Genomic DNA, 144,179 nt, shown 5'->3' on the forward strand with positions numbered 1-144,179 from the left:
AGGATTGCAGCCCCACTTGGGAGCAAGTACAACCCTATGCATGTCTACGCAGAAGCAAGCCCCACTGTAGTCAATGGGGCTTGCTCCCAGGTAAGTGTGGATAGGATTGCAGCCCTACTTGGGAGCAAGTGCAACCCTATGCATGTCTACTCAGAAGCAAGCCCCACTGTAGTCAGTGGGGCTTGCTCCCAGGTAAGTGTGGATAGGATTGCAGCCCTACTTGGGAGCAAGTGCAACCCTATGCATGTCTACGCAGAAGTAAGCCCCACTGTAGTCAGTGGGGCTTACTCCCAGGTAAGTGTGGATAGGATTGCAGCCCCACTTGGGAGCAAGTACAACCCTATGCATGTCTACACAGAAGTAAGCCCAACTGTAGTCAGTGGGGCTTGCTCCCAGGTAAGTGTGGATAGGATTGCAACCCTACTTGGGTGCAAGTAAAACCCTATGCATGTCTACTCAGAAGCAAGTCCCACTGTAGTCATTGGGGCTTGCTCCCAGGTAAGTGTGGATAGGATTGCAGCCCCACTTGGGAGCAAGTACAACCCTATGCATGTCTACACAGAAGTAAGCCCAACTGTAGTCAGTGGGGCTTGCTCCCAGGTAAGTGTGGATAGGATTGCAGCCCCACTTGGGAGCAAGTACAACCCTATGCATGTCTACTCAGAAGTAAGCCCAACTGTAGTCAGTGGGGCTTGCTCCCAGGTAAGTGTGGATAGGATTGCAACCCTACTTGGGTGCAAGTAAAACCCTATGCATGTCTACACAGAAGTAAGCCCAACTGTAGTCAGTGGGGCTTACTCCCAGGTAAGTGTGGATAGGATTGCAGCCCCACTTGGGAGCAAGTACAACCCTATGCATGTCTACACAGAAGTAAGCCCAACTGTAGTCAGTGGGGCTTACTCCCAGGTAAGTGTGGATAGGATTGCAGCCCCACTTGGGAGCAAGTACAACCCTATGCATGTCTACACAGAAGTAAGCCCAACTGTAGTCAGTGGGGCTTGCTCCCAGGTAAGTGTGGATAGGATTGCAACCCTACTTGGGTGCAAGTAAAACCCTATGCATGTCTACTCAGAAGCAAGTCCCACTGTAGTCATTGGGGCTTGCTCCCAGGTAAGTGTGGATAGGATTGCAGCCCCACTTGGGAGCAAGTACAACCCTATGCATGTCTACACAGAAGTAAGCCCAACTGTAGTCAGTGGGGCTTGCTCCCAGGTAAGTGTGGATAGGATTGCAACCCTACTTGGGTGCAAGTAAAACCCTATGCATGTCTACTCAGAAGCAAGTCCCACTGTAGTCATTGGGGCTTGCTCCCAGGTAAGTGTGGATAGGATTGCAGCCCCACTTGGGAGCAAGTACAACCCTATGCATGTCTACACAGAAGTAAGCCCAACTGTAGTCAGTGGGGCTTGCTCCCAGGTAAGTGTGGATAGGATTGCAGCCCTACTTGGGAGCAAGTACAACCCTATGCATGTCTACTCAGAAGCAAGCCCCACTGTAGTCAATGGGGCTTGCTCCCAGGTAAGTGTGGATAGGATTGCAGCCCCACTTGGGAGCAAGTACAACCCTATGCATGTCTACGCAGAAGCAAGCCCCACTGTAGTCAATGGGGCTTGCTCCCAGGTAAGTGTGGATAGGATTGCAGCCCTACTTGGGAGCAAGTGCAACCCTATGCATGTCTACTCAGAAGCAAGCCCCACTGTAGTCAGTGGGGCTTGCTCCCAGATAAGTGTGGATAGGATTGCAGCCCTACTTGGGAGCAAGTGCAACCCTATGCATGTCTACTCAGAAGTAAGCCCCACTGTAGTCAGTGGGGCTTACTCCCAGGTAAGTGTGGATAGGATTGCAGCCCTACTTGGGAGCAAGTACAACCCTATGCATGTCTACACAGAAGTAAGCCCAACTGTAGTCAGTGGGGCTTGCTCCCAGGTAAGTGTGGATAGGATTGCAACCCTACTTGGGTGCAAGTAAAACCCTATGCATGTCTACTCAGAAGCAAGTCCCACTGTAGTCAGTGGGGCTTGCTCCCAGGTAAGTGTGGATAGGATTGCAGCCCCACTTGGGAGCAAGTACAACCCTATGCATGTCTACACAGAAGTAAGCCCAACTGTAGTCAGTGGGGCTTGCTCCCAGGTAAGTGTGGATAGGATTGCAGCCCTACTTGGGAGCAAGTACAACCCTATGCATGTCTACACAGAAGTAAGCCCAACTGTAGTCAGTGGGGCTTGCTCCCAGGTAAGTGTGGATAGGATTGCAACCCTACTTGGGTGCAAGTAAAACCCTATGCATGTCTACTCAGAAGCAAGTCCCACTGTAGTCAGTGGGGCTTGCTCCCAGGTAAGTGTGGATAGGATTGCAGCCCCACTTGGGAGCAAGTACAACCCTATGCATGTCTACACAGAAGTAAGCCCAACTGTAGTCAGTGGGGCTTGCTCCCAGGTAAGTGTGGATAGGATTGCAGCCCTACTTGGGAGCAAGTACAACCCTATGCATGTCTACTCAGAAGCAAGCCCCACTGTAGTCAATGGGGCTTGCTCCCAGGTAAGTGTGGATAGGATTGCAGCCCTGCTTGGGAGCAAGTACAACCCTATGCATGTCTACTCAGAAGCAAGTCCCACTGTAGTCAGTGGGGCTTACTCCCAGGTAAGTGTGGATAGGATTGCAGCCCTACTTGGGAGCAAGTACAACCCTATGCATGTCTACTCAGAAGCAAGCCCCACTGTAGTCAGTGGGGCTTGCTCCCAGGTAAGTGTGGATAGGATTGCAGCCCTACTTGGGAGCAAGTACAACCCTATGCATGTCTACTCAGAAGCAAGTCCCACTGTAGTCAGTGGGGCTTGTTCCCAGATAAGTGTGGATAACATTGCAGAACTACTTGGGACCAAGCTCCACTGAGAGTCCAAACTTATGCATGTCTACTCAGAAGTAAGTTCCATTGTAAAGGAACTCTGATAAGCGTGGATAGGATTGCAGCCTTAAATGTGTGTGCTGCTGCTGGAATAGAGACTACAGTAAGCATCTAAGTCCTTTGCCAGCCTACAGCCCAAACCTTGCATGTCTACTCAGAATTAAGCAAGTCCAATTGTGTTCAGTGGGGCTTACTCCCAGGAAAGTGTGAATAGGGTTGCAGCCCTACTTGGGCTCCACTGAGAACCCAGTCCTATCAAGGCTCCACTGAGAACCCAGTCCTATTAAGGCTGTAACTAGAGAGGAGACAGGGTTTTTGAAGAAAAAATCAGTGGGAAACTCCTTTTTTCTGAGGGTTGCAGAGGGATGTGTCATAAGCAGATGAAAGGGTATCAATAAAAGTAAATACTACCTGAGTCACAGTGATGTGTTTTACTTTTGCAGGTATGCAAGGCTGTGTATTACAGTGGTGTGCAAACCTGCCCAGCAAAGCTCAGCCACAGAGTCCAAAGTTCAACTGAGAGTCCAGGTCCACTCACCTAGTTGACCTGGGCCCTGGAGTTAAGGTTGTGCTCATGCCCATCCCAAAAAAAACACACACTGGTTCCGTCTCTAATTTATTCTATGCAAATTGTTACATTGCTTTACAGATGATGAATATACGGGTCTTTGAGGTTTCTCCATACTTCTCCTTTAATTTTGCACACCAGTATATATATCCAACATAACTGCCCACCCTGAAAAAAATTTGCCCATCCAGCTCTAGAATCTTGACTAAGGGCCTGATTCCTATGTCTACTCAGAAGTTCCAATGTAGTCAGTGGCGCTCACTCCCAGGTAAATGTGGATAGGATTGCAGCCTGAGTCTAGTGCAAGGGTGACCAGATAACTGAGAGAGGACAAGGCACCCCAAAATGTAGGACATCCAAGAAAAAGGTAGGCCATGACCAAATGAAGGCTAAAAACACTCATATATTGATTTCATGGGGTTAATTACTTATTTTTTTATTTCAATTACATGGGGTTAATTACTATATTACTTATTAAAAACTATAATTACATATACAGTGGTGCCTCGCAAGACGAAATTAATTCGTTCCACGAGTTGTTTCGTATTGCGAAAATTTCATCTTGCGAAGCGTGGTTTCCCATAGGAATGCATTGAAATTTAATTAATGCGTTCCTATGGGCAAAAAAAGTCAGAACAAAGTCAAATTTTGTTTACTAAGTGCTCTTTAAAGGATACATACTATACAGAGGATTTCAAAAATTTCAAGCACAAAACTTCAACTTTTTAAACATGCACAGTGCATCCTGGGTATTAACGGTTGTGCGATTTAAAACAAACCAAAACAAAAAAATATGCAAAAAAATTCATCTTGCGAAGCACGGCCATAGAAAAATTCGTCTTGCGAGTCACAAAAAAAATCGCAGAACGCTTTTGTCTTGCGAGTTTTTCGCTGCGCGAGGCATTCGTCTTGCGAGGCACCACTGTAATTTATTTCAAGAAGTCTATGTGCTGCCTGCAGGGGATCTATTCATAGGGAAAAGGACATTTAAGTTTTTCAGGACACAAGGCTGAAAAAAGAGGACATGTCCTAGAAAAAGGACATCTGGTCAACCTCATTTGGTGTGACTCACTCCCAGATAAGTGTTAAGGCTACTGTCTTGCATATGTATCCTTGAAGTAAGCCCCAATAAATGCTGTGGGACTTATTTCTGAGTAGACATGACTAAATGTGTGGTGTAGATCTGTGATCACACTCCTATTAAAACCAGTCCACAAGTGTACACATTTGATCCCTGTTGCGCATATGCAACATTGGGCAGAAATGGCTTAAGACTGCCTTAATTATGGTGACAGTATTTTTAAGGTTTTAGATTGAGGTTTTTGACACTTCTATTTTGACACCCTCTTCCTTTTCCAATCCTGGGGGTAGGTGGGGAATCAGTTGAGCAGACCAAGTGGGCACCTGTTGCCAGTCTGTTGTCTGAGGCAAACCACTCAGCTGGTCTGGATGCCTTTAAAAGGGGATAGGACAAATTTCTGGAGGAAAAATCCATCACAGGTTACAGGCCATGCTGGGTAGATGAAACCTACTGGTTTTAGAAGTAGGCTACCTCAGACTGCCAGATGCAAGTGAGTAGGATGCATGCCTTCTGTTGTATTGTGTGCTCCCTGAGGCATCTGGCAGGCAGCTGTGAAATAGAGGAAGCTGGACTAGATGGGCCTTTGGCCTGATCCAACAGGGCTTTTATCTTCATAGAATTTGCAGCTCTCTGCATTTTTCAAATTCAACATCTGACTCTTTACTCCAGAGTGAGTCCCATTGTTACTTAAGCATCACAGTATTACAGCTGTTATCTACTAGACCAGCGCTTCTCAAAATATCCAATGTGGTGAACCAGCAATTTCTCTTTTCAGTGCACCAGAGACTGATAACTATACAATGTAAATACACTGCTCAAAACAATAAAGGGAACACTTAAACAACACATCTGAGATCTGAATGAACGAAACATTCCTATTAAATACTTTGTTCCTGACATAGTTGAATGTGCTGACAACAAAATCACACAACAATCATCAATGGAAATCACATTTATCAACCCATGGAGGTCTGGGTTTGGTGTCATACTCAAAATTGAAGTGGAAAAACAGACTACAGGCTGATCCAACTTTGATGTAATGTCCATAAAGCAAGTCAAAATGAGGCTCAGTAGTGTGTGTGGCCTCCACGTGCCTGTATGACCTCCCTACAACGCCTGGGCATGCTCCTGATGAGGTGGGGGATAGTCTCCTGAGGGATCACCTCCCAGACCTGGACTAAAGCATCTGCCAACTCCTGGACAGTCTGTGGTGCAACGTGGCGCTGGTGGATGGAGCGAGACATGATGTCCCAGATGTGGTCAATTGGATTCAGGTCTGGGGAACAGGCAGGCCAGTCCATAGCATCAATGCCTTCATCTTGCAGGAACTGCTGACACACTCCAGCCACATGAGGTCTAGCATTGTCCTGCATTAGGAGGAACCCAGGGCCAACCGCACCAGCATATGGTCTCACAAGGGGTCTGAGGATCTCATCTTAGACTGACCTAATGGCAGTCAGGCTACCTCTGGCAAGCACATGGAGGGCTGTGCGGCCCCCCAAAGAAATGCCACCCCACACCATTACTGACCCACTGCCAAACCGGTCATGCTGGAGAATGTTGCAGGCAGCAGAATGTTCTCCCTGGCATCTCCAGACTCTGTCACGTCTGTCACATGTGTTCAGTGTGAACCTGCTTTCATCTGTGAAGAGCACAGGGCGCCAGTGGCGAGGTTGCCAATCTTGGTGTTCTCTGGCAAATGCCAAACGTCCTGCACAGTGTCGGGCTGTCAGCACAACCCCCACCTGTGGACAACCCCCACCTGTGGACGTCGGGCCCTCATACCACCCTCATGGAGTCTGTTTCTGACCATTTGAGCAGACACATGCACATTTGTGGCCTGCTGGAGGTCATTTTGCAGGGCTCTGGTAGTGCTCCTCCTGTTCCTCCTGGCACGAAGGTGGAGGTAGCGGTCTTGATGCTGGGTTGTTGCCCTCCTACGGCCTCCTCCACGTCTCCTGGTGTACTGGCCTGTCTCCTGGTAGCACCTCCATGCTCTGGACCAGGGGTGCTCAACACGTTGATCCCAATCTACCGATCGATCACGAGGCAAAATGAGTCGATCACAGAGCCCTTAGTCTACTCTAGTCTATAGACTAAGAGCTCCGCGATCGACTCATTTTGCCTTTAGCTGCTAAAGGGTTGGGCTTGACTTTGCAGGACAGTCCTCACTAATCAATTGTGGAGCTCTAGCTAGACCTCTCCCAACCGGGCCACGTGGGAGCGAGCGGCAAGGTTGCTTCGGGGGCAGCAGGCAGGCTGCGGATTTCTGCCCTTTGCATCAGCAGCTCAGACTCTTACGATGGCTCAGCTTCAGGCGCGCTTCTTCACCAATGACACGAGGTACGTGTGGGAAGGAGCCTGGCTGGGGCTGCAGTGCTAGCAGCACTTACATGGGAGTAAGCCCTGTTGGCTCTAATGGGGCTTTCTTCTGAGTAGACATGCCTAGGATGGGGCTCTGAGGCTGCAAGCTTGTCCACACTTTCCTGGGAGAAAGCCCCACTGGCTCTAACGGGGCTTACTTCTGAGTAGACATGCATAGGATGGGGCTCTGGCTTCGTGGAACTAAAACTGAACCACATATTCAATTCAGTCCCAATGGAACTGCGAGGTTGTTTTGTACCATCACTTCACACTTCCCTGGAGGTGAATCCTTTGAACACAGATTTACTTCTGAGTAAACATGCAGAAAACTGTACTGTTAATCGCTTTTTTCCCCCCTATAACTTTTTCTTTGTATCCCCCTGTGCATCTGTTTGCTAAATGCAGACACTTTATGCATCTGATAAAATGGGCTTTGGAGCCCAATCCCATGCATGTCTACTCAGAAGTACATCTCATTATAATCAATGGGACTTGCTCCCAGGAAAGTATGGATAGGGTTGCAGCCCTACAACACAGTCCTATGCTTGTTCTACCCTGAATTAAATTCCATTATAGGCAATGGTGCTTACTCCCAGGTAAATGTGCATAGGATCAATCCTATGCCTGTCTACTCAGAAGTAAGTCCCATTATAATCAATGGTTCTTACACCCAGGTAACTGTAGTGGAGCTAAATAAAGGATGGGCTTGACTTTGCAGGGAAGGCTCAAAACAGAACTTCGGTTGTGCCTTGGAGAACCTGAGGAGCGTCTCCAGAAGGGCTCGGGAGCAGCCTGGGACTGTCTGGAGGAGTTGCTTGGGGCCACTCAGAAGTGCTGATGCAGGGTGGTGGCAGCCTCCAGCTGGGGAAGTTCAGCAGCAATTGAGAGATGCAGGTGCCCAAGGCTGCAGTCCTCTCCTCACTTACCCGGGAGTAAGCCCCATTGACTAGCATGGGACTTACTTCTGAGGAGACAGGCTTAGGCTTGGGCACACAAGCTGCAATCCTCTCCACACTTACCCGGGAGTAAGCCCCATTGACTAGCATGGAGCTTGCTTCTGAGGGGACATGCAAAAGATTGGGCTCTAAAGCAGGGGTGCTCAAACTTTCAACTTTAGGGATGCTGGACCTTTAACAAGTGTATAGAAGAGAGAATTTCAGCAGGTGCAACTTGTCATCCCACAGATGACAAGCTGCACCTGGTGAAATTCTCTCCTACACAATTTTAAAGGTCCACTAGGATCCCTAAAGTTGAAAGTTTGAGCACCCCTAATCTAAAGCTCCTATCCACACTTACCGGAGAGTAGTCCCCATTGACTAGCATGGGACTTACTTCTGAGTAGACACCATAGGGTTGGGCTCTGAGGTTGCAATTCTGTCCACATTTACACAGGAGTAAGCCCCACTGACTATAATGGGATTTAAAAAAAATTCTGGTAGATCTCCAGGCCTTGCTGGGTTTCAAAGTAGCTCTCGAGCCACAAAAAAGTATGAGCACCCCTGCTCTGGACACTACACTGACAGACACAGCAAACCTTCTTGCCACAGCTCACATTGATGTGCCATCCTGGATGAGCTGCACTACCTGAGCCACTTGTGTGGGTTGCAGACTCCGCCTCATGCTGCCACTAGAATGACAGCACTGCCAGCATTCAAAGGTCACCCAAACATCAGCCAGAAAGCATAGGGGCTGCTAAGTGGTCTGTGGTCACCACCTGCAGAACCACTACTTTTTTGGGGGTGTCTTGTTACTTGCCTATGATTTCCACCTGTTGTCTACTCCATTTGTGCAACAGCATGTGAACTTGATTGTCAATCGGTGTGGCTTCCTAGGTGGCACAGCTTGATTTCACAGAAGTGTGATTGACTTGGAGTGACATTGTGTTGTTTAAGTGTTCCCTTTATTGTTTTGAGCAGTGTATAAGGCACATATATGGGTATTGCTAAATAAGAACAATAAGAGCTATGTATGAAGTGATATATGGAGCAAGCAAAGATTGTCTGAAAATTATTCTTGGAGAAATTCCATTGCAATTTTTAAAATTATTCTAGGCTCTTAGAAATCTAAGATACTTGTTGAATGTTTCACTATGATACCACATCAAAAATGTTCGTTTTCCTGAAGTAGCTCATGATCTGCTAAAGTGCACACTAAGACTACAATCCTATGCATGCTTACCTGGAAGTAACTCAATGGGACTTCCGAGTAGACACACATAGACTTGGGCCAAAATGAAATCTTTTTGGAGGCTGAGCTCCAACAGTACAGTACACAGCAGTGTTTCTCAAACTGTGGGTCAGGACTCACTAGGTGGATCACAAGCCAATTTCAGGAAGGTCCCCATTCATTTCAATGTTTTATTTTTAATAGATTTGCTGCTACCATGGTATGTCTGCATTTGGGGAAATGTTACACATCTGTACTTTTAATAGGCTACTATGTATATGTTTTAACAACAATAGTAAATGGGATTTGCTCCTGGGAAAGTGTGGGTAAGATTGCAGCCTAGGATTGTTAAAATTTTCCTGCTTGATGATGTCACTTCTGGTGGGTCCTGACAGATTCTCATTCTAAAAAGTGGGTCCCAGTGCTAAAAGTTTGAGAACCACTGTAGTACAGTATTTTGTTCTGCAATTGTAACCATATGAAATGTTAAATAATTGTTAAATAAAGCAACAACTGCTAAACTTTCAGAGAAATCTTGTTATATTTTACATGTTTTACAGTACGGTTTATAAAAGAGAACCATCACATAGTCATACCAATTATCTCAAAATACCCTTCCCTCCAATTCCAGATAAGTCAGCAAAAAGACATTTTATATAGCCAAAATTCTTTCACCTTACTCTCCACTTAAAAAATATGGACAAAACTCTTACTCCTAGGACATGCTTACACTCTGGGAGAAAACTTATTCCTGTGTCTAGGTAAAATAAACACACATTTACCTTCAAATCAGAGCCTTAAAAATTACTCCTCCAAAGGTAGACTAAGGAATGGAGTTGCTGAAGTTCTAGCATCAGTAACTGCTCAAACTAACCCATAGGAATGATTCTTCAGTACATACGCTGCTGACAAAGGCAATTTATCTAAGGTAAGATACATAGTGCAATGGTAGGTGACTTCTGCATTCCCCGCTCATTCCAGAGTTAGCGTTCTCCATACAAACTTCAACTGGTCACACATGCACCTAGGATTCTTTGCTCTTGATACTGAGCTCATTTACAACTCCTTATCTGCAGAAAACAAATTCTCTACTGCACACAATCAAATCAGTTAAAAATCACCGTGTTTTTTTTATTTTACTTGATTCCTAAAACCACATTTAGCTATGTTTTAAACACCTAGGAAAAGCCTAGACATTAAAGGAAAAAAGGTTCTTAATTTGCTTATAAGACAAAATATTTTCAGCTTGGTGTCAAAATGCAACTTCTCATTTCAATTGTCCTGCAATGGAAGGGGTGTGTGTGTGTAATCATTTTATCACTAGTATTTAATTTCAAGCACATATCAACATTTAGGGGATTTTTATATTGCCTTTCAAATAAAAAATTCTTGTGGTGGTTTTCAAATAGACTTGTATAGGGAAATCAAGCAGCAGGTATCTGGTCATGCTTGTCTGTTACTCCAGCTTATGTGCTTTCTTTCTCTTCCAACAGTTTGCTATAACAATCACATCCCTTAAAAGGTGTCTTGGATTAGATGTATTAATTATCTACTACAAATGTATGAAATCTACACAGTCAGTGCATTTAGCTCTTCTCTTTAAGTGTGGTAAGATTCATTGCCACCACTTTGCAGTTACAGTCCTGGAAGAATACTCTCATGCTGCAGGGGTCAGTGGCTGCATCTGCAAAGCATGTTGCAAGTTTTGCATTCTACATTTCAACCCAAGATGATGCCTAAAGAATGCCACTGTTCTTGCACCTTTATTCAATCCTATTAGAATACAGTTGAATTTAGATTAGTGTTTTACTTCCCCCTCCATCAAATGGCCTAAGGCAGACATCCATTTGGAAATGTCCAAAGCTATCCATCTCATGAAGGACATTCTTGCAGATAATGTAAAAAATGTTCAGGCTACCATGTGGTGAGGGGAGGTGTAAAGATACTTCATTCAACTTCATTCTTAAACTTAAAAACATAGTGCAATGTCTTACAGTGTTAAAAAAATTAGTAATGAATTTTTGTTTAACAAAACATGTAGACCAGTTTGATATCTATAATGGGTACTAAGGTCTATTAAACTTCTACCGAATGCCTCTCCCCACCATGATTTCCCAAACTCTGCTCATGTTAAATAATTTAAAGTGAAACTAGTAATTTCAGTTATTGTTCAGGTCGCATCCAACAAAGGCCCTTCTACAAAAGAGTTGCAAAACAATCCACAAGTTGCTCATGATGTCTCCTTTTTCCTTTCATCTCTTGGCTCACGCTGGTCTTTGGTCCCCACCCCCCAAAAAATCCCACTCTTCAAAGAACGCAAGGAAGTATTTGATGCTCGAGTATAGATACTAAGCCACAAAGGATCCTTTCAGTTTCCAGATACAGTTCAGTTTTCTTTTTGTTGCTTCAAATAACGAGCTCTTCCTCTTAAGGCCCCATCTATCATTGTCTTATAGCGATACCACTCGGGCACAAGCAAGCCAAACCAGGCCTAAGAAATGGAAGAAGAAACCACACTCGTGATGCTGTCACTGAAGACAAAGATGCCAATATCTTCACTAAGTTAAATCAAGATACAAAAAATTGATAATAAATGGACATTTTTAAAAGTCACAGTTTTCTTTTAAAGTACACGTAATGAAAAATCAACTGTGAACACCACATACCATGAAGGAATGAGACGGACATCCATAAGTGTGATTCACTACACCAATTGTGTTGATGGCATGTTTTACGTAGGTTTCAGGTGTAGGTCTAAACCTGGATGGACGGATCTTAGACATTTTGGTAACCACTAGATATGGTTCAACAGTCTGAAAAGAGACACCATTATTTTAAAAGAAGGCCTTTATGGGTATTTAATATGCCATGTATTCCATTATTAAAATATGCAAGTAGCTTTAACTTTTAATAGGCTTTATTTAAAAAGTCAAAACATGATAATTCAACTAGTCTAAGATCTACAGCAGGTTTCCAGACCACAATTCTAATCACCTATTCCTGAAAGTAAGCTCCACTGAACATAATGAAATTTACTTCTAAGCAAACTTACTTCCAAATCCCTCCTCCTCTGTAATGTCCTGCATCCCCAGAAAAGTCTTTTCCTAAGGGCTGAGGGACCTTCTAGAATAGGATCATACATGGCAAAAGGTGTGTGGGGGGGGGTGCACCACAGTGTAGGTACTGTCTAGTATTGGCAACCTTCAGTCTCGAAAGACTATGGTATCGCGCTCTGAAAGGTGGTTCTGGCACAGCGTCTAGTGTGGCTGAAAAGGCCAATCCGGGAGTGACAATCCCTTCCACACCGGGAGCAAGTGCAGTCTGTCCCTGGTCTGTCTCCCTGGCTATGGGCCTTCCTTCTTTGCCTCTTAGCCTCAGACTGTTGGCAAAGTGTCTCTTCAAAACACTGTCTGTAGGTTCAAAGTGTCTCTTCAAAACACTGTAGGTACTGTCTACAACAGCTAATTCCATGTTACTTTAAACATAGAGTCTTCTATGCCAGTTTTACAAAAGTAGCATGCACTAACATGGGAAACCTCAACATCTGGAGGGGCTACCAAGTTGTCCAATTGCAATTTTCATTGTTCTTTTTTGTTGGGGGAGACAATGATGCTCAAACAACTGACTAGAATACAGGATCCAGCTCTGAGCAAGCTCACTGGAACATGAAGCCCACCTGATTTCCACAAGTAGGAAATTTGTGGCTCAGGGGCCTAAACCTACAAGCAAATCAAGGTCATAAAAAGTGGGGTCACACACACCACTTTGTGCATTTGTCCAAGGCCAATCTGATGCTCCATGGGAAGGCTTGCCTCTTCCCCTTGCTGCAAGTGTGAGTTAAGACCAGGAAGTAAACAGGGTAGGAAAAGTAATTGCAGGTTTTTATTTTATCTGCTACTTGACTTTAACATAAACTTTGCCATCTATCCTTTTTCTCTTTTATTAGCTTATCAATGCTTTTTTTCTTTTAACTTTGCCTATGTCCCAAGTTGTTTTCTTACACTCAAAGTTTGTATAATTTATCATCACTGTTTTACCTGGCTGGTCTCAGTTCAGCTTTCCCACATTCTGGTGTTTGAAGGGAGGTTTGTCCAAAGCAGCCCCCTTCTCCCCATGCTTGCTAGCTCTGAGTGGTGACAAACTACTTTTTTCCAGTTCACTCAATTACAAGGGTGAAGCAAGGATGTGGGTACTAATCACCAACTGCGAAGTGCTGTTCCCAACTTGTGCTCTATCTTCCCTTGCAATGGGGTTTTTAACTCTTTTGGGATTTGGATCAGAATACCAGCATGTGGTTTTTACTATAGAAGAAGTGTCCCATTGGTGCAAATTGAATCTTCCACCAGGGGAAATGCACAGGGGATTTGGGAGTAGTGACAGCCCCCCTTCCTCCACACTGCGATGATGATGATGATGATGATGATACAAGTATTTATATACTGCTTTTCTTGGTCTTTATTCAAGGCGGTTTACATAGGCAGGCTATTTAAATTCCCGTAGGGATTTTTACAATTGAAAGAAGGTTCTATCTTTCAAGAACCACAACATTCAGATGTTTCTTTCTGATCTGGTTTCACATTCTGGCCTCCATCCTCCCACGCTCAGAGCAGATGGAATAACTCAGCTCAGCTTGTCAGCTGCTTCAAGGTTGCACGGTGCTGGTGGCCTCGAACTGGGGACCTTGTGGATGTTATCTTCAGGCAAATAGAGGCTCTACCCTCTAGACCAGACCTCCAGAAAACCTTCCCCCAAATGTGAATGCCATTTTTATTTTAAAAAATAAACCAAAGCCTCACACACAGCAGTGAAAATTCAAGCTAAACTTGAACAGGGATGTGTGCTTTGATGCTTACAGTTGCATTACTCAGCTGCAGCACTAGAGGGCACCACAGGATATCAGACAGCCCGATTGAGTTAGAAAGCATAGCTTTTGGTCTTAAAAATTTGTCTCATTAAGAGATATATTAAATTATGAGATCCTTTGATTTAGTATTTTATTCATCAGCCTTCTAAAACATAGTAAGGTGGTCAGGGAAGAGTTTGCATCTATTTGGCAAGAAAAAGTTAAAATAATGAATATTAAGAAAAGAATCATATGCAAGTGAACTTTGCTATCTCACTGTAATATAGCATGCGGCCATATACCTAGGACTAGCAAGGAAGGTGATATTGTCTAAAGCAGCAATTTTCAACCTCTCCTCTCATGGCACACTGAGATGGCATTAATTATCAACGCACACCATCTTTTTTTTTTTTTTAATTGACAACGTACACCACTTTGCCAGTAGGAGGCTCATATCCCCCAATGGCCCTACTAATGCAAGACCTTCCCCAAAACTTCTGTGGCACACCTGAAGATGATTTGTGGCACACCAATGTGCCATGGCACACTGGTTAAAAATTGCTGGTATAAAGCACTGAAAACAGAAAGCAAGTCAAGTGTGGATTTGGAACAGGGACCACGAGAAATTTTTAAAAAAATAATTTTTGTAATGTTTGCTCCAAGGAGACGGGCACCCCAATCCTGAGCTGCCCAGGGTGCCCAGGCTCGGCAGCATTGAGAAGGGCTGCTGCAGGAGGTGCCTCCTGGGTAAGGTAAGCAGACCCGCAATGGGGCTACTCACTTTACTGCTGACCTAAGGAAAAGGCGCTCGTATAGGAGTGCAGCCCTCCACGAGCGCCCTGGATCTGATCCTCCTGCCTCCCTCTCCCTTGGTATGCCTCCCGCCCGCCCCCTGGCATGCCTCCTCCCCGCCCCTGTCCCCACCCCCACTTACTGTGTTGCTGCTCGGCAGTCCGGGAGACCGCTGAGCCGTGGAAACCAGATGACCGCCCGGCACTAGCCCAGCACCGGCCGGGAGCCTGGCAGTGAGTCTCGTGAACGTGCCTTACGGCATGTTTGCGACTGTGCTCAGCAGCATCGAGTCATGCCACCAAGGTCAGGATTGGGCTGTGAATCATCTACCCTAAGATGTTATCTTCAAATCCAGTTGAAACATATTTTGAAACTTTCTGTTTGGAACCCTTATTTTTTGCAGTGCATGGCACTATTCAGTGCAGTCTAATTAAGCCTTTAATTCCAGCTCTTATATAACATCTATTCTATTTAATCAGTTGCAAAAGTTTCACTCTTCCAATTCTAGATGGAAATGTAGATATCAAAAATGAAGTCACACTATTTCCATGAGACAATGTGAAAAAAGGGTAAACAAGATAGATTCATGGAATTCAGCAAGCCTTGAGTCAACACTAAAATGCTGCTTCTTTATCTGAGTCAAATAACTAAGGTACAACTTATTAACGGTGTCCTGCCACATAAGTCACATTCACTGTTGATAGAATTAAGATAGTATCACACAGGCAAAAGTTCTGAATGAGAAAATTTTTAATGTCCGGGGAAGAAAGGAATCATACTTTTATGAGTTAGCAAAATAGCTAACTTTTACCTACTATTAATTGACAGCAAAGTGGGGCAAGGAAATTTTAGGCTGACGAAGGTACCACATTGCCCCTGTTCCTTCCTGAGTAAAGAAGGCAAAAGAGAAGAGCCAATGCCCAAGTAAGATGGTGGATCTTCCAGAGCAGAGATGGGCTATAGTTAAATCCCACTCCCTTGCTTACCTAAGAATTTGATCCCAAATCCCTGCATTAGGGTCTCAAATATAGTTTGCAGACATTAACTCTGGCATGAGACCAAGCTCTCAAGCATCCTGTGAGTACATGACTTGCCTCAAATCTTTATTCAAAGATAATAAGTTTAGGTTAGGTTATCATTCATTACTTTTCTTATCTTGTATGTGTTATATATGCCAATATAGGATTCTGAAACAGTATTTAAAAGATTTTTACCCTGCCTTTCCTCTACCAGAGCAGGCACCCATGGTGGTTTACGATTACCAGCTAAAATATGCAATATATAAAAACAAAAACCATTAGTTACCTGACTTTTCACTGTAAACTGCTTTGTGAACTTTTCATTGAAAAGCGGTATATAAATACTGTTCATAATAATAAATAAAATCACAAAAATAAATAATACCATTCAGAGGAGGGCAAAACTATTTACAGCCAAATTACTGCATTTATGAAGATTCATCCTTCCCATGATGACCCAAGAATGATCCAAAATTTTTCTATATTATATTTAAGTTTGCTGCATTAAACAAACAAAAAATGGTCCTCCTGAAGGTGCTATTTATCCAAGGAGAGAAGCTCCCACCAGCACTAATCAGAGCTTCCTCCCCAATTCAGAGACAGGAGGAGGGGGAATTTGTCAGGGCTGGACAAATATCTGGACTTTAAGAATTTATCTGGACTTTCAGAAGGCGTTCAACATGGTCCCTCACCAAAGGCTACTGAAAAAACTCCACAGTCAGGGAATTAGAGGGCAGGTCCTCTCCTGGATTGAGACCTAGTTGAAGACCAGGACACAGAGAGTGGGTGTCAATGGGCAATTTTCACAATGGAGAGAGGTGAAAAGCGGTGTGCTCCAAGGATCTGTCCTGGGACCAGTGCTCTTCAACCTCTTCATAAATGACCTGGAGACAGGGGTGAGCAGTGAGGTGGCAAAGTTCGCAGACGACATCAAACTTTTCATGAGTGGTGAAGAACAGAAGTCATTGTGAGGAGCTCCAGAAGGATCTCTCCAAACTGGCAGAATGGGCAGCAAAATGGAAGATGCGTTTCAATGCAAGTAAGTGTAAAGTCATGCACATTGGGGCAAAAAATCAAAACTTTAGATATAGGCTGATGGGTTCTGAGCTGTCTGTGACAGATCAGGAGAGAGATCTTGGGATGGTGGTGGACAGGTCGATGAAAGTGTCAACCCAATGTGCGGCAGCAGTGAAGGCCAATTCTATGCTTGGGATCATTAGAAAAGGTATTGAGAACAGAACAGCTAATATTATAATGCCTTTGTACAAATCGATGGTAAGACCACACCTGAAGTATTGTCTCCAGTTTTGGTCGCCGCATCTCAAAAAGGATATAGTGGACATGGAAAAGATGCAAAGAGGGCAACTAAGATTATTACTGGGCTGGGGCACTTTCCTTATGAGGAAAGGCTATGACGTTTGGGCCTCTTCAGCCTAGAAAAGAGACACCTGAGGGGGGACATGATTGAGACATGCAAAATTATGCAGGGGATAGACAGAGTGGATAGGGAGATGCTCTTTACACTCTCACATAACACCAGAATCAGGGGACATCCACTAAAATTAAGTGTTGGGAGGGTTAGGACAGACAAAAGAAAATATTTCTTTACTCAGCATGTGGAACTCCTTGCCACAGGATGTGGTGACGGCATCTGGCCTGGATACCTTTAAAAGGGGATTGGATAAGTTTCTGGAGGAAAAATCCATGAGGGGTTACAAGCCATGATGTGTATGTGCAACCTCCTGATTTTAGAAATGGGCTATGTGAGATGCAAGGGAGGGCACCAGGATGGAGGTCTCTTGTTATCTGGTGTGCTCCCTGGGGCATTTGGTAGGCCACTATGAGATACAGGAAGCTGGACTAGATGGGCCTATGGCCTGATCCAGTGGGGTTGTTCTTATGTTTTTATGTTCAGGGACATGCGTAAGGGGAAAATCTCAGTTCCGACCTGTTAGCTACTATTTAATACATGCACACAGCTAAAACTATGCAATATTGTTGTTGGCATCCTTCAGTCTCGGAAGACTATGGTGTCACGCTCTGAATGGTGGTTCTGGAACAGAGTGTCCTCTCCAGTGCGCGAAGCCTGGGTAAAGTAGATATGGAGGAGAGGCTGTTACCCATGCAGCAAATCCCCTCTCTCCACGTCGCTGAAATGGTCCAATGGAAAGGCAGAGGCCAATATGGTTGGTTCCAGCGGCGTCGCAGGAGTTGCCAGAACATGACTGTGTTCAACCATGAACTGCCTCAGGGACTCCGGCTCCGGATTTTGCCTCGAGGTTGACTCCTGAAGCCTTTTCCATAACTGGATGTAGCCACAAGGCAGTGGAGGTTTGGGATCAGAGTTTTCCTTCTCTCAGATGAGCTGCCTTCCCAGGTTGACGAGTCCCATCTACCCGGTGGCTGTTTAGTTGCCTCTTAGGACAAGTATAGCCAAACTGAGGGCCTATTCTTATCCCCAGCCCCCAGGGGATATGCAATATTATAATTTGGCTTTTAAATATTGAGAACAGAGATAGAAACCATAATAAGCCAATCACATTCAATTTCATATTATATAACTTGTCGCATCAAACTCATGTTAATTATACAGTGTGGTCCTCTTTAAGCCATTTTTGCTCAATGTTGCATATAAGCAACAGGGACCAAAAGTATTCACCTGTGGGCTGGGCAAAAATGGTTTAAGGCAGCTCTCAGCAACTACTTACAGTTGTGTGTGAACTGCACAATGACTCACTATGAGGTGTTGCAAAGCGAGTACACAATCTTGCAACACTGTGGAAGACTATCTTTTATTTCATCTCTAACATGGCATGTTTAAAATGCTCCATTAAAAAGGACAAACTGCACTAAACATTACAGAATTATCCTACTCCCCTCAGAGGAAACTTGGATCTAAGTACTATCTTCCATTTATGCAAGAAATTACCCTGCTAACTTTTTCAAGTGGGTGCTCCTCTATTTAGCAGAGGGAGAGCAACTGATCCTCTTCACCACAGCAGTGTCTTTTCTAGTGGCTGTCTGCTGGCTTTCTTTTGCCTCTTTTTAGATTGTGAGCCCTTTTGGGACAGGGAGTCATTAGTTATTTGATTTTTCTCTTTAAACCGCTTTGTGAACTTTTCGATGAAAAGCGTATAATAATAATAACAACAATAATAACAACAACAGAAGCCGTGCAAGATTTTTCAAATCTTTCCCTCTCCATCCCCCTGCATCATTCTAAAATTTGACTCCGCAGATCAGGCGAACCCTCAGGAATATGATGGTGTGCAACCCAGGGAATGGAAAGAGAAGAGGAAAGCACTGAAAACTGTACCCCTATCTGCCTTTCTTCTGTTAACAGAAGACAGAGTTTGGAGCCACACATATTTTAATGACATTTCCCCACATTTCAAAGAGACTGTATAGTGATGATAACCTTTTATTGCCATATTAATCATACAAACAATTTCACTAACCTGCACAATGATACCCTTACTTTGGTACTCTGTGCTGAGACCTTGAGAGAAGAAATTCACAAAAGCCTAGAGGCAGAAAAACAGAACAGTAACATTAATACACCATATACAAACACCTAAACACCTTACAGCATGCTTTTCGTGTGTTTATTGAACATAAGAAGCTACATTCTACTGCAGTGACCCATTGGTCCATCTGGTTAGTCTTATTCACACTGACTGGTAGTAGCTTCTAGGTAGTAGGGCATCTGAAAGAGGGATCTGAAGGTCTTAGGAGTGGACCTCAACAAGTGGGAAACCCTGGCCTCTGAGCGGCCCGCTTGGAGGCAGGCTGTGCAGCATGGCCTTTCCCAGTTTGAAGAGACACTTGGCCAACAGTCCGAGGCAAAGAAGGAAGGCCCATAGCCAGGGAGACAGACCAGGGACAGACTGCACTTGCTCCCAGTGTGGAAGGGATTGTCACTCCCGAATTGGCCTTTTCAGCCACACTAGACGCTGTTCCAGGACCACCTTTCAGAGCGCGATACCATAGTCTTTCGAGACTGAAGGTTGCCAACAAGAAGGTAGTAGCTTGCTAAGTTTCAGACAGCAGTCCTTCCCCATCCCACTGGGAAATGCCTGGTACCAAGCCTATGCTCTTCTGCATACAAATCATGTGAGTTGCAACCCAATCCCTTAAAAAGGCTGAACTCCTAATCCTGTTCCTGTGCATTCCAGCCATGGCCCACAGGTATTTTCTCAGGAAAAGCAATATATTCTAAAAGTCATTGGAATGAATATCGACTAGTTGAATCCCAAAAGCACTTCTGCTAGGACAAAGACCAACAGAACTTTCAGAAACTCTTCCTGCTGCAGCGACACTATCCCGCAATCCTGAGGGCAGAAAAGTCCCATTCTACAAGCAGGACACTGCTTATGGTTTTCTGAACCCAAACTCACTGAACTGTGAAACTGATGCATTGCCCTTATCAGTTTCACTGTAAGGGATTCTAGGAGAAGGCTGCTTATTTTGCCAACAATTAGAACACATATAATATTTTATGTATTTTACCATTTAAGCCAGCCATTTTCAGCCAGTGAGCCATGGTACTCTAGTGTGCTGCAAATGGTTCGCAGGTGTGCATCAGGAATTTGGGAAACTGTCATGGGAAGGGCATTGAGAGACGTGAGCCCCTCACCAGCAGCACAGTATGCCTTGTTAATTGTAAAAAAAACAAAACAAAAAACAAACAACAACTGATGGTGTGCCTTGAGAATTTTAGTATCTTGTCTGTGTGCCATGAGACAAAAAAAATAAAAAAGGTGGCTTAAGCTGTCTCGGGCAACATCATTTGACACAATGTAATTATCTAAAAAGACATATAAATAGCCACATTTTTCCACCCTCCCTTCCAACTGTTAGTAATTTCTGAAGGAACACTTGGTTCCTAAGAGTTGAGCAGCAGAAAATAGTTAAACTGTGTGTATGAAAAGAAAACACTACATGAAGGATAAGGACACCCTTGTGTTTGACCAGGATGATCGACCTTGCTCCAGTTACAAGTATTAAATGCTTTGCTAATATTTTTTTCTTCTTGACCAGCTTACACACCCATAACTAATAGGCTTTCAAATTATATCCTCTCCATATACCTTAAACAGAAGCAACAGAGATATCCAATACAAATATCATAGCTCTAGGCTGCACATCTCCTGGGGGCTGGGGATAAGAATAGGCCCTCAGTATGGCTGTACTTGTTGTAAGAGGCGACTAAACAGGCACCGGATAGATGGGACTCGTTAGCCTGGGAAGGCAGCTCATCTGAGAGAAGGAAAACTCTGATCCCAAACCTCCACTGCCTTGAGGCTACATCCAGTTATGGAAAAGGCTTCAGGAGTCAACCTCGAGGCAAAATCCGGAGCCGGAGTCCCTGAGGCAGTTCATGGCTGAACACAGTCATGTTCTGGCAACTCCTGTGACGCCGCTGGAACCAACCGTATTGGTTTCTGCCTTTCTATTGGACCATTTCAGCGATGTGGAGAGGGGGAATTGCTGCATGGGAAACCGTCTATCCTCCATATCTACTTTACCCAGGCTTCGCGCACTGGAGAGAACACCAGAACCACCATTCAGGAGGGGAGCAGCTGTGTATACCACCCTGAGCTCTTTGGAGAAAGGGCGGCATAAAAATGTGAAAAATAAATAAATTTAAATCAGCAAGGAAACACAGAAATATTAAAATACAGTAGAACCTCTTTAAGTTGACCACCCAAGGGACTGGAGGAAATTGGTCAACATAGGGAGGTGGTCAACATACCAAAAAAAGGCATTTCAATATTATCATGTTTAGCTCCCAGGACAACAAATGCAAGGCCAAGTTATTATTTAGATTGGATTTTTAATAAGTTTTAATGGAAATATCAATGAGAATTGATCCTCTTGTGATGCTTATTATTTATATCATCTATATCTATATCAAGAGACAGAGAATAAACAGTCCACAATCAGTTTTTTAAAAAACCCTGAAAATTCATAAGCTTAAAAAAAATGGTAAGTTAAAAAAAAAACTTGGTTTCATAGCAGACAGGCAGACCAATGCTATCCCTTGCCAGCCTATAGCATGTTACATAGCTCCAACAGCTAAAAAAACAATAACACTTTTTTACTTAGGCTGCCTGGCCTCCACTGGGTCTCCTCAGACTCACTAAATGCTAGAAAGTGTTTGATACGGTCCCTCACTAAAAACTGTTGAGAAAACTCCACAGTCAGGGAATAAGAAGACAGGTCCTCTCATGGGTTGGAAACTGGTTGGGGACCAGGAAACAGAGAGTGGGTGTCAATGGGCAATTGACAAAAAAAGTGGAGGGAGGTGGAAAGTGGTGTGCCTCAAGAATCTGTCCTGGGACTGGTGCTTTTCAACATCTTCATAAATGACCTGGAAACAGGGATAAGCAGGGAGGTAGACAAGTTTGTGGATGACACTAAACTTCTCTGAGTGCTGAAGACCAGAAGGGACTGTGAAGTGCTCCAGAAGGATCTCTCCAAACTGGGAAAATAGGCAGCAAAATAGCAGTTGTGTTTCAATATAAGTGTAACGTAATGCACTGGTGATGGAAACCAAAGTGAAAGGACAACGGCTTCACTATGCACAAGCAACCTCATGCCCCTCATAACTTGGTACATGTCCAGGTACAATCTGCAGCCGGCGCAGGTCTGTTGGCTATGTGCAGTGTGCCCACCTATAAAAACCCTTTCGCACACGCGCTAGCAGGTGTAGGGGAGGGATTGTCGCATGGCTTCTTTCTTTTCCAAAATGGGACAAACCAGACAAAACACAGGCCCACAGTATTGCGTTCAGTGGACAACTTACGAAGGGTAAATTAATACTATGTGCTATGGTCAAAGTGGTCAAGATACAACTTACGGAGGTGGTCAATACAGAGGTTAGTCTCCCATAGTGTATATGCAGTGTCTGTCCATACTGTGAAAATTAGGTCAACTTAAGGAGGTGGTCAATAAGAGAGGTGGTCAACTTTGGAGGTTCTACTGTATGTGCAACTGTACTCAATTTGCATAATTCATACAGACCACAGAATTTGCACTGCCTTGAAAAATCTTATTTAGCCCTGTCTGTAAAGCATGCAAAGTATGATGGGACTTCATGATTTTACAACAGGTATTTGAACAAGAACGAAGTTGTTCAAAAAGATGCACTTAGTCATGTACTTTATCTTCTGGTCGCTGCATCTCACAAAGGATATACTGCAAACGAAAAAGGTGCAGAAGAGAACGACCAAAATAATTAGTGGGCTGTGGGAACTTCCCTTATGAGGAAAGGCTACAGTGTTTCTGGTTCTTCGGTCTAAATCAAAGATGCCTGAAGGGGGACATGATTGAGACATAAAATTAAGCATGGGGTGGATAGAGGAAAGTTTTTTTCCCCCTCGCTCACACAACACCTGCACCAGGGGACATCCACTAAATTGAGTGGTAGAGGTAGGAGAAGACACAAAAAGTATGTCTTTACACAGTATGTAATCCATCTATGGAACTCCCTGCCTCAGGGCATTGTGACAGTGCCTGGTCTAGATGTGTTTAAAAGTGGATTGGACAGATTTATGGAGGAAGAGTCAAGCACAGATTACAAGCCATGAGAGGCTGTAAAGATAACCTATGTCTAAATGCCAGATTCAAGGGAGTGGCAACAGGATGCAGGTATCTAGTTGTCACAGAGTGCTCCCAGAGGCATCTAGTGGGCCATTGTAGATACAGGAAGCTAGAAGGGTCCTTGGCCTGATCTAGCAGAGCTCGTCTTATGTTCTTGGGATGCCTAAACAAAATTTTATTTAATACATTTTAAAAAGCCTATTTCATAACCAAGCCCAGTGCATTACAGTCTCTCCCATAAGCTTTACAGTTATGGCACATCATTTGCCCAACAACATGTGAAAAGGTTACAGTGGTACAAATCAGAAGTGGAATCTCTCCAAGATTGTACTATGATCCCCTGCTGTAAAAAAATGCACAACTTTATTTGGCAAATTTCCTTAATGTTTCAGTAACTGTTCAGCAGGTTGTTAGATTCTGCAAACTTGCCCAACTATTGCTAGTCCCAGTGAACTGCACTTTACCATATTTGTGCTGTTTAAGTCCCCATTCCTTAACTGAATATGACTGCAAGGAAAAAGCAGCCACTTATGCATACATTCCCAGGAACATTCACTTTTACAAGACTACTTCAAGGAAACACAATGGCTACATTTGATTCTCAAAAGCGCAATTCACATACAGTATTCCCTTTCCCCCATGTACGGTGATAGATGATTAGAGGCTACTGATTTAGTTATTAAGAGTCTGCATCCTAATATAGGACAACTCAAACCACAAGCAAGGATCAAGCACCACTGGAAGGATCAAGAAGCTTCCAGTTCTTAAGCATGGAGAAAGAAGCACAAAAACCCAAAGATATCTGAATGCAGCCCCTCTTGTGCAGGAGCAAAAGTGTCCTGCATGTTACAGAAATAAAGAATGACAAGGGGTTGGTTTCTTAAACCAACCTTTAGAAGGTTGCTTCAGTAGTGAATAATTACCGCAAAACTAAACATATTGCAGATACTTGCCTATAAGTCGATCTCACAGATAAGTTGAGGGCAGGCTTTAAGCCAAAAATCATGGAATTCTCTATGACCCCCACGTAAGTCATTCTCTATGACCTCCACCATTTAACTTAGAGGGGTGTCCAAGTCTAATTTTGACTGATTTTACCTGAGGCCAGAACCTGAAAAATAAACTACTAGTAATTGTTACCTAAGAACTATAATTTTTTTAAAAAAATAGTAAGTATTAAAAACACAGTATACACACATAGCATAGCAAAAACAGTATTGAAAACAGTCTCTAATTTATTAAAAACTGATCTATCTCATACGAGGCATATTTATTCATTAGCGTTTAAAATTGTATTCTTCACAACCGTTTTGTAAACACTATCAGAGTAAGGCCACAACCCCATCCACACTTTCCTGGGAGTAAGCACCATTTACTTTAATGGGACTTACTTCTGAATGGGCAAGCCTAGGATTGGGCTCTAAGTGCACCGGAAACAGAATACCAGTAGAACTATTAATCCAATCCTCCTTTAAGGTGCCTGGTGCCTTAATCCAGAGGCTCTACATAGAACATACAGCTTAGAACATAAAACTGGGAGTGTGCATTTCAATTCACAGCAGAGAGATGAGCAACAATGAATCACTGACCAAGTGCAGCTGCACATAGCTGCAACCCAATTTACTCAGAAGTAAACCCTTGCAGGAGGATGGGCAGTGGCACCTCCTCTGGGCCTCCTATGGGGTTCCCTGCCCACCTGCACCCATCTGGTCCCTGCATTGCATCAGGAATGGAGAATTCCTTGAGGAGGCAGGGCTGTGGGGAGGCAGCCTGCTGGCTGGCGCTCCCCCTGCCCACTTGGAGCCTGCCGTGCACACTCCCCATCATATTCCTACTGCCCGCGGGGGCTAAAAGTGGAGCGGGGGCATCCTGGGTGCTGCCGCTGCTGCTGCCGCCAGACCAATGGAGGGCAGAGTGAGCACAGGGAGAGTCCTGTGCTGCCCATTCCCTTCCAGCTGCTCCCTAGCATGGGTGCAGCACGCCTCCCTCCCTCCCCGTCACAGCCGCACGCTCAGTAGAGGGCAGCACAGGACATTCCTTGCACGCTCCCTCCCTCCATTAGTCTAGTGGCAGTGGCTGCAGCAGCTGCCAGGATGCCTCCACTCTCTGCCCTCGCTGGCAGAAGGACTATGGTGGGGTGTACGTGTGGGAGGCTCCAAGACGGCACAGGTGAGCGCCGACTGGTAGGCTGCCCCCGCATGCCCTTTCTCCTCTGGGGCTCCTCCAGCTCCTGGCATGATGGGGAGGACCAGCCGGGCACAGGCAGGCAGGAGGTGTGGCTGCTGGGAACCACACCCCCACCCGGAGGAGGCATCACTGCCCATCCTCCTACAGAATTCCCCCCCCCACACACCCGGGTGCAGATAGCCCACTCACCCTCTCCGTCTGCCTGAGTAACTGCGAGGCGAGGGGACGATTCACGGGGGATTTGGCGGCACAAATTTTTTGCCGTATAGGTACTAATATAGTACCTATATACGTACCTATAGTATGTATAGTACTACAGTACTAATCATATACAGAGCAAATATATTTAAGTCACAGAATAGGGTCCAATAGATAGGTAATCCCCCATATTCATGGTTTCACTTAACTGTGATTCTGAACCCTACCCTAGCGCTAATAGCTCACCTCTCTTAGTCTGCAAACCCTGTGCAAAAAGGCAACATTTTCTTCCTTTTGCTATGGAATAGGAAACAAACAGAGAACCTCAACTCACACGCTACAAAGACTCAATTGTTACAGGAGATGATTTGTGAGAATGCTAACAGAAAGTTCTTTGCTGTCCACTTCCTGTCAGCATTCTCACAACTGCCTTGGGAAGACATGTAGTGTATGAGTCGATGTTCTTGCTGTTGGTGAGAACAGGTTCTCGCTGTTGTGTAGGTTTTGCTGTTTTCTGCAGTTTCAGGTAACCACAGTAGCAGCAGGAATGTATTCCTCATAGATAAGGGAGGATGCCTGTACATAACAGAAATAAGAGGATAACATAGCACTCCAACACTCACATGTCGTTATTATCTAAAGTATTTTCTATTTACAAAATTGAAATCTTTCCTTCAGTTTAGCAGGAGGTAAAAGTATGGTAGATTCTTTTTTGGATCATTTCTTAACTAGATTTACATACAAGATTCTATCACATGAAATATCTGAAAAAATTTGTTTACCTTTGTTGCAGAGTAAAGGGTCATAAATGGACAAGGGACGTGTCCTGCCACAGAGGAAATATTCACTATTACTCCCTTGGACCTAAGAAGGTAAGAAACACAGTATATAAGTGAAACCACCACCACTAGGAGCAGCAGAAATGGAGTGAAAAAAAAGCCTCCAAAGCTCCTTGTTGTTACAACCAACATGATTTTCAAATGCTACCTGTAACTATATATGTGAACATGAAACTACATATTCTTCCTATTTATCCCTGCCTCTATTTCCCTCTTGTTCCTTTTACTATTTCCTTTGTGTCTATCCTAGATCGGGGTGTCAAACTCGTTTCATATAGTGGGCCAAAGAACATTAATAGAATCTGCTGAAGCCCAGAAACAACATAATTGAGCAGGAAAGTACAGTCAGTTCCTGCTAATCACGGATTTGCTACACACAGATTTGCTTTTCCGCGAGCAGCAAGGCTGCTACTTACCTTGTGCCATTTGCAGAGTGTTTCATGGTCTTTGAAGCTTCCCATGGCCATTTTAAAAGGCTCTGTGCTAGTTGCGGATGCCATTTTGAGGAGCTCTGTGGCCTTCTAAAGATCTCTGCTGCCATGCTGATGGTCTTCATAGCTGGCAGGTAAGTTACCGCTCCCCTAACCCTATTAATCCGATAAGATCACTGATTGCTATGTGGATTCACTAACTGCTGGGTTTCTAGGAACCTAACCCTGACGGATAACAAGAACTAACTAATGTCATTAAGCAGATGGTGGAAGTAAGCATCTTGGTCTCACACAATAGCTGCAGTCCCTGGGGCTGCTTGAGCTTGAGACTTGACAATGACTTGGAAAACTGGAACGAGGGCAGGAGGTCTGGTCTAGAGGATAGAGCCTCTGTCTGCCTGAAGATAACATCCACAAGGTCGCCAGTTCGAGGCCACCGGCACTGTGCGACCTTGAAGCAGCTGACAAGCTGAAGCTGAGCCATTCCATCTGCTCTGAGCGTGGGAGGATGGAGGCCAGAATGTGAAGCCAGGTCGGAACGAAACACCATGAACGTAGTGGTTTTTGAAAGAAAGAACCTTCTTTCAAATTGTAAAAATCCCTATTTAATAAGGGATTTAAATAAAAGCCTGCCTATGTAAACCGCCTTGAATAAAGACCAAGAAAGGCGGTATATAAATACCTGTTATTATTATTATTGTTATTAAATGACAGAAGAGAAAAATGTGCTAATCGTGTGTGGGGATTCAGTTACAATGCTGGGAGAGCCCATGATCCTGCAGGCCACCCTTTCAGCAGCTCTGCTTCTGCTGCAGCATCACTTTACAACTCAGCAGCTGAGAGGTGCAAAGCGATGCCTCAGCAGAAGCTGAAAAGTCTGTGTGATTGGGCTCTTCTAGCAGCTCAGCAGTAACTCTCTCACACACATCTGTCCCTTTCTCCATAGCATTCATTACCTTCCGAGGCCTCCTTCCATCTCTCAGAGCTTCAGCAGACGCAGCATGGCTGAAAGGGTGGCTCTAATTGTAACAGGGCCTAATTGTAACAGGTGCCAGGTAAAAAGCTTCTGGGGGCTGCTTCCAGTCAGTGGGTCTTAAGTTTGATCTAGATTATAAGTGCTTCAGGGAGTCCTGTCCTCTTGTGCATAAAACTCCATGTGTGTTGACAGCATTATGTATTTGCAAGGCAATAAAGTAGACAAAGTTATTGTTCTGTTTCTAAATATGGTCAGGTTCTAAATGGCAGCACATGCAAAGGTTTCTCAGCCTCTTCTTTCCAGTGGCACTCTCCACACATCCTAGAAGATCTATTCCCCAAGATTAGCAGACCTTTAGTGCATACTAGAGTCTGAGTGTCCTTGACTAGGCCTAACAGCAGACGCCAACCAAGCAAGGGATGAAACAGACAACAGACAGCCAACATATGATTACTGAATTTTCTATGCAAATGGAAAATCATGGCGCTATTAGAACAGTGGTTCACAATCCAATCCACAATCCACTCCACAATCATTGAACTTCAGTGGTTCAATAGAGCAGTGGTTCACTGCCGTCCCTGGGGCTGCTTGAGCTTGAGACTTGACAATGACTTGGAAAACTGGAACCATGCAGCAGGATATCTATGTCTACCATACTTTCTCTAGTATATCAATCTAATTTCTAATACAGATGCATAAATAAGTGACTAGCTAAAACATGCCCCAATACCTTATAAGCATTCTACCTTAGTAGAATGCCTCTACTTAGTAGTAGAATGCTTCTGGAGTATGCTTAGTAGAATGCTTCTAGAGAACTCGTGCAAGGAAAGCGCCCTACAGGTAGACCACAGCTGCGATACAAGGACATCTGCAAGAGGGATCTGAAGGCCTTAGGAGTGGACCTCAACAAGTGGGAAACCCTGGCCTCTGAGCAGCCCGCTTGGAGGCGGGCTGTGCAACATGGCCTTTCCCAGTTTGAAGAGACACTTGGCCAACAGTCTGAGGCTAAGAGGCAAAGAAGGAAGGCCCATAGCCAGGGAGACAGACCAGGGACACACTACACTTGCTCCCAGTGTGGAAGGGATTGTCACTCCCGAATCGGCCTTTTCAGCCACACTAGACGCTGTTCCAGAACCACCTTTCAGAGCGCGATACCATAGTCTTTCGAGACTGAAGGTTGCCAACTAACTATTCTACCTTAAGCAATATAGGTGAAAACATGCTGTATTTAGCTCTCCTATTGTTGTTATGGCAACGCTTGCCCATCCTAGCTGCATTCAAAGTGGTAGAAAGCAAGCTGCCTCTGCAATGCAATTATTACTTGTATGGCAAAACATCAATAATTCACTGTTTGTCTACAGCAAGAGTGTCCAAATCATGCCAATTCATCATGCTGCATCATTGTACTGGAGAGAGCACCACCTGCACTGTGCAGGCTGATCACGGATCCACAAACTCTGAATCCAGCTTTATGAAGGTTCGCTGTATCACAGGATTGGTTGAGTAAATGTTCAGAATTCCTTAGTAATGGTTGCACATTGACTAAAAAGTATGTAGATAATCTGTTCCAACTCTGAATCTACTTGCACAAAGTACTGCAAAGTCCCTGAGCCCCCTGAAAACCCACCTCTGAGAACTGGGTGACCATTTTGAATGATGTGGGATGGGCACTGGGAGCTGGCTGTGGGAGAGGGCAATGGTTGAAAAAAAAAAATCACACAGAAGCAGCTTCTGTGAGCCCAGTGTAGTTTTGGCTCATTCCCTCCCACAGCATTCTCCTGAGCCGTTTTTCTCCAAGGACCACCACCCCTCCCGATTCTTGGGCTGGCTGATCCTTGGGCTGGTGAGGACCCCGCAGGAACTTGTCACAGGGATGGAACAGAAATAAGATTGTGTGAGCACTTTTGCACCCATATACAAGCTAAAGTCAGTAGATTAATATTTATTAATATTTATGTACTTGATTCCTTTGGACCCAAACATGGTGATCCATAGTTTCGTGTTTGGATTACTCTAACAAGCTCTAAACGGGACTGCCCTCGAAAATGGTTTGGAAGTTGCAAGTAGTGCATAATGCGGAGGCTCATGTAGTTACCAAAGCTCAATGTTTTGATTATATTAGACCGCTACCTAGTGCCTACACTGGCTGCCAATTCAATTCCATGCCAAATTCAAGGTGCTGGTAGTGACCTTTAAAGCCCTTTAAGTTTGGAACTAGATTATCTGGGGGGACTTTCCATCCCACTCTTAGATCATCCAAGGGGGACTCTTCCCATATATACTGAACCACCATTAGGATCATCTGAAGGGAGCTCTCCTGCAAATGCAGCCTCTGAATCAGGTTAAAGGGATGGTGGTCAAGGGAGAGCCTTCTCTGTAGTGGTGCTACAGTTACAGAACTTCCTTCCAGGGAATTTAAGAACTATCCCTCCCTTTACAGTTGTTCAACAAGGACTAAAACCACTTTTATTTTCTCAGACATCTGGGTGATGACTTTGGTGGTTGGCCTTGTGTGCCTGTATATTGTTTGCTGCATTTTTGCCTTTCTATGGGATGCTATTTTCACTCCTAATTATATTGCTTGTTGGACTGAATTGCTGACCCCAACTCTATTGAATTCTTTTATAGTTTTATGTTTGTTTTTATTAAAAACTTTGTAAGCCACCTCAGCAAGGAAAAGGCAGGGAATAAATTTTTTAAACAAATACTTGCAATTCGGGGTGAAACCAATAAGTCTTTCCATCAAGCAGTTAAGAACCAAAGGCAACAATCATAGCATGCTTTACCACTTGTTCAGGCATTTCAAAACATAATTAGAAAATCTGAGATAGAATTGCAAAAATACTCCCATAAAATATTCCTGAAGATTGAAGGACTATCATGAATTCACTCTCATTTTGTACAACTCTTGGCTGTGACATTATAATCTCTGTAAAGGATATGGGCAAAACGGGCAGTGAACTGGCAATGGTGGAGCTTACTGCAAGGGCACTTTGGGCATTACTTATGAGATTCATGAATACTTAAGAGAACGTGTGCATCCTGAATCTTTACCTCCCAGGTAATACAGAAACTAGGGACACTAGACAAGTAAATTTTTCTCTATCCAAAACCCTTAAGAACCTCTAAATCTGCTTTTCTAGAAGGCAGCAAAGACAACTGCTCTCAAAGAGATTTTACTAGCAGTCAACAGGTAAGGCATCAATGACCACAGTCACAAAAAACTTACACACATGCTGACTGCTGAATGTAAAAGATCGACCTCATCTAAAAGAAGCTGGATAATGCAAGCACTATTGAAGGTTCTGTGATCATCTTGAACAGTAGTTCCCAACTCTTCATTTGAGAAGTGATCCAACTAGGGACCCAGTAATGTTAGTAAGGCACTTCTGGGTTTTGCAGCCACTTTCAAATGCATGTAAGTAAAAAAAACAACTACTTTTTATTTATATGCATTTGGTGGTGATGTCGGTGGCAGCAACAAAATCCATAAGTATTTATTAACTGCACTACCCCTCCTTAAGGGGTAATGAACCTCCAAATGAAGGCTGGGAACACCTGTCCTATGAGTTCTCAAAAAGGACATAGTGGAAATGGAAAAGGTCAAAAGAGAGCGACTAAGATGATTACTGGGCTGGGGCACCTTCCTTATGAGGAAAGGCTACGGCGTTTGGGCTTCTTCAGCCTAGAAAAGAGATGCCTGAGGGGGGACATGATTGAGACATATAAAATTATGCATGGGAAGGATAAAGTGGATAGAGAGATGCTCTTTACACTCTCACATAACACCAGAACCAGGGGACATCCAATAAAATTGAGTGTTGGGAGGGTTAGGACAGACAAAAGAAAATGTTTCTTTATTCAGCGTGTGGTTGGTCTGTGGAACTCCTTGACACAGGATGTGGTGACGGCATCTGGCCTGGATGCCTTTAAAGGGGGATTGGACAAGTTTCTGGAGGAAAAATCCATTACAGGTTACAAGCCATGATGTGTATGTGCAACCACCTGATTTTAGAAATGGGCTATGTCAGATGCAAGGGAGGGCACCAGGATTCAGGTCTCTTGTTATCTGGTGTGCTCCCTGGGGCATTTGGTGGGCCGCTGTGAGATACAGGAAGCTGGACTAGATGGGCCTATGGCCTGATCCAGCGGGGCTGTTCTTATGTTCTTATGAGCTGCAACCCCCAGTTTGGGAAACACTGATCTAGAAAGATTATGTGACAATCTCTTCCAAAAGAGAAAATATGTATCCAATGTACATGTTCTGCTCTGGAAGCAGAACAAGCAGTCTGACAGGGTGGATTGGGTAGAAAGAACTTGCGGCAAATTCTAAGTTCATAAAAAAGAATCCGACAAGGATTAACATACAAAGAGAAGAATATGGGAGAGGCACTGAACCATCTGCAGTAACATTGTTACTCATGGTGCAATACTGTTATTGTTGTTACTCTTTATACAAGCCATTTTCAACCACTGTGCCGTGACACACTGGTGTGCCATGAGTGGTGCACAGATGTGCCACAGGAATTTGGATGAAGGTCATTTATTAGAAGGGCCAATGGGGGGATGTGAGCCCCCCATTGGCAGCATTTTGTGCATTGACAATTTTAGTGTCAGTGTTCCATGAGATGAAAAAGGCTGAAAATCACTGCTTTATATAGTATTTTTGTAACAGTGTTATTGCATTGTAACAAGAGTAAAAGGACACATGCAAACACTTGTGAAACTTTAGTAATCCATTTTAGCAGATGGTACACAAGGGTAAAGGAAATTTAGCTAGTGGCAAAACATAGGAATTGCACTGTGAAGAGATCAGAAAGACAAGCTCAGTGATAAAGTAGGATAATCTCCCAGTGAACTAGTCTTCCAATTACCTCAATGTAAAAGACAGAGAAAAATGGAGATTACAATCCCTACTGTGTCTCCTTCAACACCAATGGAGGAAGCTGAAGTCAGCCTTGAAGTTTAACGAAAATGTTGGCGTGAAAAGACAACTATGTGAGCACTGAAGCAAGAGAGGAAGATCAGGTGACACAGTGTTTTCCATTTGTTATTGTTCATCTGGGAAGAACAGAGAAAGTACAGGTGGTGCCTATTTATCCGCATTAGTTCTGTTCCATGACTCGGCGCAATTAACAAAAAACGCGTTGGGCTAAATTCCATATAATTATGCAAGTACTGCAGCCTGACACTTCTGGATGGAAGGAAACTAAGGCAGCTGCTATCAATCCCCTCTGCTCCGTACTCAGCCCTCCCCGTTGCCAGCTGCCCGGCTTCTTTCACATGGGATGCTGATCTTTTATGAGTCCAGCCCTATGGGTTTCTACTCAGAAGTAAGCCCTATTGTAGTCAATGGGGCTTACTCCCAGGAATGTGTGGAGAGAATTGTAGGCTAAATCTCATGCTTTGCTTGGTGGGAAGGCTTGCTTGCTTGTGTCCGTGACAGCCTGGACCATGGTGGGGGGGGGGAGGGAATTCGGCCAACACTCCTGTCAGGGACTCGCTGCCGGGCTAGCCCCTGCCATACCTGGAGGTGCAGGGGGGCAGAAGACAGGCAGGGGAGAGCTACGGGAGGCTGAGGGCAGATCGCACCAGTCATTCCTGCGGGCTGCCAGGACTGGTGGGGAGCCGTGGGTGGGAGGAGGAGCAGCCCCCAGAGAGGCACTCCTCCCCGAAGTGCAGGGGTGCCGGGGATGGACGGGGCAGATCCCCGGGCGGTAGTGGGCGCAAACCCCTGGCAACCCCCGCAGATGACCAGGCGCTACAGGGAGCTAGGGGCGGAAGGAAGAGTAACCCCCGGGAGATGTCTGGCCCCATGCCTGCAGTGACGCAGGCGATGTGGCTCCGGCAATGGCCACGCCTCGCCTCATTTGCGGACGGCTGCCCGGGAGGCAGGGAAGGGAGCCCTACGGCTGGGTCTGGTGGGGGAGGACAAGCGGTGAAGCACACTGACCCGCAAGCAGCGCCCCCGGGGACGGCACCTCCTCCTAAGGACACCACTGGGTCTTCTCACCCCATGGGGGGAGAGCTCAGCCAGGAGCAGGGCTGCGGGGGGGGAGACAGGCGGGGAGGAGGAGCAAGAGGCAGGCCAGGGTGCAGAGCCGCTAAGCTGGCGAGTAAGTCTCCCGCAGACTCAGAGCAGGGTTGGCTCCAGGACCAGGTGCCCAGGCTGACTGGGTAAGAGGGGTGGAACTGGAAACTCCATAAAGGCCGGGGACGCCAACGATGATGAGGAAGCTGGGCAAGGCTAACAGCCAGGAGGAAGGTTGCAAGCCCATGAGACCCAGGCTACCTTAGAAGCCAAAGAGGGGGACCCGGGTGGCTCTAACCAGCCCTTTTTGGATCCGAGGCCACCCAGCCTCACTCCAGGGACCTGCCACAGGGTCGGTCTGAACCCCTTTTTGGCCAGAGGACCCTCAACCCCCTCCCTGGGATCTGACAACTCCCTGGGTTTTTTTAAAGCAATCCCCTGTTGCTACCACACCTGCCCCTCTGCGTGTGCGTGCACATGAGAGAGAGAGCACACTCCACCTTGCTGCACGTGTTCTGGCTACAGAGGTTTTCCTCCCCCCCCCCCTCTCTTTGCAGGCTCAGGAGCTCCAGGAATGTTACTGTTCCTTGCAAGGGGAACCTCTTCCAGGGCTATTTCCCTGCCTGGGCGAGGCGGAGCCTTTCTGCAGCGTTTTGGGCTGCCTGGAAACAGATCGAGACGGCAGCGCTGGGCAAAGGAGGGAATGGTGTGTGTGACTTTCAGTACCCCACCCCATTTGCAAAGAGACAAATCCGCAGATAAAAAATCCGTGGATAAATAGGCTGCACCTGTAGTATGACAAACTTGCAAGAACCACCAACCCCAGGTAGCAATCAAATGACTGGGAAACATCACCAGCTGCTCTATACATTTAGCTGCACCAGCATTAGAGGAAAATACATTACAGGTTACTAGTAGTAAAAGGCTCCTGTACATTAGCTCCACTTTATTCTGAACAGCCCTTTGCTTCTGAGCATATGTTTTCTTCAATGTGCTACGTGCCACATAACTAGAACTTATTCTCTTTACCCATTTTGCTTCTCAGAAATGGCTTTAAGAAGGTTATTCCTAGGAACATCCCAGGAACCACAATCACCACAGCAGAATAGCAGGTTGTTGAATTCACACCGATGAGTCAGACAGGCTTTTTAATTCCATTTTAAAAGAAAATCACCACAACAGTTGAGAAGGGGAGAGAGAAAATAAAAAGGGAATCAAGTGGAAAAAGGCTTCCACCATCTGATGATTCATGCACCCCAAACCGTGACTCACACGGCATTACTCTGCCACTAAAACATGGAGGCCAGGCTGATTAGTCATAGTAATGAATTTTTCAAAGAAAGGATTCTCCCCTATAAATAATAATGACTGTCTGGATAGTGTTTGTGACTCACCTTTCCAGCATGCCAGGCAGCACCATTCGTGTCATCTGAAAAGAAGAAGAAGAAATAAAACCCTTGTGGAATGAGTAGGATGCAGACACCAGATTGAGGGAAGCCTCTCTGCCCCCTCAAAAAAGCTGACCCCTCTTCACCTCAGAGTAGTCTGGGAGAATTAAAGGCCTTAGTTTGTAGAGGCTGCATATTTTTATTCTACCTGTATAACTTGTCTCCTCCACAAAGCATCTGCAGTGAGTCAGATGAACTCATCTGTACTTGTGAGAGCTCATGAAAAGAGAGATTCCTCTTTTCTGCCATTTGGCTCTTCTATAAGCATTGTTTATCAGGGGCTTCTTTGCATCTTTTCATGTGCCATTTTGGTATCATAAACAATGCTATTAGAGTTACAGCCAGATGTGACTGGTCCTAGTTCTTTAACTCAGCTAGTTCTAGACACTGATTATTTTCTGAATTAGGGCAGCAGTGCAAGAAACCTCGTTTAAACCACCAGAGTGTACTCTGTATCCCAAGTGATAACAGAAAGAAAGTGAATCTTTTGTGAAGAGTGCTGGGAACTGTTCAGAGTGGGCTTTTTCAGGCACTGGGTTAGACCAGATAAGTGTTTCTCAAACCGCAGGTACAAGATCCACTACTGGGCTGTGATCCAATTTTTTGGTGGTTTGCAGAATTGACAAGGCAGATTGGGTTATGTGCATCAAGGATTAAACAAGCAGATACTTGAGGGGAGGAGACAGAACTGCTGCCCAATCATCATGATAGCCACACCCCCTGACAACAACAGCCTCTTAGGAAGCAGTTTTCAATCACTGTGCCATGGCACATAGGTGTGCCACAAATGGTCTGCAGGTGTGTGGCAGGAGTTGGAGGGAGTGTCATACATTAGTAGAGCCACTGGGAAATGTGAGCCCCCAACTGGCAGTGTGGCATGCCTTGTCAGCTGTCAAAAAACCGATAGTGTGCCTTGACAATTTTAGTTCCTTCTCGGTGTGCCATGAGATGAAAAGGGTTAAAAATTGCTGCTCTTGGGTCTCTAGAAAGTTTGAGAACCACTGAACTAAATGATCCACTGGTTCCCTTTCATCTTTGATTCCAGCACTTTTCTGAACAGACTACATTTCCAAATGAACACCTCTACTAGAACTAGATGATCATATATTTTGGGTTGGGGCTGAGGAGAAAGTGTTAAAAAAGCATAGTACTTACATGTATGTAAACACATGCCCTCCCAACAGGATTATCCCCCTGCTTTTTGCCATTAACAGTTATTTTATTTATATCCCACCTTTCTCCTTGAAAACATACAGTCTGTACACATTATCTGCTAGCGTTAGGTTCTTGGAAAAACTAGTGGATACTAAATCATTGAGCCTATAGGGAAACTAGGGTTAGGTTTCAGTGACCCTCTTCACCATATAATCTATGAACTTGAAGTCAATGGGGCTGGGTGATAATGAGGATTCATCAACATCTGGTGCTTCTTCCTCCATGCTGGCTAGCCCTCAACTCACTGAAAGCTGCTAGTCCAACAAGGCCTCAGAATTCAGCAGTGGGGAGGAGGTTGCTTCAACAGTCGTTCTCCTCACCTGTCTCTTAGCTCCTTCCCTTGGCTAGTCCCAGCCCCAGGGCAGCCCTCAGGTAGCCTTCCAGAGACCTTCAACATCACTAGGGTTGTGAAGGTTCAACTGGAGTCCCTGAGATGGTGCCCCAAGATCATGGAGCAAGTCTGGAAGTGGACACAAATGAGTCTGACGATTCTCCATGGACCAAGACCAATGCCCATTTGATGTGGAAAACTGACCCAATCCAGACAACTTTCAGCTTGTACTGGCACAGTATTTGCCGATAATGAAAACAAAATCAGATAATGAGAAATGGGTGGTAATTTTGCCATTTGCAGATAAGGGAATTTGTATATAATGAAGAATGATGTATCTAGTGGAATTTGACCTTCATATTAGAAGTAATAAGAAGTAATCAGCAAAATAGCTAATATTAGCAAAACAGAATGTCAAAATGCCAGAAAATTTGTTCTGTTCCAGCCAAAGTCCTGTAAGAAGGTCTTCAGATTTATATTTTCAAGTGCACGATTACTGTTTTAATACAATAGGTCTATGGAGTTCGTACTATTGAACTGCTCAGGACATTCAGTTATCATTAGACCAAACAACCTGTTTATTAAGAGACACCGCTTCTACTATCTTAACACAGCGTGAGGGTCAACATTATGGCATCTTATGTCAGAATGCTAACAATACTGTTAAGCCAGGCAGGGAAGCTACTATTTAACTATGAGTTATACAAGTGACAACTATGCCATTATTTCTATGGGTACAGGAATATAGATATAAGTGGGGGAAACAAAATATTTCGCTGACAGTACTCAGAATTTTAAGAAATGATAAAGAGAATCTGGGAATAGAAAAGAGGTACATAAAACATGACAGTTAAAAGCAGGATTAGTAACCTTGCAAAGGATCAAATCTGTTGAGTGCTATAATTACTTAATGCAGGGTTTTTCAAACTGTGGGTCGCAACCCACTTGGCAGGTCACAAAGCTGAAACAGACAAGCAGATAGCTGAAAAGGAAAAAGTATGGAGCCCTATGGAAAGTGAAACTGAGCCATGCAGCATGCTTACTTACAACTTGTAAAGCCAGGTGGGTCCTGATAGTGATACGTTACAACATAAGAACTTATATTGAACTCGAAAGGGCTGAAAATCTTACTGTTTTTTGGGGGGGGCGTTAAGGTTATTGCAGGCAGGCTACAGAGAATTCACTTGGTGGAACAGGGCTGGTCTCCCCCCATTTCACCTCCCTTTATTTATTTGTTTATTTATAATTATTTAAATTTGCTTGATGCCATTTCCGGTCATAACATCACTTCCAGTGAGTTCCAGACATCTTAAATATCATCCTAAAAAGTGGGTCCCAGTGGTAAAAAGTCTGAGAACCACTGACTCACTATATATATTCACATATAAGGGGAAAAATTCATGCCTGAAAGCCTGTGTCGACTTATACATGGGTCAATACAGTGAATGAAACAGAAGCCTCTGGGAGCTTCTGAAAAGTTTGTGGGAAGCTTAGCAGCTGAATTAAGGTGGGAGGGGGGTGGAACTGGGCTGAGAAGCAGGACACGGGGTGGAGGTAAAAGAAGAATTTTCACCAGTAATTATAGTATTCAGAGGCAGCCATTTTAGTTTCTTCTCCAGACAGGAAGAGACGTGTAGGCACTTATGGGAATTGTATTCTGTAAGAGGGCTGCTGCTATGGAAATACAGCACTGTACTCCTCACAAAGCCTCCTCACAACTTCCACAAGCACCTCCATCTACTATCCAGTTTGGAGAAGGTAAAATGCCTCCTTTTTTTTCTTTTACCTGCTGTCTCAGAACAGTTCCTGGTAAGTCATTTTCAAAGAATTTTACACACACCTCACTTTAGGGATCTGGTTTTTTAAATACCAGGATATCATTCTTATTTCCATCTCAAACAAAGTTCCAGGCTACAATTTAGTGCACCATTACTTAAGAATAATACCCATGGAAAGCAATGGGGCTACTTCTGAGCAAATCAGGTTGCAACTATGTGTAGCTGTGCTTTATCACACTCAGTCCTTGTTGCTTGTTTCTCTGCTGTGAACTGAATTACACACTCCCAACTATATGTTTTATGTTGCATGCTATCTGTAGAGCTGCTGGCTTAACACACCAGGCACCTTAAAGAAGAATTTGATTAATGGTTCTGCCGGTGTGTTGTTTACAGTGTACTTACTCTGACAGTGTTTACAAAAAGGTTGTGAAGACCAGAATTTAAGAAGTGAATGAATTAAAATGTATCTTATGATCTTTTACTATATTTTTAATAAGAGTTCTTAGGTAGCAATTACTGTTAGGTTATTTTTCGGGCCTCCAGTGAAATCAGACAAAACTATAAACAGACATCTCCCTAAGTTTAACCCCTGACTTATCTGAGGGTGATAGAAAATTCCATGATTTTGGGCTCAAAACCTGCCCTTAATTGTGAGATCAACTTATAGGCAAGTACCTACGGTAATATAAAAGTATGAAAAGTAAAAGCTATGAAAAGTAATATATATAGTTTACAAATAGAAGGCACTTTTATATTAAGTGCCTTCTATTAGTAAATGATATATTTTACTTTTCATCTTGTATTACATTTTGATTAAATAAAAGCAGCATCAGCTCCAGACAGCCCTGGATGAAACAGATTATCTCAATCCTTTTCCGTCTGTCTTCAGGCTGAGCTTTGCAATGGAGATGGCCTTGGTAGATTATGTGCACAAGGGACTTGACAAGCCTTTGACACTCTCAATTATGGTTTCCTTCTGGGTCAGCTGGCTGTATCGGGACGTTGAGGCAATGTTTTCTAATAGTTCTTTTCCTTCTCATTGACAAACAGGGTTGTGGAATCATTTCTGTCTCCACCCAAAATTGCTTCCAACTTTAGCTCCACGACTCTGACTTCAACTGCACAGAACTATGGAGTCTGAAGCAATTTTTGGGTGAAGTTGGAGGTCAGTGCCAACTCCACAGCCCTGCTTCCAAGGACCAGAAGGTGATGGGGAGAGCCTGTTGAGTTCTCTGGCTATGGCTTCCAGATTGCAGGTTTACTTTGTCCCCCATACTGTTTATCATCTACATGAAACCGCTAGGAGAGGTCATCTGGAGTTGGGTGTCATCAGCATACTGATGACACTCAGCTCTGTCACCAGTGTATTGATGACATCCAACTCCAGATAACCTCTCCCAGGGGTTTCATGTAGATGTTAAACTGCATGGGGTCAAAATAAATCTGCACTTGGCAAACCAACAGCAGATAGAACTATCTTTACCATCATTACCAAGGGGGCAGTAGAGATCTTGGACACTGCCTACGGGCATGTGGAAACAGGATAGGGGTCAAGAAGTTAAAATTAAATGTGAACAGAACAAAGATCATTCTAGTCCAGAAATCCACAAAGTACGTACTAGACCAGGGGTGCCCAAACCCTGGCCCTGGGGACACTTGCGGCCCTCGAGGACTCTCAATGCAGCCCTCAGGGAGCCCCCAGTCTCCAATGAGCCTCCGGCCCTCCGGAGATTTGTTGGAGGGCCCACTGGCCCAACGCAGTTGCTCTTAGCGTGAGGGCAACTGTTTGACCTCTTGCGTGAGCAGTGGGATGAGGCCTCCTGCCACTGCTTGTAGTTTCACATCTGTGATGCAGCAGAGGCAGCAAAAGGAAAGGCTAGCCTTGCTTTGTACAAGGCCTTTTATAGGCCTTGAGCTATTGCAAGACCTTCATTCATTCATATAAGTTCATCTTTAATATATTCATTTATGTAAACTTCTGTAAATTTATTCAAATTTTAAATGTAAATTAATTCTTTTTTCCCCTAGCCCCCGACAGTGTCAGAGAGATGATGTGGCCCTCCTGCCAAAAACTTTGGACACCCCTGTACTAGACTATCATCCTAATCTGAATGGGGTTGCACTCCCTCTACAGAAAGGTGCACCTAGGAGTTCTTTGGGACCAGAAGGTTGTGGCTATGATCCAGGGTGGATTTACCTAGCTCCAACTGTTCCTGAGTTAGCTGGACCTGGCCACAGCAGTCCATGCCTTGATGACATCGTAGCATAACAAAGATAATATGCTCTACCCTCCAGGGGCTTCCCTGAGCCTCAGAATGCCTTATATGACAAAACCATCACTTCCTGTTTCCCTCAGGAAACCAGAAGCAGCGTTTTCAGCCAAAACGGACATTCTGAAACCCAGAGGCAATGGATGGACACGTGCTGCTTCTGTGGGCTTCAGAAAGCCCTCCAGAGGTGACCAGAGCACTAAAGGGGCTGAAGATCACAGTTTTGATTATCTGCAATTTTTTGTATCCGGGGGAGGGGGGCTCTGAGAATGGATCCCCACAGATACTGAGGCCCCACCTCAGCGGGAATGCAGTGGCTTATGTCATTGCTGGGGCTTGGTGATTTGACTCGATTGGGCCGCTCCTCCAGCAGCTCACTGGCTGCCAGTTTCAGGGCCCAATTCAAAGTGCTGGTGTTAACCCTTAAAGCCCTTTATGCCCTGGAACCAAGATACCAGAGGGACTATCTGCTTCCATATAATCTGGCTCATACTCCAAGATCACCTGACAGGTTTCTGCTATGAGTACCACTGCTGTCAGAAGTTAAGGGTCAGCAGTGAGAAGCAGGACCTTTTTGGCAGTGGCAATGCAGGTGTGGAACTCTCTCCCTTATGGTCTGCCTCCTCAAAGATATTCCAGCAAGGGTTGAAAACTTATTTAGATTAGTGTTTTAGCATAGAAAGGTGGTTCTTACTTTCTGTGTACTGATTCTTTTATGTGATTTTTTTACATGATTCTTTTTGCTGCTATTGGGCTATTTCTATTTGTGCTTTTTACTTTAATTAATGTCTGGGCTGCTACTTGTGAATATAAATGTTTTGTTGTTATGAGTGGGCTATGAGCTGGTATGTTATAACACGTATTATAAAAATATATTTTTATATAATACAGGCACTCCCCTGTATCCAGAATCCACGGTTCTCTACACCCCCTCCCACGACCATTACCTTCCATTTTCTTCTTTATCAGGCATGTTTCTTGCTATAAGAACAACGTTGCAAGCAGACACGCAGCCTACACGCTAGGGGGACACAGTTAGAATGCTAACAGGAAGCTTTCCTTAAATGAAACAAGATGGGCTGGCTGCAGAGCTTTACTGGGTTATGTCAGGTTTTAACAGATGACTGTTAGTAGTGTCTAGACACACTGGGGACAGATTTTTGTGCATATTCTATTCCACACAATTATTCTTGCCAGTTTTAGAATGCTCTTGGTCAAGTCTTGCTTTATCTTAGGAGGCCACCTATTAATCTGAACATTTTGCTACAAGCCATCTCTGAAGGTCAGCTATCTCTTTGGACTACTTCTACTAATGTATTTCAAGAGCTGAATTTTGATCCAAGAAATCTAGCTCCTCCACTGTGGATCAACTTGATGGCCTCTGCCAAGTTACATGAAGTACCATGTATATAACAGGAATTAATCACCACATCCCAGAGAAGCTGCAGCAATGAATACATTTATATAGCAATTTACATATTAGAAGTGCTAAGTCCAACAACACCAACTTTATTACCATCACTTTCAACCTTATAAGAAACTAAAATTTTCATTCTGAGGTCCTTGTACATTCTCTTCCTTCAACTGCTTAGAGGAAAAAAATCAGAACTATAGAAACATTGGATGGGGGGGGCGTGCCTACATGTTAGACTAAGCTAAATATGGCAAGTATAAAAATATTTCCTGCTGCTATTATCCACCACTTACAGCCTTTCAGCTAAACATTTTCATGTGGTAATGGGCTGAGCCATGCAATCACAGTTTCTCTGAGAGGGCAATCAAGGATTCCTGACTACTTCACATGTAGCGTCCACCTGAAAAACTGCAGGAAGACCACGTTACATTCAAGCTATGACTGACAATCTATGGATGCAGATAAATTCACTAGCCAAGCCATAAATAGACAAATGCACTGAACCGAAATGTCTGTTAATCAGTGGGACTCTCCTGCCCCATCGAGTTAGTAGCTTGTCTGATAGAAGAAAAAACTGCAAATAAGATTTCTAAATCCTAGCTGCAGAACTTGGGAAAATATGGATTAGTTCCTCCCAAAATTATAACTTGAGTATCAAAGTTCAATTTTTAATCCCCTTAAAAATCAGTGATGGGAGATGAAAAACTTTCAGGAGATGTTCCCTGATTCAGGAGATGTTCTTAAATGGAAACTAATCTGCTGCTATACTTTCCAGTGGAAAATTTCCTTTCTAGAAATGCATCTCTTCATAAAATTAACAACAGGCAACAGGGCAGTTCGGGCCTGAGAGCAGTACAGGATCAGCAGTGCCAGCTACATAGTCCAAGTTGACTCAATTTATCCAGACTTTTAAGATGTATTTTAATATAGTTGATGTTTTTAGATTTGTTTTGATGTTTTTATTTTGATGTTGATGTTAGTCATTTTCCAATTGCCATATTTGTCTTATTGATGTTTGCTTTAAATTCTTTATGTATATTGTATTCCAAGGTTTTACCTAAAAGTACCTAAACTGTGCAGTTATGCCTAATATAAGCAGATTGTAGATGGATACATATTTTTAAAACAAAAAGCTTTGTTATATGAAGAGGTGTTTGAAAACAGTGTTATTTTACTCAGAAGTAGGCCCATTGTGTTCAGTAATATTTAGGCTATAAACCTATCTTACTTCTTGGAAACACGTCTAGGGCCCAATCCCTACCCAACTTTCCATCGTTGATGCAGTCATGCCACCGAGGTGTGCACTGCATCCTGTGGTGTGAAGACCTTTAGAGAGATCTCCTCAAAGTAAGAGTATTTCTGTTCCCTTACCTTGGGGCTGGCATTAAGGTTGCATCAGTACTGGCATGTTGGATAGGATTGAGCTCCTAGTCACAAAAGAAAGCAAACCTTACAGAATCCTCCCCAAAATGGTATTTACCTGGCACACAGAATAGATATTAACGCTTATTATTTTTTCAATCATCTGCAAAAGAAATGAAAAATGAAATAAATGTAAATACAATATACAACTTCTTCAAACAATGGATATAATTGCTTAAATAGGCTTCTAACTCTTTATCAAAGTAAGCAGCAAGTGTGTGTCAATTTTAACTTAACATTAAGATAATTTAATTTTCCAAGTAGCATATAAGCCGCCCATGTCTATATACTCAAACATTATAAGGAAAAGAGTTAAGAACTTCCAAAAGGTAAAGCAGGATACAGGTATATAGAGGAGATCACCTTCCGAAAATTCATGTGATAACAATTCTTCCAAATGGAAATGGAGGGAATTCAATAAGCTAAAGTAAGGGTTTCCAAAGTGTGCATCATAATGCCTTAGGCAGTGTTTCTCAAACGGTGAGTTTGAGGTGGGTGTCAAGGTGGGTCGCAAGCCATTTTCAGGTGGGTCCCCATTCATTTCAATATTTTATTTTTACTATATTAGACTTGATGCTATCCTGGTAAGTGACTGCATTTGGGGAATGTCACAGATCTGTACATTTGAGGCTGCAATCCTAATCTCACTTTCCTGAGAGTAAGTCCCACTGAACACAATAGGACTTACTTCTGAGTAGACCTGTTTAGGATTGTGCCCTAACAGGCTACCATAAAGATGTTTTTAACAATGATGTCAATGGGACTTACTCCTGGGCAAGTGTGGATAGGATTGCAGCCTAGGACTGTTAAAACTCTTCCTGGTTGATGATGTCACTTCTGGTCATGACATCACTTCTGGTGGGTCATGACAGATTCTCATTCTAAAAAGTGGGTCCCAGTGCTAAAGGAGTGACAACCACTGCCTTAGGCTGTTGTGACACTCACAGGGATGCTGCGGGATGTTCCTCCTACCTGCTTTCCTGGTTCTGCCATCTTGTTAAATCATTATGCAGGATTTGGGTACCACCATCTCTGATCTTGTGAGATTTCACAAGATCCAAGATGCACTTAACTGAGCCGGGAAGAAGAGGCTGCAGGGGTGGTGGTGACACTGATATGTTTAGGAAGCACCAAGCTAAAGTTTTAATTTATTTCAGAACCATTGCATTCAAATACATAACTGAATGCTGAACAGTTATTCAATATTGGTTACATGCCAGCTAATGGAAAATAAAACTAAGGCTATCTGTCACCACTGTCCTACATATTGCACAAAGAATCTATTAAAAATGGTGAAGTGCTTCATTAAGTGTTGAATCTGATTTGTTCCCAAGTTTTCTTAAAGAAAAAAGATAATGCTACAGCAATGGTATTGCCTATTACTTTTAGACTACTTTATGCAGTTTATGGCTGCTCAAGATCTGGCATATAATTTCAGACATTTTATACCCTTTAAAATTTAAAACTATTAAAATTATTATCAACTCCTTGAAATTATGTTTAGCTGAAACGTAGATGTATTTCGGCTTCACATTATATGCAACTCCTCGGTTTACACAAACACACACACACACACACTTGAATTTGGGGGTGCGCTTTGATATAAATACATATTAATATAAACATATAACCAAATTACACTCTACTTCTCAAAAAAAAATTTTAAAAACCAGAATCAGTAATGTCTAGGCTTTGCTAGAACTCTGCAGACAGGGTTAGAGGAAGAACCCGAAATGATACACTCATGTCATATGAAAGGTCAATTTCTTCTAGGCTCAGACTGAGCCCCTCAATGAATAAAGTGACTTCTGGTTTTACCAACCTCTGGAGGGTGGGGAGGGCGTTCGCTGGTATTCGCAATTTCAGTTAACCATGGGGGCTTCTGGAATGCAGCATGCCTGTATATAGTCATCATGAATTTTAGTATTGGTATTCAATAAATGAATTGTTTCTAGGGTCATCTAGCAACATCTTTCTCCTTATCCTGCCTGTAATTGTTGCTATCAAATTCTAGCAAGAACTTTAAAAAAATTATGTTAACACAAACACACATTAAAACCTGCTTTAATTTTTTTAGACACTGAAAATATGGTTAAATATGGTTTAAGAAACAATACTTACGTTACTTAGGTCTGGGATTTCAAGGAAGTATTCAGGATAAGAATATGACATACCCACGTTGTTTACTGAAATAAACATGTTTTATTTGAAAATGTTCACTGAAAATGTGACCATTTGAAATTAAATTTGAACAACACTGTTCATCTATAAAGCAACCTGCATGCATTTGATATCTGTACTCCGACAGCTACTAGGATGTAAAAGCTATTAATACCGGAGATGGCCTTCTGAGATACATTTATAAAAATGGGCACAGAAGGACAGTGGACAACTGCAAAGAAGAAGCAACTCAACTGATTCAATTAAATGTATGTCTATACAGCAACAGATGAAATTAAGACTTATTGAAAAAGCACCACATTCAACAGAGAACTCCAAAAGTTATCCACCTTTCCAGTGCTGGACCAGGGCTCTCAACACACTAAGCAAGTCAAAGGAGCATGCATGTGTGTGCAAGTCAGTTTTCCCCTTAAATAGACATAAGTAGCAAGCAGAAAAGCGTTTTACCTCTGCTAACATCTATTTTAAAAGAGAAAAGTTGCAATTTACGTGTTAGGTTTAATAAATTTCCATATAATTCCCTTCATATCCACAGGAATATGCATGTAACTTATAGTTCAGTTTCTCCAATTTTCCTTGTAAAAGGAAGGAAGTAAGATCTAGTTGTCAGTGTCTTGTTCAATTTCTTACTGGCAACTTACAGAGGTCTCTGCTACATACATACTTTCTACTTCCAACCAGTATTCTTAGAGACAACTAAAGGGATTATTATTAGAGTGCCTCCAATTATTTAAATAACCAAAGAATGAAAAACTACTAGTAAAGAGGAGTAGTAAGTGAATTTGAGAAGTTGACACATTTTTATACATTATCTTCCATTAGAGACGAAGATTTCAGGCTGATGGATGTAAACTCCACCATAATATCTACTGCAGTTCTTTTTTATTTGTGATATAATAGGCATCTATGTCAAGGTGTGAGGTTTGGAAGATGAAGAGACATCTATGAACATACGTTAAGACATTTTTCCTTGCATCATTTCCAAGTTAAAACTTCATCAGAACATTAGATGGCAGCATAAGCTATCATACAGAGTACAAGCTGTTCGAAGGCAGCTCAAAAGGGGGTAGAAGAGGATAGGGCACGAGGACAAAAAACTACAAGTTCACGAGAAACCTCACCAGTGACAATATTTTTTTCCAATGAATGTGTTTCTGTGCTATTCCCAGGCCCATTATAAGGGAGATTCATTAAACCTAACCATTTCACAGTGCCAATTTCACACTTTTCAGGTCTATACAATCATTCCCTCCTGTTATCTTTAATGAATTGGCAGCACAGTTAACCGATTATTTAAACCTAATTATTCAATGAACCATTATAAACTAGCAAAATTTTATGAATAATTCCATGCTCATGTCAATTTACACATTTCAAGACTTCAGGGGAAACTACTACTGCCACCTGAAGCAGAGAGAGAAAATTGGCAAGATAGAAGTTAATTCAAATTCCCAGAGTTATTTTCCTATGTTTAGCCTTGGATCATGTCAGGGCAAAATGCAACAACTCTTTGGAATGCTTTCCAGTTTGTGAGATTAAACTAGGATTCAACATGCACAGAATGTTCTTTCAGGACATGCTTTTATAATGCTTTCCTTAGCGACTGGATGCAGTCGATTCAATGCTCCTGTGTAGCACAGAAACTGCCCCCTTTCCCATCTTAACTATACAACAAATGTTAGCAATTTCTAACCACCACTAGTCAGGTGGTTCAGGCAAAGAAAGGTGCAATGTTAATACATGCTGGTCCCATGCCATGTTGGATCTCTGATGGTGAGATAGTGGCATATGTATGCATTATTGCACTATTGTTTGAACTCATAATACTTTAACCCAGGGTTTTTCAAACTGGGGCATCGCGATGCCCCAGACTGTGAGCCCTGGCCTCTGCCCCCTTAAGGGGCACGGGCAGCCTAGAGGCAGGGAGGAGGCAGCGGTGCGATACCTAGGATCATGCCACCCAGGGGGGCTGCAGGGGCTTAGGTGCACTTATCCAAGCCTCCTGCAGCCACCCCAGGCTGCGGAGAGCCCGGCGCGACCTGCAGCAGGGCTCCCCGCAGCAGTGAAAGTAAATGCAGAGCGACTGCGCTCTACTTCTGCTTTAGCTGTCCACTGTCCTGAATTGATTTGGCCAGAAGCTTGTCTGATTTCCTCTGTCTAAACCCTACTGGAGACACAGCTAACCACCAGGGAGAGGACAGGGAGATATACAATGAAACTGCATGTAACCAGCTGCAGGCAAAAGGGTGGATCCTCCCTTCAGTTCTGTGACCTTATGGTGAAAGAAGAGCAGACTATTCAGTGGCAAGGAAAATGAAGTACAGATTTGATCTTCTTATAGTCTTCAGAGCTCTATCAATTTGGTAATAGTATAGACTAATCACTTCTGCAGAGGCAGATCCCAATTCAGCAAATTAACTTGGGATCACTAATAGTTTGATTATTTTCTACAACATTATGTCAGAATGTTTAGTTCAAAGCAGAAGAAATCAAGCCTACAATATTGAGTGAATCTGCCTACATCTTCACATTCTCTTTTCAGCAAAGGATTTTCCTATTTACAGGTACTCAAACTAGAGGGAAGACAGACACTAATTAAGCCCAGTAAGTTCTGAATAAAGTTGCTTCAGCATGAATCAGAGCCAAACCACTGCAAATAAGGAGGGCCCACTGTATTAGTCATACTTCAGCAATCATATGCGTGCTGTGGGAACACAGGTAAGAAAGATGATATACAGAGTGAGTCTTTAAGAGCATCTTTAACCTCAAAATTTTGAACTTTCTGTTACGCAGAAGATATAGAAGAGTCACTTCAAAGCTATCTAAAGAGATATCTGAATGACACAAACAAGGAGGCGATGTCTTACACAGAATAAGCTATGCTTAGTAGGACTACAAATGTTTCCACTTCTGATGAAGGTGCGCAGAGCCCCAAGACTTCAAAGTTTATTCCAACAAGAACTAGAGCTATGAAATGTGTAGTTTTGTTTGCTTCATTTCCTAAAACATATTATGAATCTGAAACAGATTATGATACAAACCTAGGATGCCAATATCAAGACCTTCCAGTTCTGCTTTGATTTTACTGTAAATAGTTACTCGGTCCTCAAAGTTAGCAGCAATTGTTTTTGTTTCCACCTTGAACTTTTCTCCTAAAATAAAGACATAGAAGAGAATAAGCATGGATTATTTTATTTCATTATATTCAAGACTGATGTTAAGGTGAAACAACAAAAGCAGCAAGTTACTGACATATGCAACTATGTGACATATTTAAAATATTTGGGAGTTTTTTTTCTACTTTACACTGAACAGAACAATATTAGCCAAGGACTGGATGAACCAGCAATGAACTGAAGTGACATGTATTCTGAAAAGTTACTACCCACACAGTACACACCATTTAAAGCAATTTGTATCACCTGTTGCTATGCAAGATTCGTTATCTTTTATCATGGAACTAAATAATTCTAACGTTTTAATATTAAAACAAATCAAAAAGTGTTTTATAAATATAAAAAATAAAAAGTAAAAAAATACTTATAAAAAGTAAAAAATAAGTATAACGATCCTAAGAGATGAAAGTACTACAGGTTTTTTAAAAATTACATTCATCTATTCCTGTCCCTTTCAAGACTGTACTATAGTCATGAGTTCTACATGTGGCTGCTCTCAAAAGATATCTTCGGTACAAAATGTTGCAGCCTAGCTATCAGCACAAACTGCCAACTAGAAGCACATCATCCTCAACTTTTTATGATCTACACTGCTTGCTTATTTGTTTTGAGGTTCAATTCAAAGGACTGGTCATTACCTCCAAAAGGTTTGGGACTAGATACCTTAATAAAAACTTACACCAGTCTGCACCTTTCCATATGTTCTAGTCATCTAAAGTCTGCAACAGGCACTCCTGCCACCTAAAGCATGGCATACATCCACTAAGAGAAAGGTTTACTGTGGAATGATCATCCAAGAGACGTTAAAACTTAGTTTTTCTGTTGTGGGGAAAGTGGGTTGATTTTATGGTGGAATGGTTTGACTGCTAGCAGTATCCGACTTCATCTGGTGTATTGGTTAACTGGATTTTTTGTTTCTTTTACTTCTGTTTATGCCTTATTTTATTTTGATATACCTTCTATTGATATACCTTCTATCTTCTTTATAAGCATGACTATGCTTTATTAGGTTCTTCTTGGTAGCTGCCTTTATTCTTTAAAAGCAATGAAACACTGACCAATGGCATCCTGTTTCAGCAACTTAAAGAAATTGCTTGGTGTTTCTTGAGGGACAAGGACAGGTATAAGAGTGAACGTTTTTCTTCTATATTTAGAGTACAGACTCCATGACACATCCCTAATTGGACACATGATACATGCTATGCTGCCAGCATCCATGCTACACACAACTGCAGGCATACGAAGTGTGGAGGTGTATCACATGGAGAAGATCTTTCAGAAGATTCCACAGTGCTTTATATTTCAACCACCATAGATGAACAAACAATTGTTCTCATTCTTCAGGTTGAAATGGGCCAAGAGCGAGATACTTATCCATGGTCATGCAAGTTAAAGTTGCATACAATACACACATGCATTTGAACAGCTACCAGGGGGAGAGAAACAGACTTGTACTACAAAACCGAAGGGACTAATTTCCCTTCATGCCCCAGGCCACTATGAAACTGTTCCGAGTAGATTCTCCTATCTGTGTCATCTTTTGCAAACTCCTCTCTGACCTTCCATTGCTACATCTCAGCCTTTACCTTTTATTCTTTGTCTCTACATGGGGAAGTTCTTCCTCTTATAGCTGGGTCCCTCAGGAATTTGTTCTTAGAACAGCATTTGCCCATCTCTATACACTGTCCCTGAAAGACCCAATTAAATCTCATGGCATTCAGTGACACTTATGTCAATGGTAGTCAGCTTTCTGCACCCAAACCTGCATCTGATATTTCTACTTGAATGTCTCATTGCCATCTCAAACTCAGTACATCAAAAGCTAAATTTTCCATCTTTCTTCTCCTCATTTTCAATGACATCATATGGTCTGCTGATTTTATCTTGTGCTTTCTCTTTTCTATTTCCTGTACTCAGCCCATCAGTGTGTCAAAATATAAATCCCTATACTGCAATTAGAAGATATAGCTCTTCCTTTATCCTCTTGGTAAAAACCTCCAGTGCATATTCTATAAGGGGTAGCCGTGCTAACCTGCTGCAGAAAAAGCAGCACACACAGTACCATAGCATAAGTTTTCAGGGGCTGCAGTCCACTTTGACAAATGATTTATGTTTGAGCCATCTTCTGTCTTGACTGTCACCATCTCCTTTTTGGAGTTCCACTGTCACACTTCATCTATTAGCAAACTAACTCTTCTCTTTTATGCTACAGACCATGAAACCTGCATACGGTTTCCCTGTCTGCAGTTTTCCTGTATCTAGGAGAACCTTCTTGATTTACAGACCTGCATGTCTGCTCTCTAACACATTCTTCCCGTTATTTCAATTTGCATATTTCTGCCCCTAACCATCATTCTTATGGCTCCAATGGCCCCAGTCACCAGATGTTCTCCTCCTCTCAAACACTTCCACCCATTCTCCCTTGCTGGCCATTGGTGAAATCACACTGTACTTATTTCAAAATACTCCCTAAAAATCCACTTTCCATGAAATATTTGGTATAACTTCCAAGTTTTCCTACTCTGTTGAAACCAAGCCTGGTGGCCCAATTCTAACTAAGTGACACACTAGCAGAGTGAATGCTCTGCTGGCGCACCAAGCATTCATGTTATCGCAGAACACTATAAAGCACTTTGTGATAGAGCAAAGGTCACCTGCGTTGGAAGGAAGGCCAGAGCCTTCTTGCTGATACTTGCAGGTGGAAATGCAGGTAAGTTCAGCCCTTACCTGAACTTAACTGGGGGTGGGGGAAGGGTGGTGGAGGTGGGCAGATTCGGCCCAAGATTAGGATTGGTGGCACCAGTGCTCCATATTCTATCTCCCTTTACTGGGCCTGATCTGCAGCTATGGGAAAACTCAGACCTGTGCCAGTGATGTCACTAGTGTAGGTTTGAGTAGACCCTTAATGGCTGTTGGGGCTTACCTCTAGGGAAGAAGACATATGTTCCCTTACTTCAAGGAGAACTCCAGCAGGTAAAATTCCCCCAGAGGATGCAGTATGGCCTGTGCAAGTACTATTGCATCAGCATAGAAAAATTTAGTTAGGGTTGGGCAGACATCAATATATGAACTTGCACTCAGTGTTTCTTCATTAACTCCTACTTCATCTTTTTTTCTTTGTTGAAACTTTTTAAGTTTTGTACAATGGAGGGTGTGAGTGGTCTTCACCAGGCTCATGTGGTGATAGAATGAAATAATCATGTTGAAATCACCTAAAACTGATCACTCCAAGAGCTACTCACTATCGCAAGCTGTTCACATTCAGCAGCTCATCATGTCTTCTGCCATACACAGTACATTTAAACCATGGCAACTATGAACAGGGATGTTTTGCCATTGTGTAAAGATGAACTATACTGCAGTACACAATACATGCAGCAAATGTGGAATCGCTCATCACAGGGAGCAGCTTCCATCACACAGATGCTATATTCAATAACTTCTATAGGAGTCGCCATTTTGTGTGAAGCAGGCCATCCAAATTGCTTGCTGGATGGAGGCAACCACCACAGAAAGCCTCCAGTGTGATGACCTTTTGTACACACAGGCTTCTGATGCAAGTCCTTTACTAATTTGACACTGAATAACGACATGCAATGAGCCCCATAGTTAAAAACAGACAATGTGTCTGCTTGGACAAACCTATAATAAACTCATAGCATTTCAAGGTGTGAAAGATTACTTCGTAGTGAAGAGAAGGTCTTCACAGTTAATTGCTCAAAGGTATTTCTGCTTGTTTTAATAGGAACTGCGAGGGAAAAGTGTTTCATGTAATTCATAAAAATGACCAATATAAAAAAAAAGCAGTCATTCATAAAAGATGTGAAGTTACATTTTTACTATGTTTCCTCCCCACTGAAGGAGAAAAAAAGTTGGTCCCACAACTATTTGTCCATTCATGCAGAATCATGAATCTAATTGTATTCAATCGGTTGCTGCCTCTCTCTCTCTCTAACCCCATAATATCCTTAATACCGAATGCAAGTGTTTGCTTCCTACTTCATCTTTCAAAAAACAGTTGCATTGTTTAAAAATCCCCTGGGATATGCTGTTATGCAAAATGACAGCGTAAATAGCATTAAGTCCTACTGCAGCAGTGGTCTTATGATCACGTCAGAAGAAAATCAAGTTCAACATCTCTGTGGAGGGTGGTAGAGACATGCTATTTTTAGCTACATCTGCTCTACTGCTACACATTCACGCTTGAAATCTTGAGGTCAGTGCATTAGCAGAAAAACATATCAATGGGCACTACCACAAACTCTCTTGTTTCTTTATTCTAAAATATTTGCAACGTTTACTGTTAATCAAAGTAATTCAACATGTTGGAAGAATGAATCTCTACTATCACAGGTTTTTTTAAAACACACCCAAATCAACTGCTTCATCTGAAAGAGAACTACAATTACTGCTACAAGGACTAGGACATTAGTTAGTCAAAACACAGAATTCTGCAATCCAGAGAGTAACAAATTCTTCAAGTTCACCAAAAGCAGAATCATGCAAATGATAATGTACTCCAGTTGCAAAAAAATGCAATTTAAGAAGGAGAAACAATTAGGCTATTGGCAGATGACAGGGATAGAGAAACAAGACCAGAAAAGTTCATTCACACATTCCACTGGTAGACACTTCAAGTTCCCCTTTAAAATATATATTCTCAATTAGTGATGCTCAACATATGGTCTCTTTCATTAATTCGACTGCCAATTTGGATCAAACTAATTAGATGTAACAGTTTTTGAATGAAATATGTCAGTTTTCCAGGAAAACAGGAAATGTTGGAGGAAAAAATGGAAGGTGTATTATCAAATAAGCTTAATGCTGTTACAACTTAGTAGTTTCATTTTTAAAAAAAAATCTATTCTACCTTTCAGCAAATGTTCTCAGAACAGCTACTATTTAAAAATATCTAAGATAAAACATTACCATATAAAAAACAAGATTAAAAACAGCATAGTCAGAACAGCCAAAGCAACAGAACAACTATCACAGAACTACAGACAAAACCATTCAGCTGACATTTTAAAAGGCTGGGCATATGTGCGACTGTGGTGTACCCCACTTTTGGGAGACCTGCCTGGTGCTTACTCTGTCTTTTTGGTACTAGGCAAAAGCCCATTTTATTTATGTATACTCTCACTCGCAGCAAAGTCCAACAGACTGCCAGGAGATGTGCTAACGACTACTGGCTCCAGCTCTGTTCCGAGATACAGATAGCAGCTGACACGGGCAACATCAAGGGGATGTATGATGGTATCAAGCAGGCCCTAGGTCCAACACAGAAGAAAATTGCCCCTCTGAAGTCTGCCACAGGCGAGGTCATCCAGGATCGGGCGCAGCAGATGGAACGCTGGGTGCAGCACTACTCTGAGCTATATTCCAGAGAAAATGTAGTCACCGAAGAAGCACTGAACAACGCAGCAGCACTGAACGGGCGCAGCAGATGGAACGCTGGGTGCAGCACTACTCTGAGCTATATTCCAGAGAAAATGTAGTCACCGAAGAAGCACTGAACAACACTGAGTGCCTGCCTGTGCTGGAAGAGCTTGACAGTGAACCAACCCTAGAAGAACTTCACGTGGCCCTGGACTCCCTTGCCTTTGGCAAGGCACCTGGAAAAGACAGTATCCCTGCTGAAGTCCTAAAGTGCTGCAAAGAGATCATCGTCACTGAGCTGCATGAAATCCTCTGTCTCTGCTGGAGAGAAGGTGGAGTACCTCAAGACATGAGGGATGCAAACATCATCACGCTGTACAAGAACAAAGGTGACAGGGGTGACTGCAACAACTACCGCGGCATCTCTCTCCTTAGCGTTGTAGGAAAGCTGTTTGCCTGAGTTGTACTAAAAAGGCTCCAGGTACTTGCAGAGAGCGTTTATCCAGAATCGCAGTGTGGATTCCGAGCCAACAGGTTCACCACTGATATGGTATTCTCCCTTAGACAACTGCAGGAGAAATGCAGGGAACAACGACAGCCACTCTTTATAGCCTTCATAGATCTCACAAAGGCTTTCGACCTGGTCAGCAGAGACGGCCTCTTCAAGATTCTCCCCAAGATTGGATGTCCACCCAGGCTCCTCAGCATCATCAGATCTTTCCACAAGGACATGAAGGGCACTGTTGTCTTCGATGGCTCCACATCAGACCCTTTTGACATCCGAAGCGGAGTGAAGCAGGGCTGTGTTCTTGCACCAACCTTGTTTGGGATTTTCTTCGCTGTCCTGCTGAAGCAGGCCTTTGGAACTGCAACAGAAGGCATCTATCTCTGGACCAGATCAGACGGAAAGCTCTTCAACCTCTCCAGACTGAGAGCAAAATCCAAAGTCCAGCTGAAATGTCTGCGTGACTTCCTCTTTGCCGACGATGCAGCTGTCACTACCCACTCTGCCAAAGATCTCCAGCAGCTCATGGATCGTTTTAGCAAGGCCTGCCAAGATTTTGGACTGACAATCAGCCTGAAGAAAACACAGGTCATGGTTCAGGATGTGGACTCACCTCCCTGCATTACAATCTCTGAGCATGAACTGGAGGTTGTCCATGACTTTGTGTACCTTGGCTCAACGATCTCCGACACTCTTTCTCTCGATACCGAGCTAAACAAACGCATCGGTAAAGCAGCTACCACATTTTCCAGACTCACAAAGAGAGTCTGGTCCAACAAGAAGCTGACGGAACATACCAAGATCCAGGTCTACAGAGCTTGCGTCCTGAGTACACTTCTGTACTGCAGCGAGTCATGGACTCTTCGCTCACAACAGGAGAGGAAACTGAGCGCTTTCCACATGCGCTGCCTCCGACGCATCCTCCGCATCACCTGGCAGGACAAAGTTCCAAACAACACAGTCCTGGAGTGTGCTGGAATCCCTAGCATGTATTCACTGCTGAAACAGAGACGCCTGCGTTGGCTTGGTCATGTCGTGAGAATGGATGATGGCCGGATCCCAAAGGATCTCCTCTATGGAGAACTCGTGCAAGGAAAGCGCCCTACAGGTAGACCACAGCTGCCATACAAGGACATCTGCAAGAGGGATGTGAAGGCCTTAGGGATGGACCTCAACAAGTGGGAAACCCTGGCCTCTGAGCGGCCCGCTTGGAGGCAGGCTGTGCAGCATGGCCTTTCCCAGTTTGAAGAGACACTTTGCCAACAGTCTGAGGTTAAGAGGCAAAGAAGGAAGGCCCATAGCCAGGGAGACAGACCAGGGACAGACTGCACTTGCTCCCAGTGTGGAAGGGATTGTCACTCCCGGATTGGCCTTTTCAGCCACACTAGACGCTGTGCCAGAACCACCTTTCAGAGCGCGATACCATAGTCTTTCGAGACTGAAGGTTGCCAATACAATACTCTCACATACACACTTTTTGCAGTCAACACCTGGCTCACTTCAACCCTTTTTGAACAGAAAAAGTAACCAATTCTTTAAATTGTGAATCACACCTTTCCATTTTATACAAAATATCCAAAGCAGCTAACCCAATTAAAATTAAACAAAAGCAGCATCTAAAGGTAGTTACAGATCTAGGTATAATACATTCAAACATCAATCGGGGCAGAGTCTTGGCCAGATACTTTAACTGATGTCAGAATCCACTAGTAGGACACCACAGTAGAGACAGACCTTTCTTACGGTCCCACCAAGTGCACCTGAAATAGAGGTATGGGGAACAGAAGGGCCTCTCCAGTGAACAGACAGAATCTTAAGGAAGAAGACAGTCTGTCAGTATCCTAGCCCCAAGTTTTTAAGAACCTGTAGTATATAGTTCTATGTTCATCTCCGCAGAACCATGTTCCATGTGTTCAATAAAGTTTCTTCTCTAGTAAGCATGCACAGGATTTCAGCCCTAAAGGTCATGCCCAGTACTGAGATCTGTGAAATTGATATAAGAGAGGAATTGCATGCTCAAAGGACTAGACTGCTACTCTCCCATACGGCCTCCTAGTCCTTAGTGCACTCCACTTCTGACCACACCACAGAAGCTGCTTGTGGAAGAGATTAAGAGCTGGGAAATGACAGAGCACCAATTCCTTATGCTGATGGACCACCCTGAAAGCGGCCTTTCTGGTTCAAAATGACCAGCAGAATATGCATGTAGTTTGGGTTTAAGATACAAGTCGGCAAATAGGAAAACACTATGGAGAACTGCAAATGTTTCTAGTTGATGAAAGGAGCAGGGAAGAGAAAAGCAACTCCTGCCCTCATTGGCAGTATTTATAATTGCTACTAGCATAAGAACACAATTTTTTAAGAAGTGAATGATCAATTCTTACCACTTAAAGCTGCTGCTTTTTTTAGTTCTTTTTTTTAAAAAGAACTAGATATACAGTCAAATATTTCAATTAGGAGATAGAATTTAGAGTCCAACAATCATGCAGTGCATTTCCTATAGGCTTAAATGCCAGTTATGGAACAAATAATAAGTGGTATTAGGTAACTTGACACAGAATATTACATTTAGGCTGCAATCTTGTAGACATGTACCTGGAAGTCAGTGCCACTGAACACAGTGAAACTTACATCTGAGTAAACATGTATAGCAGTGTTTCTCAACCTGTGGGTCAGGTGGGATGCAAAGGACCTAGGTCAGCCGCCAGTGAGAATACAGAGATGAAAATACAGGGTACAGAGCTGCCGGACAGGGCAGGCTCTCAGAGGGAACAGGGCACTTTGCTATGAACAGGTGAGAAGATGGGGTGCTGGTAGGGTTATGTGGCTGGAGAAGCATTCAAACCTGCATCTGCTTTGATTTCCAAGTTGGTATGTTTGAATTCCAGGCAGGACCTTTGAAGCCTAAATTGATATCATTTCTGGCCATGACATCACTTCTGGTGGCTCCCAGCAGATTGTCATTCTAGAAAGTGGGGCCTGGTGCAAAACGTTTGAGAAGGTATTCCAGCATTTCTACCAAGACACATAGTATTTATTTACACAGGATTTGCAGGCAGACACTGATCAGATGTGCTTAGCTTCAACAAGATGGCTGCAACAAGTATCCTCCTTGCATTCTACTTTATGTATACTTCTAGAAGGCTGCTACAGCACTAGTAAACAAAGGCCCAATTAAGAGGGCAAAAGGGAACTGTGCTTGTGAAAACCAGAGAACTATGGCCTTCCCCTTCACCTGCAGGATAAGAGTGAAGTGTTTGTTTTCAGTTTGAACCAAACACGTATCTAAGCTACATACGAGCTCAGGCAACTGTGGCTTAGTTCAAAATCAGAGTTAGACAGGATTAAGCCATGGTTTAGAGTTGAAGGGGTTTCCTTCTCTTACATTTTCTAATTTACCAGATCATTCCCTCTCTAACCAGCAGAGCACTCCCCATCCCCGGGCACTCCTTCCATCACTTTACTTTAATCTATACCCCCCCCACTTACATCTCCCAAGCGTCACCTCAAAAGCAAATTCCATGAAAGACAAGTTGAGAGAGAAAACCAGTGTGCATTCAGTACCTCTTTCTATATGACACCATAGGCAATGTGTTAAAACAGGACCACCAGAATTCTCAATTCATTAGTCAGAGGAAACACTGCAAAAATCTTACTGGAGAGGAATACTACAAATATATCTTGTTCCTCTGGGGAAGAGTATGCACATGATTCTTCCCCCTCCCCTCTCCATTTTGTCCTCACAACTACCCTGTGAGATAAGTTAGGATGAAGGGGAATGACAGCCAGGAAGTTTCATGACTATATAGGACAAACCTGCTGGATCAGGCCAAAGGCCCATCTAGTTCAGCTTTGTGTATTTCACAGTGGCCCACGAGATGCCTCAGCGAGCACTCAAGACAACAAGAGACCTGCATCCTCGTGCCACTTCCTTGCATCTGGCATTCTGAGACAGCCTACTTCTGAAACCAAGAAGTTGCACATATCCGTCATGACTTGTACCCTCCAGAAATCTGTCAAATTCCATATCTAAAGGCGATATCTAGACCAGATGCCATCACTACATCCTGCATCAGGAGTTCCACAGACTAATGACACACTGGGTAAAGAAATATTCTCTTTTGTCTGTCCTGACGTTCAATTTATTGGATGTCCCTTGGTTCTGGTGTCATGTGAGAGGAAAAAGAACATCCCTCTATCCACTCCAACCATCCCCTGCATAATTTTGTATGTCTCAATCATGTCCCCCCTCAGGTTACTTTAAGACTGAAGAGCCCCAAACACTGTAGCCTTTCCTCATAAGGGAGGTGCTCCAGCCCTGTAATTCTGGTCACTCTCTTCTTCACCTTTTCCGCTATATCTTTTTTGAGATATGGTGACCAGAATTGGATGCAATACTCCAGGTGTGGCCTTACCATCAATTTATACAATGGCATAATATTGGCCATATTATTTTCAATACCTTTTCTACTTATCCCAAGCATGGAATACCCAAGCATGGAATTAGCCTTCTTCACCACCGCCACACATTCGGTTGACACTTTCATTGAGCTGTCCACCAGCACCCCAAGATCTCTCTCCTGAACAGCTCAGAACCCATTAGCCTGTATGTGAAGTTTCAATATTTTGCCCCTATGTACACTACTTTACGCTTACCAAAACTGAAACTTATCTGCCATTTTGCAGCCCATTCTCCCAGTTTGGAGAGATTCTTCTGGAGCACCTCACAATCCCTTCTGGTCTTCAACACTTGGAAAAGTTTAGCGTTGTCCACAAACTTGGCCACCTCACTGCTTAACCCTGTCTCCAGGTCCTTTATGAACAAGTTGAAAAGCACCGGTCCCAGGACAGATCCTTGGGGTGCACCACTTTTCACCTCTGTCCACTGTGAAATTTGACCGAGTGACATCCACTCTCTGTTTCCTGGTCCTCATTCAGTTCCTAATCCATGAAAGGACCTACCCTCTTATTCCCCAATTGTGGATTTCTCAGCAGCCTTTGGTGAGGGACCATGTCAAATGCCTTCTGAAAATCCAGATTTAATATTTAGGGGTTTGGGGATTTGAACAAAGTGGGGATTTGAACCCAGGTCTCTGCCACCTCTCATTATGCTACGCTGACTCTCTACACGCACATCTTCAAGGAATAACTGGCAACAAATGCATGTTTATTCCCTATTTCAGCAGTGTGCCACAACAAAATGAAGCCTAGCTGCAAGCTTTAACATGACAACCAGTATCAATTTTTTGAAGCTCTAACAGAGCACACTGCCCATTATGACTTTCTCGGGGGACTTCTTTTTGTTCCAAAGCCATGTAACTATTGTAATTCAGTACAAAGATTAAGGCTGCTGCTTAAAGAACGTGAGAAGAGTGCTGCTGGATCAGGCCAGATGCCTCTGGGGGCACACAAAGCAATAAGGTATCTATATCTTGTTGTCACTTCCTTGCATCTGGTATTCAGAGATAGGCTACTTCAAAAACTCTTTCCAGATGTTGCATACAGTCATGACATAGCCTGTGATGGGACTTTTCTTCCCTAAATTTGAACAAACCCCTTTTAAAGGCATTTAGAGAAGGTGCCATTACAACATCTTGTGATAAAGAGTTCCACACAGTAACAGTTCGAGGCTCATGATTTATCCTACATAGGACCATAATGAGACAGCAGACAGAGAACTAACTACTGGACATGGAGTTGCACGGGTTACAATTCTATGCTTGCAGTGTTATTGGTGCAGAACGTAGTTGGCTTATATGCTTAATTAATTTGTTAATCAAATTAACAAGGAAGAAGCTGGAGCTTGTCTTCTTCCACTCAAAATTATGTTCCAGGCTATAATAATGCATACCGCAGGCTATGTTTCTCTTCCATGTCAGACATCCTTACTCTCCTGTAAGAGGGGAACTGTGTCCTACCACTGTTAAAAGAATGCCCACTTTCCACCTTACTCGTATTGCAGTATTGTCAAGTCTATTGTAGCTGCTACAGAATCCCCCAAGCCAAAGAGACAGGAGCTGTCTTCTGCACTCAGGTAATGCCAAGTAGTTTCAGTAACTCCAAAGAACCTTTAGCTCTATAAAGTAGAACGCTCCTAGACAAACAGCCCTCTTTAAAATAGTGCTAAATATGTATTTTATGTTGTGTCTTGTTATGGATGATAGATTCAAGGCAGTTATGCTTTTTACAAATGGAAGGTGAGAAAAAAGCTACATGGGAAATTCTTATTGAACTTGACTTCAACAGGTGAGAAAATTTTCATTAAAACATCTTACATCAGTTTGAATGATTTGGCACTGGGAAGAAAAATACTCTTTTCATTTCCAAGCTCTCCCACCAGATTGTCGTGATGCTGCTCATGTTTGCGTGTGTTCCTCATGCTTATGATAATGAATGCTATTTTTAGCCTTGTTGAAAGGCAGACACCTGCCCAAGGGTTGCTGCACGGATTGCACCACACACACACACACACACACACAGATTCCCAAGATCACACAAAGGTGGATTCATTAGGTGTTTTGACCATTATATGTTAAAGTTTAACAACTGTTATTACAATTTACTGGGAACGGGACAAGACCATCTTTAAAAGAAAAATTCAAGTATGTAACAAAATGATATCCATGTACTAGTATCTACTCAGACTGCTTAGTGGAACATCAAAAGTACACCTTTCACCGTGTTGAGCCAATACATTTTGCTGCCTGAAGCAAAGGCCTGGCAATCCTTTCCAGTACCAGTAAGGCCAGGATGGAAGAAATGAAGCAATTTTTCATACAGTGCACTACCACAAGACATGGAGTAATCCTACATATCTATTCTGAAATAAATCCCATCAAGTTCAGTGGGGCTTAGTCCCAAGTGCGAACAGGATTATAGCTTTAGGGCAGATTATGGTCATGCACTTTTACACCCCATCCCTGAACCTGGCTCACTGCTGGGTTGAGCCACTTCAGTTTTCACCACACTGACCCACCAGGTTTGGGCCAAAGTGTGGGCAAGCCAATGAGAGAGTTTACGGTCTCTGCTGCACAGCTCACTTTGCCTAGCCCAGCCTGGAGCAGTTTGTAATGCACACAAGGAAGTGCAGTTCGGTGGTATGCATGTACAAAAGTGCTGCATTCTATACATTTAACTAAATTGATAGTGACCATCTCCTGGAATTGCTACCCCTTTTATTAATCACCAACACAAGGACTGCCTTATAAAAACTTGGCTAGGGAAGGTCACATCTGTCAGACAATGGCAGGGAAATTTTGTCATGCAAAGAATCCAAAAAGTTTAATACTAAATAAGCACAATTCATAAAAGTCCATCAGAAACATGATTTTGATTGAGCCCCTCTATCAAATTTTCATCAGCTCATTAGAAACACCAAGTACCTAGAATAGCACTTTTCAATATTCTCCTTACCCCCACTTTTTCAGATACCGCATGTATCACCACTGCCATCAGAGATAGCAGCTATGAACAAAAGAGTGTGGCTTGTTTGCAGTAGAAGCTTCATTCTGCACTCTCTATCCCTCTAAATAAGCCTCTTTGAAGGGCTAGCTGGGCTATCTAGCCACAGCTTGCCCAGGGATGTCCCAACCACCTCTACTTCTGCAGAGTCAAGCCAGGTGGGCCAGTGCCATTGGGCAGTCAGGTACCACTTGCCAAACTATGAGGTGTAACTAGAAAATTTGGTGTCATTGGTTGAAAAGCAATGGGACTTGCAGGAAAACATGTATAGAACTGCAGCCGAATCTTTTGGAGATAGATCATGTATCCATTCAAACTCCACTATAACTCAACCTGTGAGGACCAAATATCATTTCAGAGAATGGAATTCTTACAGAAAGGTGTACAGAAAAAGTCCATGGATTTCTTGAAGTCCAAGTCATGACTGGAAAATAGCACTGCTCAGAGTGGAACTGAGTGACTTGAAATATTGAATACTTGAAAGACAGACACTTCTTTTGCCTTTATCACCACAAAAATTATAGCAATTATGACACCACCAATGAGAGGGAATCTAGTATTATGGTTCGCAACATTTTCAAGAACAATCCTGGCAGGGTAGATACTTTGGAAGTTGACCCACACAAACTAAATACTGGGTACAAGAGTTTGTACACTTTAGTGCTGAGTGGAGAAATTCTTTCAATCCTAAAAACATATCATTGCTCCAATTACTATCCTTTAAGAGGTCTCCACAAACACAGGGTTCAGTATAGCTACACTTTCTCCACAAGCGTTCCTTTTATTCCAATATCCAAGGCCCTGTATAAAACACACAACTCTTACAAAACACCTACTATTTTGGCATCTACTGGTCAATCAATGATCAAATCACTTCTAGTGTCAGTTCTACTTGATCCTCTACTGCTTGTACCCCAATACCTATTGCAAGGTTGACATTTGCACTATGAGTGAGGACAATCCATCAGTCTGAGATGAATCTACAGTCATCCAACTTACTGAATTCAACATAAGTACACCAGACAAAGATTATCTTGATCACCTAGTGAGCCAGATTATGGGTGAAAAATATTCTTGCTCTTGTGGGGTTCTCAGTAATGTAAAAAAATCTATTGTCTGTCTGAAATTATGACATTCTATTAATGCAGAACAAAATAACTTTAGTTAAGTGTATGCAGAGCTCTTTCTTCTTCTGAACTGGGCTTTGGAAGAAGATAAATGGTGTTAAATCCTGATTAATGTGAAATTATGAGACCATGTTAGGCAAAAACAAGATCTGGTTTCAGTGCCATTTTATGGGTGCAAAATCAGTAATGGAAAGTCAGAGTGTAAAATTTTGATGGCCCTCCATGCCAAGGTAATGGTTAACAGTAGAGGTGTGATTTTCTGGTGATAATAAAAACATACACTGCCACTTTCTGCACTTCTCTCATTTTTGCAAAAACAAAAAAACTAATATCTGTACAAAAAAGTTTTCTAATGCCTCTACATATTGGTCACTATAGGCTGGCTGGGCTATGGGGCACTTGGGTAATGACTGGCTGCATCTGCTGACACTATACCACATTTATCACCTACCTAGCATACTTTTAAAGCAATGTATAACTATAATTTATAAAAACACACTATAAAACACACACACTATAAAATCTCTTTCTGAATGTTAGTCAAACAAAATCTGAGAAAACACCAAAAAAAATTCACACCTCTAGTTACTAGAAATACTGTTCTGGATGTGAGCCGTTGCCAAGTTCACTGCGGTTATAGGGTTTGCCCTTAAGCTGGAACAAGACCAGGGACAAATTCTTTGATGAACCTGAAGGTTTGATCATAGGGACAAGATGGATTGATTAGCAAGAGAGTGAAACAGTGGTATTACCTACTGCTGGATGGAAGGTAGAAATTATGGCAAAATTCTTAGAAAAGAGTTTGCCAAATCTGTTAATTTGAAATGGATACCATAATGCAGGACACCTTGATACAGCACTGTTTCAAGCTCTTTTAAACAGATTGGGTATCAAGAATTTTCTGGACTGAACTAAGATGTTCCTTAGCTCTCCTTCCACAGTGATTACAAGTGGATCATCCATACTGTCAGTTACAGTGTCTCAAGGCAAGGTGGATTATTCAGTCTATGTTCTAGAATCTAGTACAAGAGGTCCAGGTGGAGGGAGTATTAAAGCACCTTCCCCTCACCATCTTGAGGAGAGGCACAGACCAGATGTGCTTCAACCACCAGTGTTATCAGGATGCAGCTAGTGCTGAATATGCTTGCCCAGTTGATTACATTGAAGGCGAAAAATATATAACAGGCCTCATGCGTAGCCTGACTGAAAAATTTGTGATACTTGGCATTGTGACTGCTAAGTGGCCCACAATAGGGAAATCTCAATGAAAAGTTGTAGTGCAAAAGGATTTGACATAGTAGAGATTTCATTCACAGGCATTCCTTTTGTCTCCTGCTTAAGTGAGGGCAACTGTCAAGTTGTTTGAAACCTTGACTAAACTGTGCATGCTAAGATACAAAAAGGTTTGTTACCATATCATCCTGTTTGTTCATAAACTGTAGTTCATGGGCACTGTGCTGCCCCTTTGAATCTATATTACCTTGTCCTTCAAAGATGGCAAAGAGAATTTTGGTTTTCTGAAAATGACCAGCTGCTATAAAAAACACATACTTTCTCTTGTTGTGATGACCAAGCTCCACAAACTTTGATGAAGCCACAGTGTGCTTTGCATTCACATTCAGAATAAACCTAAGGCCTGGATGCTGACAGAAACCGTCTCTGTAAAGGCCTATGCATAGTTGTGCCACTGTGACAGAGGATGCCATGTGCTCCAGGAGCTTTTAGATCTCCTGTGGAGATTACGATGATGATATTTGAAATTCTATGAAGCGGGATATTATGGTCTTTGCTTTGGCCTTCTTCAGATAATCATCTGTGGTGGTGCTGAAAGGTGACCCTCCCCCTCCAAAGGCAAGACTTTGATAAGATCCAAGGAATGCCTCAGAAAAAGTTCACAAATCTGACGATGCTTCAAGGCACTGTATCATTTTTATGTCTTATTGTTAAATAGGATATGGATTCCAGTACATTAAACCTGCCTGTTTCTAAGAATTCAGAAAATATTTTAACCTGGGGTGGTGTTCACAGTTACGTTTCTGCCTGAGAGAAAATGCAGCTGTTGCACTGTTTTCATGGTATTATTCCTTGAACATTGTGAGTGATATGTTCAAAAAAAACTTGAGGTTTTTTTTAATTTTAACCCCTTCAAGAACAGTCCAGTTTAAAATCCTTTAATAAAGTTATCAAGTTAATGTTTTAAGACGCTGATTTTGGTTGATTTTGGCTCACCCCATAACAGTTAAACAAAAACGAAAGCTACTCACTTATTTCACTGGCGACCTGATCCAGCTTCTCCTGAGATCTGCTAATAAGGACAATCTTCATTCCAAGATTTGCTAACTAAGAAACAAGGACAAAATAAATGTTGAGTTACAACTCTGTAGTACTATTGCATTGAGCAGTGGTGTTTAAACATGAAACGCAATCAAGATTTGGGTCAAACTGGGTCAACATCCAACAAAGAAAATAGTTACAAATATGGATCTCACACAAAGACTAAGAAATTAGTCTTATTCCCATACAGCAAACATATTACATATGCATATTTCTATATAGTGAAAGAGTACATTCCTGCATTGGATGTTTTCTAAAAACTCTCATTCAAAATTATCAGACACAAGAATGATGTGGTATGGACATTAAACTGTTTTTTAAAACCTAAGAGATTCATCGAAGTGATTGCTGTTCTTGAAACAGGATGAATTTGTTTACATATTTGCAGAGGTCACAGGTACATGGGTACACATTTATTGCCTTGGCAGCCAAATCTAAATCAAATACTGAATCTAAAGTACAGTGCTTAAGTCGACACTATACAGGAAACCCAGCTGAACATGGCACTCTGATGGCTCAGTCCATTCAAGAAAAGATTTGCCTTTTATACAGATATCCAATATAGTAATTAACCTTGTCTTAGGAACATGATCGCATTCCTCTTCAGTGAAAGGAAGTTAGCATCATATTGCAGATTCTAACAGGGACCTAACCAATTCAACATATTACTAACTAATTTGCAATACAGGAAGTTTCCCAAGACCCATGGTCTAGCACAGGGGTGCCCAAACTCCAGCCCGGGGGCCAGTTGCAGCCCTTGGGGGCTCCCAATCAGGCCCGCGGGGAGCCCCCCGTCTTCAATGAGTCTGGCCCTCCAGAGACTTGCTGGAGCCCGTGCTGGCTCAACGCAACTGCTTTCAGCATGAGGACGACTGTTCAAGCTTTCACCTGAGCTGTGGGATGAAGGCTCCCTCTGCTACTTGCTGTTTCACATCTGTGATGCAGCAGTGGCAGCAAAGGAAAGGCTGGCCTTGCTTTGTGCAAGGTCTTTTATAGGCCTTGAGCTACTGCAAGACCTTCAGACATTCATATAAGTTCCATCTCTGATAAATTCATTTATGCAAATTTATTCAAATTTTAAATGTAAATTAATTCTTTTTTTTTCCCTGGCCCCCGACACAGTGTCAGAGAGATGATGTGGCCCTCCTGCCAAAATGTTTGGACACCCCTGGTCTAGCGGAGTGTACTGCTGACATTGAAGCAGCACTTCATGGTTTTAGACAGGACTCTCCCACTAGCTGGATGTGCCAGTAACTGAACTGGGATATTCTACATGCAAAGCATTTGCTCTATCACTGATCTAGTAATAATGTACAATGGCAGCACACTGAAGTTTCATTTAAGTCAGGACTTATTTCTGCAAACAGAAACCCAACAACTATTATGATGCTATTCTGTAAGTAGTCTTGCAATTTGACTGCATTATCACAAGTGTCAGTTACAAGTAACATTACTTTCCCAACACACCTAAGCCTTTTCCTCCTCCCCTATGATATGCTCATGATGTCAATGACTTTTACAACTTTTTAAAATAAGTATTTTTATATATTGCTGTTCAACAACAACAAAATCAAAGTTGTTTACAGAATAAAATAAATGCCTCCTTGTTCCAAAGACTCATGGTCTCAAAAGAAGAAATAAGAAATAACAGAGCCACTAGAAAAGACACTGTATGCACTGGTGTTCTTTGGAACAAGTATCTGCCCACAAAGCTTCAAGGAAAAAATGGAGGGCAACGGAACTTTTCTTGGCAACAAGACTTAGTTTGTTTGCCCCTTTATAGAACAAACCTGGTGATGTGATGCCCATCTAACTTGAACATACACTGTTCCATGAACCTGCCATTTTCCAGATATTACACTGAACATATGGCAAAAAACAGAACTTCAAAAAACCATTACATTTCAACTATAGGACAAAAACCATAGGACAAAAATGTGTTCCCTTCACAGAATTTGATGACATCAAAAAAGACAAGAAATACCAATGAGAAGGCCAAAAACAATACTGGGCCGAATAAGAAAATGCACTGACTTGTTAGCCCATCAGTAGTCATGGTCAAATTCAAACCAAAATTAAAAAAAAAGTTGTCCTCACACATCCATTGGGCACCTTTCACAAACCCCTAGGGGTGCAGGCCCCAAAGGCTAAAAAACCCTGCTCTAAGGAAACAAAAGTGAAACAGCTAAAGCCTTACCTCTTCCACATAGGCCTTTCCAATTCCATCAGTAGCTCCCGTGACAACTATAAAAAGAGACATGGGAAAAGACAATACAGATACATTAATAAGGTATCTAAAATGTAAGCCACAACATGGTAACTAAGGATGTGAAATACCAGAAAATTTTTCAGTAGGAACATGCAAAAGAGGAGATTCTGACTGGACATCTGGAAGATTCTACGATTTTTTGATGTATTAAATAAAATGGAATCTAATTTAGCATGTCTGATGTTACCTAGCAAACAAAAGTTTTGAAAGTACACCATAATGACATGCTGCATAAATAATGATTTTTCAGTACTTAGAATCTGACCTGAAATATATGATTAGGAAAAAAAAGACTCGATGTACACTTAGTGGAAAGTAAATGCTTGATTCAAGCAAATCCAACACTGCACTTAATTTTTATTGCAACACTTGCACTGTAAGAAACTGCAACTCAATAGTATGTATGCCCTTATATTTAAAGGACAGCATGAGGGCACTCAAATTTTGTGTGACAACTGAGCATACAAGTGTTTTATAATATACAGCATTTTAGCAGAGTGTACATACACATGCCCTCCAACAAAACCACCACCACCACCCCCCAGGAACTGTCACTTTAAAAAGTTTGTTACAACTTTGAGATTGTAGTCTTTACCACCATAACTCCCTTCCCCTTGACTTAAGAATGGCTCCCTCTCTTGAGACTTTTCGGCAAGGCGTGAAGACCCTTCTGTTTAAACAAGCCTTCTGAGTTCTCGGCCTTTTTAACATCTTTTAATATTTTTTACAGGCCTGATTCTCTTATGATTTGCTGCTGCTCTATGCTCTTTTTACCTGACTATTTTTTATCTGACTGCAGTTTTTATGATATGTTAATATGCTTTTATTTGTTTTAAATTATGTTTTTAATCTGTTTTAACCTGTTGTAAGCCACCCTGAGTCCCTTCGGGGAGAAAGGTGGGGTAAAAATAAAGATTATTATTATTATCATATCACAGTCGTTTAGAACCATCCCTTTTGCGATGTCATAATTCACACTGACATAACTAGAAAAATAATTTCTTCAGTCTATGGAAGTATCAAGGTGTTGAAAGATTCTGCATGAGTATAAAAGCTAGTTAAAGGATCCCCACCCCTTTACAACAGATTAGTAACATCTTCTTCCAATTCACATGCTATCAATGCTTACAGATAAAGCAAACAGTGTTAATAATTTTAAGTACAGAAGTCAGGGATATTAGTTAATGCCTATTGTTCTACCAAGAATGCATTTCTGTACCACTGCCAAAAGTGCGTTTTGACACCAGTTTCAGGGGAACCCCCAGAAAAAGGTAAATGCCTGTACAAAGAATTCAAGGTGTTTCCATATTCCTGAAGCAGAAGTGATGCAGATGTGTCACACTGGATATAATGACCAAATACTTTCAGATACCCTAAGTTTTACCAACAACTTAATCACAGGTCCTAAAAAATTTCATGCGTCATGCTGTCAACTTACACATGAGATAGATCTATACACAAGTATATGCAGTATGTTGTGTAAGTGTCGCTTCTGCCATCTATTTTTAAGAACATACATGCTTTTGCTTTTATGGAATACTTTTGTTTACATCATGGATACCAAAACAGAACGAAAAACAATCCACTGTTCCTTTTGACCCAAACATATGATAGCCAATTACCCACCTACATTCAACTAATTGGAGGAAGGACTTGCAACTCAGTGGAACAACCTCTTTGCATGCAGACAATCCCAAATTCAATTCCTAGCACTTCCCAGTAGGGCAGAGAAAAATTTCTGGCTTAAAACTTGAAGAGGTACTGTCAATCAATGTTGACAAAACTAAGCCAGACTGACCAACAGACTCATGACAATACAGATTCCTATGTTCCTCCACTCATACCTCCATAACCCAGTATGGATTAGCCCTCCTCCTGACAGCAGTCCATCCATACACTTCCTTTCTCAAATTACTCAACTGGTGTACATAGTTGTTGCCTTAGGGATGCATGGCACTTGCATTCTTATCACTACCATTCCAATTATGAGTTGTAGCTTGTAGCTTTTTCAAACTGCAAAAAACCAAGACCCATAAAACCAAACCAAGATCTACCTGTGTGAAAATGCAAAGTAAGAGCTGCCATCTTCTAAAGCAGGGGTGCTCACACTTTTTTGGCTCGAGAGCTACTTTGAAACCCAGCAAGGCCCGGAGATCTACCAGAGTTTTTTTACAATGTTCACACCATCATAACATATAACATTTATGTGTACAATGTATGTTGGTGTACCTTGCATAACCGCATGAGCCAATATTGCACAACACAACATAATTAACTATAAACATTTTTGTAATTACTTGAGTTTACTTTGATGACTTGCACTGAAGTGAATCAGCCATTGATGCATAGCCCGGACAGTAGCTGCTGACAGCCAGCCTCAAGCACACTTCCAAATGTTCATCAGTCATGGTGGAACTTAATGATCTTCATGTAGGAAAAGGCTGACTCTCATAAATAAGTGGAGTCCTTCCTGCCTCAGGTGCTCTTATATCCCTGAGGGCCCTATTGCCTTTAAGTGGCTGCAGCTGTGCAGCACACTCTGCTGGATGCCCAGGCCTTACCCTTAAAGGGGCCACTGCTGACACCACATCTACCTCCTCACCAGATCTTCCTCGATTCCAATACAAGTGGGGGGGGGAGAGCAGATCTCTATACAGACCAGTGCAAAAACAGGGGAAAGGTGCGGGGGAGGGAAGATCTCTATATAGACATCACAGCAAGACCAGTGCAAAACCCCTTGCACACAGAACCAACAGTTGGAAGTTGGGGGGGGGGCAGATCTCCATACATACCAGTGCAAAAACAGGGGAAAGGTAAGTCAGCCCCAGTAGAGTCAACGGGGCTCACTCCCAGGGATGCGTGGACGGGAGAGAAGCCTGCCAGTGGCTCCTCTCCCAGGGAGGAGCCTGCCAGGGGCTCACTCTCTGGGCTTCCTGGACTCACTCCCTGGGCTCACAAGCCTGCCAGGGGCTCACTCCCAGGGATGCGTCAACGGGAGAGAAGCCTGTGAGCGGCTCCCCTCCAGGTCTATTCACAAGTCAGCCCAGTAGAGTCAAAGGGGCTCACTCCCAGGAATGTGTGGATGGGAGAGAAGCCTGCGATCGACTCATTTTGCTCGCAATCGACCAGTCGATCGCGATTGACTTATTGAGCACCCCTGTTCTAAAGCTAGGAATAGTCCGAATATGGTGGTTGGTTTGCTGGAAGGGGAGAAATTTTTCTCTTTTCAGCTAGGAGTAAGTGCAAATCAGTTTCCATAAGTGCCAAGATTAAATGCAGCTTCTAGTAGAAGTAACAAATCAACACTTTTCCAACAGAAGGGATGTTAACAGAAAGCAGCAATATCAAACTGTTGAGAACACCTGGAAATATCTGATGCTTCTAACTACAGAACATTATAAAAAATTATACTACTTGAGTAAGCAAGAACTGGCTAGAACAGAGGCTAGCCTAGCTTGGTATCAAGGAGTGCTTGATTTAATAGAGATTATACAAGCATTTGACCAATAGTTTCCTCCAAGATCATCTGCAACCAATGAAAGCATTTTAACTTGTTCTGATTAAAAATGTTTTATTTTGTGTTTTTAGTTTGCTAGAAACTAATTTTTAGTATCAGCCCAATCAACCTTATCAAAATCAGGGATCAAAAATAGACTGGAGAACACTTGAAGCAAATGCTATTTTTAGCTGTTCTGACTATTCCCTGCCGTAACCCACCAAACTAAGTGCTTGGTTATTCTAGGCAGGCTCTCCTCATGATCCGTTTTTCCCCTGAACACCTGAATGCAGAACACACTCGATTGATTAAAGATTAATACTGCCGCAAAATGTGACAGCTACCTTTTGTCTGAGTGCTTTTGGGGAGGGGGGATATACAGAATGACAGAGAGCTTGCATCAGTATTCCTCTTGGGATCTATAACGTGGAAAGAAAATTGCTATTTCAATTCTCTTTTGTTGCTAAAAATAGCAGCCCCAATTGATTCAAGCAAACAGGGCACCAGCTTAGCAATGCCAAATTTAGAAGCCACTAAAGTCCCTAGGAGTGAACACGAATGCAGTTTAACACATGCCAGCTCATATTTTAACAAGAACAAAGAAGATAAGGATGCAGACTCTGCAAGTTAATAAGACAGCAGCAACAAATTTACATTTACACTGAACAAAAAATCTAGTGCAGAAAATGACAAATATGTGCTGCTAAACATTTTACTTTTCAGACAAGCCACTAAAGTATATTTACAAATTTCATATATTCCCACTTCTCTCCTCCGTCCCAAACCATGAAAGAGTACTGACACATTGGGTGTTATATGGAAAAAGAGTACTGTAGGACATTTAACACACAAAGAAGGAAACACAATACTAAAGAGTATACAGTACACCTTGATGACTCTGATGGAAACATTTAAATGTGGAGATTCCAATTCAAGAAAAATAGTTAAATGGACAAAAAGTTTCAAAATTAGTGAAAGGGAACATATTTCTAGAATCTTATACCACATACACAGTTTGAGAGTGGCATGTGACAAATATGGACAGCTATGCAAGTCTTATTAGACTATATGTTCTAAACATAAAAACCCTGATGAATTAGACCAGGGGTGCCCAAACCCCGGCCCGGGGGCCACTTGCGGCCCTCGGGGGCTCCCAATCAGGCCCTCGGGGAGCCCTCAGTCTCCAATGAGCCTCTGGCCCTCCAGAGACTTGCTGGAGCCTGTAATGGCCCGACGCAACTGCTCTCAGCATTAGAACAACTGTTTCACCTCTTGCCTGAGCTGTGGGACGAGGGCTCCCTCCACTACTTGCTGTTTCACATCTGTGATGCAGCAGTGTCAGTGAAGGAAAGGCTGGTCTTGCTTTGTGCAAGGTCTTTTATATGCCTTGAACTACTGCAAGACCTTCATTCATTCTTATAAGTTCCATCTCTAATAAATTCATTTATGTAAATTTATTCAAATTTTAAATGTAAATTAATTCTTTTTTCCCCCGGCCCCCGACACAGTGTCAGAGAGATGATATGGCCCTCCTGCTAAAATGTTTGGACACCCCTGAATTAGACTGAGGCTTGTCTAGTAGAATGGTCTGTTTTTCCACAATGGCTAGCCAGATACTTCTGGGAAGTCCACTTATAGAACATGAAGGCACCTACCACTGCAATTAGCATTCAGCAGCATACCACTTCTGAATTTGTCTAACCCCCCTTTTTCAAAGCCAGCTTGTATCTAAATCAATATAAGTTATGCATTATACAAAGTAATACCATTGTTAACGGTTGTGATCCATTCCTGGTAAGATGAGCACTGTCTAAAACAGCATGAAAGGAGAGCTATAGGATGCATTACAGGAGTTGACTGACCCTGCGGTACCCAAAATGCATTGCTCCCAGTTAGCATTCATGGCATCAGCTAAGGACTAGAAGTGATAATGTTAATGTTATCATTAAGCAAGTGATGCCCAGAAATAAGCACTTTGTCATTTGCAGTGTATGAATTTTTAGGTGAGAATAGTGGAGACAATATGCAAATTAGTCAAAGTGACTATGGGCCCAATCCTATCCAACTTTCCAGCTCCAGTGTAGCCACAATGCAGGCCCGTGGTAAGGGAACATGTGTTTCCATATCTTAAGACAGCCCTAGTGACTGCCCCTTCACCAGAGGATGCAGCACATACCCCACTAGCATAACTGCACCAGCACCAGAAAATTTGATAAGATTGGGCCCTATATCAGCAACATGATGATGTAGCAAAAGAGGCAAAGGCTACTCTGTGACGTATAATGCAACAACTTCCAGTATGGTTAGGGAAATTTACTTCCCAGTGAGTTAACAGCACAGCAGTGCCTCTCAAAATATAGCCTGTGTTGAACTGGCAATGTTTACATCGGCAAAATAACATTTTGGCTCTCACCTCATCTTTCCCAATCACAGGTGCATCCCAAACTGGAGACATGTTTGCCACCAAACCACTCACCAGAGACAACATAATACAGCAGGTGAGTCCTTGATTATTTAGCTCAGTATAAATTAGCTCCAGTCCATTCTACCACTTGAGCTCCAAATTTCTCAAGTCACCTCTGTCCTCACCTAGGCTCCCTCTTTCTCTTTTCACAGGGGTACTCTTCCTCAGGGGCTCACCTTGCCTTCTTGTTATTTCCATTCTCTCTGATCTGGACTCCTAGCTACCTCTGCACACATCTAGTTCCAGGTACCTTCCTTTGCTGGGGATTGCCAGCTGAGGTGCCCAGATCTCAGCTTCCAAGTCCTGGCAGCACGCTCCACCAAACTGCTTCAGGCTTTTTCCCTTCCATCTCCTACACTCTTCTTAGGCTTTCTTCTCCTCCACCTCCCAGCCCCACATCTGCTTATACTCTTTCCACTTGCTCTTCCAACCTCTAGTACTTTCTCTCCTTTTCTGTCCATTCTGAACTCCTCCACTTCCAGTTCCAGTCTCCACATGTTCCCTCCAACTTCCTTGACCTTTGGTCTATATACCACCTCTGGCTTTCTCCTCTGCCTGCTGAACCTGTTGTCTCTGTATTTCTCCCCACCACTGTACTTTCCCCCCCACATCCTCTGCTGACCTTTTATCTTTCTCATGTGTTTTCCCTCTCGGTCCCTCACCCTCTGTTCTCTTCCTGCTGCTTCACTTTTCTTCTCCCTGGTTCATTCTACAACACACAGGGTAAAAAAAGAGCAGGTTCTTACAGGTTGTAAGATCTGAAGGTGGAGCTGCTTCTTTGCCTTCTTCTCCCTGCACACATTGGCACCTTTTCAGCAGTGCTTCTGCCAAGGCATCACCGCACAGCTCAGCAACTAAGAGATTAAGATGGCAGTCCTAGGAGAGCCCAATTAATATTCAGACCAGTTAAAGAGCTTCCACAGGCCATATCTAGCCCATGGGATGAACGTGTGATATCCTTAAACTACAGACTAGTATAGAAGCTCTCCTACTTAAAAGGTTAGGTACCACTATTATTGGTAGCAAAAATGTCATGAAGTGGGAACAAAGAAGTAATACAGTACACACCACTCTTGATCATATGGTCTTACCTTGAAAAGCAAAATGACAAGGCTTGCTGGAACTGTAAGGAATAAGATGGGGAATATTCAAGACTGGGAGCTGAAGCCATCTATGCATGCATGGCCAGGCATTTTTGTATCCTGAATGTTCTTAAGTAGGGGAGCTTCTGTATAATGAGAGAAGTAGAGAAGATTCCCCATATACTTTCTCTACACCAGCATAACAAATCTCTGCTACATCCCCCTCCTGTTTTACGCTTCCCATGATGCCCCACACACTGCAAATGCAGTGACTTACAATGATGTTATTGCCAGGTACTTCTTGGTTTGGAGTCACTACAGGATGCTACAAATGGAAGTAAGAGGCTTAGGGCAGGCATGAGGGCCTTTCCCACAACACAAAAACCACAGACAAAAGCTCAGCCCACCAGGCTGAGCCTCTTATAGCCATTTGTAGCATCCTGTGCAGTCTTACTGCCAGAGGCCCAAGACACCCAAGGGAGTGCCTTGCAATGCCCCAGGATATTACAATGATGCAGGACACACAGTTTTGGAACCCCTGCCTTAAGGTTTTCTTCTAAATGAACAGAAGGTGATCCATTTCTAGCTTTGAAAATCTCTTTGAGGTAGGCTGGGGTAGAATCCAGAGATCACTGATCTCCGCCTGCCTAGCTGACCCTGCGAGTGGAACAGGAAGCACTTCTGAGAACGCTATCTTTGAGGTCCTGGCTTTAACCGTCCTACCCAATAGCCTAAATTTGGCCTGCAGGACCTTCCAGCTACATTTCCTCATGCATCACATGCAACCACCTGATTTTAGAAATGGGCTATGTCACAATGCCAGATGCAAGGAACAGCACCAGGATGTAGATCTCTTGTTGTCTTGTGTGCTCCCTGAGGCATTTGGTGGGTCATTGTGAGATACTGGAAGCTGGAGTAGATGAGCCTATAGCCTGATCCAGCAGGGCTGTTCTTATGTTCAGATCTCCTTTAAGCAATGCCCAAGAATTACATCACTTTAATAGCATTTTTCAGCATCTGAAATGTACATTGAACTGCACAATCACCCTGATATAGTTCATTACGTAAATCTAATTTAGTAGTAAGATTTATATCTTGCCCTCCGAACCTATTATACCAGTAAAAAAAGTGTGACTACTTCAAGGTTACGCAAAAGGTTCAACCTTAAAATTTAGTCTCGCTGATGGAAGCCCAATACAAACCACTGACACACTGTGCTCCAAGTATCTTCTCTATTATCTTATCCATGTATGAATGCATCTTTAATGTCAATATGCTTTACACAGGGTTGGAGCATATAGATTGTATAATTCTGAATCTAGTTTAAGGCATACAGATTTTTCCTTCCCCTACTTCCAATTCTTTGTACAGTAGAACGGTTCACACATAATAGACAATAAGCAGAGATGCGTAAGCAGCTACGTATAGAAAAAGATGAATGAAGTGTGTGACGCTAGAGATCTGTGTATTGGGGGATTTAATGCATGAATTGAAATCCAAAGTCAGCCTTCCCAGCCCCACCTTGAGTGACTGTTGCAAGGCATAAAATAGAGGAGAGGTAAGAAGAAGAAAAATGTGATCTCTGACACATTTACAAAAACTGATATCCTGTCACCCAGACACTGATGAACATTTTCACAGGATAAAAATGGCAACCTATAGTCTAAAAATAGAACAGCGTATTGCAGACCTGTCTGGTTTGGCTATGCTACTAGAATACAAACACGATTCCTTGCTGCTATGCTGCCACCACCATTTCACAATGAAAAGAAATGTTATTCTATACATTCTAATTGCAAATATACATAGAGCAGTGATATATTAATATGTGCTTACTTTAATTTGATGAAAGAAGCTAGTATAAATCAGAAATATCCAACACTACAAGGGAAAATTTCTCTGCACCTCCCTCACACACCCACTAGAGAACAGATCTCAGTGCTTAGCCCAACAATATATTTTTTTTTAATTGTTTAAGGACTTCGGAATCAGAGGAACGTAGCCTTTGCTAAAACTATTTTTGTCTCTTGTTTATTCATACTGCACCAGTAAGCCAATTTATACAGTGGAGGTTTTACACTTATCATTTATGTCTCTTCCTACAGCAATTTTGATATATAGTACATAAATATATAACAAGCTATCTGATCACTTTTCCACTTATGTCTTACAGCATGGCTTCATGTCAGGTACAGGACACAGAGAAATGAAAAGATTAAAGTTCATTGCACAAAGAAAATTCCTCACTAAAAGCACTTTTTTCCTTAACTAAATGCGACCATCTTCAACAGAGTAAAATCATTTCAGAAGTCAACTGTCTCTCTCATCTCATCTCATCCCACCCCAGTTTTAATGCAAACTCCAAGTCTCAGAGTATGTATGTTGGCTTGCACTAGCATTAGTCTGATGCTAGCCATTTTCCATATTCCTCCTTGCTGCAGTCCCTAATCCTCGCTGCAGTCCTTGCTTGCAATCCCTGAAAAACCATTCCTCAAGTTCAAAGGACACTAGGTCTTCAACCTTTTTGGTGCCACGACCCCAATAAAGTACATGACTGGGGACCCAAGTTGTTGCTGCTCCACTCCTGGGATCCTATGCGCCCCCTCCCCGCCCATTACGCCCTCCCAGCACTGTTCAGAACAACTTCAACACACCTAGTATTACACATTTTAAGTCATTTCTGCCCAACATTGCATATACTCAACAGGGATCAAATTGCAACACACAAGCACATATTAAGACCAGTGTTTCTCAAACTGTGGGTCGGGACCCACTAGGTGGGTCATAAGCCAGTTTCAGGTGGGTCCCCATTCATCAATATTTTATTTTTATTAGACTTTATGCTACCATGGTATATGACTGCCTTTGGGGACCTGTACTTTTAACAAGCTGTTATGTATATTCCTTTAAGAATGATAGTAAATGGGTCTGGAGGTCAGGAGGTCAGGCAGGTCGGGCAGGAGGTCTGGTCTAGAGGGTAGAGCCTCCATTTGCCTGAAGATTAACATCCACAAGGTCGCCAGTTCGAGGACACCGGCACCGTGCGACCTTGGAGCAGCTGACAAGCTGCAGCTGAGCTGTTCCATCTGCTCAGAGCGTGGGAGGATGGAGGCCAGAATGTTAAACCAGATCGGAGTGTAACATCTTGAATATGTAGTGATTCCTGAAAGAGAGAACCTTCTTTCAATTTGTAAAAATCCCTGCGTGGATTTAATAAGCCTGCCTGTGTAAACCGCCTTGAATAAAGTCTTGAATAAAGACCAAGAAAGGCGGTATATAAATACTGTGTATTATTATTATTATTATTATTATTATTATTATTATTATTATTATTCTTACTCCTGGGTAAGTGGGGGTAGGATTGCAGCCTAGGAGTATTAAAAATTTACCTGCTTGATGACATCACTTCCACTGGGTCCTGACAGATTCTCATTCTACAAAGTGGGTCCCAGTGCTAAATGTGTGAGAACCACTGCCCTAAACAATTGGCTGAAAAATAGAGAGAACCTTGATAATATCATAACAGCATACTTGGTTCAAATAACAGTGTTATGGATCACAGAGAAATGACTGTCACATGATGACAAAAACTAAAAATGAAACAATTTCGAAGGCTATTGGAGGAAAAGAATAAAAATTTCCACTGGACACTAAGGTATTATTCACTAAGGGTGTAGTCCTAACCAACTTTCCAGCACTGGCATAGCTGTGTCAGTGGGGCATGTGCTGCATCCAGCAGTTGGCAGACAGGCACAGAGGCCTACTCACGGTAAGGGAATGCTTGTTCCCTTACCTCAAAGTTGCATTGCCCTTACCTCAGTGCTGGAAACTTGATTAGGATTGCACTCTTAGACAGTCAGAAACCCCTACCAACATAAAGTCTGACAGCACCTAAAAAGGACTAGTAACTCTATTGTGCCATAAACTTTTGTAACTTGCACCCTTGTGTAAGGAACAGAACTTCATTTCCAACTTTCAAACTAATACCTACTGATGTTTGGTCATCCCTAGAGAAACAAAATTGTTGAACATTTTGAAGCTGTGGAAAAACACTCACATGCAAATGCAAGGCTCATTTACTCTGGTTTTGCATCAAATCTGAAGGCACTGTGGAGGGAGGGGCTATGACACATAAGCACTTATTTGATGTGCCTCTTCAGCTTTTCTGGAAAAAGAGCCACAATTGTTTAGCTATGATGGACTTCATTTGAACTGGCAAGAAGGAAGGTGAAATGGTTTCTTAAAAATAAGGACTATTAAAGAGCTGGTTTCTGCATGAGAAAGTTCTCAAATATAGTTATAAAAGCTTTCTTCAGCTAGAATTTGAAGCACTTTATTTTCCCTGGAAGAACAAAGAGGAAGTACCTACAGATACTGTACAGACATCGGCATGCCAAGCTTAGCACCCTTCAGTTCCTCTTGTCAAAAAGAAATGTGCACTATTAGACACTGTGCCTGTCACAAGATCCTCTTCTCTTTGGCTCAGTTCCATCTAGTCACTATTCATCCCATTGAGCCCTGCTGCTGACAGGCAGAATACAGGTGCAGCCTATTTATTTAGTTCAGTGACTCGGCTCGATTAAAAAAATGCATTGTGCTAAATTCCATAGAGTTACGCAAATACACTGCAGCCTGACACGTGGGGCTGGAAAGAAACTAAAGCAGCTATTATCAAGCCCCTCCCCTCCGTACTCAGCCCTCCTGTTGCCAGCTGTCCCACTTCCTTCACAGGTGGGATGCTGAGCTTTTAAGAGTCCAGTCCTATGCATTTCTACTCAGAAGTAAGTCCCATTGTAGTCAATGGGGCTTACTCCCAGGAAAGTGTGGAGAGGATTGTAGCCTAAAACTCATGCTTTGCTTGCTGGGAAGGCTTGCTTGTGTTGGTGATCGCCTGCACCATCTCAAGGGGGCGGGGGAATTCAGCAAACACTCCCTGGGTTTTTTAAAGCAATCCCCTCTATTACTAGCGCCCCTGCGTGTGTGTGTGTGCGTGTGTGATAGAGAGCGCACTTCACCTCGCTGCATGTGTTCTGGCTACAAAATCCCCTCTATTACTAGCGCCCGTGTGTGCGTGCGTGTGTGTGTGAGAAAGAGTTTCACCTCACTGCATGTGTTCTGGCTACAGAGGTTTTCCAACCCCTTCCCCTCTTCGCTGGCTCAGGGGCTCCAGGAGTGTTACTGTTCCTTCACAAGGGGAACCTCTTCCATGGCTACTTCCCTACCTGGGCAAGGCGGAGCCTTTTTGTAGTGTTTTGGGCTACCTGGAAACAGCAGGGCAAAGGAAGCAAAGGTGTGTGTGACTTTCAGTTCCCCCATGGATAAAAAAAAATCCGTGGATAAATAGGCATCCTGTACAGCATCCATGGCAGCAGCCTGAACACAAACAGTGAATTAAAAAAAAGGTCAATTCATTACACCTGCGTCACATTACCAATAAAGTCAAGCCAAGGTGGTGGGGGGAGACTTAATTGTGAATAAGCCTGATAATAAAAGCCGCCTCCTTTACAACTTAGGATAGAGCTGTGTCAAAATTCAGGATGTTATTGGTGTTCATCTGTTTGCTGAAACTTGTATAAATAAGGGTATTTGAAAATAGTTTTATTTTTTCAGATTTTTGCAGAAATCAACTTATACACAAGTATATATGGTAAGCTGCTGAAAAATATACAGTATATACAAGCTGAAATTCAAGTAGGTTGAAACACCTAGCTCTTGAGGGGACCAGAGTGACTGCAACTGTGCAAAACATACTCTGCCTATGCAAAACTGCGGACGTAGCAACCCATAATTCAGGGAGGCAGGTACAATTTTGAAATATTGCTTCTGCATTATTCAATACAAATTACTACATACACTTTATACTCATGTGTGTGCATGCGTAAAATGCACAGATGCGTTGAACTGTTTGCTAGAGATGATTATGTAACCTCCATGAAAATTTTGAAAGAAGTGCTACAGTTACATACATTAAAAATAGTGAGGTAATTTCACAAGTTAGCCAACAGAGGATGCTATGTAGCAATGAAACTGAAAGTTTCCTTCTAAAGCCAAGATGCATCATCTCAAAAGGATCAATCAATTTCAGATGAAAATGTTTTGCCAACAGCTTCTTTATTACACCAGAAACCCTTCAAGATTTCCTTAGAAAAACTTCCTAAGGGGCGTGAGAAGAACTGCTAGGTAACAATCAAGGGCATGTAACTACTTAAATGTCCTAAATTACACTTGACCTCTATTAGTACAATGGCATCTATCAAACTACTTCTATTTCCTTGACAGTTAAGAATATCCGTGCCTGCAGGTGCTCAAGATTGCTTCTGCTTATGTTTCCCTGAGGATTTGGGTAGCAAACAATAAGTAGCAGAAAACACACATTTGTAGCAAAAATGTACAAGTGACTATGGCACATGTATGCAAACCTAATTCTACTATAGATTTGTACACAATTTTAGTACCTAGTTTCTCCCCCCCCCCCACACCACATTTTTACAGTCTACTAACTAGGAGCTAAAGATGGAATCAGTGGCATAGCTAGTGGGGCGGTCCACCCCGGGTACCACCCTTGTGGGGTGACACCACAAATGCCCCAACATAGCTAACAACATGGAGGTTCGGCCTAACTCCATCATGCTATATACCGTTGAATGCAGAATTTCCAGTGGAATGCAATGCAAAAAAACCGAGTGGAAATATCTCCTTTCCATCAAAAGTTATGGCCAAAAACTGGAAACAAAAAAATGCATGGAACCCTATGGAAAATGATACCGAGCAATATCGCGCATTTACTCGGAAAGGGCAGGCTGAGAGAAATCCAATGACACCAGAATGGTTCCTACCCAATGAATGAAGCCCCCCAAAAACACCCAAAAAGGAAGTCCATCCCTCCAAGCAGATGAATATATTGAGCCCTATGGAAAGTGAAAGTAAGCCACATGGTCGCATTAACTCGTGAGTAAGCAAACGTGCCTTGGCTCCTGGTCAAGTCAGGCAAAGAGGAATGCAAGGTTAGCTGCATGGTCCCAATCTGATGAAAGTGGAGTTCAACAAATGCTTCAGAAGGCAGCACCCCCCCCCCAAAGAATATAACAGGCTTCAGCTAGTAAGATCCATTTTATCTGTTTTTAGACTTGTAAAGCCAGGTGGGTCCTGATAGTGCTATGCTTGAAATATAAGCATTTATACTGAACTGGGCACTGGGGAGGGCTAAAAATCTCACTGATATTTTTTTTTTGGGGGGGGGGGGTTTCTTGCAGGCAGGCTACAGAGAAAATTCACTTGGTGGAACAGGGCTGGCTTCCCCTTATGGGCAGGACTGGTCTAGAGGGTAGAGCCTCAGTTAGCCCAAAGATAACATCAGAAGGTCATCAGTTTGAGGACACCGGCAGCTCCCTGAACGGCTGAGAATGGTGAGACCTTGAAGCAGCTGACAACAACAACAGCTATGTATTTATATACCGCCTTTCTGGTCACTGGATTACTCCTTCGACTTTATTCAAGGCAGTTTACATAGGCAGGCATTTCTAAATCCCTCAAGGGGATTTTTACAATCATAAATGTTCTCTCTTTCAAGAACCAACAACATTTCAGAATGGATCTTCCTGGTTTGGTCTCACTTCTGGCCTCCAGTTCTCCCATGCAGGCTGGCAAGCAGCTCCATCTCTCACATGGAGGGCAGCCAAGACGCTTCTTGCTCACACCAAGAGTAGGTGGAATCACTCAGCTCAGCTTGTCAGCTGCTTCAAGGCCTTCAAGGACAACTTTTCATCCAACTCCATTTCTGGTCTACATTCTTCTAATTCTTTCCTTCTCAATTTCGCTTCCTCCCTTTCTTATCTTGTCTTTCATCACTGTACTCAATAAGTTCTCCGCTTTCATTGCTGAAGTTATATTATATATGTGTCTGATATTGAAAAAACATACCTTCTGGAGAAAGCCATCTGTATGGTATTTGCTTTTCTCTTAAAAACTGCCAGGTTTGCATATTCTTTTCTCTTCTTCCTCACTCTCCATGGAACATGTCTCAAAATGTTGACTTTATCATCCACTGTCCATTCCTTTTCCTGTGAGCCCTTCAGTAATTTATCTCTGTAAAAGGTTCTGATGAATTTCACATGGATTTTTCTTGGTAATTTGTGTTTTTTCAGGTAAGAAGTGCTCACTCTTCTCACAGAGTCCAATTCTTTAGATATCTCCTCCATTGTGTATCAATCCAATCTGATATTAATCTGACAATCCATTGCGATGTATCTTCTCCTTTCTCCTCTGGTATATTTTGTATCCTCACCACTTGAGCTGCACTATACATCTGAATTTCCATTAACATTGTCTCTGCATCGTGCTGATTCACTTCCATCTCCGATATTTTAGCTTGATCTTCTCTTATCTTTTGTCCCAATCTCTCAATCTTTTATTTTCTTTGGATGTAATTTTCACCTCCATCAGTTGTCCAGTAAGATCATCTTATCATTTAGTTAAAGCATCCACACTAGCTTAAGTTTGTACAGATTGGTTTGTTAGTTGCTGTAACATTGCCAACAGTTTTTCTATGTTGTCTTGCACAGTCTGTTTCCAGTCTTTCCCTTTCAGTTCCCCTTGTACTAATTTTCCAAGTCCCAGCTCGGATGCTGGCGAGCCTCAGACTTTCACTGTTTTGCCTGCCATCTTCATTCTTCCTTCTTTCTGCTCACAATGTTCTTTAAGGCCACTAGATGTCCTCAGGGTATTATCTTCCTTGCTTCAATTATAAACACAAATCCAGTTCTTGCAATGTCTTTTAAAATCCACTAGATGTCACTGGTGCACTGTTATTTATATTTCTCTTATCTTGTTTATACTTGTGGCCTTGGCAACACCATTCCTCCATCCGCAGAAATGTCAAACATCCAGTCGCTCCTTCAAGCACTCCCAAATGATAGTAATAAACCAATGCAATAAATGCTCCAATACACAAACTTTTCAAGGACAGTTAATTTGTAATCCACTGAAATTCAAAGTTGTAGTTATATTTTCATATATCCATAACAAACTTGGTAAATCGCTTCTACGATTTCTCCTCACACCGATATACAGTTGGGGAAGAAACCTTCCCCCCCCCTCTTCTCACAGCAAGAAAACAAATCAGGCAATCAAATTATTCAGTCCATGCCAGGCATACACAAACAGAATAACACTTACTTAAGTCTTTCAACGTCTTTCCCTGCTGGGGCCTTCAGTTTGATTTCAAAATGAATTCTTCGCCATTGCTGCCATGATGGCAGAATCTCCTGGGAAAGGCTCCCTGGCCAGGCTTTATCTCTTTAGGAATCACATGGAGGAGTTTGTCTCTCCTGACAAACAATCCTCAGATCTCAGGTCCACAGTTTTTGGAAAAACAGAGTGCCTTTCAAGAGCTCGAGAAAGACACGTCTGCTCAGCTGCTGGCTGCCCTCTTCCTCCCCCCCCTCCCGCTAGTGGGGAAATATTCGCTGCATTTATTTTCTGTCCATTATTATTTATTTCAATCCTGAGCTGCTTAGATAAAGGGTAGTATAAAAATGTGAATGAATGAATTAACAGTTAATAATGAATAAATTAATTATGTCATATGGGGTGACAAAAATGTATGGGCCCTGGGTGTCAAATGACCTAGCTACACCACTGGATGGAATACATAAAACTGTCCCATTTAAGAACAACCCAGTACAGATCGGTGTCTGACCATGTCTGTCAGATGCACCACTATGAATGAAGCCAGCACTTGTACAGGGGTCCCTGTTAAATGCCTCCCTGCATTTAAATTCTTTACAACAGTGTTTCTCAAACTATGAGTCAGGACCCACTAGGTGGGTTGCAAGCCAATCTCAGGTGGGTCCCCATTCATTTCAATATTTTAGTTTTGATACAGCCGACTTAATGCTACCATGGCATGTGACTGCATTTGGGGATATGTTACAGACCTGTACTTTTAACAGGTTATTATGTATATGCTTTTAACAATGATAGTCAATGGGACCAACTCCTGGGTAAGTGTGGATAGCATTGCAGTTTAGGATTATTAAAAATTTCCTGCTTGACTATGTCACTTCCTGTCATGACATCACTTCCAATGGGTCCTGACAAATTCTCATTCTAAAAAGTAGGTCCTGGTGCTAAAAGTTGAAACACTGATTTATACTTATAGCCTCCCCTCATCATCTTCTTCATGCAAGCTCTTAAAGGGGCATCCCCAACGGTTAGATTTTGCAGTTGCTGGGTTTGCACACTTCCTTCTCCTCCCCGTACTCTCCAAATTCTTTTAAGAGACACCATAGTTTATTACAGTACTGTACTATTTATTTTGGCATCAACATTGTACTCATTAACTAGAACAGAGAAAGTAACCCCTCCCAACCAATTTGCTTCACTTGCATTCCTGTTTGCTTCACTCCTGTGTTACCTTTGGTGCTTTGTGTAATGGCAACAGAGGCAATGCTGGGCTGTCAGCATTCCCTCCACCAGAGGTGGTGGTGGTGGCAGTGATGGGCACAGAGAGGAAGGTGGGGAGGGTTTACCTCTCACTCAGCATCCACCCTGCCTCTTGGGAGCCCAACATTCCCTCTGTAGCCATCAGAGAAATCAACAGCATTGTTGAATGCCAACAGATAAGCCCCCTAATTACATTGTTCCCTCAGTGTACAGTGATGCAGCCATCACTTCTTCTAAGAGCCAAGGAGGGAATGCTGGTCCCAGAATTCCCTTAACTTGCCATTAAAGCAGGCAGTGGCATTGCATGCCAGGAGAGAGAGAGAGAGAGAGAGAGAGAGAGAGAGAGAGGTAAGCTCCCCCCATCCTTCTCTCACGTAGTACAGCAAGCGAAGAGGTTGGAGCCAGTCTGGACTCCATGGAGGCATCTGATTAAAGGAGGTAACAGGTGGGTGCAGTGTACCACCACCAATGGATGTACAAACAGTTCATTAACCTCTATTTACATTATTTCTTATAAGTTATTTCACTACGAGTCCAAGCTCTCAGGGTCCTAATCTCAATTTATAGAGGAAATCCTCAACATAGTCAGCTCTAGTATCAGGATTTAGGCCCATGTTTGTTCCTGCACACATTCAACCTGCTGTACAAGCTGAAAGCTTTAGCTTTCTCCTTGACTCCTTTCTGTCCTTGACCTCCAACACTGAGGCTGTTGCCAAATAATGCCACTTCCCCCTATACAGGACAGAATACAGCAGTCTCTATTGCTGCCCCCTCAGCAAAACTGTAGTTCACACCCTAGTCATGTCTCATCTTGACTACTGAAGCCTTCTCCCAGCTGGTCTTCCCCTGGGTCATCTTGATTCCCCTCAACCCAAATGAGTGCTCTGCTTTCAAAAATCCATCACAACACAACCTCCCTTCCTGTAACCTAAGGTGGAAGCAAAAGTACACCTGATCACATCATGACACTGGATAGAGGGGGTTGACAAAGAGTGATGGGGGTTATGATGCTTAGTGCTTTACCTCAGCCATGGTTTTGATGCCAATCACATCCCCTGTACTTTTTTAGATTAAACTTTCATTGATCAATATTTTCTGAGAACTAAACATCAATTTAGCTTAAAAATAGCACATTCTGGGGATGTGATTTGAATAAAAATTAAAGTGGGGCAAAGTACTAACATGCATCTCTCGTTTTGTCCTTTTAAACCCATTCAAACCAGTTCTTGGATTGCCACCCCAAAAGGCAAGACAAATATTTGTCCTCTTATGTGATAGGGCTTCAAATTTTCCTCACAGAACATTCATTTTCCAGCCCCCCCCCCCGACCTTCTCTCCAAGGACTTGCCCTGTGGAGTGCATCCTTAACCAATTACTCCCAGCGAAGGAAATAGGAAGAACTCCCTTTTCATGGTTGAAAAGATCCCATGTGAAGAACTGGCTTCCAACAACACACACATGATTATTTAAAGCCCTCCAGGTTGTGTTGTAGACCCTATTAGTTGATCCTCATCCACAAATCATAGGAGCTGGATCACAGTATACAGTATCCCACTAGTTGGAGTATTTACTCCAAAGTCACCCTCCTCAAATGTTTATGCAACTTCAACTGCCATGTTTATTTCCAGTTCCTGGAAGACTTATGGAACAATACAGACAATATATCATTAAGCACACACTTTAAGACATAGGGCATTTACAGTAACTTGAATAATTTGAGCATTCTGAAACAGGAACTCTATACAGCAGAGACAAGCTTCAGTTCTGAAAGTTACTTTTTCCAGAATATGGCAATACTGAACAGTGCTGAGCCACAGCCAGCTGAGCATGCAGAGAGTTTGAACTATAGGTCTACACCCAGATTACTTTGGTGGTTTTATATTCCAACAAAACATAGCTAAGGATTCTGACATACAAAGAGTCAACTACAGTACCAAGGACTCTACAGCTAAAATGCTACACACTGAATGTTGCCTGGAAGACTATAGGAAGCCAGTGTGAAAACTGAAGTAGAAATCCTGAATGTGCTTCTAGCAATTCAACCAGCCAGAACAAACAAGCTGTGCTGAAAAATGGTAGTGCCACATAAAATACAGACATCAGTTTAAACATAAATCACTTTACAGTCTAAACATACAAAAATCTGCCTTTTCCTAGAAACAAGTTTCTTCTGCAGTTGTCACCGAAGTATTTGGCATGATCCAAACATCAAGACAGAATCGGGATGCTTCATTTTGTTATATTCACATGGAAGAGTTACAATGTTAGTCATAAGCCTATATGGACATTAGTCTTGGGACGATACACAAGACAAGTGATCACTGAGATTCTTAACCATCCTAACTAATGAAATCAAGATAAATCTTGCCCATTGTGGAAAAAGTGAACCTGATTCTTTAATCATGTATTTGTGTTATATCCAGGCTCAATAAGCACCAACCAGAAATTCCACAGACTCATGGTCCAGTCTCCCAGCAAGGTTTTTCACAGATGCTACATGCTTCCAAGTGCTGAGCAGACACTCTTGTGCACTCTCCTCTCTTCTTGTCACCTGGAAGAAGGGGATTCAAACACCTTTTCATACACAACAGTAAGAATTCCTATATTCAGTAAGTATTCCTATACCCTGCTGAAATGCAGAGGTGAACGAACCCAAGATAGGTAGGTGGGTCAGCTCACCTCATCAAGTGGATACTTGTTTCAAGTTCTACAGAAGTGGACATCTGAAGCTCAAACTGATCCAACCCAACATCACTTTTCTTGGCTCTTCCTTAACCCCATAAAACTTACTGAAGCAGAAGCCAACAACCACCACAGTGCTTCTGACACTACTCCATAGAAAAGCACAGGAGCTTCTCTTGTACAATGAGAATATGGGGAACCAATCAGAGAGAAGTCTAACTACTCTCTCATGTGTGTCAACTTTTTCACCCCATTTCACCATAACTATGTCTGAGAGTTGATTTCCAGAGTAGGTGTTTCGAGGATGGGCATGGTCACATGGATCCTAAACAAATACTTTGTTTCTAAACTGTGCCTCCTTATGATAGAACATCATGATGGAAAATCTGGGTTGTTTTCTCTGATGTTGAGATGGCCATATAGGATATAGAGAAGAAAGTTTTTCTGGGCTTGTGTCAATACTATTCTGTAAAAAAAATTGTGGCAGAGGCAGTTTTAAGGTGTACATTAAACTCCTGAATTTGCATGGATATTTAATATTTTTCCAGGATGATTTACTGGCCCTTCTAATCTTTCATCATAACCTACAACTGATAATTACTTGTTTTATCATACCCGTGAGAATACTATTTCCCCTGGGGATAAGAATAGGCCCTCAGTTTGGCTGTACTTGTCATAAGAGGTGAGTAAACAGCCACTGGGTAGATGGGACTCATTAGCCTGGGAAGGCAGCTCATCTGAGAGAAGGAAAACTCTGATCCCAAACCTCCACTGCCTTGTGGCTATACCTAGTTATGGAAAAGGCTTCAGAAGTCAACCTCGAGGCAAAATCCGGAGCCGGAGTCCCTGAGGCAGTTCATGGCTGAACACAGTCACATTCTGGCAACTCCTGCGACACTGCTGGAACCAACCGCATTGGCCTCTGCCTTTCCATTGGACCACTTCAGCGACATGGGGAGGGGCAATCTGCTGCACGGGAAACAGTCTATCCTCCATATCTACTGGATAAGAGGCACTTTTTCAAATGGGTGCTCCTCTTTTATTTCGCAGAGGAAGAGTAACTGGCCCTCCTCACTCCAGCAGTATTTTTTCTAGTGGCTGCCTACTGGTGTTTTGCATCTTTTTAGATTGTGAGCCCTTTGGGGACAGGAAACCATTAGTTATGTGGTTTTTCTCTGTAAACCACTTTGTGAACTTCTCATTGAAAAGCGGTGTATAAGTACTATTATTATTACTACTACTACTACCCAGGCTTCGCGCACTGCAGAGGACACTGTTCCAGAACCACCATTCAGAGCGCAATACCATAGCCTTCCAAGGCTGAAGGATGCCAACATGGAGAATACTGGAGTGTGATCATTCTTAAATAAGATGGCCATACTTTCCTATAGGCTTCCTCTGCCACTTCTGGCTCCTAGATCCAAAACAAACTTGTCAAGTCCTGTGTTATGTTCTCCATTCGGCAAGTATATTACTTGCACAAATTCAAGGATACACATTCAGCAAAAAACACAATAGTTCAAATAGTACAAAGTGATTGTGCCCACCATTCTACTTACTCATTATACGCCCTGGAGCAAGCCTGAAACAGGAGAATGAAAATGCTGTTCCCTCAGTTGCCATAGTTCCTATGTGTCTAACATACACTGATTTTAGTTCTTAGAGAAGTATGTATTCTTCAGATTTAAGGTAGCGTTGACTATTAACACTATCAACTGCAGAGGAAAAACTGGAAGGTGGAGTGGGGACAGTAAGATGACGACAACATATACATAAACTGACATCAGGGATATGCAGCAATGCAACCAACTCTGTGGAATACTTCATAGTATTCAGAATGACAACATTCCAAAATACACTGAAGGGCACAAGAAAGACTCTTTCCAAACTGGACAAATGGCCAATAAAATAACAAATGAGACTCAATGTGAGCAAATGTAAGATGCACACTGGATTAAAATATACTTAATATAGCAACAGCACCAGAACTTGCTCAAATAAGAACATAAGAACAGCCCCACTGGATCAGGCCATAGGCCCATCTAGTCCAGCTTCCTGTATCTCACAGCGGCCCACCAAATGCCCCAGGGAGCACACCAGATAACAAGAGACCTCATCCTGGTGCCCTCCCCTACATCTGGCATTCTGACTTAACCCATTTCTAAAATCAGGAGGTTGCGCATACACATCATGGCTTGTACCCCATAATGGATTTTTCCTCCAGAAACTCGTCCAATCCCTTTTTAAAGGCGTCTAGGCTAGACGCCAGCACCACATCCTGTGGCAAGGAGTTCCACAGACCGACCACACGCTGAGTAAAGAAATATTCTCTTTTGTCTGTCCTAACCCGCCCAACACTCAATTTTAGTGGACGTCCCCTGGTTCTGGTATTATGTTCAAAGATCTTGGGATTATGTTTGATAAACTAAAAGCATCAGAGCGCATGGCAGTGAAAATGCAAATGTGAGAATGTATAACTTACTACAGTCACACAAAAACACAACAGGTTGTAAATGACTCCAAGGTATCTTTTTTCCTATACTCTACAAGTGGGAACAGCTAGAAGTGGTAACTGCTGTAGCATGCTATATCTGTACTAGTCATGTTCTTCCAAAATTCCTAAACTCTTGTACTGTACTTGTTAGACACCTAAAGCCAGATCTCCTAATCAGAGGCAATTCTAAAAGAAAATGTAGTGATAATTATACCATAGATCTTAGATCTATACGATACAAGGACATCTGCGAGAGGGATCTGAAGGCCTTAGGAATGGACCTCAACAAGTGGGAAACCCTGGCCTCTGAGCGGCCTGCTTGGAGGCAGGCTGTGCAGCATGGCCTTTCCCAGTTTGAAGAGACACTTGGCCAACAGTCTGAGGCAAAGAGGCAAATAAGGAAGGCCCATAGCCAGGGAGACAGACCAGGGACAGACTGCACTTGCTCCTGGTGTGGAAGGGATTGTCACTCCCGGATTGGCCTTTTCAGCCACACTAGACGCTGTGCCAGAACCACCTTTCAGAGCACGATACCATAGTCTTTCGAGACTGAAGGTTGCCAATATATAATATATAGATCTTAGAAGACAGATTTGCTTCAAAATGGTGAAAAAAGATAGAGGACCATGGAGATCCTTCCTTTGGTTCCACTTCAGCTTCTTTATCATCACTAGTTTATACTGGAAGTACAAACCAACTTTTTTTTTTTTAAAGTCTGTGGTGTAGTACACAAGTATTACAAAACATTCTAGTATCTAGAACAAAGGTAGCAAGGATTACGCAATGAAAAAGTGTGTGTGATTGAGAAACTATTGCATTAGTACTTAATTAGTACCTTCATTGCACAAGAAGAGTATAGATATGGGCTCTACAGTAGTCCTCAAGCCAGGAAGGCAAAGCAATCCTCTTTATTAAAACACTAATTACAACAGCTGCCAATACTGGGGAAGGATGCATATATTGTGAAAAAGGCCTCACAAGACATTATAGAGTAATAAAAAGGCATGGGGCTTGCATTATATCCTAGAAAATATTAGATTCAAACATCTAGCAATGGCATATTTCTATATGAAAAAGAGCTGGCTCAGCAACATTTACTTTTAAAAAACCTTTTAAGATAGGGATGCAAGTTATTCAGAAGTTTACAATGAATAACTTGCAAAACATTAACTGTTAGGATACTAGCAGTACATAGTACTGTAGTTGATTTAAAGATTGTTCTACACACTGATCTCACCTAAAGAAGCATGTACGCACCTCCCACCCCCCATTATTTAATCCCTTATCTTTACAGATTCTAAACTTCCACATAGTAACCAGGTGTCCTCTTTTTCTAGCCTCATGTCCTGGAGAAGAACTTAATTGTTCTTTTCCCTGTGAGCAGGCCCCTGCAGGCAACGCATAGCCTTCTTATAATTAATAAATTATATGTTATACAGCTTTAAATTTTACTAGTAACAGTGTTTAAATTAAGCACATGGAATCAACAAGAGTGTTTTTAGCTTTTATTTTGTCATGTCCTACATTTTTGTATGTCCATTTTGGGGTGTCTTGTCCTCTTTGGCAGTTATGACAAATGGTCCCCCCAATACCACACCATGACACTACACACCACACTATTACACTTGAGATCCTACCCTTTTATTCCCCCACATCATTTAATCCAAAGTACTTATTGCTTTTTAACTCCCACGCCATGACCCTATGTACCACACTACTGCATTTGAAATCTTGTTCTTTTTACTAAAAGTTGTATAGAGTGGACGACACTCCAACAATCAATGCAATTCAGGTCAGAACTGCAATAAAAAAGCAAGCTTTATGAATGGAAAACCCTTTTCTTTTCCTCCTGAGAAATATTCCAATTTCAAGTATGAAAGAGGACTGAAAAGTTGCCAGAGTAGCATAGTTAAGGTTACAACCCTATCCACTCTTACTTGAAAGTAAGCCCCGTTTTTCTTTTACTCCTCCTCTTCTTTTGCCTTTATTATTATTACAAACAAACAAAATTAAAAAGACAGATAAAAAACCAAGTAATACTGACTATAAGTAAATCAGACCTTACTTCTGATTAGACATGCACAGGCTCAGGCTCCAAAACCACAATACTATCCACTCTTACATGGAAGTAAGCCCCACTGACTATAAGGAACCTTACTTCTGAGTTGACACTCATAGGGCTGAATTTTAAGGCTACAATCCTACACACTTCTACTTGAAAGTAAGCCCCACTGACTATAAGGACCTGAGTAGACATGCACAGGCTCGTGCACCAAGGCTACAATCCTATCCACTCTTACTTGGAAGTAAGCCACATTGACACCAAGGAACCCTATTTCTGAGTAGACACGCACAGGATTGCAACTCTCTTATCAGCAGGCTGCCACAGGAAGGAGCAGCCAAAGGGGAGCGAGTCCAGCAAGCCACTAAGCCATGATGGGCAAGGTGAGGGGGAGAGGAGAAAAGGAGGGGCTCCGGCTAGGAAGAGGAAAAGGCAGTGGCAGGATGGGGGGCACAGGGCAGAAGGCTCTTAGGCTTCGAAGCGGAGCCACAGAGGCAGGGAGGGAGGCTGGGGGCAGCCGAGCAGGGACTGCCCCAGAACAGGAGGCCTCGAAGCCCCGGAGCAGGCGACCGAGGCCCAGCTGCGGAGCCCGGGCGCAGGGGAGGCACACACTCACCTGCCCAGGCGCCCAGGTGCGGGCCCACCCGCTTCCGGTTATCCACCACCCACAGACGGACATAGCGCACAGCGCGCGTCACGTAGAGGTAGACTTCGTAAGCGACGACCAGCACTCCGACCCAGTAAAAGATGCTGGCGCCCGGAAACGAAAACAAGCCAGAGGCCTCCATCAAGGCAGCGACACTACCCCTCCAAACACCACCTCGGGACTGAATCCTGCCGGCTTCCACCGCTCCAGTCCAAGGGGAAGCCACGCCCCCGCAGCGCGGTCATTGGCCAGCACCCGCCTCGCTCAAGGCTCACGCGCACTTCCCATTGGGGCACACGGGCTTAGAGAGCCCTATGGGAAAAGGGCTCGTTCAGACCCTCCCCCCGCCTTTCTCCGGCAGCTTAGCCCCGCCCTTCCCGAAGGCACGTGGGTTCTACACCCCGCGTGGACCGCGCTCTGCTCCTATTGGCTGAGGCGCTCCTCATTCATTCTGAGGCTAAGTTGTGACTTCAGTAGTGAAAGTTTGGAGAGGGTGAATGGAAGGCGTGGGAAAAGGAGGCAGCTCAGGTCTTGGAGGCTCATCGTCCTGCAGGGACGCGTGGTGGGTGGGTGAGGCAGAGCCTCCCCACCGGAGTCCTCCGAAAGCGGTGGGTGGGAGGCAGGTGAGGCAGAGCCTCCCCGCTGGAGTCCTTCGAAAGCGGTGGGTGGGGAGGCAAGTGGAAAAGAAAAGTGTTTTCCATTCTTATAAAGCTTGCCTTTTTATTGCAATTCTGTCCAAAATTGCATTGATTGTTGGAGTGGTGTCTGCTCTAGACAACTTTTAGTAAAAACAACAGGATTTCCAGTGCAGTAGTGTAGCAGCTACCACGTTTTCCAGACTCACAAAGAGAGTCTGGCCCAACAAGAAGCTGATGGAACATACCAAGATCCAGGTCTACAGAGCTTGCGTCCTGAGTACACTTCTGTACTGCAACGAGTCATGGACTCTTCGCTCACAACAGGAGAGGAAACTGAATGCTTTCCACATGCGCTGCCTCCGACGCATCCTCGGCATCACCTGGCAGGACAAAGTTCCAAACAACACAGTCCTGGAATGAGCTGGAATCCCTAGCATGTATGCACTGCTGAAACAGAGACGCCTGCGTTGGCTCGGTCATGTCGTGAGAATGGATGATGGCCGGATCCCAAAGGATCTCCTCTATGGAGAACTCGTGCAAGGAAAGCGCCCTACAGGTAGACCACAGCTGCCATACAAGGACATCTGCAAGAGGGATCTGAAGGCCTTAGGAGTGGACCTCAACAGGTGGGAAACCCTGGCCTCTGAGCGGCCTGCTTGGAGGCAGGCTGTGCAGCATGGCCTTTCCCAGTTTGAAGAGACACTTGGCCAACAGTCTGAGGCAAAGAGGCAAATAAGGAAGGCCCATAGCCAGGGAGACAGACCAGGGACAGACTGCACTTGCTCCCGGTGTGGAAGGGATTGTCACTCCCGAATTGGCCTTTTCAGCCACACTAGACGCTGTTCCAGAACCACCTTTCAGAGCGCGATACCATAGTCTTTCGAGACTGAAGGTTGCCAACAACAAAGTGTGGTACGTAGGGTCATGGTGTGGGAGTTTTTCCTCAAATTTTTTTCTTCTTTTTTATTATTTATTTATTTATTTTATTAATTTATACCCCGCCTTTTTGCCCAACGGGCACACAAGGCGGCTCCCAACATTTTAAAAAATACAACATTAAAAACAATTATTAAAAACAATTTACAATAATTAAAAAATCTAAAAACAAACAAACCCCGTGGATTTTCATATAAAAAGCAAGAACGCCAGCCAGCCTGTCAACAATTAAAAGCTTTTTGAAATAAAAAGGTCTTCAGTCCAGGCCGAAATGTTAGCAACGAGGGAGCAGTTCTCAGTTCTAAGGGGAGGGTATTCCACAGTTCAGGGGCCACCACCGAGAAGGCCCTCTTCCTGACCGCCGCCCCTCTCACATCACTTAGTGGCGACACAGTCAAAAGGGCCCCCCCAGATGATCTAAGAGCACGGGCAGGATTGTAGGGAAGGAGGCGGTCCCTCAAATACCCAGGCCCCGAGCCGTAAAGGGCTTTAAAAGTCAAAACTAGCACCTTGAATTGGGCCCGGAACAGAATCGGCAGCCAGTGTAGCCGCCGGAGCAACGGCTCGACAGAGCAAACCGACGTGCCCCAGCAACCACACGAGCAGCCGCGTTCTGTACTAGTTGTAATTTCCGGACCTTTTTTTTTACATGTAACTTATTATATTATTTCTATGTAAAGCCCCCCTTTTTTTTTTACTCACATAGAACAAAATAAAACATTTTAAAAAGTCTGTAAGCATGAAAGCGAAATACTTCTGACAAGGAGCTTGATGTAGAGTGTAGTGGTTATCTACACAGGCTTAGCCTTGGTAACATGGCAACCGGTAGGTAGGCAGGCAAACCTCCTGCCCCCCCCCCCACTCAGGCACGCCAGAGTGGGCCAGTTGCTGAGTCTTCGCCCAGAGCCTATAAACAGAGGATGTTATGAAGAAGTGCATATCTAGGAATGTGTATTGCGGTCAAGCCAGAGCCAGCAGGTTTCTTAGCAGTGCAGATTTCAGCAACCTTCAGTAATTTTCCTTAGTATCATCATGTGTTTTGAGAATGAATAAAAGTCTGAGGAAGCTAGCTGGGAGGGCGGATTTCTCTCTCGATCTCATACCGTCCTACTTCCGGCTTAGCTCTCACTGCATCAACCCTCTGAATGCCTGCTGTGTCTCTCATTGCTTTTATTCCTTGCTGCTCGAGTTCTAACTTTCAAACCCTCAGAGTGCTTCTGCTTTTAGCACTCTTCCTCAGGCACCAAGGTTCTAAACCCTGGGTGCTTCCCAAGCAGCATTGCGTTGCAACAGTAGAGGGCAGGACAGAAGCACGTGTTCAAGCATTTCTGCATGTATCATTCTACAGCAGGGGTGTTCAAACTTTTTGGCAGGAGGACCACATTATCTCTCTGACTGTATTTCCTGGGGGCCAGGAAAAAAACATTTAAAATTTGAATAAATTTACATAAATAAATATATTAAAAACAGAACTTATATGAATTAATGAAGGTCTTGTGATAGCTCAAGACCTATAAAAGACCTTGCACAAAGTGAGGCTGGCCTTTCCGTCGCTGTTGCTGCCGCTTCACGGACATGAAACAGCAAACAGTGGAGGAAGCCCTTGGCCTGCAGCTCATGCGAGAGGTCTAACAGTTGGCCCTTATGCTGACAACAGTCGCATCAGGCCAGCATGGGCTCCAGCAAGTGTCTGGTGGACCAGAGGCTCATTGGAGACTGGGAACTCCTTGCGGGCTGGATTGGGGGCCACAAATGGCCCCTGAGCCGGGGTTTAGGCACCCCTGTTCTACAGGGACAAACCTTTCTGAGGCTACAATTCTAGCAACACTTTCCTGGGAGTAAGCCCTAATGATCACAATGGGATTTACTTCTGAGTAGACATGGATAGACTCAGGCTCCAACGTAGGTATGCCACTATACTGGCCTATCAGCAGGGCTGAAGGGATGGTATTACACCTTGCTAACATAAAGGCCCTTCTTGTCTGTGGATTATACAAATGGTGTAAATAGGGTGCCATCTCTGGGTAGCTGATAGGTAAATGAAAAAACAGCAAGGAACACATGGTGTTTGCCATGCTGAACAAATCCTAATGTTCAATATCTAAGGTTCAGTCTCTATTGACCTTGAGTGCAGTGGCATCCTAGCATGCCTAAATCCTCAGTATCTAAGGGCACAATCCTAACCAACTTTCCAGTACAGGCATACCTGTGCCAGTGGGGCATGTGCTGAATCCTGCAGTTGGGTGGCAGTCATGGAGGCCTCCTCAAGATAAGGTAATGTTTGTTCCCTTAACTCAGAGTTGCATTGCTCTTATGTCAGAGCTGGAAAGTTGGTTAGGATTGCAGCCTAAACCTATCAATTTTAACTTGGCATAAAATTCAAAATCCTACTATTTTAGTGCTTTATGTAAGGAAATAAAAAATAAATCCAAACACAAATCTCATTCAGTTATTTAGCAATTATCAGCAATTAGCAATAATAATATGTATGTTATTCCCAAACTTTTTAGCACTGGGATTCACTCTTTAAAATGACAATCTCTTATGACCCACTAGACCAGGGATGTCAAACATTTCATACAGAGGGCCAAAGTTAGCATTCAAGTGCCTGCCAGGTGCGGGAACTGACATCATTAAGCAGAAAATGACATCATTAAGCAGATGATAGCCAGAAATGAGCACTTTGTTCTCACATAGAAACTCATTAGTTACAAATGACAGAAGAGAAAATGTTCAAATCTTGTTCATAATTTCAAGATATGGGAGAGCCTAATTATAATGGGTGTGTGTATGGATAAATTGCTTCCAGGGGTCGCATTCGACCCGTGAGCCTTATATTTGACACCACAACAAAGTATACAAAATAATAATAATAATAATAATAATAATAATAATAATAATAATAATAATAATAATAATAATAATAACTTTGTTAATAAGTTAACAAGCGGGCAGGAAGTCTGGTCTAGAGGGTTGAGCCTCCATCTGCCTGAAGATAACATCCGAAGGTTGCCAGTTTGAGGCCACCGGCACCGTGCGACCTTGAAGCAGCTGACAAGCTGAGCTGAGCTATTCCATCTGTTCTGAGCGTGGGAGGATGGAGGCCAGAATGTGCAACCAGATCAAGAAAGAAACATCTGAATGTTGTGGTTTCTTGAAAGATAGAAACCTTTCAAATTGTAAAAATCCCTACAGGGATTTAAATTGCCTGCCTATGTAAACCGCCGAATAAAGTCTAAGGAGAAATCTGAGGACCAAGAAAGGTGGTATAGAAATACCTGTATTATTATTATTATTATTATTATTATTATTATTATTATTATTATTATTATTATTATTATTATTATTGGGGTCCTGTGCTCCGAAGGCTGCTAGAGACCTTACATATAGTATGTGTGTGTAACCATTTGCTTGACTTTCCCTAGAAATTGAGTTCAAGGACTGTTCCACCAAACCTTTACAGTCATTCCAGGGTACCCAGAAGACGGAACCGGAGAGCATGATGTGCAGTTAGGGACTTCCAGGCCAGAAAAAGGCTGAAACTGGGTTCAGATGTGATCTGTGGCATGCCAATTACTAGAGAAAAATGGAAAATGTGACATTTTAATTTGGGGGTATTTAGTTAGTTAGTTGGCAACCTTCAGTCTTGAAAGACTATCGTATCGCGCTCTGAAAGGTGGTTCTGGAACAGCGTCTAGTGTGGCTGAAAAGGCCGATTCGGGAGTGACAATCCCTTCCACACTGGGAGCAAGTGCAGTCTGTCCTTGGCCTGTCTCCCTGGCTATGGGCCTTCCTTCTTTGCCTCTTAGCCTCAGACTGTTGGCCAAGTGTCTCTTCAAATTGGGAAAGGCCATGTTGCACAGCCTGCCTCCAAGCGGGCCGCTCAGAGGCCAGGGTTTCCCACTTGTTGAGGTCCACTCCTAAGGCCTTCAGATCCCTCTTGCAGATGTCCTTGTATGGCAGCTGTGGTCTACCCGTAGGGCGCTTTCCTTGCACGAGTTCTCCATAGAGGAGATCCTTTGGGATCCGGCCATCATCCATTCTCACGACATGACCAAGCCAACGCAGGCGTCTCTGTTTCAGTAGTGCATACATGCTAGGGATTCCAGCTCATTCCAGGACTGTGTTGTTTGGAACTTTGTCCTGCCAGGTGATGCCGAGAATACGTCGGAGGCAGCGCATGTGGAAAGCATTCAGTTTCCTCTCCTGTTGTGAGTGAAGAGTCCATGACTCGCTGCAGTACAGAAGTGTACTCAGGACGCAAGCTCTGTAGACCTGGATCTTGGTATGTTCCGTCAGCTTCTTGTTGGACCAGACTCTCTTTGTGAGTCTGGAAAACGTGGTAGCTGCTTTACCGATGCGTTTGTTTAGCTCGGTATCGAGAGAAAGAGTGTCGGAGATCGTTGAGCCAAGGTACACAAAGTCATAGACAACCTCCAGTTCATGCGCAGAGATTGTAATGCAGGGAGGTGAGTCCACATCCTGAACCATGACCTGTGTTTTCTTCAGGCTGATCGTCAGTCCAAAATCTTGGCAGGCCTTGCTAAAACGATCCATGAGCTGCTGGAGATCTTTGGCAGAGTGGGTAGTGATAGCTGCATTGTCGGCAAAGAGGAAGTCACGCAGACATTTCAGCTGGACTTTATTTAGATGACCACATACCACAGGTTCCAATTAATGATTTTTTTCTGTAAACTGGGGAAGGATGCTTGCAAATTTTTTTTTTAATGCTTCAAAAATCTTTTCTGACCCACCAAAAATTGCCTTGTGATCCATAAGAACAGCCCCACTGGATCAAGCCATAGGCCCATCTAGTCCAGCTTCCTTTATCTCACAGTGGCCCACCAAATGCCCCAGGGAGCACACCAGATAACAAGAGACTTGCATCCTGGTGCCCTCCCTTGCATCTGGCATTCTGACATAGCCCATTTCTAGAATCAGGAGGTTCCACATACGCATCATGGCTTGTAACCCGTAGTGGATTTTTCCTCCAGAAATTTTTCCTCCAATTCCCTTTTAAAGGCATCTAGGCCAACGGTCACTGCACCAACGACGGAGGTGGTGCAGATTCGAGGAGACCCATAGGGGTCCATGCAAGCGCCTACAGCAGGGAAAACACTCAGCAGCCACAGACCAGCTGAGCGACTGCCCCGGCCAGACAAGGTTAGGATATGGCCCAACTCTGGCAACCAATCCCAATGCACCTGCTTCCCCATAAAAGCCCCACCCCAGGGCCTACACTCCCTCAGAGAACAGGGTGCATGGCCTGGGGCTATGTCACCCTGTCCTTTCAGGGGGGCACTTAGGTGGTGGGGAGCACTCCTTGCACACACAAACACAAATACAAAAAAACACAAACATCCCATCCAGGCACTAGGTGCTAACCATACCATGTTCATCTGTCTGTTCAGTTCTTTTCTCTTTGCAGGTTTGCTCCAACAGACCCTCCAGCCAGGTAAGTGGGTGGTAAGGTAAGTGGGTGGGGCGTACTGCAACCCTGCGCCACACAGCAGCAATGGGGGGGGGCATCCACGCCTGGCTGCTGCTGCCTCCCATGGACAGCAGGCAGGTGGGTTTGCAGCTGGCCCTGTTCCCAATCCCTCACCCCCACAGTGTGCCAAACCCAGCCCATCAACTGCTGGCTGATTGATCAACTGCTGGCTGCAGCCCATTCCCCATCAGGGCTAGCCAAGGGAGCCTGATGCTGCACACCTACCCCAGAGTAAGCCCGATGGGACCTGCCCTGGAGGGCAGTCTACAGGGGCTGACAGGTGAGTAGAGTGTGGGTGCCCTGGCTGCAGGCTCCTCTGCTGCTGCCTGCTCTCTCTGTCTCTTTCTCCTGCAGGCTGCTGTCCTGCCAGGAAGGATGCTGCCAGGCTGGAGGCCTCCAGGTCTGGAGGGGGCTGCAGCCGTGGCTGCTCAGGTTGCCCTGGCTGCAGGCTCCTCTGTTGCTGCCGCCGCCTGCTGTCTCTGTCTCATTCTCCCTGCAGGCTGCTGTCCCATTGGGAAGGATGCTGCCAGGCTGCCAGAGACCTCTAGGTCCAAGTTCCCATTGAACCCTGTGGCCACAGGTCCAATCTAGTTTGGACAAGCACACCACACACAGTCTCCGCAACCACACAGTCCCACTTGAAATAAAGTAATCAACACAGCCCCACAAGCTCAGCCCCATGTCTGCCCACCCCAACACTGGTCACAAGGGGGTGCCATGGATGGGAGCTGCAAGGCCTGGCCACACATGGGCCCCCCAAGGCCAAGGGAGGCTAGCTTCACCCACCAATCAAGCACCCTGGCTGGGGGGGAGGGTGGATTATATATTACTGTACCATTACTGTACCATTAAATAAAAAACACACAGGATTATATACTGCTTTTTTTTCTCAACAGGAATCATGATGCATGCCATATGTTTCTGCACTGAGCATAGTACCCACTTGTTTGAATGCTGCTCAAATTTAGCAGTGATGTGACACAGGAATTACCTTGACACACAATGCATTACTATTGCCTGGAGTGTCCACCATGGCAACATAGATGTTGTTTGTGTGCCAACCCCAACTGCTTTTTCAGACTCTCTGACAAACTAGCTGCTGGCTATATATTTTTTGTGCAAATTAATTGCAAATTGCTGTATCAGTTATTTGTCTTGTTGCCTCTGATTATCTTCACCCTTTAAAAAGCTTCCATCTTAATCTGCATGCATCCGCAGTGATATATAAAGAGGGGTAAGCAGTGGCATCACTAGGGTTCGTGTCACCCGGTACGGGATGCCAGCGCGTCACCCCCCCATGCAGTGGGCTGGGCAACACCCCAGGTGGTGGGCATGGTGATGTACCATCACGCCACCCCCACTGGTTTTTTGGCTGTATCTTTTTATAGAATAAAGATAGAACACATTCTGCATGAAATTACACACTGATTGATATATAACATGATGGTATTATTCTTCCAAATTATGATTTTAGTGATTTTGGTCACTAGTGGTGTCACACACCCCCGCCCCCGGGGGTCAACTTACTAGCACCTTATAATAGCAGTTCTCAAACTTTTAGCACTTTTAGCACTAAAACCCATTTTTTAGAATGACAGTCTGCCCAAGACCCACCAGAAGTGATGTCATGGTGGAAGTGACATCATCAGGCAAATTAAAATAAATAAGTATAAATAATTAAAGTAAAACAAATAAATAAGCAGAAGCCAGCCCTGTTCCTCCAAGTGAATTTACCTTGTAGCCTGCTGCAATAACACCCCACCCTCCAAAATCAGTAAGGTTTTCAGCCCTACCCAGTGCCCAGTTCAATTTAAGAACTTCTGTTTTAACCAGATCACTGTCAGGATCCACCTGGCTTTGCAAGTCTCAAAAAGGTTCACCGTATCAGCTGAAGCCTCTGTTTAGTGGGGGGGGGGGGGAAAGGCTGCTTTCTGGAGCACTTGTTTAGGTGCAGGTGCATAGGATCAGGACCATTCTGGTAGCCTTGCACTATCCTTCACCTGATCTTCCACACCACCCAAGGCACGTTTGCTTACTCACGAGTAAATGTGACCATGAGGCTTAGTTTTGCTTTCCATAGGGCTCAATACATTCATCTGCTTGGAGGGAGGGACTTCCTTCTCAGGTGTTTTTGGGGGCTGCTTTCATTGGATCAGGACCATTCTGGTGTTGTTGGATTCCTCTCAGCCTGCCCTTTCCAATGGACTAAGGCATGTTTGCCTACTCACAAGTAAACGTGCGATACGGCTCACTGTCACTTTCCATAGTGATCCATGCATTTTTTGTTCTCTGGTTTTTTGGCCATAACTTTTGATAGAAAGGAGATATTTCACTCTGGTTTTTTTTTGCATTGCATTCCGTTCAACATTCCACATCCAATGGTATATAATATGATGAGGTTACCCCTAACCACCGCGATTTTAGCATGTCCCTCCCTCATATAAGAACATAACATAAGAACAGCCCCACTGGATCAGGCCATAGGCCCATCTAGTCCAGCTTCCTGTATCTCACAGCAGCCCACCAAATGCCCCAGGGAGCACACCAGATAACAAGAGACCTCATCCTGGTGCCCTCCCTTGCATCTGGCATTATGACATAACCCATTTCTAAAATCAGGAGGTTGCGCATACACCACATGGCTTGCACACCGTAATGGATTTTTCCTCCAGAAACTTGTCCAATCCCCTTTTAAAGGCGTCCAGGCTAGACGCCGTCACCACATCCTGTGACAAGGAGTTCCACAGACCAACCACACGCTGAGTAAAGAAATATTTTCTTTTGTCTGTCCTAACTCTCCCAACACTCAATTTGAGTGGATGTCCCCTGGTTCTGGTGTTATGTGAGAGTGTAAAGAGCATCTCCCTATCCATTCTGTCCATCTCCTGCATAATTTTGTATGTCTCAATCATGTCCCCCCTCAGGCGTCTCTTTTCTAGGCTGAAGAGGCCCAAAGGCCATAGCCTTTCCTCATAAGGAAGGTGCCCCAGCCCGTAATCATCTTAGTCGCTCTCTTTTGAACCTTTTCCATTTCCACTATGTCTTTTTTGAGATGCGGCAATCAGAACTGGACACAATACTCCAGGTGTGGCCTTACCATAGATTTGTACAGCGGCATTATATTAAACGTTTTGTTCTCAATACCCTTCCTAATGTTCCCAAGCATAGAACTGGCCTTCTTCACTGCCGCTGCACATTGGGTCGACACTTTCATCGACCTGTCCACCACCACCCCAAGATCTCTCTCCTGATCTGTCACAGACAGCTCAGAACCCATCAGCCTATATCTAAAGTTTTGATTTTTTGCCCCAATGTGCATGACTTTACACTTACTGACATTGAAGCGCATCTGCCATTTTGCTGCCCATTCTGCCAGTCTGGAGAGATCCTTCTAGAGCTCCTCACAATCACTTCTTGTCTTCACCACTCGGAAAAGTTTGGTGTCGTCTGCAAACTTTGTAACCTCACTGCTCAACCCTGTCTCCAGGTCATTTATGAAGAGGTTGAAAAGCACCGGTCCCAGGACAGATCCTTGGGGCACACCACTTTTCACCTCTCTCCATTGTGAAAATTGCCCATTGACACCCACTCTCTGCTTCCTGGCCTCCAACCAGTTCTCAGTCCATGAGAGGACCTGTCCTCTAATTCCCTGACTGTGGAGTTTTTTCAGTAGCCTTTGGTGAGGGACCAAGTCAAACGCCTTCTGAAAGTCCAGATATATGATGTCCACGGGTTCTCCCAAATCCACATGCCTGTTACCCTTTTCAAAGAATTCTAAAAGGTTTGTGAGGAAAGACTTACCCTTACAGAAGCCATGCTGATTCTCCCTCAGCAAGGCCTGTTCATCTATGTGTTTTGAGATCCTATCTTTGATGAGGCATTCCACCATCTTACCCGGTATAGATGTTAGGCTGACCGGCCTATAGTTTCCCGGGTCCCCCCTCTTTTCCTTTTTAAAGATAGGCGTGACATTTGCTATCCTCCAATCTTCTGGCACCGTGGCCGTTTTGAGGGACAAGTTGCATATCTTAGTCAAGAGATCAGCAACTTCATTCTTCAATTCCTTAATAACTCTTGGGTGGATGCCATCAGGGCCCAGTGACTTATTGATCTTTAATTTATCAATGAGGTCTGAAACATCTTCTCTTTTAACCTCTATCTGACTTAACTCCTCGGTTAGGAGGGGCCGTTCGGGCAGCGGTATCTGCCAGAGGTCTTCTGCCGTGAAGACAGATGCAAATAACTCATTTAATTTTTCTGCCATCTATAAGTCTCCTTTTATCTCCCCTTTCCCCCCCTCACCATCCAGAGGGCCAACTGCTTCTCTGGTGGGTTTCCTGCTTCTAACATATTTGAAGAAGCTTTTATCATTTCCCTTAATGTTGCTGGCCATGCGTTCCTCATAGTCTCGCTTGGCCTCCCATATCACCTTCTTACATTTCTTTTGCCACAGTTTATGTTCCTTTTTATTCTCCTCATGAGGGCAAGACTTCCATTTACGGAAGGAAGCTTCCTTGCCCTTCACAGCCTCTCTAACTTGGCTCGTTAGCCATGCGGGCACCCTCCTGGGTTTAGTGGAACCCTTCTTTCTTTGCGGTATACACCTCTGCTGGGCCTCTATTACTGTTGTTTTAAGCAGCCTCCATGCACTCTGGAGAGATTGGACTCTTTTTACCCTCCCTTTCAACCTCCTTCTAACCAGCCTCCTCATTTGAGGGAAGTCCGCCCATCGGAAGTCAAGGGTTTTTGTTAGAGATTTGCCTGGTATTCTTCCCCCGACGTGCATGTCAAAACGGATCACAGCATGATCACTGTTCCCCAATGGCTCAGTAATATTTACATCTCTAACCAGGTCCTGTGTACCGCACAATATTAAATCCAGAGTCACCTGTCCTCTGGTGGGCTCCGTGACTAGCTGCTCTAAGCCACAGTCATTTAGCACGTCAAGGAATCCGGTCTCCTTTTCGTGACCAGAACACAAATTGACCCAGTCTATATGAGGATAATTGAAGTCCCCCATGATTACAACCCAGTCCCTCCTTGTCACCTCCCTGATCTGTTTCCTCATTTCAAAGTCCCTATCCGATTTCTGGTCTGGAGGATGATAGCATGCCCCCAGTATTACATCGCTGCACAAGCCTGGTAATTTAACCCACAGAGATTCTAAGGTGGAGTCGGACCCACCTTCAATCTCTACTTTGCTGTAATTTCTTAACTAGTAAGCCTAATGCAGATGATTGAATTTACAAATCCCCACCTCTTCCATTTCATTTAGCAGTGTGAAATAGAGGCATTGCTACAAGAGCAATATGCAGGACAGATATTATATCATCATCATCATCATCATCATCAGTATTTATATATCGCTTTTCAACAAAAGTTCACAAAGTGGTTTACAGAGAAAAATCAAATGACTAATGGCTCCCAAAAGGCCTCACAATGTATAAAGATGCAAAACACCAGCAGATAGCCACTAGAAAAGATACTGCTGGGGTGAGGAGGGCCAGTTACTGTCTCCCTGCTAAATAAAAGAGGAGCACCCACTTGAAAAAGTGCCTCTTGCCCAGTTAGGAAGATATGATTGGATAACCTCTAAGGCAGCAAGGAAATAAGAACGAAAGGTAAAGTTGAGTAAGGCATTTCAAATGAGATGCCAGTACACTATTTGTGCAACATTGTGTGGGTGGATGAAATGTTTTCCAGCTCCACCAGGTTATCCTCTTGTCCTTCCCTCCCTCCTTCTGGCTGTTGTGAAGTGCCTTACAGCACTTTCTCAACAGCCATCTCCCAGACAGCGCACACAAGACTGATGCTACCTCAGAGTTGAATTGAGTCATAATAAAAAAGTGCACCAGGTCAATTTTACATGCTGTATAAAGGTCTCAAAGTCTCTCCATAAGCTGACAAACTTAGTTAACCTGAAATGTTTGATTGGGAAATAAATTCAGTGAAGCTCAGCAGAGAGCTGCAAGTTGTCCAAGTCTGAGAACAGAAAGTCATAGAAAGGCAGCAAAGCCTCAGAATGACGTTTGAAGAAAAATATATCATAAGCCCAATGTAGGAGAGTTCCACTGCTAGGAATGACGAAACATGGGGGGGGGGGTGATATCAGTATAATTGTATGTACATTTTGTTGGAAGTAAATTCTTTTGTGTTCAGTTGGCTTACTCCCTAGTATATTAGGATTGCAACTTCAGACCGTCACATCGATTTAAGACATGCATAGGATTGAATTGTATAGACTAGTGCTGTTCAACTTTTGCACCACGATTCCAATGAAGTAGCAAAGCCTCAGTTGTAGGGTTGTGGCAACTTAAAAGGTTGAAGACCACTGGACTAGAGCACCACCAGTTAAAGGGGAAGGCATCTGGACCGATGGTCCTTGGCTCAGCACAAAGAGATCTTTGTATCTTCTGCAAAACAGACAGGTGTGTATATACAGTGAACCAGGCCTTGGCTGTCTACATCCCAGTATGCTGAGGTAAAGCTAATTTATTTTGGTAAATTACTTCAAGGAAGCTAACAGCAACACCAGTAGAAGAAAAATAGATGAAACCTTATGCCTGAGAGCATTTGACCTCACAGTGTGGGGGGAGGTGAGCTCCCATAATGCATCCTTCAGGTGTGGCTCTTTCTAATCAGTTATACATAGAGGTGTTTGAAAACTGTTATTGACGTTACTCAGAAGTAAGCCCATTATGTTCAGTAAGACGTAAGATGTAATCCTATCTTACCAGAAACAAACACCTCTAGTTATACGAACCACATATAATACACATAGAAATCCATGATGTAGGTCAGGGGTCTCTAAACTTTTCTGCTGAAGGGCCGCATCAAATATCTAGCACAGTGTCAGGGGCCGGAAAAAAAATTAAATATAAAATTTAAATAAATATATTAGAGATGGAACTTAGATGAATGAATAAATAAATGGGCTCAAATGTCCAGGACTTCTCCAAGCACGAACACAGCCCAAGAAATAAAGCACACACTTAAATGGACCCCCATTCCCCCACCCCACAAGCACAACTCTGGTTGTGTTTGGTCAACTGGGCCAGAGGCTCTCAGGGGATCAGAGGCTGGCCGCGGGTCAGATAGAGGCTCGCCGTGGGCTGCATCTGGCCCCCGGGCTGGGGTTTGGAGACCCCTGATGTAGGTCACCACAAGACAGTGGGCAAGAGACAGGGTTATCAATGGGGGAGGAGATTAGCCCCACAGTGGAGATGCTTTTTTTAAAAAAAAATCTAACAAGTAATGATACTACAAGCTGATAAAATAAGAATAAAAACTAAAGGGAAAATGCCTTTTTCAATGATGCACAAGAAATAGACAAGTCAGAAGCATTCCCCACCATGCTGCTTCAGCAGCGGTCAAAAAGAAACTAAGGGATTGGATGTTCTACCGATTCTTGAGAAACAACTGTGCACAAGAGCCCCTCGCTCAAGCATAGGGGCAGAACACTCAACAAAGCCCTTAAAGTTTCTGAGGTCTGCACTGTGCACACGCAGAACATTGCTACATGTAACTGTGGAAAAACTGAAGAAGCATGTTGCACTCACACGTCTCCTCCAGGGAATTTTAGGAAATGTATACGCTGGAAAGTATATTCCCTCGTTCCTTTCAGAATGTCTACTGTCTACACAGCATTAAGCTTGGAAGAAGAGAAATAACATCAACTACTAATGGAACAGGTAGAGAAAAGGAAAGAACAGCATATTCTGTGGGGATAGGAAGAATCAGGAATACAAGCCAACCGATAGTGAGGAGGCGAATGTTGCTCTAGTAGTTAGAGTACAAGTTATATTCTTTGTTTCCTTGAGAGCTTTCCAGAACTTTTGGGATAACATCACCTGAAGTAATTAGCAGAGCCTTTAACTTTGTCTTGCCATATCTAAGAATCTTTTAAGAACTTACCATATCTAACAGCTACTAGACCAGACAGACCAGACCAGCCCTGCTTACTTGTCTAGGAGCTCTTGAATTGTTTTCACTTTTGTTTCTAGGCCTGTTTGCCTCTTCTCTCACAAACCTCCACCCAGCCAATCTGTCCAAGTATGAATGACAGATTTTGTTACAGAAATACCTTACGCTTTCATCTGGTTAGGGACCGGATGATGGATTTAAGTCAAAAGTGGACGAATGTCAAAGCATAGCCTCATTTAGCTTGCAAATTTTATTTTGGCCTGCGAAAAATGTTAATAACTATATAAGGCATGTGAATGTGTGTGAAACCTCAATGAAAAGAAATATAAAGAAAAATAAACATAACAATGTCGACAGACATTGTGGAAGATTGGATACAATCAGACAGAGGAAGAAAGCACGTGGACAAAATTTGAAATGTGGTCATAAATGAAAATGACAGAAAGAGCAAAGCGACAAAAACCAAATGGATGAAAGTCAAGGTATTGCTTTACTTGAGCAGAACAGAGGTAAAGAGGTCCTAAGGAAGGACTGGAGAGTTGTAACCCCTTCTCCACTTCCTTCTCCACCCCACTCCATAAGCAAATCCAGATATCACATGAAATACACTCACCTCATGTATGAGTTGATACCATCTAGACAAAGAGCCTAGTCCGCCTCTAAATGGGGAGCTGTCAGAATTCGCAACAAGCAGAGCTGGCTCATCTTGCACGGTGAGTTTAATGTGGAGCCTAGTTCTTCTGTGAGCAGGCCATTAATTGCTGCATTAGTTGTAGGGATTATGCAACCGCGAATAACACCATTACTAACAAAGGAATGTTTTGTGGCAGTTACTTGATAAAATAATAAGATTTGATACATCTTGCAATCTTCATCTTTTTCTGGCATGTTCAGTCCTGTACAAGAGGGCTTGTTACAGTCAGCAATTTCATTTGTATTATATGACTTTTTCAGTTCTGGGTAGATTTAAATATTTCAGATTTTGTTAATTAGACTACTGACACTACTATTACACTCATAATATTAATGTTTCATTAATAATACACTAATGTTATCTTTATATTAATATTATACACTAATGTTATCTTTCTGGTATGTGGCAAGTTTTAACTTGTTTAGTTCAAAACTTTTAGTATAGTTTATCCCCAAGTTTATCCAGATTCAGGGAGGCATTCCTTCCAAATGGTTTATAGTCTGATTCAATAAAATAGAAGTGACCACAAAAGCTGTGGCTAGCAATAAAAATGGGCTAGGGCAGTGGTTCTCAAACTTTTAGCATCAGCACCCACTTTTTAGAATGAGAATCTGTCAGCATCCACTGGAAGTGAAGTCATAACCAGAAGTGCATATATATAGTAGCCTGTTAGAAGTACAGATCTGTAACATTTCCCCAAACGCAGTCAAATACCATGGTAGCATCACATCTAATAGTACATTAAGATTAAAATATTGAAATGAATGGGGACCCACCTAAAATTGGCTCACGACCCAACTAGTGGGTCCTGACCCACAGTTTGAGAAACACTGGGCTAGATACTTCCCAAACACTAACCTCCCTTTTCCTATTCCATATTGTGAAGGCAATGGGGAATATATTGTATTTGGGCATAGTGAAATAACTAGGCATTTTTCTCAGAGTCTTCAAAATCCAAATTCTCATTTCCCTTAAACTAAGAGAAACTCTGCTCAGCCTGAGTTAGAAATTCCACAGGAAACTGTTTGGAATCTTGTAAATAAATAAGGCCGCAATCTTAACCAACTTTCCAGCACTGACATAAGGGCAATGCAACTCCAAGGTAAGGGAACAAGCATTGCCTTACCTTGAGGAGGTCTCCGTGACTGCCCCCCAACTGCAGGATGCAGCGCATGCCCCACTGGAATAGCTATGCCAGAGCTGGAAAGTGGGTTAGGATTGCACCCTAAATCTGTTATAATCCTGCTTGAAGTCCGAATTCAACAGTCAGGTTCAAAGTCTGCACAGGACAACGGTATTGCAGGATCTATATTCTCCATAGCAACATATTGGGAGAAGTCAGCATCTCTCCAGATTGGCCATATAAGATATTGTATCATTTTTGTGTCTCGGGGTGAATGATTGGTTTATTTTATTTCATTGACCATTAATCCTGAAGAATACGTTTAGTTCTTGGAGGAGTATTGTCATGAATATGTGCATGTTAGGCCTTGGTTAGCATGTGGAGCCTGAACCTAGTAACCTAAGTCAGCCTAAGGAGCCTACTCGTAAGTCAGTAACAGAGAAGTTGCCTAGCAGTTCCTAGCTGCAAGAATGTGAGTAAACAAACACAAAGATTGTTGTCTCTCCTCTGCTGGCCAGAAAGGACAGACAACAAGAATTACAACTCATTAGAATGTAGTACCTTTGCAGACAGAAAGGCGCCCTATCAAGCTGATGAAGTGCAGCTGTGGATCTCCAGTTGGGAGGGGTAAGAACTAGGAGGACTAGCAACCAGACCCACTTCGAGAAGGTTCTGTCCTCAAAAGTTTCTGACTAGACAGTCTAAATACGTATGAAGTCACCTAGTACTATTAGCATCACACATCACTCTTCCCAAGAGTGGAAGAGTGGAAGAGTGATGTGTGAGTGAAACGGAAGATGCGGGAGGGAAGGGCATTGTGGGTACTTGGAAATTGGAAGAGTGATGTGTGAGTGAAACGGAAGGTGTGGGGGGAAAGGGCATTGTGGGTACTTGGAAATTGGAAGAGTGATGTGTGAGTGAAATGGAAGGTGTGGGGGGGAAGGGCATTGTGGGTACTTGGAAATTGGAAGAGTGATGTGTGAGTGAAACGGAAGGTGTGGGAGGGAAGGGCATTGTGGGTACTTGGAAATTGGAAGAGTGATGTGTGAATGAAACGGAAGGTGCAGGGGGAAGGGCATTGTGGGTACTTGGAAATTGGAAGAGTGATGTGTGAGTGAAATGGAAGGTGCAGGAGGGAAGGGCATTGTGGGTACTTGGAAACTGGAAAGAGTGATGTGTGAGTGAAACGGAGGATCCGGGGTGGGAGGGGGGAAGGCAGCTCATCTAAGAGAAGGAAAACTCTGATCTCAAACCTCCACTGCCTTGTGGCTATATCCAGTTGTGGAAAAGGCTTCAGGAGTCAACCTTGAGGCAAAATCAGGAGCCGGAGTCCCTGAGGCAGTTCATGGCTGAAAACAGTCACGTTTCATTCTGATCTGGCTTCACATTCTGGCCTCCATCCTCCCACGCTCAGAGCAGATGCAATTGCTCAGCTTCAGCTTGTCAGCTTGTCCGTGCTTCAGCTTGTCAGCTGGCACGGTGCCAGTGGCCTCGAACTGGCGGCCTTGTGGATGTTATCTTCAGGCAGACGGAGGCTCTACCCTCTAGACCAGACCTCCTCCTCCAGACCAGAACCACCTTTCAGAGCGCGATACCATAGTCTTTCGAGACTGAAGGTTGCCAATACTATACTATACTATTAGCATAAGAAGTATAATAATGAGACCCAAAGGGTGGGTCCGGTCCCTTCTTGGACAGAAGTTTTGGCTGCAACATCCTGCATGCTGTGAGCTCCATTGTCCAACATGGGCATCTGGCCTCACAGGTAGCCTGGAGCTAAAAGATCTACAAGAAGCTGACCCAGGTGAGATATAGAGATTAATAGAGCTAGCCAGCTAGCTTTGTTATTTTATTGCTGATATGTTTGCTACATGTTTATGCCTCTAGCATTTGCTGCCTTATGTAACCATATTTAACCTTACATATTTAATAAACTAAAATCTCTTTTACTAAGTTGTTTCATTGTCTGTTGGGGACAAAGGTTCAGAATCCTGCCTAGCCGTTCAGCAAGCTACCAAGTGCTCATTGAGGTCTAGTAACTTGAGGACTGAAGCTTTGATTGGAGAAAGCGCTCAGTGCCTGCAAGGGATAGAATTAAGCCTAGAGAGTCTCAGTGTCCCTGGACTAAGACACTGGCACTTACAGGGTGGTGGCAGTACTACTGAACAGGGGGCCTTGAGGACTTTAGGGTTTCAGAATCAAGAACTCTGAGCACCCCAAACCCCCCTAAGTTTGCGACAAGTATTCAGAGTTTCCCAATAAGATTTGTAAAACCTGGGCTGTGTTACAATTTTAAGAGTTACTTTACATGCTCAGGCTGTCAAAACTAGGTGGAGATCTAGTGAATACCGGAACAATCAAAGAAACATTTGGGTGGTTCTTTCTCTTCCTAAGGCAACATTCCTGTCCATACAAGATTTACACTTGTATGTACACTTGTATTGTACACTGCCACTCCCAGTGTTATGACAGAAATTAATACAGTAGCAGAAGAGTTGTAAATGGTCTGTGTTATGTATGCAAGTTATGCAGGATCGAAATCCTGCATAACTGATTGGCCCAGACTTATGGCTGGCCAATCGGGTGATGGATCGAAATCCTACCATCCGATTGGCCCTCTAGTTAATGTTTCAGTTGCACCAATCATGGGGAGTCTGGGCGGGGCTAAAGGGTATAAAAGCCAGAGGTGTTTGCCTTGTGTCAGATTCATTGCAAGGTCCTGTTCTGAAGATGGAATAAACATATTGAGCTTTTCTCTATGCCTTCCTTTATTCGCATGGACCCACTATATAACAGTCTGCTTAATAGTATTTTCACCATCTGACCCTCATAAAATCTATCACAGGTACGCACAAAACCTGGTAAGATTAGGCAGGCCCGCTTCAAATTTTCCTGGTTCCTGGCCCACTCTCTGTTTCCTGGTCTTCAACCAGGTCTCAATCCAGGAGAGGACCTGCCCTCTAATTCCCTGACTGTGGAGTTTTTTCAGTAGCCTTTGGTGAGGGACCGTGTCGAATGCCTTCTGAAAGTTCGTTAGTGCTTCTGAAAGAGCACTAACTCTCTGATAGTGAGGAGGAGAGTTGAGGGAAAGGACTGAGGAATCGGGGAAACAAGAAGTAACCTGGCTTCTTACAAGGTTCCTGCTGATGCATATTGGTCTGTGCAGACAGTAGGGATAGGAACTTGAGTTTTGGAGCTGGAATCAGAGTCGAGAAAACGTGTTTTTTGCTTACTTGTATGCATTCGAGTTACGCGTGTCAAGGACTTAGGCGTGACTCAAGAATCAGGTCCACCGATCCTAAATGAGTCATGAATCTGAAAAACTTGAGTCTGCAAGTCCAGGTGTGCTTGCTTACTTTTTTCACAATGTGAAAGACCTTGTGGGGCCATTCAGAAGCTGGGGAACAGCAGGGTAGTTCCAGCTAGGAGGCAGAGAAAGGTTAATGTTTTTTTTATTATTTTGGGTCGCTGCACCAAACAGGAGGCAGGGGAGAGAGGAGGAAGCGGCTTCTCTTGCCCATCTCTGAGAATGAGACGGTTGATTGGACAAAGGATGGATGGTCTGATTTTTTCCCTCTGAATGAAGGAGAGCACAAGGAGGAGCCCAAGGGATGGGCGAAGGTGTTCTTGCCTTAGAATTAACTGGAGAAGCCCAGGGAGGGGGATAAGGAGGAGGCGGGCAAACCGGGAGGGGGTTCCTAGTGATTGCCTTCCAACATCATGGCTCCAACATGCTCTGTTGTTACCTGGGAGGAGGAAGCCTTTTTGGAAGCCAGTTGAATAACCGGCCACAATGGGACTACTACTGGGTAGAGCTGCAAAGGATTGGGTCATACTCATAACATAACTCCCAGCTGCTGCATGCAACCCTCCTCCTGCTAGCCACTTGTCCCTACACACTGACCATCCATCCCTCCCGCCTTGCCTAGTCCCTTTTGGTCTGAGACCTGGCATGCCTGGCTGGTGCTCCTTCAGAAGTTTTGATGTGAAGTGGGGGGGGGGGTTGTTGTTGCTGGGGTCATATGAAACCGATTGCTTTTCTGCACTTGCTGCACTGCTACACTTGCTCAAATAACAGCCAGCTTCTGTTTACATAAATGAAATGGTGTTTGATTTTTCTGTGGAGTCACACCTGACCCATGCCACGGCTTGCTTCACAAAAGACTCTAATAAAAATGACTTGGGAATTTCAGGGGGGGGGGGCAGGCACTTGCTATAACTCATGCACAAGTTGAGTCGCAAGTGGCAGAGACTCGGGACTCAACACAAGACTCACCATGGTGGCTCCAGCATATACCTGGCAGACAGTAGGCCAAATACATGTAGGCTGAGAGTGGAGCCTGCCATGGTGATCCCCTCCACACACATACAAGTGTGCATGTGTAAACACACACATACACTCAAGCCCAAACCAAGTGTGCAGAAACAAAAAAAGCAATGAACATTTTCCATGGAATAAGTGTACATTAGGAAGCAAGGCTCACATGAGTTTCCTTATCTCATGGGTTTCATACTTTGGAATATCCAGATTTGTGGCGTACCTAAGGGGCTGCAGGGGGTACCGGGCATCAAGATTTAGGGGGGCAACAAGCTGAGCTTGACACTAGTGACCAAAATTGTGAAAATCTTGGAATGTATGAATAATACCATCATGTTATATATCATTGGAAAGGTAATTTAATGCAGAATGCAATGAAGCAAATGGCACTGGAATTTCTGTTTTCTATCAAAAGTTATGGCCAATTAACCAGAAAATGAAAACACAACTGACTTGTGGAACAAAAAGTGGATTTGCTTAATTCCAAACTGACCTCTGAGACTGTTTGTTCTGAGTGCCAATGAGATGCTGTTATGATTCAGCATGGAACCAATGACTTTTTATTTATTTACTTAATTAAATTTGATTTTGTCATGCGGGGGGCTACAAAATCTTCTTTGACAGATAGTTGCAGATAGATGCCTTAGCTATGCCACTAACTGGAGGAGGCAGCAGAGCAAGCGGGTGGTGAGCTGCTATGGGGAGGAGGTGGGTTCCTCCCAATTTTCACTTTTTAAAAAGCCTGGGTGTGAGGTCACTTCTGGTTGTGACATCACTTCCGGGGCAACATTTTGAGCTTGGCACTGGGCTACAATGATCATTAGCAATGCCACTGATCCAGATATCTCTTTCTCACTTGTCCCCCTCTTAATCCATGAGTCTGCAGCCTTCCACTAGGTTTTTAATGTATGGTTGCAAAACCCACAGAATCTCAGTATCTGCGAGTTTGGTAGGTGACATGGTGTCCTAGTCTATCCTCCTGGGGAGCCCTTCCTTGCCACAGCTCCTCCTCTCCTTATTTTCAGCTTTCAAGGGCAGTCATGTCTCCCCTCGCTTGCAGTGAGTAGGAGAAACAGCAGTGAAAGCAACTTGTGCTTCATCTTTTGTTCTATCTGCTTAGGATGGGGGGGGGGGAGAGGAGAGAGAAGTTTACTTTGATCTTTTTCCCAGTGAAGGATGGGTGCAGTCTCTCTTGATTACCCTATCTATGCCTCCTGAGAAGTGTTCCATTGTGTTCAGTGGGGTTTACTCCCAGGAAGTATGTATAGGATTGTAACCTAACAGCAGGCATGAGGATGAAACTGAGGATGTATGAGGCTTGAGGATGAAACTGAAATGTCTTTGGGCTCAATCCTATTTAATTTTTCAGCACCAGTGCAGCCAAAATGCAGCCCCAAGGTAAGGGAACAAATGTTCCCATATCTTTAGAAGGCCTCTGTGATTGCTGCCCCATCACAAGATGCTGTGCATGTCCCACTGGCACTGGAAAATTGGATAGGATGGGCCCTTTGTCTGCTTGTCTCTGTGTGAGTGTAAAGGGGGGGATGGGGTGCCTACACTACTTGCTCAGAACCCCAGCGAGCAGAGGGCAGCTTGTTCCCATGCTGGCACAGAAAACAAACATCATGCAACTCCTGCTGACGCTTGTAAGAGCAGGACATTTACTGCCTTCAGGGGGTGGGGGGAAACTCCCACCTGTTTTGGCTGGCAAGGGCTGCTGGGATACATGCAGCTACAGGAAGTCTTATACTTATTAGCCTTGCTTTTTTATCATTTTTCTGGAAAAGCAGACTATAAATCATAAAAAAGCACTATATGGCACAGGCACTATCCAATAGGTGCCTGCAATGTTTAATTCAAATATATTCCACACAGCAGTCACAATTTCACCAGGTGTTCTCACAGCAATGTATTCAATTGCATTTGCCCAGCTACAGAATATTGAAATGGGATTTCAAGAAAAATATGATTTGTCTCACATTTTCACCTGGAGGAAAAGTATTTGGATCCCCTATAACAAGTGACTATTAATAATACACACTACACAAACTAATAGGATTTTACGGGCCCAATCCTATCCAATTTTCCAACACCGGTGTAGCCGCAATACAGCCCCAAGATAAGGGAACAAATGTTTCCATACCTTAAGGGGACCTCTGTGACTGCTGCCCCATGCCAAGATGCAGTGCGTGCCCCATTGGCACAGCAGCACCGGCACTGGAAAATTGGATAGGATTGGGCCCTAAGTCTTTTATGGTGGATAGGAATATTGAATTTAGATGAGAGACCTGGTTTTGAATTCTTACCCAGTCGTATATTATCCCTTTGCTTAATAGTTGACATGTTTTTCATCATGAAGTTTGTAGAGGCCATATTGCCGCCTTTTCCAATAAATGGTTTCAAAAATGCAGGATCCTTCAAATATTGAAAAGATGTATTAAGAATGAGAGGTGTTAAGCTAAACTTCATATTACATGAGGGATCTGTGATTGAACTGGATTGATAAGTTTTCTTTTCTTTTTACTAAACAAAAAGAGATTAGCCCCCATTTTTTATTTGAGTGCGTGCACCCAACAAACATGATCAGCTTTACTGGCACCATTCCTTTGAAAGGGAGGGGAGTCATAAATGTAATGATTTCATTAAAAAAGAATGACCGTGAGATTGCTGCTGTCTTAGGGCCCAATCCTATCCAATTTTCCAGTGCCAAAGGGGCATGCACTGCTTCCTGTGGTGGGGAGGCAGTCACAGTGGCCTCCTCAACTTATGGGAACATTTCTTCCCTTATCTTGGGGCTGCATTGCAGTTGCACTGGTGCTGGAAAGCGGGATAGGATTGGGCCCTTATCTGACTACACACAGTGGTCAGTTAGGTGGATAGCACAGCCCTAGGTGCTAAATGTAAGTTTTGTTTGTTCTTCATGTTCTCTATGCAGGTGCCTCTGACCTTGGAAGCTTCCAGAACTATCTCTGCAGTACTGCAGGGAAAACCCTGTGCATCACTATGTGCCTCACATGCTGGTAAAAAACAGACTTTTACCTCAGTTTCAACGTTTATTGCAAACAATATTGTCAGTAGTTCTTTTATAAATAAAAAAATACATTCTTAATTAGTAGGTTAGTTAACCATGTCCTGTCATATGATTGAGTCACTTTTATAAAGTAATAATAACAATAATAATAATACAGGTATTTATATACCGCCTTTCTTGGTCGTCAGATTTCTCCTCAGACTTTAATTCAAGGCGGTTTACATAGGCAGGCTGTTCTAAATCCCTGTAGGGATTTTTACAATTGAAGAAGGTTCTGTCTTTCAAGAACCACAACATTTCAGATGGATCTTTTATGATCTGGTATCATATTCTGGCCTCCAGTTTCCTCCCACGCAGGCTGACAAGCAGCTCCTTCATATCTCACTTGAAGGGCGGCCAAAGAGCAGGTGGAATAACTCGGCTAGGCTTGTCAGCTGCTTCAAGGTCTCACCATTCACGGTGCCGGTGGCCTCGAACTGGCAACCTTCGGATGTTATCTTCAGGCAAATGGAGGCTCTACCCTCTAGACCAGACCTCCTGCCAAAGTATAGTGGCTGTGGAGCAAAACTCTTCTCCACTGAAAGGCACGACATATGTCTTTTCTGCCCAGGGAAGATACGTGTTGTGGCTGCTTGCATCCATTGTAAAAAGTTCTCTAAGCAGATAAGGAAGAACTGAGAATGAATTCCACACTTTGGGAGACAGTCTTCCCACAACAGCTACAATGGCACTACCCGCCATCGTGCTTACTTCACCATCACCACCACCACCTTCCTTGAAGCAGACAGGACAGATGGTGCATAAACCCTCTCAGAAGAGCTATCTAGAGCAGGGGTGAGCAACCATTTTGGCAGGAAGGGCACATCATCTTTCTGACTCTGTGTTGGGGGCTGGGGAAAAAAGAATAAATTTACATTTATTCAAAGTTGAAATGTACATTAATTCTTTTTTCCCCAGCCCCCAACACAGAGTCAGAAAGATGATGTGCCCTTCCTGCCAAAATGGTTGCTCACCCCTGCTCTAGATAGCTCTTCTGAGAGGGTTTATGCACCATCTGTCCTGTGCATTACATTACAATACATTACATTACAATACAATAAAATATTGTAATGTGCAATACATTACAATACATCCTGTGCAATACATTAGATATGGAACTTACATGAATGAATGAATTTTATTGAACTGATTTATAATACACATGGGAACTGTAATACAGGCATGTAGAACCACATGAGAGCTATGAACTGTTTGCCACACACCTCTTGCACAGTGAAAACATACAGACCAAGCCAGACCAAGGCAGAAACACCTGGAAACATAACAATTGTTCAGAGGCAATTGGGGGGAGGGGTTTAAATAATGCCCAGGAAAAAGCAGAAAACACGTGGAGAGTATAAAAGACCTTTGCTGTAACTCAGCCTGCAGCTCAAGTCTGGTGGTCACGATCGGCCTGGGCTCAAACAGTCTGGGGGGAGACTGGAGGAGCCCTGTGGGCCAGGTTGGGGGTCCCCTAGGGCTGCAAATGGCCTGCAGGCTGGGGTTTGCCCACACCTGATCTAGACTGAGGCAGTGGCCACAAGAGGCATGGAAAATGCTATAATTCCCACACTTGGCAGCTGTCAATACTGGGGATCCCCCCCCCCCCCAAAAAAAAACCTGTAAAACATCAGCTAGTGGCTAAGCCAAAAATAAAGTCCTCTGGGGCTTGAACATTGACATAACCCACTTTGGTGGGACAACTGCCAATGTTAGGGGGGACCTTTGGGGTCAGACACCTGACATATTGAGGAACAGGGATTGGCTCATATTCCAGTGTTGGACTCATCCCTTGGATCAGACATTCTTGTTTGAGCAATATCAGAGAGGGAAACTGTGGTAACATTAAACATCCTTTCTGTCAGCCCACAGATTTTAATTATCAAAGCAAAGAACACACAGGCAGCCCAATTCTACTTAACTCCTCACACAGTGATGAGACTGTGTTAAAGTGTTATGTGCTAAATCCTGCAGGGGGAGTTTCAGGCTTTGGAGGCCTCTTCAGGGTAAGGGAACATTTATTCCCTTGCCCCACTGTCAGCCTGCAACCACTGGGTCTACTTGGACCTGCACCAGCTATATCACTGGTGCAAGTTCACATGGACCCAGGTTGGGGGATCAAGGACAGGAAAGGGGTAAGATACCAGTATGTGCTGTTGCTCCCATTCCAATCCTGATCCTCCCTCCTCTCCGCCCCTAATGCCACCCCATTCTACCCTTCCCTGCCCCCTTCTACCCCTTGCTCTGACTTACCTGTACTGAAGGGTATCCCCAATTTGCTGGTGCGCTGCTGCAGCCACTCAGCATTTATGGCGGTGGCCAGGCCACACCAAATGACATGCTGCATTTTGCGACAGCCATAAAGGGCCTTACATGATTGAATTCTTGTTCCAGGCCCAAATAGGATTGGGCTGAAAATTTCAAAATTGGAATCCTATGTATTATCATCTAGCATACATACTGTCATGCTAATGGCTATCTAGGAGTCCAAGATCCACTTGCCATAGCCATACAATTACTGCACACTCTCACAGTGGACCACTCCAGATTATATAGGACAGAGATCACCCCTGTTGCTGAACCTCCAGTCATCCTCACCTACCACTCTAGGAGGCCAAGGGAACAACCATCAGCTACAATATCTGCGCTACTTGTGGTGAACAACTGTGACTGAGCCACATACGAGTTCCATCTCAACACCAACACGTATCTGCATCCCATCAGTGGCACCTCTTACAGTTCCATCACATACAACTGTTACATCAAAAAAAATCATCAGCTGTTTGTTCAATATCAATGATCTTGTCAACGTCATCATGTTGGTATCAGCAAGCAGTTCCCTTGATTGGAGGGAAAACCATTTGTTGGAGATGTCCATCTACATCATACCTGCTGAACCTTCCCTGCACCATCAGGTGGAAATTGGTAATTGGTTTCTTGCACAGAAGACCTACAATTGTATAATAAGAACATCAGAATGGCACCCACTCCTGTCATGAAATACTAAAGCAAGGTGGAACACATTGCTGAACTAGTATATAATTTTGTGCAGATGCACACCTAAACTTTGGTTACTTTATCAATGCTACCTGTCCCCTTGAAAGCAGCGAAAGAATAAAAATGGGAGAAATCAGTGACATCAGCATTGTAGAAATTGGACACGGACAGGATTTAGAGAGAGGGATAGTCTTTCTTATTCAACTACCCAAAACCAAACTCTTATATAGTGAAATACACCTCAGCGAACAAAAAGAAAACACATTTGGTTTCCACATACTCCAAGGGAAGGAAGTTGGACAATATGACAAGGATCTTTTATACCACTCCTGTCATGAACATGAGAACAGCCAAATTCATGTCCTGTATGGTGAGGTATCTGTTCGTGCTGTGGGGAAAGGCATTCTAGAACAAGTGCTCCGAAGATGATTTTAAATAAATGCTTTCCAGTGCGAAGCCACCAAACGGCCAAGCAAAAGATAAATTCTGTTAAGCAGCTAGTACAGTGCTCATCAAAAACCATGGCAGGCTCTGTAGCACTGAGAAGACATGTGGTCAAGTTTAGCAATTTTTCTGCCTGACACAGAATCTTTTATCAAAGACTTACTTTTGTTTTATGTGGGCTCTTCCGGGCCACCATAGACAAGTCTCTGGAGGATCTAAAGAAGACCAAGGCAACGGTGAAAACTTTCAAACTTATGTCATCTTTATCTGTAAAACCAAAATCAGGACAGAGTCAATATCCTAGGTTCCATCAACATAAATCATATCCTGACAGGGCATACTGCTGACGGGGCATACATATTGATTTCCCTTTCCAAACTTAGAAATCTTATACCCACTTTAAGTTAATTTGCTTTCCTTATCCATATAGCCAGCTTTAGTTACGTGCAAAGCCCTGGTGAACCCCACCACCTCTGTGAAGGTGATTGGCAGGTAGCTCACCTGTTCAAGCTACAAGCGACCCTCCTTCCCCAACTCTGCTCCAGTTAACAAATTCTCCGGCCTTAGCAGCGACGTCTTGGTTCTCTGCTGTCTTGTGAGTTGGCAGCCACATAACAGTCTGCATCAATCTCTGGTGCCTGTGCTGTGATGCGGTGTGGTGTGGTAGCCCCGCCCTACCTTGCCTTGTGCCCCCACCCTCCCTCTCCCCTCCCCCACATCCTCTGGCAATGATTCTTTCACTTTTATCTCTGAAGTCCTTATTATCCCTACTAAGTTACAGCTGTAAACCACCCTCATTGCAAGCAAAAGTTCTGGTTTTTAGTCTATACTTCCCAGACCTGTCAACACAAGGGACCACTGCTGACACCACACACTATCACCTTGGGGGAAATCTTCTGCATTTCCACTACAACAATGGCATATTGCCATTTCATGGAAAGGACCCACAAACAGTCACTCCTCCAGGAGAAGACAGACCCAGAAAGGGGTAGGGGCTAGCAAACAAAGCCTTTGACGCTACCTCCCTACAACCTTCTCAAAACATCCATAATAGTGACAACTTTTCATTTGATGCCCAAAATATCAGCACCGTATGTTCACAACATTGACACTGTGACACAGACACCATCCACTGATGCCCACAATTTTGGCATTGGTACACCTATAACATCCCAGAATGCCATCAACATTGGCATTTCCTCCCTTCACTTTGGGAAATTTCTAAAATCTTTTATACGTGTTTGAAATTCCGTCACTTCAGATCAGTGGGCTATCATTAGTATCAAAATTGGTTATACCACAGAGTCGACAAATCTCCTACTATTTGGTATGCTTTGTGTTACTCAGGACCCAATCCTATCCAATTTTCCAGCGCTGGTGCAGCTGTGCCAATAGGGCATGCACTGCATCCTGTGGCAAAGGAGTAGTCACTGTGGCCTCCTCAAGGTATGGGAACATTTGTTCCCTTACCTTGGGGCTGCATTGCAGCTGCACCAGTGCTGGAAAGTTGGATAGGATTGGGCCCTCAGCCATCTCAATATCAAATATAAGAAATAGATGCAGTTCTTTTGAAAGTTGGCATCAAGCCAGTGCTTTATAGCCAACATCATTGAGGCTTTTACTTGAGCTCCTTTACAATACTGAAGAAAGATGAAGAATTAAGAGATGTCAACACCTTTTATACCAACAAATTGCATATGTTGTCACTTTCTGAATATCATGATGGAAGGGGCCTGGTTCACAACCATAGAGCTCAAAGATGCCTACATTTACATCACAATTTCCCACAACATCAGCAGTATCTATGATTGGAGGTCAGCACTGAGCACATTACATATTAAATGCTCCCCTTTGGCATCTCCACAGCACTGAAGATCTTCACAAAGTGGATGGTTGTAGTATTTCTGTTTCTTTTGGTGTCAAGTGATTTTCACTTACCTGGATGACTGGCATTTAGGAGATGTTGCATGGTTTCTGACACTATAAAACACCCGGACTACTCTGGTTGTACTAGCACCTCAGCATATGTATCAACCACAAGAAATCTCAGCTAGACCCTACTCAGTGGATCCACTTTGTAAGAGTCTTACTGGATTCTTTGTTGCACCTATCTCCTGGCATCAAGGGGTCACATTGTGTGTCTCAATGGGAAATGTCATCCACACACCCGTGCATCATACTTTCACATATCCAGCTATATAGCAGTTGTTTCATTGGCCTTTATGAGGCCAGGAGAGACCTTTAAAGAAATTGCTCCTGTGGATATTCAGGATTCACATGCATTCTCAAGGCAAAAACCCATCCATTCCAAACCAGGTCCTACAATTCCTATGGAAGTGGACTCTTTCAACTTAGAAGGTGTGCCCTTCCATCCTGATACTCCATCCAGAACAATAACCACTGATGCATCAATGTGGGAATGGGGAGATTACTGTGGCTCCCTTAAAGTCAATGGAGCTTGTTTCAGCACATCAACTTTCTAGAGCTGTTGGCAATCTTCAAAGCACTAAAATCCTTCCTATCATCTTTAACAGGCAAGGTAGTACAGATTTGAATGGGCAAAACTAAAACCATGTACTACATAAACAGAATGGCAAAACATTGAAAGCCTTTGCACCTTGGAATATGTGATAGGGACTGCTGTGAAGGACATCATAGCACTCCATCTAGCTGTGGTATCTAACAACTTGTCAGACATCCTAAGCAAAGCAGGAGACAAGTTAACACATTTCTGCCCAGCCCACAGGTGTACGCATTTGATCCCTGTTGCGTATATGCAACGTCGGGCAGAAATGGCTTAATTACCTACAAATGAAGCCTCAGCATTAAAATGTTCCACTTTACAACTAATCACTGAAAGCCCAATCCCATCCACCTTTCCAGCGCCAATGCAGCCCTGAGGTATGGGAACAAACATTCCCTTACCTTGAAGAGACTCCTGTGACTGCCCCCCCCCCAATACCAGATGCATCACATACCCTCTTAACAAGGCTGCATCAGTGCTGGGAAGTTGAATAGGACTGGGCTCTGAGGTTATATTGTGGCAATCAGGTCCACAAAAGTTAAACTGCTCCACTGGGGTGCATTTCTAATCCTTTGGGAAAGGGGCCTGTTCTATGCAGATCAGGATGGCAAGGGCCAGTACCTTCATCTCCCCTTCTCCCCAAACTTCCTGTCTCAGAACTTGACATCCAATATTTCAGCACTACTTGGAAACACTGAAACCGACAGCATGGAAGCTCCAACCTTAGCACCAGTGAGTAACCAAAGAACAGCCCTGTCTAGACAAACCTTGACATGCAAGACCTATTTGGAGAAGCAAAAATATTTGGGTCTCTTTGTGGCAGCCAATAGCTGGCAACCAGGGGACATATATATGCAGGACATCCTACAATATGACAACCAGGTTAATCATTGCCTTTCTTTTTCAAAGCCTGGCTTCAAAGGGGGAAAGAGCTCTGCACATACTGGACATTTCACGAACCATTTCCGTCTATACATTACCCTGATCCTCACTGCCCACGGGTTAGGTATCTGCGGATTTGATCCACTGCAGGTTCCAATCCCTTAGCAGTTTGACCTAGAGAGGACCTTCCAGATTTGACCAGAGGCTGCATCTAGGAGGTCTTCTGAGTTGCAGGGAGGCTGTGTGCAGTCTCCTTGTGACTCAGAATGCCTTGTTGGAGCAATTTAGCAGACACTTCTTGTTTCAGCGAAGTTTGCTAAAAATAACTGTAGCTCATGGTAGTTTCTCACATTACAGAAAACAACAAATACGCACACATTGTGTCCTGTATTCCCCAAAATATGAGCGAACCACTCAGTTCTTAAGCGTGATGCTTGCCCATTAGAGGGAAAATTGCAGGGATAAAAGCACATGGCTGCTATTTTCTTAATATATGACATGGAGGGGGATTTAAGATTAAATACTCTTCGTTTTCAATAGAAAAAAAGTAAATATGTAGTAGATTAGATTCAGAGGTGACTTTCTGTGGAAGGCCTCTTCCATACACAGAAGGAATCAGTAATGGACGTACCCCTCGCCACTCCCGGAGCAAAGGCCTGTGATGCTACCCTCCCATACTTAACCAGCATGACGGAGCTGGGCCTATGCAAGGAGCAAAGGTAGGAGGGGGGAGGTGGGAAGGAGGTGGGAGGGAGGCATTCCTGGGTGGGAGAAGGGTGGGCGATGGGCAGTCCCGAGGGTGGGTGGGCAGGGAACGGGAGGCGGGACTGGGATCTGGCAGTTATGTCAGATCCCAACTCCCATTCCCGGGGAGAACGGAGCGGCTTCAAGTTTGAGGAGGCCCATAGGGGAGCCTTTCTCAGAGGTAAGGGGAAATGTTTCTTCTTGCCTCTGGTTAAGCCGCTCTTGGCCCCTATCCTGCGCTGGAAACAGCACAAGCCTCCTGGTTTGCATATTCCAGCACAGGTTAGGATTGCGCCCTTCCTCATGGTCTTGAATTGGAAGTTTTTCTCCGTGGAAAAACGGAAGTACTGTTTCTGCATCGGGAGCTTCAGAAGACTTCCTGAGCAGTCCTGGAGTCATGAGAGGCACAAAGCCCAGGGCATTGGCCCCGTTTGCCCCACCCCAGGTCTGCCACTGGAAGGAATTCCACTCATGAAAGGCCTGTTTATACTTCATGCTAGAACAGATTAATTTCAGTCTTGTTTTCAAGCTGGATTTGGAACTGAAAGTGTTCAGATAACCTTTGCCAGCAAGAGGACAGGATGAAAGCAACCCCACCAATTCCCCTGGGTGTTGTAGTGGAAAGGCAGAAGAATCCCTCAAGGAGATAGTGTGGTGTTATGGTCCCTTGTTTCTGACAGGTGTGGGAGGTATGGTTAATACCAGAGCTTTGAATTGCAATGGGTGTGGTTCACTAAGTGCAACTAAGCAGAGGTAATGAAGACCTTGGAAATAAAAGTGGTGTTTGAAAAACAGGGAGAGTGTGGGAGCAGAAGGGGGGAGAAAGAGAAAGAAGCAAGGAGAGAAAGGTGTGTGTGTGTGTGTGTGTGTGCGCGTGCGCGTGCGTGCGCGCGTGCGTGCATGCGTGCGTGCACACACACACAAAGGAACTGAGACTGTTAAAGACTAGAGGAGATTGCTGGAGACTAGTGGGTGGTTGCCCAGGAGCTTGCCCAGGAGCTGCTGAGAACTGAATCACTGCTGTGGTGGGAGAGAACTGCTGACTAAGGACTACTGAAAGGAAGAACTCTGCAATCTCTGCAGATGAGCTACCTGCTGATTGCCTTTGCATGGGGGGGGGTGGATGCATGGGGGGTGGATGCAGGGATTCAGCAGTGCTCTGCACATAAATAGGGTTGACCATCTTTTGGATATGGGAAGCTATTTAGCCTACAGGGAGCATATGGTTTCTCCAAATTGAAAGGGGATTTGATGGGACAGGTGTACTGCAGGCTTTCCATATCCCCACTCATGGAGGATCATGGTTATCATAAACACCATGTTTCAATGGTTCTATTCTTATCCTGTAGATCAGGGGTCTCCAAACCCCAGCCCAGGGACCAGCCCACGGAGAGCCTCTATCCCGCCCACAGCCAGCCTCTATGTGGCCCTCTATCCAGCCCGCAGCCAGCCTCTGATCCCCTGAGAGCCTCTGCCCCAGTTGACTAAACACAACCAGATTTATACTTGTGAGGTGAGGGAATGGGGGCCCATTTAAGTGTGTGCTTTATTTCTTGGGCTGTGTTGGTGCTTGGAGAAATCCTGAACATTCATTCATTCAAGTTCCATCACTAATGTATTTAAATTTTATATTTAATTTTTTTTTTCTGGCCCTTGACACTATGCCAGATATTTGATGTGGCCCTTCGGCAGAAAAGTTTAGAGACCCCTGCTGTAGACAGAAGACTCAATTGTAGGAGATGTGCACTTTTTCTTTGCTCTGTAACATGGCATTTACCAAGGTGCACTACATGGTTTTACATTGTAACCCATGCTGCTTAACAAGAACAGCAGGAAATGTTAATGGGATTTGTGGTGAAGTCTCATCAGTATATTGATAATACTCAACTGTATATCCACCTGTCATTGAATTCGGGAGAGGTAGTGGAATTTCCAGGACCAATAATGGGCTGCTAGGGCCAATAATGGCTATAATCGGCCATTAAATGGAAGCATAATTATGATAAGATGGCTAGTTAGTAGATGGCTCATCCAACCAGGAAGGTGATGCTCAAACTGTTTTGGACAGTAGGGATCATGTTTGCGGCATAGATGTGGTGTTGAATCTACATTAGATGTCCTGGTGAAATCCACAACATGAACTGCCTTTGTCCAACTGGTTGACAGCTCCCCATCCTCAGATCATGTCAAAACCAAATATAAGTCATACCCTGACTGTACACATGGAGTAGGTTCCAATGCCCACCAAAAATGCAGGGTCAGTGACATGTTTTCACCCCTTCACCTAGCTGGAGGTCCATCTGGCAACCGACAGCCCTCACGCAGAGTTGGTTGAGGAGGCAGAAGGATAGAAAGAGTTTTGACTGACGTCGTTGCTTCACTTCTCCCCTTACACATCCCAATACAATCACATGTGCAATCATGCACTCTCTAGGTAGCATGCAAGACTTAGCAAAGTGAGAGATGGGAGGCCAATTGCTCTGTAGTTTAAAGCACTAAGCAGATTAGGTTTATTCAAATCAAAGGAAAAGATTTATTGGAGATTCAATTGGAACAAGGATTTACAAACCAATCCTGAGCTGGGCCAGCGCTGAGTGTTGCAAAAGTGCCATAAGGCACTCCCGCAACACCCTGAACCAAGTCAGCACCGGACTAGTGCTGGTCGGACACTGCCTGGAGTTAGATAAGAGCTCGAGCAGCAGTAAAGGCTTTGGGGGTGAGGGGAAGCATTCCGCAGTGGGGGGGGGGAGCAGAGTGGGGAGGAACTGGAGTGGGAGGGGGCTGAACTCAGTGTTGGGATTTCACAGAGTCTCTCAACTTTGCACAAGCAAAATAGCTGGTGCAGACTTGGGAAGCCCCCATTGCATGGTTTGGGGCCTTCCCCCGGAGAAGGGGGTGGGGGAAGGGGATGCAGTGGTAGGCACTTTGGCGCCACTGCAACCGGCAGCGCCATCACCTTTAGGATTGGGCTGTTAAATCGTCTGCAAGCAGGCCCCGTTGTATGGCACATCTGGGAGGGGGTGTTCTTCAGTGTTGGGGAGGGGAGGTGGCCTACAGATATATTAAATGGAGCATCTGCTGTAGGTTCAATCCCTGGCATCCCCAGGTAAGGTGAGGAAAAGACCCCTAAACGAAACCTCAGAGAGCTGCTAGCAGTCAGTTCTGAAATAGATGGAGCAGATTCACATTCATGTATTTAGCATATGGCTGTCAAACTTTATTTTTCACAAAGAAACTTGATGAATGGGAGATCTAATCACCTGCTTGATTTGTATTAAACCTATTTTTTTATTCTAAATTACAGATTCTTGTCTTCTTAAAGATCAATGAGGGAATGTCATGAACTGCAAAATGTACAAGAATGGGGAGAAACCTAAACATGTGCTTGAGAGGGCTGTACATAACTCTGGTGAAACAAGGTGAGGAGAGGAATGCATATTTATAGTTAGACTTTTTTAATGACACCTCATATGTCAATATATTTTTAACCCTTTAGGTGAAGTATCCTCTTAATATGCAAAATTCCACATTTGGCTACCTGTAATTAACACTAAATTTGAACAGCCTTAAGTCGAACAAGTTACTGTTCACACCAAGCAGACTGCTAATTAGCATTCCTGATAATTATTCTGCCCAACCACAATATTGTCAATTTTCCTAGCAATACCTATCCTCATTAAAATGCTGTAATCTTCTAAAGTGGTTTCTTAGGCCTAGTTTTCAGTATATTTTTCTTATCTCTGTTAGCCACACTTCCCCTACAGATGTAATATCGGAACAGTTTTTGTGGTATAGAAATATTCTGACCAGATTTTCTCTCTCTCACTAAACACACACACACACAAAATTGCTTAGTAGTAACAATTAGTAACTAGTAACAATTGTTACTATGCAATTACTTAGTAACTCACTCAGGTGACATAGAAAGGTTTTCGGTAGAAATGCCACAAAATCAACCACTATAAATATCTTTTTTACTATGACAGGTAAATAGTAAAGAGAAAAAAGGAACGTGTAGTTAAGAAAATCACAAGCATACCATCACTTTTGGCAATAGGTACAGAACACAAAGCAAAAGAATCCCACCTGGCCAGGAAGCCAATTAGGTGGTGTATCACAATCCTAGCATGTCAGCAGGGAAAGAAAAACAGGAAAACACACAACTGACCTGCACATTTTTAAGCAAGCTATAAATAAGTGAGAACTTCTGTTACAGCAATGCAGGAGGCTTTTCCCCACCCCCGGAAGGTAATAAAAATAAGACAGGGAGCCAGGAGTCAGCAAAAAATGGAAACAGCAGTAGAACAGCCAAGCAACCAACATGCTGAGTCATGACACTGGAAACAAAACTGGAGACAGCAGGACAGCCACCCAGCCAAGCAAGCAATATGCTGAGTCATGGCATGTGCAACAAAACTGGAGACCACAATCAAAAGAGACTGAAAGCCAATTTTCTCCTCCTTCAGACAATCCTTGGCCACTTAATCAACGGCATCATTTTCCCAGACACAAATAACTTTGTGCAGCCCCTTTTTGGCTGCTTGCTGCATTCCCAGGTGGAGGAAAACAGAGCTTTTGCTGGAGAAAAGGCATCCTTATGTCCTTGCAAACGGCCATTACAGGAAGATGCTGGAGAGCATTTTTGCGACAGCTCCCAGCATCCTTCCGCCTACAACTCCCATAGTGCACAGATCCAATTCCATTGTTAACTCTTTTGTTGCCAACAGAAAACTTTGTGCCCCAGACAGTGTTATTTTCAAGGCAGCACTTTTAACTCCCCTTATCTCAGCTCACACCAAACAGCCAACCAACCACACTTTAAAAATTCTCAGTATGTCACACTCACACACACACACACACACACACACACACACACACACACACACACACACAGAGCCTCGTAATCATTTTGGCATAAGAAAAATATTTTTAAAATTCTTTGGAACAGTTACAAATCTTCAAGTGCAGAATCAAGTGTTTACTATGAATAACATCTTCAGATTTTTAACTCTCTTTTTCTGTTTCCTTCAACATTTCTAGAGACACTAAACTCCTATTTATCACATCAGCTATAATTTTTATTTGCACCTTTATCAAGGCAACTAAAATTCTTTCTTCTACGCAAGTGTGTGTAACTTAAATAATGTTGTTAAATAATAATAATGTTAACAAATAATGTTCTTAACTTAAATAATGTAATTATAACTTAAATAATGTTCTTAACATCACCAACTTTGTCCCGGACAGCCCCGAACATTATTTCCTCCTCCCCCCAAAAATAAACAAGGTTTCAAAAAATCAAACATGCTACCTGCTTCTTTTTTCTCTCTGTTAAAATAGACAATCAAGATAAAATTAATATACTATGCTGCTGCTTTTCAGTTCCCTTAATCTTTGAAGAAAGAGCCAATAAGCATCATCTAGAAAACAATGCCAAACAGATAGGCAGCCACAGATTTATCACAAATTAATTTACAATTTGAGGACGAAAAAAGTTCACTCATCAAACAAAGCAAACCTTCCTAGATCATGTTGACATAAGTCCTGATGTAGAAATTCAGAACTATATACTTTGTATAGTCTTGTAAATGTATTTGAAATAACAGCCAAAACAAAAATTGTCTGTGAAATGCCCATCTTATTATTTTCATTTGTACTGCCATATTGACTGTAACGTGGTCAGGACTTCACAACAACTGCCTTACAGACACTGCAGAAAGCTGGTTTGAGTTACACCCCCTCAGCAAAGTCAATCTTCTCAAAACAATCTGTTCTTTGAACAGAATAAATAGCAGACAAAACACAATAGCTTACTGTCAAGTTGTAAATATAATTTTTCCCATTTATTATTTTTTTGCATCATGAAAGCAAATCAGGCCGAAAAGAAATGTGAATTCTCTGTAAAAGAACCCCCCCCCCCCATGTTGCACTCTCATATCTCTTTTATAAAGTTCTATTTGCAAAATTATCTTCCAAATCTTTCAGCAGTTTTCCAAACAATCTAGGAAAAACACAACAGGAATATCCTCCCATCATGACACTCATCTCCAGGTACTCATCATACAGCTCCAATACAAAACCAGACTATTCCTCATAACATCTCAACAGATATTTAGTTTGTTACTCATCGTGGTACATATTTATCTGTTTAGGCTTTTTCAGACTTTTTAAAATGGAAAAACCAAACCCCTCATCTGTTGATGCTGTATAATTAAACTTCAGAATAACCCAATCCTTCAACAGCCAGAATTCTATAGCTACACTTCTTTTCTTTTACAAAGAAGTCACAAACATTTTACAACAGCATTTTAGTATATAGATCAAGCCATACAAAAGGACCACACAACATATGGAAAAAGCAAAAACAAACTGAGGACATATCTGGCCTGCCTGTACAATCCATGCGTAGCTAAAAAGAACTCCGTTATCTCATATCATATCATTTTTCAAACCCATTACAAGGATAGCCCTATTACATATTTCAAACTATTTGAATTTGAAAGTTCTTTAATCTGACATAGTAAAAGATCTTAATGATGGGGTTTTAATTAATTTTAAGTTTAATCAATGTAATCTTTTTAAGCATTTCAGCATAACTTAAGTAACATAAGTGGGTTTCAACTCAAATATAAATATATAAAACTAATAGAAAAATATGCTCAATAAATAAGGGAACATGGTTTCCTATCACAATGTTTAGATAATAACAAAAGAAATGGGAAAAATAAAATACTTTGTCTCCCATACTTTAAAATACTGACAAGTTTACAGGCAGTAGGTTAAAATAATTTTCTGAAAGTACAAGAATTTTCAGGATGCAAGCACAAAATTTCATAACTATAGCACTTATTTATTCTCACTTCAGAACTATAGTCTGTTCACAAGGGCAAAATACATACAATATTGACTACTCTCATTACTTGTTTCTCATGTAATTATTTGGACTTGGGACACTGCTGAAAATTTTTGTACTGCTTTCAGTTAGCATACAATTATTTTACTGAGGATATGAATGCTTTGGTTTTGCTTATTTCATTAAAACATGCGATTGGGAAGTTTATGGACTCGACTAATTTGAACAAAAAGAGTCTTTTAAAAATACCATGAACAATACTATGAACCTTGTTCTTAAAACAATACCATGAACATTTGATTTTAGTAAACAGAACTTCTTATCTGCTGTTTTTAAATAATCAGAGCAAAATAAACTAATATGGAGCAGGTGAACTCTAGAAGTACAATAGCACATCCAGTACCGCAACACAGGCCTCACCCCATATGTTTTCATATTAGTATATTTATCTCGAGTATAAACTAAACCAACAATACCATATTCTCAGTATCACCCCTCACTTCTCTGTATCCTTTAAATCAAGAACCTTCTTTACTGAAAAAACAGGCCTTGGAAAACCGCATGGCATTTGCAACCAAATCAAACTAGTCCAAACAATTATCACACCAGAATCTGTTTTTAACAAACTAGCTTTAACAAACTAGTGCATTCATTCCACTGGGAGCACATCATGAACCGGGCCCCATAAAGATCAGTTAGAGTTTCAGAAGAGTTCAGGCACGACCCCCATGCATTGTAACAGGGTTTGTACGAGGAAGGAATTTGGGGCCTTGTGCTTCGTATCTAAACAGACTAATTTTAAACATTTAACCTTACAGTATGGGTTAAGAATAAAATCTAAACAGTATTTCTTACATAACTTAAAAAAAAAATCTACCTTCCACCTGGCAGTTGTTTTTGCGTTCTACCACAGGTTCAGTTTACATACATGCAACATGATGATACTGAGCCTCCTTTATATCATGTTACATTATGCACATAATTTTAGTAGGATCATTACATGCAACAATACCTGTTCAACTATCCTATATGTTCTATGATTTGATAAATGCTACAAAACCTTTGAGTATATGTTTCCTTGCCTACAATATCTTACATAAAAGTAGGGTTTACATAGTTCACTGCCTAAAGACCAAATATGTCAATAATAGGGAATTCTTGTGCAATTTTAACTTTCCTTTTATCCCATTAAAATTCTTAGTTAATAAACAGTGCCTTACCTGTAGAAAAAAGTTCTTGCATCTTTGATCTTTCATCTTTCACACTTTCTAAAACAAAGATTTTCCAACACTATAAAACAAAAGGAATACAAAAATAAATTGACTGGACAGTTGGATGGAGTTATGAACATGATTGTAACACATCTGGACTTCCAGCATCAGTACACTTGGAACATCTTTTTGAAATCACCACAAGTCTATAGGAAAGACTTTAAGAAACTGCTTTTAAATAGACACTAAGGTAAGTTTGATGGAAATTTAAATATACACTACATGCCTGGAAATGACCATAATTAGAGCCCCATGTACTAAATACAACATATTAGGGGTCTGTATTTTTCAACAATACAACATGTTTTATTTAAATTGTACATACCATACGTTCTTCCCTTTTCTAACAAAAAAGGAAAGTTGCTTTATCATCTTGGTACATTTTGAAGATAAATACTATATAGTATATTTTTCAAAAGGTTGTAAAATGTTTAAGTAAGGACTCATTTTCAGAAAGGGATGAAATGGAAGATATTCCTGACCGCCTGTCTTCCATGCCCTACAATAAATGTTCAATCATTTCTAAAACAAGGGATAACCAGTTTTATACTTTATTTTTTCCATGATTTGTAGTAGTGCATGTATAGTTGATTAATACTGATAGACATAAAGAATCATTTGTTTCTGCAAGGAGCTCAGAAAACTTTGACCACTTCTTCTTACTGAAAACCATTTTACAAATAAAAATCCCTGCAAATACACTATTTTCATGCTGTTTTGCATTTAATTTTTGAAACACACACATTACAGTATTTAAGCAATTAATGCATCATATTCAGAATATTAGGATAAGCAAAAGGACCCTTTAAAGGTTTTCCTGTTGCAAGAATTACTGGCCTTTCTTGTTCTTTTGAAGGGAAAACTTGCGATATAAGAGCAGTAGCTAAGCCAATTATTTGAAATCATTTTTTCCCCTAAGATTTTAATCTCTCATCTTCATATTGATGTATATGTCATTTTACATCTACCCTTTCAATTGTGCTTGAGCTGCATTGCATTGTTGCAAGTATGTGCTCCTCCTCTGATTTGAAAGGTGATAGTTAATAAGAATGAAACAAACATCATATAGACTTGAAAACATTCTCTCAACTCTTTCTTTTTCATATATACTTTTGGACTTTTCAGCCTCCTCCCCCCCCCCCGCCCATAAAAATCTATTTCTTGTCTTTGTTCTGTTTTAGTTTTTAATTAGCTATGTTTTTACCTGATCTTATTAAGAACGTACAGAATGGACTGAGTGAGTGTCACCGTTCATTTGGTTAAATATCTCTTATACACTATTTTGTTTTGATAGGTGAAATCCCCCTAATCTCTTTCATATGTACTATATTTCTTGGCTAAAGGAAAAAAAAAAAAACAAACCTTCTCTTGGGAACTGTTGATTATAAAAATCCACCCATGCAGTACAAAGCAAATCCCAGTTCTGACAATATATTTCTTCCTATTTGTTCTGATATAACCAGCTGTTGTTTGGGGTACAACCATTCTGGAGAAGATGTGGCCAAAGAATGGCATCTGGAAATGCCCTTTTAAGACCACAGCAACATGGTGCTGAAATTTTAAAGAGGTACAACTAGGGGAAACCCTTTGACATAGGACTCTGAAGCATACTTTTTAGATTTCGAAAAGTAAAAATGTGTTTTACTTTTTTTAGTACTACCTACTAGAGTATTTTGTTTTTTACATTTTTATTAAGACAGGGGGCAAGACCAGGCCTCTTGGTTTCATGTTCCTGTTACTTTTGCTGATTTACCTTAATAGCCTAAAGTTTGCTGGCTTTTGGAAGTTCGCCTACTGTTTCCGTGGAGCTTTAAACACACACACACACACACACACACACAAATCATGAATTTTTTCTTTCTATACACATTTGGTATATTTTGGCAGACATTAAAGAAACATGCTTGGGAGGGGGGATCGGTTAAAAGAAGTTGTGGTAATAATCTTGCCATGAGAATCAAAACCTACTGCATGCATACTTAAACTATAAATCACATTAATTGCCTATGAGTACAATTATAACCCCCTCCCCATCAATCTGAATATAACATACCATGGATTTATATGGAACCCAGATCTTACCCAGTGCACAATTTGATGTTGCATTTAAAAACTATGTGCCGAATCTGGGGCTTCACTGATCCATAACTAAATATTCTGTGTTGTGCTTGTATCCAGATTAATAAGTCCAATTTCTTTTATTCTATAAACTTGTTTTTTTAAAAAAAACCTAATTATCCTTAGTCTCACTCAGCTAGTGTGAATTTAGGGAGAGCTGGTGCTACCACTCATCAGCCTGAAGTTATCCCTAATCTCTCTTTTTCTACACAGGTAAAACTTTTCTCTCACAATATCAACCATTCTCTTAGGTTACCCAAAACAGGGGTGGAACAGAGACTACATTTGCTTCCTGTCCCTCTTTCCCACACTAGCCCCAGCCCCTGGTGTGTTTTATTACAGTCTCCTTGGCCACATAAGGGCCCAATCCTGTCCAGTTTTCCAGCACTGGTGCAGCCGCAATGCAGCCCAGAGGTAAAGGAACAAATGTTCCCTTATCTTGAGGAGGCCTCTGTGACTGCCTCCCCAACACAGGAAGCAGTGCATACCCCATTGGCACAGCAGCACCAGCACTGGAAAATTGGATAGGATCGGGCCCAAAGTTCTGGGCCTCAAAATGTGCCATGTAATATATTGCTATAAATTACATACATACTAGACACACAAGGAATGTGTAGCACATGTACATAGGGTAGGGAATACACACTCTCACAGTGTACAAACTACTTAGCTAATTAAATAGGGCCATTTATACAGATGCAGAAATTGCTGCATCACATGAAAAAAACATACAGGATCTGGCAGGTAATGTATAGCACATACCCATTCTTGTACAGAATAAGTTAATATTAGTCTATTAAACTAACTGTCATGCAATCTTCATGCATTTTGCTAGGTCATAAAAGCTGAACCTCATGCCCCTCTGTTTCTATGTGAATCTTAGTTTATGAATCTTAGGGCAAAATCCTAACCCACTTTCCAGCACTGACATAAGTGCAATACAGCTCTGAGGTAAGGAACAAACATTCCCTTACTTTAAAGAGGTCTCCATGAGTGACACACAACTGCAGGGTTCAGCATGTGCCAGTGCTGAACCCTGAACCAGTGCTCAACCCTGAACCAGTGCTGAAGCAGGGTTCAGGGTGCCAGTGCTAGAAAGTTGGTTAGGATTTGGGCCTTAGTTTTATCTCTACATTTCACAGCAGTAGTACCAATATCAGTAAAGAGAGTGCTATCTACTTATCCTCTCAGTTCTTACCTGTTTTACTCTGTCTAGGTATCAGGCTAGAGATTGTCCTATATGTTCTCATAATTTCTTTATTGACAATAGAGTCAATACTTTTTTCTTTGGAAGTATCATATTTGCAACTTTGTAGCTTTTGACTCCTTTCCTAGAATCCTAGTAACAATGATTGTGGTTTAAGGAAGTTGGTTTTAAAGGGGGGGGGGGGTTAAGGAAATCAAAGGTATTTCATCTTTTGCAGCCCCCCCTCACTTTTCTCATCAAATATCCTTATGATAGCCTCAGTCTGAGTAAACACATAAAAGAAACAATTGATTAGACTGTCTCAAATGAAGGCATCCACATTGGAATTTTTCCACAAAATAACATTTCAAAGAATGGGACAAAATCAAACTCTGGATATAGACCGGAAAGCAAATCAGAGTTGGAAGACAGAATCGTGTCCTTCTGACTTTCTGTTCTGTGGCTAGGTGGTAATTCAGGGTAATTAGGGTAATTAGGGTTGTAATTCAGATTGCTATTCAGAAATCAAAAACTATAGAAAAGATTGCAAAATCAGAATTTGAAATACGAGATACAGGAAAAGGGCATCCTTTTGGCATTATATGGCTGTTACATAGACTTAACAGATACAAATGGGGTCAGAGTGCCTATACCTTTAACCGTTGTATAGAAGAGGGAATTTTGGCAGGTGCAGCTTTTTAAACCCTTCCAGGTTGAGCTGCACCTACCAAAATTTCCTCTTCTATACAATGGTTAAAGTATAGGCACTGTCTCCCTTTGTATCTGGTAACCCTACTATTACTAAGCAGTAATAACTATGTTTTTATTTCATATAGTTTTTATTCATTTCACCCACCCATGGCCAAGAAACTCAGAAAAAGTACAACTATGTTCAAGAGTTCACAGTTATAAGTTAAATTTCCACATTAAAAAATTTCAGTAACACGATGCTCTCTCTGTGTCTGTGAAATGACCATCTCAGTAGTGTTTCTCAAAGTGTGGGTCAGGATCCACTAGGTGGGTCGTGAGCCAATTTCAGGTGGGTCCCCATTCATTTCAATATTTTATTCTTAATATATAAGACTTGATGTTACTATGGTATGTGACTGCATTTGGGGAAATGTTTACAGATCTGTACTTTTAACAGGTTACTACTATGTATATGCTTTGAACAATGTTGGTCAGTGGGACTTACTCCTGGGTAAGTGTGGATAGGATTGCAGCCTAGGATGTTAAAAATTTTCCCACTTGATGATGTCTCTTCCGGTCATGATAGAACTTCTAGTGGGTCCTGACAGATTCTCATTCTAAAAATTGGGTCACAGTGCGAAAAGTTTGAGAACTACTGCAGTCTAGAGACCTTATGTGGGGGGGATGGGACAGGACACAGGGTTGTGTAGGGGCATGAGTATTAGGGTTGGAGGTGGGAAGCTTCGGATGAAAGATCAGTTATAATGTTCATTGCATGATCTTGGGCAAGGTACTATTTCTTGGCCTTATTTACCTCATGGGTTGATGAAGAGGCAAATGCTACTTTGAACATGTTACAGCAGTACACCTCAAAGTGTGGTCTGTGGGCCACTACCTGTCTATAAGGAATTGGTTATAGGTCCCTGGATAATTTCCAGGAACAGGGGAAAAAAATAGTAATATGGCAGAGATATGGTACTGGTCCCTTGCATACTGGGGACCTGTCTTTGGCATATTGGAAACAAAAATTGCTGGTCTGCCACATGAGACTATTTGAGAATTACTCCTTTAGAGTAAGGACACTCGTTCCCATACAAAAGTAACCAGTAAATAAAGCCAGGAAGGTTCAAGTTCAACCCCAAAGGAATTCCATATTTAAGAACATACTGTAGCACTTAGGCCCATAGAAATCAGTGGAACATAAACACACTGTTAAATACTTCAGGCAGCAATCCTATGCACAGTTCTAATTAGTAATGAGTACAGCCCACAGAACATAGCATAACATAAACAGGCTCAGAATCATACTGTACATCACCAAATTTTAACAGGGTCAAAAAGCTCCTAACTTCCTTTGGATAAAAGCTGACACATCTACACCAAGGCTGACATACCTACAGTATTATGCCAAGAACCTTTGCAGGTATCTGATGAAGTATATCTTCTTGTGCCTGTGAAAACTGATGGAACAACCGAATTTTATCTACAAGGAACCACAAGTCACTCTGTTTCTGCCACAAAAGATTAACATAAATATTCTTTGAAAAATGACTTTTTTTCTGAATTATGTTCATGGTCCATGTTGGACAATGACAATATATAAAATACAGCACCTTCAACAGTAGACATGTATTGATTTTACATGTCTGCTCTCGATTGGTCTCCATAGCAGGCATTTTCAACCACTGTGCCATGGCGCATTGATGTGCCACGAGTGGTGCACAGGTGTACCCCAGGAATTTGGGGGAATGGCAGCTATTAGTAGGGCCAATGGGGCATGTGTGTCCTCCCCTGGCAGCGTGGTGTGTCTTGTCAATTGTCAAAAACCTGATGGTGTCCCTTTACAATTTTAGTTTCTTGTCAGTGTGCCATGAGATGAAAAAGGTTGAAAATCACTGCTCTATAGCATGATAGAGCAGTGTTTAAGCACCAGGTCCAAGCACAGGACACTTGGCTGAACAGTTGAACTGGTGGTGAACTGCATGTTGCCATTGCTGCCCCAATGGCTCCAAAAGCGAGTGGGAAGAGCCATTTACACAGTAGATTGGGGTACTTGCAATACTTACTCCACCCTCCCCTATCTATTGAGCCTATAAACATAAACCTGACATGTTCAAGAAGAAGATCTACCATGGAGAGATCAATTAAAATGTTTAGGGAAAGACATTTCAGGAACTTTTCTAAAACCGAAATCCTTATATCCAAGCAGATTGTTCACTTCCCCTTCTCTTTTTTTCCTGTTCTGCACACTATAGTTTGGTTAAGGCATTTTTTAATCTAAAATAAAAAAAAAAGTCTAGTTAAAAGGGAAAACTCTCTGCTTAAATTGACAAAAAATTAATAATATGTATCAGAGAATGAATGTAAGCATATCAAAAACAAGTCCAATTGTTATCTGCCCATCACAATAGAAGTTACATAAATAAAATAATTGCAACCAAAGGAAAACTTTTTTAACCAACACAAACTATATATGGGTTTCAACTGAAGACTACCTTTTCAAATAACAGGTACCCAAGAAATCTCACAATTCCTACATTGTCTTATCTTCCTCTGCTCCAACACTCCACCCTAATGCTATAGCTGTCTCAGAGCCCAATCCTTCCTAACTCCCAGAGTACCAATGCTGTTGCACCAACAGGGCACATCTTGGATCCTGTGGCGTGGGGAGCAGTAGCAAAGGCCTCCTCAAGGTAAGGAAACTTTCATTTCTTTGGGGTAAGCCCCCATATGAGTCTCCTTGGACTCCATAGAGCTGGAGTAAGTCTGAAGAACGTAAGAGACATGGAAAGGGCAAAGGGACAGAGACACTGTCCTGGTGCTGCTGTGATCCATCTCCTCCCTCCAAAGCACCTCCTGTTTTCCCCTCTCTCCACACAGAAACTCCCCCATTTTTCTCGCTCCCCATTCATTGCCTCCTGCCCCACCCCCAAGTGCCAACTTATCAGCACCAGGGGATCTGGGGTGGCCAATACTGCTTGGCCAGAGCTACACACCATTTGTGGCAATGGCTCCAAAATGGCTGGTGGTGGCACACTGCACACATTGCCACAAAGGTGTTTATGAGAGCAAGACTCTGTTCTGCTATTGTAGTGCAGCCCATAGGATTGGGCTGTTAATCAAGTATTTTAATAATCATTTTTGTCACAGATTAGAAAACACAAAGTGCAACTCTTACAATCACCAATACCTCCAATGTGAAGGTCTGGTATACATCCAGTATACGAGGCCAAAGAGAGGTCACACAACTAAAATAGGGTTACATGCAACTTAAAGAAGTGCTGTGATTTAAGATGCAAATTAGATAAAACTTTTGCCTTCTTGGGCCACTATCATAAACATGGCTTCTGAGAAATGAGTGTTGATCTGCTGTAGTTAATGTATTCTCAAAAATCGCAGCACTGGATCCATTGTACCTAAGGCTGCAATTGTATACACCAGTGTTTCTCAAACTGTGGGTTAGGAGCCACTAGGTGGGTCAAAAGCCAATTTCAGGTGGGTTCCCATTCATTTTAATATTTTGTTTTTAATATATTAGACGTTGCTACCATGGTATGTGGCTGTATTTGGGGTAATGTTAGAGTTTTGTACTTTTAACAGTACAAAACAGTATATATGATTTTAACAATGATAGTAAATGGGACTTACCCCTGGGTAAGTGCAGGTAGGATTGCAGCCTAGGATTGTTAAAGTTTTTTCCTGCTTGATGATGTCACTTCCGGTCATGATATCACTTCTGGTGGGTCCTGACAGGTTCTCATTCTAAAAAGTGGGTCCTGGTGCTAAATTTGTGAGAACTACTGGTATTTACATTTACTTGGGAGTTTGTTCCACTGGACTCAATGAAACTTAGTTTTGAGTGGTCATGCATAGGATTGCTCTATGAGTCATTTTTGATTAATTTGTTAGGACATAAAGTCCCACTGAAATTTTATCCTGTTCAGACCTTTTGTGTCCTTAAGATCTGCTCTAGCCCATGGAAGTTATTTGCTAAAATGCTTTGAGGGAGGGAACGAGACAGGGTGTTGCCCACTGGCTCCCAGTAAACATTTGTAAATCTCGTAATTCCAAACCACATTATTTCTAAGCTCATCTAATGCTTGTAAAGGTAGAGGTTATGGATTGGATCCGAACTTACTGTAGCACTCATGGAAGCACTTCCATTCACAGGAGACCTGTGTCCATGGAAGAGGTTCTTGCATAAGCACAAGTCTCCTTGATTTATGGAAGCATTCCCACAAGAGCAGCGCTAAGCTGGGATCCAACTTGATGATTTGCAATAATGACTATCCCCTGCCAAAACAAATTTAGCTGATAAAATGGAAGTTGCCCATTCATGAAAATAATGTCCAACTGCAAAATGATACTATACACAAATCACCTTGCGGCCACAAATATAAAAAATGAAAGAGTTAAGAACTCATTTTGCCAGCTGAAACTTTCAGCTGCTAGTTGCACCCATGGAATGGTTTCATTGTAGCTCCAGTATTAAAAGATATTTGCTTATATGTTGTCAGTTTCTGTCCCCATGATTTCAAATGTGTGACTTGGATGCAAGTCATATTGATTCCATATTGAGTCATATTGATTGAATATGGAACTTATTTCTGAGTAATATGTTTGAGATTCGAGTACATTTTGAAATATTACATTAAAGGAATAGATTTGAACACCATTCATGAACCAGCCCTATTAAGGATTAATTCCCTTTGATCTTTATAGAAGTTCTCCATAATTGAGTATATATCAGTATTGCTTCACCAAAATAAGCAAAGTAAGATGGTGCTTTTTTGTTTTGTTTTACATCTATGCATCTACCTACATACATATATGACATCACATATTTATATATAATATTTTTAACTGAAAATGTAAGAACGTGTCTTTATAACATTCTTATAGCTTGGGTATTCCCTTTATCAAATGCAGATCAGTATTTATTTAGTTAGTTATTTAAAAAGTTTATATTCCGCCTTTCCTATGCCAGAGCTAATACTCAAGGCAGCTTATAATAAGAATTAAAAATATATAATATATAAAACAATAACAACAAAGGGCAATATGGTATACACAACCATTGTTTATATGGAATCCATGGGGGGGGGGATATCAAATCCTCCAAGAACTACACTGTGCAAATGGCATTGAAATATGCAAGAGCATGACTATGTTAAGAATAGTTTTCAGGGAATGCTGACAAATTGACCACTTTAAAGCTATTTAATAGTACTGTAGTCTTGTGTTCACAGTAGAAAGTCTAATACAATTGGACTGCCAGTCATTGGTCAAAAGAGAGCTTTATACTTCCTCAGAGATGTCTTTTAAATCAACATTGGCAATTGTAGAGGGATTGTAGTGCAGTGATAGAGCTTTGCAATCAGAACGTCCCAGGTTCAATTCTTGGTATCTCTACTTGCTGAGAAAAGACCAAGTGCTTTCTGAGAAAAGACCAAGTACTTACTGAGAAAAGACCCTTGTCTAAAATCCTGGAGGGTCGCTGCCTGCCAATGTTGGTAGTGCCAAGCTAGTTGGACCAATGATTTGACTTGGTACAAGGAAGTGTCATATGCACAGTGCTATGGCTAGGATTCAAACCAAATACATGCCCGAAAATCCCATTAGGCGTGCCCATACCTTTGGGTACACCCAAAGTAGACATTTGAATATTTTTGGATCTATGACAAAAACAACATCAGGCTTTTCAAACCTCAAGAAGCAGAGGTAGCTTGAGTGTATTTATTTTCTTTTGCAATCTAAATAAAGCATGTATATGATCAGGATCTTATCACATTACAATATAAGTACAACCCCATCTATACAGTTTGTCTGTAATTCCTAGTTCATTCAGAATCGGATCTTAAGGATTTAACCTTGGTCTTTAAATGAACTAATAGTTTCAGGGAGGCCTGGGGATTACTGAAATGATTTGGGTTGGTTTAGATAGATCAGATTCTATTAAAAGTTCAATTTTTGCAAAAGTATTTTATAGAGTGACTTTTAAACAACTGGTTAATAATGTTCTATATTCTATATGCCAAAAGATTTTTTACTCTTCCTAGATACAGTAGCACCAAAAGCATTGTATTTGTCATTCCTTCTCTGTTATATATCATGATAGCATAAAAAAGAATTTGCAGGTGCCCTCTTTAAATTGGAGGAAAAAAAATAAGGCTAAGGTATGTAGACAACCTTTTTAAAGAGATGTTAACATGCTTTCTACTTAAGAAAATTTACAGGATCTTCCACGCATCTTTTAATAATTTATATTGTAGAATGTCCTTATAGTAGTAATGCCCCTTAAGCTGAAAGTCTTGTTTTTAATATGAATTTAATGACAATTTTGGATATAATAACAGAATGAGTTTGTGACAAACAAATATTTCATGAAAATAGGGCATAAAGTATCCCATTATTTTTGTGTTGCTTTAGTTAATCCATGGAGTTGCCTTTTTTCAGTCTACTATACTGTTAGTCCTGGTAAAACTATACTTCAAAAAAATACAGTTTTCAGCAATTAGATGACAAAGGGAATTTTGTATGTTTTGTGTGTATGTATGTGGAGAGCGTCCTTCAATTTAATGTTATGTAGCATA

The 144,179-nt window shown here is 42.9% G+C and overlaps 1 protein-coding gene and 1 long non-coding RNA gene across 2 annotated transcripts; both read right to left on the minus strand.

Annotated features, from left to right (window-relative positions):
- Nucleotides 1-9,606: 9,606 nt before the first annotated feature.
- HSD17B12 (hydroxysteroid 17-beta dehydrogenase 12) lies at nt 9,607-93,852 on the minus strand. The gene is made up of 11 exons (XM_066632098.1): nt 93,655-93,852; nt 68,244-68,290; nt 65,977-66,052; nt 49,106-49,216; nt 46,005-46,069; nt 43,942-43,986; nt 35,400-35,434; nt 26,511-26,592; nt 19,197-19,262; nt 11,751-11,897; nt 9,607-11,575 (listed from the first exon to the last, which is right to left on the minus strand). The coding sequence occupies exons 1-11, from the start codon at nt 93,824-93,826 to the stop codon at nt 11,471-11,473; spliced, it is 951 nt and encodes a 316-aa protein (XP_066488195.1). The 5' UTR covers nt 93,827-93,852; the 3' UTR covers nt 9,607-11,470.
- Nucleotides 93,853-120,106: 26,254 nt separating this feature from the next.
- Nucleotides 120,107-130,077, minus strand: LOC136661148 (uncharacterized). Its single transcript, XR_010794920.1, has 3 exons — nt 129,637-130,077; nt 121,482-121,585; nt 120,107-120,827 (listed from the first exon to the last, which is right to left on the minus strand). It is a non-coding gene; the product is annotated as an uncharacterized lncRNA (long non-coding RNA).
- Nucleotides 130,078-144,179: the final 14,102 nt, after the last annotated feature.

The sequence above is a fragment of the Tiliqua scincoides genome, chromosome 1, assembly GCF_035046505.1.
Source record: "Tiliqua scincoides isolate rTilSci1 chromosome 1, rTilSci1.hap2, whole genome shotgun sequence".
In the NCBI taxonomy this organism is placed as follows: Eukaryota; Metazoa; Chordata; class Lepidosauria; order Squamata; family Scincidae; genus Tiliqua; species Tiliqua scincoides.

Bases quoted from the DNA above. Each gene is read 5' to 3' on its own strand.
- HSD17B12 (XM_066632098.1), bottom strand. From the start codon at position 93,826: ATGGAGGCCTCTGGCTTGTTTTCGTTTCCGGGCGCCAGCATCTTTTAC. The intron at 68,291-93,654 runs GTGAGTGTGTGC...CTCTTTTTATAG, and splicing joins GCACCTGGGCGCCTGGGCAG to TTGTCACGGGAGCTACTGAT. The intron at 11,576-11,750 runs GTATGTGGTGTT...TCCATTTCTTAG, and splicing joins GTCCGTCTCATTCCTTCATG to GCCTGGTTTGGCTTGCTTGT.